Source organism: Nicotiana sylvestris, chromosome 2 (assembly GCF_000393655.2).
Source record: "Nicotiana sylvestris chromosome 2, ASM39365v2, whole genome shotgun sequence".
In the NCBI taxonomy this organism is placed as follows: Eukaryota; Viridiplantae; Streptophyta; class Magnoliopsida; order Solanales; family Solanaceae; genus Nicotiana; species Nicotiana sylvestris.
In genome coordinates, this window is record NC_091058.1 from 76,715,995 (window position 1) to 76,860,173 (window position 144,179).

Here is a 144,179-nt window from a genome sequence, read left to right on the forward strand (position 1 = left end):
TAAACACATAAGAGTTTGAAAACAATTATTAAAAGGCGAATTTTGAAAAGGACTTATAGTTTACACATACTTGAGAATGTAAAAGGGGGGAGGGGGGTCCTAGGCTTGGTTATAATATGGATCACATCGATGAAATACCCGGTATGACACTCCTCAAAAGAGGGGCTACACGTGGTATTAGCGCACGGGTCATCATATCCATATCTACCCTTCCCACCACGTTAAGATATTAAAGCGCGGATTGGTCTCGACCTCTATTGCATGCAATTACCCGTCCCATTTCTATCAGTCCCTGAGGGATTTAAGACTACTACTATAAGAGGGAAGATTTTAGGCTGACTCTTAGGTTTAAAGGTAAAAGGCTAGAGCGACATACAAAACATGTTGGACTGCATTTCAAGGGGAAACACATAAACAATTAAGAGGCCCATGTACACCTATACAAATAGAGCATATAAATAGCATGGCTTACACACAATTAGGGTTAGAATTTAAAGTACTAAAGTAGGGTGTTTAAAATGTTGAAGCAGAACCAAATTTATTGCATAACTCATATAAGAAGTCCGAGTCAGGCCTACCTGCTAGTTGTAGCAGTTGATAATTAACAAAGGCAAATTCAGTTTTATTTAACTAATTACCTAAGGCTTGCCTAAGCGTAACGGTGATGTCCTATGAGCATGATATCTATATTGATTAAGAATGCAACAGAGCAGTGGTTAGTTTTAAACAGGTGATTTGGATCCTATAGGCATGCTTTCTAATGATATTGATTAACATGAAAAGAGTAAGTTATTCAATCTGATTCAGAACAGATAAGTACGAATCAAACTGATTTTTAAACTAAACTGGTTTTAGATCCTATAGGCATGATCATTATTATAGCTGATTTTAATTCCTACAGATATGGTATCTGAGTATTAAAGGTTGATTTTGGTCCTATAGGCATGGTATCTAATTTAACATGCAGTTAAGCAGACAGGATTTATTTAATCAAAGCGAAATTCCTATAGGCATGATTTCTATTAAAATTGATTTTAATCTTATAGGCATGATATCTATCATTAAAGCTATTTAGATCCTATAGACATGGTTTCTATTTGTGTGAAAGTGAAGTATGCAGAATTCATTAAACTAAAGCAGATCCTATAGGCATGTTTTCTAGCAGATTATATCGAAATACACCCTATAGACATGTTATCTACCTTTCTAATAGCTAAAACATGTATAATCACTCCATCCCTTTTTACTAGCCAACCCCAATATTTGTTACAAATTATTACAGACCCAATGATTGAATTATATCATAAAAAAGTGCAAAATAAGAAGTTACAACCATAGGAAGCCTGATTCTGACTTCCTCTCTGAGTTATGGAATAAACCACCTCAAATGTCAATGTTGTTTCAAAGCCTTTCTCATATCTGGGTGTGTCAGAGTTCCCTAAGGACCTCATGGGATCTCGGGCAGTGCTCACATCCATATTTGCATAACTAGACAGAGTAAGTGTAGTGTGGAAGGTCCAGCCTGTATATGTCCAAGTTCAGAGGGAGCTCAGGGGTCCCAAGGCAAGGCTCACACAAGAGGGGCAGAACCTAGATTCTAGGAGTATAGTGAAAGTGCAGAACACACAATTTAAAAAAGAGTTTGTTTAAAACTGGACTGGTAAGTCCATTTTGAAAGTAATCAGTAACAGAAGTGCTTGAAATCAGTTGTAGTAGTGAGATCAAAACTACACAGAATCAGTAGTCATACAAAGGGGTCAAGGGGTTTTAATGATACACTTGTATGTAAGCACATGACCCCAGCAGGGGTTTGGTTTGGTCATGCACACCAATAGATGATGCTGGCATGGCCACAAACTAGTCAAAAGAACACAAACACATAGAAAGGATGTGGCGGTTTGGGATTCATAAGACAGCAAGTACACAACAAGTGTCTGGTAGAGTATACTTCAAAACACACATAGGGGAAGCATTAATCTAAGGGGGAATGGAACAGATTACAGCATGCTGGTAAAGTAACATGACTGCAGAACTACATGCAGAAGTAGACAAGAGTGAAAGAAACTGAAGAAACTAAAGAAACATATTGTTGTTGAGGCTTAAAAATTAACTAGGGCATACCAGTAGAAATACAAGGTGTAGAAAGGTAAAGCATGCAAGATTCCACAGTCTAGCCTTGGCTTTCAGTCGGCTAGACAAAGCAATAGCACAAGTAGTAGTAAAGAAAGAGAGAGTTTTTAAGTGTAAGCGTGTTTTGAACTCAAATTATTCTGTTTTCTGAAAGAAGAGATGGTGGGTATTTATAGTTTTGAAAACGAGTGAAGAATAAGGTAATAAGTAAAGTCTTAACACAAACATGAAAATAATCACAATCATAATCAATTAACACAAGTGATTCCCTTTAATTAAGGAATCACTGCTTAACGGATACTAACAAGTTTAATTAAGGAACGAAATCAGTTTGGGATAGATTGATCATTGCCATATAAGGGGGCAGTAAAAGTTTGAAGCAAATAATTGAGACTAAGTTAAAAATATGCTTAGTTTTGGGAAGGGATTCAGCAAAGTAAAACATCACAGTAATTAAAGGAGGGGAATCAATTAATTCAAACACACGAGTAAAATTAAGGTTCATAAGAAAACTTTTGCAATCAGTCGCAATATTGAGGGAATCATGATCAATCAAGAAAGAAACATAATTCTACACTTCAACAGATAAATAGAATGATCAGAAGTATCAGACATGCAAGGCCAAACACATTTGCAAAAGAAACAACATAAACATAGAATAGTAGCATAAATAAGCTAGGATTCAGTAATGAATAAGGTCAAATAGTCAGGGCTCACACGTAGAGCCAAAGTGAAGAAGAAAGTCAAAAACAAGTAAAGGTCTCACAGTAACAAATGAGGAAACCTTTTGAGAAATTAGGGTTTCAACAATAGTCGAGTATAAGAGATGATAAGAACTCAGAATCAGATAATTCACACAAAGAAAAGAGATTCAGAAACAAAAAAACTTTAATCGAACAAGTATACATTCAAAGAAACAGTTTTAGAAATCGGACAAGACCAAAAAAGACCTAGGATTTCCAACATGCTGAATCAAGTAGAGGGAAAGCATAAACAAGTTGTTTGAACATAGTAAAATCATAAAACAACACCGAAAATCAGAGAAGAGCTCTTTAAAAAGAAGTTAAGAGAAACCCTAATCGTCAAAAAAATAAAGAGTCACTTTGAAAGAAAATCGGAGAACCTTTGAGAAAAACACTTAAGAAGTTCATAATATGCATAGATCTAAGATAGATCTGAAGAAAATTGAAAGATCCTAAAGGTTAAGGTTTCAGAGAACCCAAAAAAAGTGAGAAAGACTTTGAAAGTTACCGATCTAGCCTGAAAAGTTAAGGATCAGACTTGAACGGCCATGGATGGCCGGAGAAAGACTAGAAATAGAGGTTGAGCAAGGACTAGACCAGATCTGGCCATGAAATCACATAAACGGGCCACCGGAAAATGTAGGAGGCCGGTATACATCTCAAATGGGCATAGGAGACCATAGATTAGGTGGGGATTGAGGTGGATTAGGGTGGAATTAGGTGGCGGCGGCTAGTGTTCATATGAGGCTGTAGAGAGAATTGAGAGAAGAGGGATTCAAGGGCGGTGTTTGGTGAAAATGAATTAGGGTAAGGGGTCGTTTAGGTTTATTTTAGGAAGGGTGCATGGTGGCCGTTAATCTGAATAATCAGTGCCCTAGATTAAAAGGGTAGGTGGGGAATCCTAGTTGGGTTGGTTTAATTGGGTTAAGGGTCGGGTTTAAATTGAAATTCGTTCGGGGAAAAAGCCAGAAGCCAGGGTAAATGACATCTTCGCCGTTAGGCAAACGACAGGCGAAGGACTTCGGGTTTTCCTAGCCCTATTCAATAGGGTAAGAATGAGCCTCTCGAATGTATCAGAGGAGATGGTGGTAACAACCTTCCAAAATGGGTTAAATAGAAACATGTTGAAAACAACCAAAAAACTGCTAAGTAGACTTGTGCGTTTCTCCTTCAGAAATAGTGTATGCACTAGAAAAGCTCGGCACAAAGGTGCAGTGGCCACAAAAGATGAAGTCAGATTCGAGCACTTGGAGATCGAATGTTCTGTGTGAATTCCACCAGAAAGAGGACATAAGACTGAAGACTGTATAGGTCTGCGATAGGAAGTGGTAAGAATGCTAAACCAGGGACACCTGAAAGAACTGCTGAGCGATCGAGGACGGGTTAACTTCGCTCGTGGACGCGATCAACCTTAAGGACCCCCAAAACCGCCTTCACTAGCTCGTATTATACAAATTATCATTGGCGACAACGATGATACGGTAATCAACCATGTGAAATTCACCACCACGCACAAACTCAAGCGGACAGTCCCTCACGAACGGTACGATGACCTCGAAGATAGTATCATCTTCGATGAGCCATATACAAAACGGTTTGTCTTTCCCTCACTATGATGCTTTGATTATAACTTTACATATCGCGGATACTGATGTAAAAAGAATAATGGTGGATGACAGAAGCGACACGTGTATTATTCACCCACGAGTCCCATACAGATGAGACTCGAGGATAAGATAGTACCGCATTGCATAACACTAACAAGTTTTAATAATGCAGTGGAACGAACCTCTGGAGAGATAGTGCTGCTCGTTCTGGTAGGAGGAGTCACTCTGGAAACGACGTCTCACGTCATGAACTAAGAAACAACCTACAACGCTATTATAGGGCGTCCATGGATACACGCTATGCGAGCCGTCCCGTCAAGTTTCTATCAAGTGATCAAATTTCCTACCCCATGGGGAATATTCAGCATCCGGGGCGAGCAACGCACCACCCAAGAATGCAACAGAATCTCCCAAGATTGCACACACACCTAACAGGTAAAGGGGGCAAGTGCGGAAGCATAGCAATCAGCCATATCGGTAACCAAACCCGACACACAGATAGAGGCCATCAAAGACCTAGATGTCGTAAAAGCCTGCAAGGCAACCATAGAAGACCTCGACCCCGTTCAATTTGACAACACCGATAACACAGAAAAAGCTTATATCGGGCACAACCTCTCAGAACCAGGTAAGTTCCATGAGTTCTTCACTAACAATGCCGATTTGTTTGCCTTTTCCCATTCAAATATGCCGAGAATCCCAAGCTGAATGTCGACCTCTTTACCTCCCTGTGCGGCAAATGAAGAGAATGTTCAACACCACAATCAACAACGCAGTCAGCGAAGAAGTCGATAAGTTGCTCGCTAATGGTTCCATCCGGGAATCAAAGTATCCTAGTGGGTCGCCAATGTGGTCATGGTAAAAATTGTGACGCCCCAACCTTGGGAGGTGTGGCAGGCACCCATTCATTCCTTTTGTAACTATCATGGGCCAACATGGCCACAACTCGTAATGTATAACTATATGTGGGCAACACTGTATTACTGAACTATTTTTCTTAAATCATGAATACATATAGGCCGTCAAGGCCTCTGACATACTATAAAAAATGAACCTCTGTCTACAAAGCCTCTAAGATAGCTTGACATCTAATGGGACAGAGTACCGGCCTACCCATAAGTCTGTAGCAAAACTCTAACATGATGACTCATAGACTCGGCTGCACTCCGAATGATATGGAGTCTTACCGATCCTTCACTGAATGCCAATCTCATCTACGATAAGGACTCGTCAAACTGATTATCTATACCTTCAGGCATGAATGCAATGTCCCCAACAAAAAGACGTTAGTACGAATAATGTACTGAGTATGTAAGGCAGAACTGAAACATAACAATAAGTCAACATTAATAAAGACATATAAAAATCAACTTGAATCTCTTAATTGTCATCGTATATGCATACTTATTATACTTACATATATAATGCTTATCTTTGAGACTATTTCTATTATCCATATCGTATAATGCATGACTGCCCAACTGATCATTGGAACTGCCCCACCGGCTATAGCACGGTGGTAAATGCATGACTGCCCGACCGGCCTTAGCTCGGTGGTAAACGTATAACTGCCCAACCGGCCGTAGCTCGGTGGTAAATAAATATGCATGACTGCCCAACCGGTGGTAAGTAATGATACATAACTGGCCAACCGGTGGTAACTGCCCGACCTGCCGTAGCCGGTGGTAAATGCATGTCTGCCCAACCGGCCGTAGCACGGTGGTAAATATATAACTGCCCAACCAGCCGTAGCTTGGTGGTAAATTCATATGCATGAAGATGCATGTATTACTATATTATAAACATTAACATCTTTATCAAATACCTCAACAACAAATATGCTGTCAATGTCCACCACCCACTAGAATCACAATCAAACACTAAGTTCAAAAGGTAAGTTCTCCTATTCCATAATATTTCAATTTATACTTTTTGGCTAATTGTCGGAGCTTAAGTTAAAAATAGTTTTTTTTTGTTTATATTAGAAAATTCAAGATCATCTTCATACATTGTAAGCTTCACCCTTTTTCTTTTTATAGATAATTAGCTCGGGAGATATATCTTCTTTCCTTGAGTCAATTTCTTATGAAAGTCACTGAAAGGCAAAATAGTCTTGCAAGAACATATTACTAGCTGAAACTATCTTTGGAGACCAACAGATAAATAACAATAGTTGAAGACTATTCTTCTTGCGGACATAGTATAGCAGTTGACAAACACTTTCTTGTATTTTAACATCTTCTGTTAGAACAAATTAGTTGTGATTGTAGGTGCATATGTCACTTATATTATGAACATTAATATCTTTATCATATACCTCTATAGAGAACTAGATACGTACTTAGACATGCTTGAATATTACTTTACGGGAATAAGTAACATGGACATCCGTAACTGCTAAGAGTAGAACCATTTATGGAATTCATTACGTTTACGTATCGTCACTTGGATCATGCCAAAAAAAAAAGGATTAGCCTTAACATACCTGTGCCGATTCTCTTGACAATCCCTCCTAAACAACGCTCATCCGGAATATCTTTCTCCAATATTACCCCGGTCTTTGATACTCCTACCACATTCTCGTGATTATGGTAGCTAAATTCACTTCCTATGCTTTCTCCTAGAGATACTCTTGCTCAAGAAAAGAAACAACATCCATAACCATTTAGGTTGAAATCAAAGACACCGAGCACTATAACCAAAATAATAATTCTTGCAAGTTATATTGTTTCAAGAAGATACTGCAAAAACGGGAAAAATGACTAACAAGGTCACAAGCAGATGACTAAAATATGTCCTTTTACACATGCTTATCGTGTTCTATGCCTGAAAAGAAAAGAAAATAGCATTTACCAACACTAGAACAAAATGCACATAAGTGGGACTCTTACATGTCATTAGCTACACAATTGTCATTCACCTAAGTGCTTTTAGCCTTCATTGTTTCCACCTTGCAAAAATGACTTAAGAGTCACTTAATAACTCTTATATGGTTGCCATGTTGGGGGATATTTTCCCTTCAATAATTATCCACTTAATTAATTTGTTAATCTCCTTTTAATAAATAATTACCCGATTATCCATATCATTAAAAATTATCTCAACTTACTTAAAATACTACTCATTTTTAACACACCTTATATAATTTACTATCATGGTCATGTGGTACCATATAAAATAAATACATACACTATTATTTCATTAAAACATCCATGTAAAAATACATATATTTTCTTAACTTATAATTTTCCTAATCTTATATAAATAGTACAAATTTCGTACACTTAATTCTTAAAATGGTACAAAGATAATCTTTTTTTGATGTGAAAAAAAATAATTCATAGCTTTACAATAAAGAAAATCTCATAATTTTTTTCATATTATGTGTATAATTTAAAACATATTCGAAAGTAGTAATATTAATAACTATATGAAATTATATTTTTCAAACTTATTTTTTTTACAAAAGCGTTCCACTCAAAATACCATATCAAATATATATATATATATATATATATATATATATATATCAAGGTTGTTAAACTTACGGGGTGTAACATCCTTCCCCCCTTTAGAACATTCGTCCTCGAATGTTAACTCTTTGAGATTTGAAAAATTTTCACTAGGGTCTCCTCTGTAAATTAAACTTAAAATCCAAACTATTTCTGAAGGCTCGACTATTCACAACATTTTGTACTTGAGTATCTCATATTTTCTTCACCTTACGTACCTTTCTTACCTTTCAATATTGCATCTTATAGTCTATCGCTTTCATAAACTTCCTTCCATATAGGTATAAATTACATCTACACCTTAAAGATCTATTGTGATAGCACCTCAGGTGCATACAAAATTCGGCGGAAGTTTTATACTGACTTCTTACGTCTTAGCTCTATGGCACGATCTGGAAACAAAAGAAGGGTAACATTTCATAAATACCCTATAGCCTCTTAATTATAAATATGGCATGCAACACACCCATAAGTGAGACTCTACTAGGCATGGCTTTATAGACTTCCTAGGACACGATCCGCTTTGATACCACTTTGTCACGCCCCAACCTTGGGAGGCGTGGCTGGCACCCGGTGCCACACTGGCCCGAGTGAACCACACTATAACTCATTCATTCCTTTTAAAACTATCATGGGCCAACATGGCCACAACTCGTAATGTATAACTATATGTGGGCAACACTATATTACTGAACTATTTTTCTTAAATCATAAATACATATGGTCCGTCAAGGCCTCTGATATACTGTAAAAAATGAACCTCTGTCTACAAAACCTCTAAGATAGCTTGAAATCAAATGGGACAGAGTACCGGCCTACCCATAAGTCTATAGCACAACTCTGACATGATGACTCATAGTATCAACTGCACTCCGAACAAGATGGAGTTGTACCGATCATTCACTGGATACCAATCTCGTCTACGATAAGGACTCGTCAAACTGATTTTATGTACATAGAGGCATGAATGCAGCGTCCCCAACAAAAGGATGTCAGTACGAATAATGTACTTAGTATGTGAGGTAGAACTAAAACTCAACAATACGTCAACATTAATTAAAGATATATAAGAATCAACTAGAATCTCTGAAGTGCCACCGTATATGCATACTTATCATACTTACATATATAATGCTTCTCTTTGAGACTATTTCTATTATCCATATCGTATAATGCATGACTGCCCAACTGATCATTGGAACTGCCCCACCGGCCATAGCACGGTGGTAAATACATGACTGCCCGACCGGCCTTAGCTCTGTGGCAAACGTATAACTGCCCAACCGGCTGTAGCTTGGTGGTAAATGAATATGCATGACTGCCCAACCGGTGGTAAGTAATGATACATAATTGGCCAATCGGTGGTAACTGCCCGACCTGCCGTAGCCGGTGGTAAATGCATGTCTGCCCAACCGGCCGTAGCACGGTGGTAAATATATAACTGCCCAACCAGCCGTAGCTTGGTGGTAAATTCATATGCATGAAGATGCATGTATTACTATATTATAAACATTAACATCTTTATCAAATACCTCAACATTGTATATGCTGTCAATGTCCACCACCCATTAGAATCACAATCAAACACGAAGTTCAAAAGGTAAGTTCTCTTTTTCCATAATATTTCAATTTATACTTTTTGGCTAATTATCGGAACTTAAGTTAAAAATAGTGTTTTTTTTTGTTTATATTAGAAAATTCAAGATCATCTTCATACATTGTAAGCTTCACCCTTTTTCTTTTTATAGATAATTAGCTCGGGAGATATATCTTCTTTCCTTAAGTCAATTTCTTATGAAAGTCATTGAAAGGTAAAATAGTCTTGCAAGAACATATTACTAGCTGAAACTATCTTTGGAGACCAACAAATAAACAATAATAGCTGATGAATATTCTTCTTGCGGACATAGTATAGTAGTTGACAAACACTTTCTTGTATTTTAACATCTTCTGTTAGAACAAATTAGTTGTGATTGTAGGTGCATATGTCACTTATATTATGAACATTAATATCTTTATCATATACCTCAATAGGGAACTAGATACGTACTTAGACATGCTTGAATATTACTTTACGGGAATAAGTAACATGGACATCCGTAACTGCTAAAAGTAGAACCATTTATGAAATTTATTACGTTTATGTATCGTCACTTGGATCATGCCAAAAAAAAAAGAAGAATTAGCCTTAACATACATGTGTTGATTCTCTTGACAATCCCTCCTAAACAACGCTCATCTGGAATATCTTTCTCCAATATTACCCCGGTCTTTGATACTCCTACCACATTCTCGTGATTATGGTAGCTAAATTCACTCCCTATGCTTTCTCCTACAGATACTCTTGCTCAAGAAAAGAAACAACATCCATAAACATTTAGGTTGAAATCAAAGACACCGAGCACTATAACCAAAATAATAATTCTTGCAAGTAATATTGTTTCATGAAGATACTGCAAAAACGGGAAAAATGACTAACAAGGTCACAAGCAGATGACTAAAATATGTCCTTTTACACATGCTTATCGTGTTCTATGCCTGAAAAGAAAAGAAAATAGCATTTAACAACACTAGAACAAAATGCACATAAGTGGGACTCTTACATGTCATTAGCTACACAATTGTCATTCACTTAAGTGCTTTTAGCCTTCATTGTTGCCACCTTGCAAAAATGGCTTAAGAGTCACTTAATAACTCTTATATGGCTGCCATGTTGGGGGATATTTTCCCTTCAACAATTATCCACTTAATTAATTTATTAATCTCCCATTAACCAATAATTACCCGATTATCCATATAATTAAGAATTATCTCAATTTACTTAAAATACTATTTATTTTAATACACTTTATATAATTTACTCTCATGGTTATGTGGTACCCTATAAAATAAATACATACATTATTATTTCATTAAAACATCCATGTAAAATTACATATATTTTCTCAACTTATAATTTTCCTAATCTTATATAAAGAGTAAAAATTTCGTACACTTAATTCTTAAAATGGTAAAAAGATAATCTTTTTTTCTTGTGAAAAAAATAATTCATAGTTTTACAATAAATAAAATCTCATAAATATTTCTCATATTATGTGTATAATTGAAAACATATTCGAAAGTAGTAATATTAATAACTATATGAAATTATATTTTTCAAGCTTTTTTTTTTACAGAAGCGTTCCACTCAAAATACCATATCAAATATATATATATATATATATATATATATATATATATAATGGTATCAAGGTTGTTAAACTTACGGGGTGTAACAAAAAAGAAGAACGGTAAGTGGCGGATGTGTGTCGACTTCCCCGACCACAAAGCATGCCCAAAAGATTCCTTCCCATTACCACATATCGACCAGCTCATCGATGCAATGACGGGGCACGAACTATTAAGCTTTTTAGACGCATATTCTGGTTATAACCAAATTCTAATGGCAGAAGAACACCAAGAAAAGACCACTTTTATCATTCACCAAGGAACTTACTGCTATAGAGTCATGCCGTTCGGACTCAAGAACGCAGGGGCGACGTACCAAAGGTTAGTCACCAAAATGTTTAAAGAGCAAATCGGAAAGACTATAGAGGTCTACATCGACGACCTGCTAGTGAAGTCGAAAATAAAGGAGGATCACATTGATCATCTGAAGGAAGCCTTCGAAATATTGAGGCGATACGGAATGAAACTGAATCCCGATAAATGCGCCTTTGGCGTAACCTCAGGTAAGTTCCTCAGTTTGTTTTTGTGTCGCAAAGGGGTATCGAGGTCAACCCAGATCAGATCAAGGCCATTGAAGGAATACCGGAAACAATAACCAGCAAAAAGGAGGTGCAAAATTGATAGGACAAATAGCCGCCCTGTCGAGGTTCATCTCGCAATCATCAGACAGGTGCCATAAATTTTTCAATGTACTAAGGAAGGATCACGGACTACAGTGGAATTTAGAATGCGTTGACGCCTTAAGCAAACTGAAAGCGTACCTATCCTCGTTGCCACTACTCGTCATGAAAGACCCGGGCGAATGCCTCCAGGTGTACCTAGCAGTATCCGAAGTTGCGGTAAGTGCAGTTTTGGTCCGCAAAAACAAAGGTACGCAATCTCTAATTTATTATATTAGAAAAGTATTAATTGATGCCGAAACGAGGTACCCCCACCTTGAGAAATTAGCTTTGGCATTAGTTGTAGCTTCACGAAAGCTTAGACCATATTTTCAATGACACCCCATAAAGGTGGTGACAACCTTCCTCCTCAGGGGCATCCTGCACAACCCCGAGCTATCAGGTAGGTTGGCCAAATGGGCCATAGCGTTAAGCAAGCACGATATAGCATATCAACCGCGAACTGCTATTAAGTCGCAAGTGCTCGCCGATTTCAGCACAGAGCTATTGCTTGAAGTAGAGCAGGAGGTGCTTCGCGCCTCCGCACATTCCGACCTCTAGGTCCTCTACACCGACGGCACATCAAATGTATCGGGATCAGGTCTAGGACTCGTCCTCAAAGTCTCTATGGGCGAAGTGATTCGCCAATCTATATGAGTCCTCAAGATGACTAACAACGAGGCCGAGTATGAAGTTGTGATTGCAGGATTAAAATTAGCCCTCAAATATGGCGCTCGGTGACTCGTCCTCCATTGCAACTCTCAACTCGTGGTGAATCAAGTAATTAGGACTTTCCAAATCAAAGAATAGAAACTACAAAAGTACTAGTCAGAAATTCACAAACTACTACCAGAATTCGACAAATGCCACCTCGACCAGATACCAGGGCGCAGAATATTGAAGCGGATGGTCTCACCAAGCTAGCGGCAGCCACCAAAAATATCAACAAGGAAAACATGGTCACCCTTCTCCATTCCTCGATAGAACAGGCCGAGGTACATTCTATAAACCTAACTTGGGACTGGCGCAACCGTATTGTAACATATTTGCAGGAAGGAACGCTCCCACAAGATAAGAAAGAAGCCAAAAAGCTCCAAATACAGGCGGCCAAATACAACTTCATAAACTATGATCTTTACAAAAGGACGTTCGGCGGCCTCTTGGCCAAATGCCTCAGGCCAAATCAAACAAGGCGGGTACTAGAAGAAGTATATAAGGGGCACTGCGATGCCCATATAGGAAACTGTGCCCTCGCCAAATGCCTCATCCGCGCAGGATACTACTGGCCTACCATAAAAAATGAAGCCACATATTACGTCAGGAAATGTGAAAAGTGCCAAAAATACGCCCTTATGATACATCAAGCAGGAGAACTCTCGCATTCCGTCACTTCGTCATGGCCATTCATAAAGTGGGGAATGGATATTGCCGGACCCCTCCCAGTAGGGCAAGGTAAGGTACGTATCCTTTTAGTTTTAACTGATTATTTTTCTAAATGGGTGGAAGCAGGTGAATACACTCAAATACCTGAGCAAGAAGTTATCGCGTTCATATGGAAAAATATAATATGCCGCTTCGGCATCCCCAAAGAAATCAGCTGTGACAACGGACCTAAGTTCGTCGGAAAGAAAACAACCGAGTTTTTTGAAAAATGGCACATCAAGCGAATACTCTCCACACCATAGCATCCCCCCGGCAACGGCTAAGTCGAATCCTCCAATAAAATAATATTGAACATATTGAAAAAGAAGCTCGAGGACGCCAAGGGGCTATGGCCTGAAATGCTGTCAGAAGTATTATGGGCATACCGCACCACGCCAAAAACTAGCACAGGCTAGATGCCATATTCATTAGTCTACGGGACAGACATGGTTATACCCGTCGAAGTCGGAGAACCTAGCCTGAGATACTCCAATGAGAGCTGACCAAGTAACGATGAAAGTAGGATACAAGACCTGGACGAAGTTGAAGAACGAAGAGATATGTCTCACATAAGAATGGTAGCCCAAAAGCAACAAGCATAAAGGTGCTATAACAAGAAAGCCAAAGTACGACCACTCAAGGTCGGAGACTACATTCTCAAAGCTAAAACACAAGCAGCGAAAGACTCTAATGAGGGAAAACTGGGAACAAACTGGGACGGGCCATACAAAATCATGGGGTCATCAAACAAAGGAGCATTCCAGTTAGAGACAATGGAAGGAAAGCTACTCCAAAACATTTGGAATGCCGCCCATCTCAAATACTTCCACTTCTCAAAAGAGGCGCCTACTAAGTTGTACTCTTTTTCCCTCATCCGGGTTTTGTCCCAATCGAGTTTTCTCGGTGAGGTTTTTAATGAGGCGACAAGGGAGACATCTCAAGGTCCGAAGTGTTGTTCATTACCCCGCCCGTCAAAGTGATTTCCAGGTCGAGTAATGAAGGGGCTGGATATAGATAGCCAAATCTCCATTATATGTAAAAGTCAACATGTATTTTCTGTAGGAATGTAATCGAATCTCCAATGTATGAATGAAACTAGCATCCACGATACTCCAACAAATGAAATAAAGTGCCATGCTCATGACGGGATACTACTTCGACGAAAGCTCGAAAGTAACATCCCAACGGCCAAGGCCATCGACAGAAATATGAGTTCGACTTCACTCGAACTACGATGGGATACTACTTCGACGCCATCTCTAAAGTAACATCCCAATGGACAAGTACATCGACAAAAATATGAGTTTGACTTCACTCGAACCACGGCGGGATACTACTTCGACGCCAGCTCGAAAGTAACATCATAATGGACAAGGCCATCAATAGAAATATGAATTCAACTTCACTCGAACTACGACGGGATACTACCTCAATGCTAGCTCAAAAGTAACATCCAAATGGCTAAAGCCATCGATGAAAATACGAGTTCGACTTCACTCGAACTACGATGGGATACTACTTCGACGCTAGCTGGAAAGTAACATCCCAATATCCAAGGCCATCGACAAAAATACAAATTCGACTTTACTCAAACCACGACGGCATACTACTGCGATGCCAGCTCGAAAGTAACATCCCAACGGCCAAGGTCATCGATAGAAATACGAGTTCGACTTCACTAAAACTATGACGGGATACTACTTCGATGCCAGCTCAAAAGTAACATCCCAATGGCCAAGGCCATTGACAAAAATATGAGTTCAACTTCACTCGAACTACGACGGGGTACTACTTTGATGCCAGCTCGAAAGTAACATCCCAATGGCCAAGGCCATCAACAAAAATATGAGTTCGACTTCAGTCGAACTACGACGGGATACTACTTCGATGCCAGCTCAAAAGTAACATCCTAATGGCCAAGGCCATCGACAAAAATACAAGTTCGACTTCACTCGAACCACGACGAGATACTACATCAACGCCAGCTTGAAAGTAACATCCCAATGACCAAGGCCATCGACAGAAATACGAGTTCGACTTCACTCATACTAGGATACTACTTCGACACCAGCTCGAAAGTAACATCCCAATTGCCAAGGACATCGATAGAGATATGAGTTCTATTTCACTCGAACCACAACGGAATACTATCTCAACACTAGCTCGAAAATAAACATCCCAAAGGCTAAGGCCATCATCAAAAATAAAGGGGGGGTCCGACCTCACCCGAAGAAAAATTGACTTAATAGTTCGACAAATACCCGGGATATCACAAATATTACAAAGATTACCACCGAATCGACAAGACAATTTCTTCATTACAACAAAATATTACTAGCACCTATATTTACAATGGGCTCAAACACGCCCTTACAAATATCTTGAAGCAAAAGTAAGTGCAAACCAAAATATTACACATCATCCCCGGTAGCATACATATCTTCATACCAAGATTCAGAGGCAAGACGGTTCGCATCATCAGAGTTGATATCATCCCCGTCAGGCGTAAGAGGGTCGTATCTGCATGCCTTACGAGCTACATGAGCTTCAGCAGTCACACCCTGAAGTTCTAGTTCAGATGCCCTCCCGCCAGTATGAAGAGCCTTGTACACATCAAAGTAGGCCTCAACATGAACCCACAACTCGTATAAACAATGAGGCACGATAGGATCAGCCGAAGCATGAGACGTAGAAGGTTGCGAGCGTCGACTCACGTTCTCCGTTCTCAGTGATACCACTAGTCCGATCAGCACAGATAGCTCTACCTCCAACTCCTTAATATGCCCCTCAAGCCCCACTACCTTAAGAGCGGATGCCTCCTCCTCCTCCTTGGTCCGCTCCGACCTACAGACACCGAGGGCATTTTCCAAAATTGCCGCTTCAGAAATAACAGTCACCAGTCTATCGTCACTCACACTCAACTCACCTTTGAGCTCATTAATCTCCGCCGTCCTCACACCTAGGTCGGCAGTCGAACTGGCTATCTTTTCTTGAAGGTTGGCATTCTCCGCCATCACCCCTCTGCTTAATTCGATCTCATCTTACTTCACCTTAAGGGACGCCTCGAGTTCACTGTTACCGGCAACAGCCTTAATAAGGTCCTCATCTCGCTCCCTCAACTCCTCTACCTTGCACGCCAACTAATCCTCCCTATTTTTAAGCCCCTCACAAAACAGTTGGAAGTCGGGGTCCTGGGTGTAGATATCGGCCATCGCATGATGCTTGGTGCGATATTCTTGATATTTAGAAGATATCTTCCCGTAGTTTGCCGTTCTCTTTATTTCTCGGCACTCGTGTTCGATCTCCATGATAAGGGTGTGGTACAACAAGAAAATGTTAAAACAAAAGACAGGCCGAAAATAACAACGCAAACCCAATGACGAAAAGGAAGAGAAGGGTATATAACCGCAAGGCCATGCCGGTGACGTTCCGAGACAAATCCATGTCGCTCATTGCTCCAAGAGCCTCGCTCTCGGGGAAAGCACACAAAGGGGCTAAAGCATATGCCACCTGATCACAGTTCGACAACAAGTTGTAGTCCCTAGGGACAACTATGTGCCGATTAGAACCCTCAAATCTGACCTCCACATAAGTATGGCATTCCAAAAGTCACGAGCAACCCCGGGGTCGACATCCGAACCCGAGTCTTCTCCCCAAACACGTAGGCCCCATCCGACGTTATATGATGCACCACCCTCAGCGGAGTGCACGGAACCACCTCCTGGGTAAACCCCTTCCATTTGGGGAGACCTCCTTGCCAAAATAGCATCGGCCATAAATGTGGGCACAGGCGCCGTCTGCGACGCACCCGTCCTTCTTTTATCAGTATCCATGGCCACATCCTTCCTAAGTTCCACTCTCCTCCTTTTCCTCAGTAACGACTCATCCCCATTAGAGTATTCATCCACAAGGTGATGGGTCAGTACAGAAGATACGTCTTCCCTCATGACCATATCGCGAGAAGAATCTCCCATTCATATCAGTTGAGCATGACCCTCTCGAATGGACTCACTCAAAGTAAACTACATTCCTGCAGCAGCGACAGCCTGTCGAAATGCAGGGACTGGAGCCCTCCACCTAGAAGCTCCTCGACCTGTCATCGTAAAAAGTCATATCAATGGGCAACAATATACAACCAAGGAGTGGTGCAAGGGAAAACACTTACCAGATGAAACTCTCGGCCCAAAGCGCTTCATGAAAGCGGGCCAGTCTCGAGTCTTCTATGCATGGGGTAGCAGACAGGCTAACTAGTACCTTATACCTGCAATAGGGTAAGGTGGACACCCCATAGCTGTGAACGAGAAGCAAACAAACACTAAGGTGAATAAAGAAGAAAAGAAAGAGTAAAACAAGTGGCGGTACTTACGATTCTCGTTCCATCGCTCCGGGAACCTAGCAGGGTCAGACACGATGTGTGCGGTTCTGACGAAGAAGTACTTGTGCCAAAATTTATGACTCGCTCGGTCGTTGGTCCCAACCACCAGACCTTTTGTCTCATGGTGCCTCAAATGCACCATAGTACCCCTATGAAAGCTAGGTGAAAACAAGTGCAGAAGATGGTGAATGGTAACCTTGCACCCCGCCAAATCCATGTATTTTGTCAACAGAAGGAGTATTTTAAGCGTGTACAGGGAAAGTTGTGCCGGGCAAACCTGATAGAATCGATAGAATTCTTCTGCTAACGAAAGAAGGGGGAAGGAATGACCAATCACGAAGGGGTACTCATAAAAACCACAGTACCCAGGTCTATGAACTTTCACGAAGTCTCTTCCCACTGGAACCATATCGACATGAGCGGGAATGTTATATTTTGCACGGAGAGCATCAATATGAACTTGCTCAGTTTCAGAGAAAACAAGGATGGGGGTGGGAGGAGGATCCTTAAGAAAGTTGCTTCGAGACATAAGGTGTCTCGGCAGCAACTCCTCCACGGTGGGAAAGTTGTCCCCCTCCTCCACCATCATGCCCTCATCGCCAGAGGGAAGTGCCACGGATAACGGAGTGGCGTCAGAAACTCCCTTACAAGATCGATGTATTCTAGGCATCTCTTCGACGAAAAATGTGTTAAAACAACCGATAAAGCTAAGAACGAAGAAGTGGCAGTACTTACAGTTCTCGTTCCATCGCTCCGGGAACCTAGCGGGGTCAGACACGATTTGTGCGGTTCTGACAAAGAAGTACTTGTGCCAAAATTTACGACTCGCTCGGTAGTTGGTCCCAACCACCAGAACTTTTGTCTCATGGTGCCTCAAATGCACCATAGTACCCCTATAAAAGTTGGGTGAAAACAAGTGCAGAAGATGGTGAACGGTAACCTCGCACCCCGCCAAATCCACGTATTTTGTCAACATCAGGAGTATTTTAAGCGTGTACGGGGAAAGTTGTGCTGGGCAAACCTGATAGAATCGATAGAATTCTTCCGCTGACGGAAAAAGGGGGAAGGAATGACCAATCACGAAGGGGTACTCATAAAAACCACAGTACCCAGGTCTATAAACTTTCACGAAGTCCCTTCCCACTGGAACCATATCGATATGAGCGGGAATGTTATATTTTGCATGGAGGGCATCAATATGAACTTGCTCAGTTTCAGAGAAAACAGGGATGGGGGTGAGAGGAGGATCCTTAAGAAATTCGCATCGAGACATAGGGTGTATCGGCAGCAACTCCTCCACGGTGGGAAAGTTGTCCCCCTCCCCAACCGTCATGCCCTCATTGCTAGAGGGAAGTTCCACGGACAATGGAGTGGCGTCAGAAACCCCCTCACAAGATCAATGTGTTCTAGGCATCTCTTCGGCGAATAATGTGTTAAAACAACCGATAAAGCTAAGAACGAAGAATGGGAGAAGATGAAGCAGAGAAATTGTTGGAGCAAACACGGGGGAGATGAGAAAGAATAACCAGAGACGAAATGGCCAAAAGTTTTTGAAAAAATAAACTCTCCACCAATTTATAGGATTGGGTGGCGCTAGAATCGAAGTGGAAGGCTGCAGGATGGCACCAAAATCGAAGCGACAAGCCATTAGCCCCTGTCTCGAAAACACGCATAATAGTGATGCATGTGGAAATGACGACCCAGGGTCTTGTTGAGCATGCTAGCCTCTCATTGCTGGCCAAGCCATAATGCTTCGTGAAACAAAATTTCTCCACAGGAGTGGGTGGTATCCGCTTATCAAGGACGCACTGAGTTTCAACCCCGATAAGCAGAGGGACTAACTATATGGGTCCAAATTTGGACGAACATGGCTATTGGCCAACACGACAAAAGACGAGATCTTCATAGCTCAACATCCTGTGGAGGACGACAGATAGCAAATAGAGGATGCGCATAAGTATGGCATTCCAAAAGTCACGAGCATCCCCGGGGTCGCCATCCGAACCCGAGTCTTTGCCCCTGACACGTAGGCCCCATCCGATGTTAGACGATGCGCCACCCTCAGCGGAGCGTACGGAACCACCTCCTGGTTAAACTCCTTCCATTTGGGGAGACCTCCTTGCCAAGATAGCATCGGCTATAAATGTGGGCACAGGCGCCGTCTGCGACGCACCCGTCCCTCTTTTATCAGTGTCCACGACCACATCCTTCCCAAGCTCCACTCTCCTCCTTTTCCTCAGTAACGACTCGTCCCCATTAGAGTATTCATCCACAAGGTGATGGGTCGGTACGGAAGAGGCGTCTTCCCTCATGACCATATCGCGAGAAGAATCTCCCATCTATATCAGTTGAGTACGACCCTCTCGAACGGACTCACTCAAAGTAAACTGCATTCCTGCAGCAGCGACAACCTATCGAAATGTAGGGACTGGAGCCCTCTGCCTAGAAACTCCTCGACCTGTCATCGTAAAAAGTCGTATCAATGCGCAACGATATACAACCAAGGAGTGGTGCAAGGGAAGACACTTACCAGATGAAACTGTCGGCCCAAAGTGCTTTATGAAAGCGGGCCAGTCTCGAGTCTTCTATCCATGGGACAGCAGACAGGCTACCCCATCCCTTATACCTGCAATAGGGCGAGGTGGACACCCCATAGCTATGAACGAAAAGCAAACAAACACTAAGGTGAATGAAAAAGAAAAGAAGAGTAAAAGAAGTGGCAGTACTTACGGTTCTCGTTCCATCGCTCCGGGAACCTAGCGGGGTAAGACACGATGTGTGCAGTTCTGACAAAGAAGTACTTGTGCCAAAATTTACGACTCGCTCGGTCGTTAGTCCTAACCACTAGAACTTTTGTCTCATGGTGCCTCAAATGCACCATAGTACCCCTATAAAAGCTGGGTGAAAACAAGTGCAGAAGATGGTGAACGGTAACCTCGCACCCCGCCAAATCCACGTATTTTGTCAACATCAGGAGTATTTTAAGCGTGTACGGGGAAAGTTGTGCCGGGAAAACCTGATAGAATCGATAGAATTCTTCCGCTAACGGAAAAAGGGGGAAGGAATGACCAATCACGAAGGGGTACTCATAAAAACCACAGTACCCAGGTCTATAAACTTTCACGAAGTCCCTTCCCACTGGAACCATATCGATATGAGCGGGAATGTTATATTTTGCATAGAGGGCATCAATATGAACTTGCTCAGTTTCAGAGAAAACAGGGATGGGGGTGGGAGGAGGATCCTTAAGAAATTCGCATCGAGACATAGGGTGTATCGGCAGCAACTCCTCCACGGTGGGAAAGTTGTCCCCCTCCTCAACCGTCATGCCCTCATCGCCAGAGGGAAGTGCCACGGACAATGAAGTGGCGTCAGAAACCCCCTCACAAGATCAATGTGTTCTAGGCATCTCTTCATCGAATAATGTGTTAAAACAACCGATAAAGCTAAGAACGAATAATGGGAGAAGATGAAGCAGAGAAATTGTTGGAGCAAACACGGAGGAGATGAGAAAGAATAACCAGAGACGAAATGGCCAAAAGTTTTTGAAAAAACAAACCCTCCACCTATTTATAGGATTGGGTGGCGCCAGAATTGAAGTGGAAGGCTGCAGGATGGCACCAAAATCAAAGCGACAAGCCGTTAGCCCCTGTCTCGAAAACACGCATAATGGTGACGCATGTGGAAATGATGTCATTTCCCCATAAGATACACTACCCAAGGTCTTGTTGAGCATGCTAACCTCTCATTGCTGGCCAAGCCATAACGCTTCGTGAAACAAAATTTCTCCACAGGAGTGGGTGGTATCCGCTTATCAAGGACGCACCAAGTTTCAACCCCGATAAGCGGAGGGACTAACTGTATGGGTCCAAATTTGGACGACCACGGCTATTGGCCAACACGACATAAGACGAGATCTTCATAGCTCGACGTCCTGTGGAGGACGATATATAGCAAACAGAGGACGTATGATTTTTATAGTAGTGTATGCCCAACATGGGGCACTAGGAATATTCCCTATGATATGTCGTTTAGGGTTGAGAAGGAGGTTGTTCCTTCTATATAGTGAGATATAAACCTTGTAAAGGTTGAGAACACTGATTGTAGTACTTTTACATATTGAAGATTAGCATTTTCAACGCTCGATCACTGACTTTCTTAAGATCAAGAATTACTACCCATTGTGTTCATATTTTACACCTTTTGTTCTAGAGTTTCTATGCTTAGCTAAGATTTACCCCTTTGTTTTCTTTGATTGATTTATTCAAAAAGGTTCAATATCTTTTGAGTCAAACACTACTCAAGATTTTAAGAGGATAGGGGCACCACTAAGTGCCAATACTAGCTGCAAAGTTGTTAGCACTAAACTTATTGTGTTTTTAAGATTATGGGTTCAAATTTAATATTTATTAAAATTTTAGTGAGTCTTAAATGGAGTTATTCTATGTTCTCCATTAAAAATAATGGATTTAGATGAACCCATTGACGAAGGGCTAGATCCGCTCATGTTCGTGTCAATCATTTGTAATGAAAAATTAAAGGAGTGAGATTGAAATAAAAGGAACCAACTCTAAATTAAATGTTTTGGCGATGAGCTTCAAAGAGAACCAACAATGACTATATGAAAGTATCATTTTTCGTTTGTTTTACTTTTAGCAAGACCAAAAAATTTCCCATATTAATTCTTGAGAGTTTAGAAGCCAGTGAATTAGGGACTAGGGCAACTGGGCAATAGTTTCTGTTTTTAATTGTGGAAAAAAAACTGGGCTCGGAGATTTTGAGGGGTAGGACATTTTTAAAAGAAAAATGAAAAATGGATGTAAAATGTAAAAAATTAAATTAGTCGTTGCAGTAGAGATCCCAACTTAGTTCCACAGCAAAATGCATTTTTAAACAGATCACTCAACTAGTGTCCAGCAAACATCTACTTATAAGGGTGCCAAGTAAATTATAATTGTTTTAAAGATATATTTATATCTATATTATATTAAAATGGGAAGCCCACAACTAAAAAGTTAAATTACCAAATTATCCCTCTTATTAATCTAAATTCTTTACTTATTTAAATAAATAATTAAAAATAACAAATTTATTTGAGGTATTACCCTTCAGATTGTATATTGCTAATGTGACTAACCGTTCCTATTTTCTATAGTTTTCAACCGTTGCTACGGTTGGCTTAGGTATGCATGTCATATAGCACAAGACTCGGCCTTTTCCTACCCACATCCCTCGACTCTGATTCTCTTTCCATGTGACACCCCTCAAGTCCTGGACCTTATTTGATATTGGGTCTTCGTCAATTGTCATCAAACTCGGTAATTACATTAATTGATGAAATTTTGGTTCATTTTTCTTTTCAAAAATTTTAATGAGAAAACTTATATTTGGAATCTTATCTTTCCTTCCGATCCAATTTTAACTAAGATTTTTGTACTATTTATTGACAACGTACATAAAAAAATAATATACTTTTTAATTATAACTTATCACTGTTACACTTTATGTACATGATTATCTTTAGATACCTTTTAATGCAGTCCATTTTATACTTTTTTTCCTCCTTTAACCTTACTTTTCTCCAATATTCTTCCTTTTCGTCTTGAGAGCTAAACAGGTATGTTTTTTGCCATAAATACCCTACTTATAAAAATCCTTAAATATAAATATATTTAATTATATGTTTGTTAACAATAGTATTTGTTAACAAGAAGAAAACTAATTTGATTTGAAGTATCATTTTTAAGATGTCAGGAGTAAGTCTTTTTAATAAGCAACTAATTTTTTTTTTAAGTTTATTCAACCGTTGGCTTTAGTAACTAAAAATCATATATGCATTATTATATTAGATATTATTAAAAATGAGAACCCCAGAACCAAAAATTTAAATTATCAAAATATCTTTTTAAATAACTTAAATACCCTACTTTTAATTTTATAAATATTATCTAGTAATTATTATTTATTAAATAGGTTGGAAGAGAAGAAAACTATGTGATGTGCCTTTTCGGAAAAGTTGTGTTCATTCAAAATCGTAACTAACTTCTTCTTCTAACACAAATGCCACAAGTATAAGTGCATAAAAGTATATATAATCTTTGATGTACAAAATTGGCCCTGCAATCCGTTCGTATATCCAGGGGTGTACATGGACCGGGTTGGTTCGGTTTTTATCAAAACCAAACCAAACCAACTATATCGGTTTGAATTAGTTCGGTTTTGTCGAATTTTTCGGGTTTTTCGGGCTTTTTGTTACTTAAATATTATTTCAATCTTACTTTGTTAAATTTTTGATAAGTAAATATATGTTTAATAAAAATATAAAAAATTGACAAAAACTATCGATTAAAATATTTTATGAGAGAATTTTCTTAGTAACATATATTAGTTATTTTTTTAGTCGCCTGATAATAATGTTTCGTTGATATACACTTTCAAGGTTAATCGAATTTAGTAATTAAACATAAAAATCAATATGATACCTAAATAATAATAATAATAATAATAATCAATTTACATTCGAAAAAGATATAACAATTTAGTAGATCTTTAACATATGATACGAATATGAAAGAACAAAGAGATTGACGCATTTCAGTAACACTTGATGAGAAAGTGATCACACAATCTATTATTTAAGGTTAATAAATATGGAGCACTTCATATACTATTAAATATTATATCCCGCAAGATAATCCCAAATATTTCTAGATATTTTTTAAAGAAAACTCTATATAAAATCTTAAAAGTATATATAAAAATTATATATTTATATGTCGGTTTGATTCAGATTTTTTTACTCAATACCAAATCAAATCAAACCAAACCTAATCGGGGTTTTTAGTCGGTTTGGTTTGACTTTTCGGTTAGGTGCAGTTTTCCGGTTCGGTTTGTACACCCCTATTTATATCTCCCAAGTTAAACATGCATATTAACTCTATGTTAACGGTGGTGATCACTTTCTCAACCTTTTTATCTTTAAAGTTCATGAATAAAAACTAAGATAAAATATTATTGCCATTAGCATTTATACAATTATTGTTAATTTTCTAAGATTTATATTAGCTTTGTTAATTTTTTAAATAATTATACTACTTACATTAAAAATACAAACTATGGAGTACCATTGTTATATTATGGTAACTGCTAATATATCTTGGTTCGATACTTTTTATTTTTTACTTTTTTAGGATGCTAAGTCAAAGGAGTAATAACTATTGTATAAGGAAAGTTTCCAATCAGAAGATATTTTCTCTTTTTATGTATCAATTTTTTTATTTTGCTCTCTTTTAGGTGGGAGATTGAGGAGATTTTTGTTGCACTATTGAGTCAAGTTTCTATTGCAGAAGGTGGCAAACAAGGACCAATTTTCTTAGTTGTGCTTTAAATAATTTTAAATTCTCGAAGTGTGTGGAACATGATTTCTAATTCGAGAATTCCATGTTTGCACAAAAAGCAAAAGTAATTTATCCTATATAAGATATTTGGTCTTCAAACATGAATGGTGATGATGAACTTATGTTGGAGAAGCCACAAAGTTAGTTTTAACATCTTATCAGTGTTTTGGTATTATATAAAGTGATTTTACACTTGTTTGTTTATTAAATGTGGAACACTTTATATATGACCGATATTGAATAAATTCCACATAAAAGCTTGACACAAATCCTAAAAGGAAAGTCAAAGAAGGGTGAAGAAAATGCTAAATTGTGTTTTGGTTCCATTACTTTATAATGTAGAATGTTCTTAGACTGATATGGTAACTATATTATATATCTTAAATCGATTAAGATCTTTATATTCTATTTGTATGCAATAAGTTTGTCAAAAGAAAAAAGGAAGGGTTGTAAATCATGGAATCCTTAGATTGATTTTTTAAAAAGTATATGAGCAATCAACAACGGCAACAGTAAAAAAAGTTGATGGGATTGTTAGATCAAGGTTGTGCTTTCAAATTTTGAACATATACTCAATAACAAAAAAAACAACACCCAAATAAAGATAGAATAAAAAGATTGGGTGACGTAAGAAAGAAATTGATAACACAAATAGGAGGTTTAAAAGAACTAATGAAACACGTGAATGCACTAATTTTATCCATAAAGATAATTAACTTTCTGATAATTAAACTAATGGTGACTCTGATAATGTGAATGAAACTGACTTTGACCAGGTTTAAGAGAGTTGATTATATTAATTGGGATTCGCATTTGAGATTTTTAATTTTTTCATGTACAAACTATACATTATTATATACTGATGTAATAAATTTTATTGTTTTCCTCTGTTATAATTCTTATTTTATATTTATATGGAATGGTATCTAGAAAAAATATAGCATGAACACTTTAGGACACTGAAGTTGTGTGGAATAAAATTTATGATTAAATAAAATAAATTAGCATATAAAAATGTACAAATTACATGCGAGTTTTCATGAAAAATGTCTTGAGTGTCATCAATTTTTATATGGGAATTTACCTACAAAAACAAACTAGACATTATTATTTTTGCTTCCGGAAAATTTACTTAATTTTTTGGGGAGTTAGAATAAAATTCCAGGTTCGTCGAGAAATTTATTTGGAACTTACCTAAAAACTTCTGCCAAAGGATTTTACGAGAATTTTTCAATGAAGCTTTCATGGGATTTCCTCCATAAAAGTATTCTTGTGGATATACTTGTGGATTAGTATCGACATATTCTTGTGGAATTAACATAGGAAATCACATTACCATAACTTTTGGCTTATTGTTTCCTAAGGATTTACATGAAGTTTTGAAAAGTACTTGTAGACTTTTTCCCATAAAAAATTTCAGGTAAATTTGTTTTGTTGATACTACTTAATTAAAAAAAAATTGTGAAAGAATTCGCAAGTAATTTACAAATAAATTTGTAATTTCTAGGTAACTTATCTAAGAGTTTAAAATCTCTAAATGACTTACTTGGGGATTTACATATTTCTTTACATGCCCAACTTTACGTTGCACTTTCAAAAGAGATATTAATATCGACCAACAAGAATTTTAAACATGAAAAATATTACATCAGGAATATCATCTATAAGGAAATATCAGTTGAGAAACGCTTCATTATATGTATGTACCTTATAAAATCAAAATAAGTAAGAAAAATACATGTACTTAATTAAAATTTAATTTTTCTTCTTCATAGATTTATGTGATACCCAATCATCTTGATTACAACAAACAAGTCATCATACAACGATCAACATTAATCGTTTACAGAAACTTGCGTTTTATTTGTCCATGTATATAATTATGTACTGAAATCTTTATTTTGATAATATTGATATTATTTTATAAAATCGTATACAATATGACTCAGTATACACGTGCAATGCACGTGCCGAGAAACTAGTATACTTAAATACATAGAATATTTTTCAAAGTTAACGGCGCCTAGTGACCCACCTATGCATTACGTAATTCCGCATTTGTATATTATGTCTTTAGTTTAAGCGGTTGGATAAGTGGCTATATAGGTTAATTCTTCATTTTTTTTTACTATAAGATAAGCCACATTTGGTTTCTTGTATCTCATGTTAGTACACATCGATTGATTTTGTACATCAACCTTCTATCAACTAAATTTAGCATTTTTTATATCATTTTTTTTCAAGAAAAATCTTCTGTAAACAGCAAATAGAAGAAATCAAAACGTGTGAAAATACAAAAAGAAGGTCACACACTTCTCCACTATATAAGATACTAGTATCTGAGCACACGCATTGCGCGTGTATTCTATATTAATGAACATAATTTTTTTTAAAATTAAATAATTATTGTTAAAAAATATTTTTGTGTTATAAATTAAAAGTTAAAGTAAAAAATTCAAATTCCTGAAAATGGTAAATTTTAATCTTATTTAGCTAACAAAGAAACCATACCTAATCGAAATTCTCGAAAACAGATATAGAGAAATTAATCCATCGTGTGTTATATGGTTAGTACATAGATCATCTTATGTACAAATTTCTTTCATTCTATATTCTATGTGTATGTTGGCTCGAAAGTCGACAACATTTCTATACATGTTCGATAACACAAAAAAGATAAAAAAAGAAAATACCTACACAAAAAAATACAATCTTGATGTATAAATTTCTACAAATACAAAGCAAAAAAGTATAAGTTGTGCAATGATGAAAATAATGAGTTAAAAAAGAAAATATAGAGAGAAACATTGTTGTGACCAATAGAGGTGACATGGAGGACACCTCACATGCCACCATGGATACGCTGACTCAACCAGGGAGTGCTGCTGTGAAACGTAGCTGGCGCGTGAAGATTCCATCCAAAAGATTAACAGATTTTGTTGTGAAGGTTAACGGCTGAAATACGTGAAGGCAGAGCAGGCGGTGTAGACATATGATTTTTGACCCTCCCCAAGATTTTCCATATCTTAGTACGTAAATATTTAGTTTAGGCCCAATATAGCTATTTCAACTAATTTTTACTTTTTTTTTACTTTATTTTATTACAAGAAAATAAAAATTACAAAAAAATAGTTTCATTAATGTGTTGTAGTCATTATACAAAAAAAAAAGTTTTGTTTTAACGGTCAGTCTTATTTTAATAGTTTATTGTATTTAAGTAGGACTAATTAATAAATATGGTCGTATTGAGGAGAAGGAATAAAACTTGGGTTCGAACAATCCATTTTAGGCTTAATTTTGAACCTAACTCATAATTCTCAGACCCATACCCCTAACCTAATCTCTACCTCTATATAATAATACCTAACACCCTAGACCTAGGGACCTAGAAGCGAGAAAAAACAAAAAACGACAGCACCATTTTAAAAGGTGAAGAACGGCCATTTTCGAAAGAAAGGAGATCGAAGACAATCTTTGATCCAATTCCTAATTTCTAAGTGAAAACGGAAATAAGGAGATTGAATAGAGATGAATGAGTAAAAAAATAAACAGAGAAAGAGACGAAAATACAAAAATGGCTGCCACTTGAAATCTAACGAAAAGCTTCAGCACTTTTCTCGATTTCTCATTCTCTTAACCCTCGAATTCACACTCATATTCTCTCACAGTTCCAGCGCATTCCCAGTTACAACTGCAGCGTTCCAATCCACAAATTTGCGTCCAGAATTGAAAACAATGTGAAATTGGGTCGGGTCCAGATTCGACCGAGGGCTGGGTTCTTCGAGGTCTCCTTTGAATCTTGTTTGTTTTGAGATTTTCCTGCTGTAAAACTCAAAAATTCAGATTTGATACAAAGGTTCGTTCCTTTTATTTTTGAGTTTCAGTAATGCTTATTGCCATGATTCAATCGTATTTCTTTAAATCGTATATTTCCTCCTTATCTGTCATATTTGTACTTAGGCCCTCAATATACTGGTTAATTGACGCTGATATCCCTTGCTTTCCAATTGTTGTTATTACTCACGTGCTTCCATTTAGTCCTTTACTGCGGCCCACATGTATATCATTGTCCATTGTTACTAGCGTATTTCCTATTTCGTAATTCCTTTCATTGTGTTTCTGTGGGTGTTAATGTGCCATGTGATTTGATATTTTAGACATACTTCTCATACTAGGGAAGATCATAAATCTTCTATTGTGGTTCTTTTAGTAATTGTTGACTGTCTCACCGAGTTGTATATGATACTTTTATCTGTTATGTTTTGAACTACTTTACAGCTAATCTAATGTGCAGGTTATAACAATAAACATGTTTTAACTAAAAGCCTTGTCACCACTTCGACGAGGTTAGACAAAATACTTACCAGTACATGGGTTCGTTTGTACTGATACTGCACTTCTGTACATTGCGTGCAGATTTTGGAGCGGAGCTGTTGGTGACGTCAGGTGCTGATTCAGAAGATGTTCGTGTGTTTGGATATAACTGCCACTTGTCCTTGATAGCTTTAGATTATTGCTAATCTGTTTATGTAACCTTCAAACAGAACGTGTATTTATTTTTATTTATCAGTTTTGAAATTTCAAATCTTAGAAGGTCGTGATTCATATTATCAGGTCTTGGGTAAACTTATAAATATTTAGTTATCTATTCTCTTTTCTCTTATAATCTCAATTGAGTTGTATTTTTCTGTTAGTTGGCTTACCTAGCGGGTTGAGCTAAGTGTCATCACGATTTGTGATTTTTTTGATCGTGCCAGGAAGATTATTAAAAGTGGACGCATGCACATCATTTTTCTTACGAGGAAGATACGCCATATTATGCTTAGAATTACCAATGGAGGAACCAATACTGAAATTCATTTACATTCGCCCTCACAAACAACACATTCAAAATGAAGCAAACCATTTCTTTTGCAAACAGTGTGGTAGATTGGGTCACTCAACAAATAATTATTCCTACAGATATGATACTAACAAGGATTCAACTTTGACAAACTAAAGTTTCCAAGGATGATAAACCTCCAACAACTCAAACGGATGGCTGGCATACAGTGCCATTTACAAGAAACAAAAAAATCAATGCATCAAAAGGACGTGAAGAATTTCGCAAGAACCAAGATTTAGGTATTGATGTGAAATTGTTTAATGCTGTCACAGGTAAGTACATTATTACCAAAAAAATTAAAATACATTCCTAAAGACTCTCTTACTGGGCAAACAAACTCTTTTCCAGTTAACTGAGATCATAACATTTTTGCAAAACATAAAGATTAAAACCACTTTGAAATAAAAAGCCGCTTCTCTAATATTCACTTAGATAACCAGCAAATGGTATTTGAGTAAATTACTAGTAATAATAGCAATAATACCCCTAATCTTCCATGCATAAACCGGTCACAAAAGACAAATATAGTTCATGAACCTATAAATTCACAGAAGACAAAATTCCAACTCCTAATACTAAAAACCTTATTAAACTCTAAATAACTTAAATACCTATTCTAACTATCCCAATAACCCCAATAATGATCCTAATACACCAATTAGCTTTAAAATCTACCAAACTACCTAATCCAATATGTATGCATTGGCACAACCGGCCAAAGAAAATCAAAACATCACACAATTGTCATCTGCCTTGGGACACGTGCCAAAACAATCCCATGCAAAATCTTCTATTAAGCCAAACACGCTAATCCTTCCAGATAGCATGCAAATAGGAGCAATCGTTTCTACTCCTCAAACCTCTAACGCTATAAACCACCACCCTCATTCCCACCATAATGCCAAGAATGCCTCTCAATCCCCGGAGAAGGTTCAGATTGATCCAAATACTAAGAACCCATATCTCCTAAACTATGAACAACCTCCCTCCCTTTCCTCCCCAAATGTAAAACCTCCTAATGTTCTATGCTCAACCACTATTACCCCAGGATCACCATCCAATTTCTTGGATAGAATTGGGATTAATGGGGAGAGCTGTCTCACTCCAACTCAATATCAACGGCCAAGAGAGCATAATTCTAATCCAAAACCCTTAATTTCTTGCACAACTAGTATCCGAGGGGCTTCATCTAGCTATGAAAACTACATGAACCACATTTGGGTAAACAATATAATGCAACCACTAGCTCCAGGAATGAACAACAATCTAATCCAAACAATGCATGCCCAGTGGAACCTACCAACCCACTTCAACTAAAATTCCTACTTAGCAAAAAATATGGGGTTGCAACTTCCCTTCTTCCCTCCACAGGAATTGACTCTACTCAACCCAGTGTTGATGTCATGGTATCCGACCCCAAACAACATGTAAGCCCAAATGCAAGTGAACCTGGGGAAGCCATTGGGTTGGGTCAGCTAAGAGGGTCGAAATAATATCCATTTTTGTTCGAGTCAGAGATTGCCATGTGGCCCAGTAGAAAAATAACACGTCATTAAATGTAGGTCCACCAGTTGTGCCATTAGTCACAGAGGTAATTTTGTTAATAGAATTAACGTCGTGTATTTTTTTGGACGGATAGATGGACGAAGGGTATTTATAAACCATTTAGCAAACGATAAGGGTAGTTTTGGCCCTTTTCCGTTATTTTTAAAACTTCTATATCTGAATTATTATAGTATACCAATTTATACATCCATTACTTTAAGTTTTAGTAGTCGTGATTGAGATTTGATGGTAAGGAGATGATTCCACCATATAAGTATACTTGAGTGTTCGAAAAACTATAGCCATTAGTGCAGCCTGAAATTGAAGCTTGAATTCGGTAAATTTCTGCTAAAGAAACAAGTGTAGGAATGTTTTTGTTCTGTTTTGTTCTAACTGAGGAGTTGTTCTAATAATTGAATAAATAAGTTCGTTATAAATATATAATAGTTCGTTTACTCCTTTTTTCTAGCTTAATTGATCATAGTAGCAAAATTGCACATGAGAGTGGTCTCTTTTCGCTAACCATTTTTTTTGCAGATTTCTTTGTTGTTATTTCGCTAACAAAATTGTACTGATCATAGTAGCTTAATGTGACTTTTCAATAATAAAGAAAAGACTTGACTAATGGAGTTTGAATAAGCAAATTTCTTTGAGGTTATTTCAAAGTTGCTGATAATGAATACAAGTGGACACATGTTATTTGTCGATCCAATATACTGTGTGTGCCAAAACTTTCTCACAAGAGCTACATAGTGCAAAGAGGAAATATCTAAACATTAGATTGAATATTACAACACTTGGTGTGTTTGGTATGAAGGAAAATGTTTTCCTAAAAAATATTTTCATGGAAAATGAGTGGTTTATTACTTATTTTCCCTTGTTTGGTTGTTGAATAGAAAACTTTTTCCATAAAATATTTTTTAGTATTTGGGTAGAGAGTAGAAAAATATTTTTTAGGAAAATATTTTTTATGGTATTCTCCTAACCCCCTTCCCCTACGTCCACATGTTTCCTTGCTCCTCCCTACCCCCCTTCCCCCCCCCCAAATACCCAACGTTTTCAGGACTCTATTTTCTTCAAGAATTTAATTATTCTTCCAAAAAATTACACAAACCCAAAGGAACTAATGTAATGCTTTACTTTTTTACGCAAAAATAACGTTGAAATTTGTGCTACATAGCTAAAAAGAAAATACTTTTTTTTAGTTGAAAAAAAAGTACTCTTTGTACAATATGAAAATAAATTACTCATATAATTGAAATAAAAGAAAATGCTTTTTCTACATCATGAAAAAAAAACTCATTTTGTTGAAATAAAAAAATACTTTGTTGAAATGAAAGAAAATACTTTTTCTATATCATGAAAAGTAAATACTTATTTTGTTGAAATGAAAGAAAATATTTTTTCTACATCATGAAAAGAAAATACTCTTTTTGTTGAAATTAAAGAAAATACTTTTTCTACAACATAAAAAGAGAGTAATTTTTTTTGTTAAAATAAAAAAATATACTTTTTTATATCATTAAAAGAAAATACTCATTTGTTGAAATGAAAAAAAAAATATATCTATAACATAAAAAAGAAAGTATTGTTAATAATATTTTTATATTTAGGGTGGGGGTGGTGATGGGTGGGGCGGGGTGTCACAACCCCAAGGGGGTGGGTTGGTGGGGATTGGTAGGGATGGGGAATAGGGGTGAGGAAGATTGAAAAAGAGTTTTGGAAAATATTTTCCTCCAATTGGAGGAAAATGAGTTCATGAGAAAAATATTTTTCAAAACATTTAAAGCACCAAACATAGAAAAATTGGAAAACATTTTTTGTTTTCCTTCATACCAAATACACCCTTTATGTTGCAGTTATGTTAGCTAATATTCCATCCTTGCATTCACTATTGGTTCTTCTAACTTCGTTTGGGGCTAAAAGAGGATGATTGTATCTGAAAGATAAACGATTTATAGGATGTGGAACTTTATTACTCTGAAGAAAAAAAAGGTTGATTAGTTGAGAAATGTTTATTTGTGTATGAGTTCTATCAAGATAAATAATACGACCCGACCAGTCGTCTCATGAGTTACCGCTCCGTTTTCCCCATTTCTGCTTCTTTATGCTTCGTTATCCGTGTTTTACGTTATCGGGTTGGTCGGATCGAGTCCGGACTGATATTGGTAAAGTTTGAGACACTTAGTCTCTTTTAAGGAAGTTTAAGTTGGAAAAGCCAATCAGATGTTGATTTATATGTTAGAGGACTCAGATGTGATTTTTGATGGTTCGGTTAGCTAGGGAGGTAATTTATGAGTTAGGAGTGTGATCGAAATGGGATTTTGCAGGTTCGGAGTATATTTAGGCTTGAATTGGCGAAATTGATATTTTGGCGATTTCCGGTTGATAGACGAGATTTTGATATAAGGGTAAGAATGGAATTCCGAGAGTTGCAGTAGCTTCGTTGTATCATTTGGGATGGGTGTGCAAAATTTCATGTCATTGGGACGTGGTTTGGTTGGTTTTTTTTTATCAAAAACATATTTCGGAAGAATTTAGAAACTTAGGCTTGAATCCGTTGTGTTTTGTGTGATTTGACGTTGTTTGAGGTGTTTTGAAGATTGATACAAGTTTGAATAAGATTTTAAGATATATTGGTACCTTTGGTCAAGGTCCCGGGGGCTTCGGGTGAGTTTCAGGTGGTCATTCGGATCATTTTGAAGTTGATAAGATTGCAAAAATTGCAGGTTCAGATGTTGCAGAAATTTGCCCTTCGCGATCGCGAGGGGAGTCCTGCGATAGCGTATGAGGTTTTGAGGAAGCCGTCCAGTTGGTCTTCGCGTTCGCGATGAGAGGCTCGCAATCGCATAGTATAGGTAGTGGTTCATCGCGAACGCGGGAAGGTAGTCGTGTTCGCATAGAGTTAACTGGACCTAAGTCTTGGATGGATCTTTGTGCACCGCGAACGCGGACGTGTGTCCGTGATCGTATAATGTAAAGTTGCCTGGGCATCGCGTTCGCGTAGGCTGTATCGCGTTCGCGTAGAGAAAAATTGAGGAAGCTGAGTTTTGTGCTTCGCGATCGCAAAGGTTCTCCCGCGATCGCGATGAAGAAAATATGTCTGGGCAGAAATGTTTTTAAACTCGACTTGTCCGCGAGGATTGGGTTTATTTCCTCCATAATTGGCCATTTTCGGAGATTTCTGAAGGAAATTGAAGAGGGATTCAAGGGGAATTGTTGGGAGGTAAGATTCTTGGAATAAAAACTCAATTATTATGTGAATTCCACCTAGAAAATCATGAAAACTAAGCCTAAAATTGAAGAACTAGGGCTTGAGAAATTGGACTTTTGATTTGGGATTTGAAGGACCATTTGGGTTCGGATTTTAGAACTTTTGATATGTATGAACTCTTGGGGAGATAAGGGATCTATTGATGTGAAGATTTTTAAATTTCAAGACGTTGGCCCGGGGGTCGGGTTTTGGTAATTTCGGGATTTGTGCCATTTATTGATTGTTTTCGCTTGGGCTTCGTTCCCTTAGCATATCTTGATGTCTTCATTTTGATTTTGGATAGATTGGACGTGAGTTGAGGCCGATTTAAGGGGAAAAGGCGTCGCGGAGTAGTATTTTCATCGGTTTGAGGTACATAACCATTGTAAATTTGGAACTGATGGTACAAAACCCCGGTATTTGACTTGTTTTGATAAAAGCGGTGGCGCACATGCTAGGTGACGAGCCTGTGGGAGCGCACCGATAGGGATTGTGACTTGGTCCATCCCGTAGCGACTATTAAGCTGCGTATTTGATTTGGAAATATTATGTTATCCCGTATTTTGGATATTTATATTGTATTATGGGTTGTATGCCATGTTTGGGGCCTTGTGCCGACCTATAGCAACCCTTAGGGGCATTTTGACTATTTTCCTCAGTTTACTTGCTAAAAGCAAACCCTCAGTCATGTTTTTACCTCCTTAAATGTTTAAAACTGGTTTTATTACTCTACTCCTAATTGTGAGGACTGTTTGGGCTGAGTTCCCTAATTTTCATTATTGTGCCCGACAGGCTGTAAAGTTAAAGAGTAAGAGAGATTGAGAACCCAAATTGTAAGGATATATATATATATATATATATATCCACCCCTAATTATGAGGACTGTTTGGGCTGAGTTCCCTAATTTCCATTGTTGTGCCCGAGAGGCTGTAAGGTTAAAGACTGAGAGAGGTTGAGAACCAATTGTGAGGATATTTATATACATACATAAGGATATATATATATATATATGGATCGGGCTGCACACCGCAACGATATGACGCTTGGGCTGTAGGAGCCCCTCTGAAGTCTACACACCTCCAGTGAGCGTAGTCGACTAAAAATATATGAATTGGGTTGCACGTCGCAGTGGTTACTATGATTTCTAATATTATGAGATATAAATGCGTCGAGTTTTGAGAGTGAGTACTAAGTGACGAGAGTTGAGTCACGAGTGACTGAGAGGTTGCCCGAGGGACCATATTCTGAGTGATTCCTTGCCCGAGGGGCCCTGTTATGATGTTTCCATTGTTTTCACTATTCTTTTAAATAAGACTCTATTGGATATATTGCTAAGTGACTGATTTCAATGTTTTAAACTGGAAATGATGACTTTATTGACAAAACTGATTTTAAAGTTATATGTTTTTGAACTGCTCGTCACTGCTTTCAGTCCATTATTACTTTAGTTACTTACTGAGTTGGTGTACTCACGTTACTCCCTGCACCTTGTGTGTAGATCCAGGTGCCCGAGCGACCGAGTGAACATCTTCAGCTGATTCATTTTCTGTTGGGGATTTCGAGGTAGTTGCATGGCGTTTGCAACCCTATTTTCTCCCTTCAATCATATGATTTTCCGCATTTTCTAGACTATTGATGTAGTAGGTATTCAGAATTGTACTAGAGGTTATAGACTCGCGACGCCAGATCAGTTTGGGCTGTGTAGTTTTCTGTTATTTTGACTTCTGCATATTTTCTGTTGCTCTAAACGGTTATTATGAATTTGGTATCTAAAACTTGTGTTGAAAAATGGTTTCTTACTAACGAAAAATGGGTTGTGGTCAGTTGACTAGTTGGCTTGCCTAGTAATATGATAGGCACCATCACGACCGGTATTTGGGGTCGTGACAAGTTGGTATCAGAGCCTAGGTTACATAAGTCTCGTGAGTCATGAGCCGGTTTAGTAGAGTCTCACGGATCGGTACGGAGACGTTTGTATTTATCCTCGAGAGGCTGCAAAACCTTTAGGAAAAACTTCATATTCTTGAAATTCTTGTCATACAGATCTGTTTGTCCGAGTACTAAACTTCTGTTATTCCATTCTTTCATAGATGGTGAGGACATGTGCGACTGGGCAGGGCGGACAACCGCCAATACCACCAACTAGGGCTACCAGGGGCCTAGGTCGCGGTCGAGGTTGTGGCAAGGGCAGAGCAGCTAGAGTGGCACCGGCAGATCCACCAGCTGCACCAATTCCGGATCATGTCCCAGTTGTGGATGCTACAACAACACTAGTTCAGGCACCAACTATGCCTATTGTGATCTCAGGTCTCCAGGAGACTTTAGCTCAGATCTTATCAGTGTGTACCAGTTTGGCTCAGGCGGTCTCAGCTACTATGGCCGCAGCTACTTCCCAGGCTGGGGGAGCACCCAGACTCCCGTTGCTCGCACACCTGAGCAGGTTGTGCAGGGACCCCAAACACTGGGGGCACCTCCAGCCCAGCCGGTTGCACCAGCTCAGGAGTTTGTGGTACCAGTTATGCCGGATGATGAGCACCGTCGACTTGAGAGGTTTGGTAGACTCCAGCCTCTGACATTCAGCGGTGCAGAGGGAGAGGATGCCCAGGGTTTCTTGGATAAGTGCCAGCGGATGCTTCGTACAACAGGGATTCTTAAGACTAGTGGTGTGGCATTTACTACCTTTCAGTTTTCTGGGGATGCCTTCATTTGGTGGGAGGCATATGAGAGGCGTAGGCCTGTTGGTGCATCGCCCCTTACTTGGTAGAAATTCTCTGTTCTCTTCCAGGAGAAGTATATACCACAGTCGCGTCGAGAGGAGCTGTGCAGGCAGTTTGAGCAAAGGCGTCAGGGGGAGATGACGGTGATGCAGTATGAGATGCGGTTCTCTGAGTTAGCCCATCATGCAGTTTGGTTGGTTCCCACAAATCGAGAGAGGATTAGGAGGTTTGTTGATGGCCTCACGTACCAGCTTCGGATTCTCATGACTAGGGAGAGGGTGACAGGTGCTACCTTCGAGGAGGTTATTGATATCGCCCGTGAGATTAAGTCGGTTCACCGACAGGAGCAAGAGGAGAGGGAGCCCAAGAGGGCTCGAGGATCTGGTAGCTTTAGCAATGCTCATTCGAGGGGTTAGTTTTAGCAGGGCAGAGGCTGTTCTTTCAGGCAGACTCATTCAGCTCGCCCAGGCTACCATGGAGCATCATCAGGTCATGACTTTCACAGTTCTCATCAGGGCCACTCATCACTTAACGCCCTTCCAGCTCATAGCTCGTCTCGTGCTCCATCAGTCCAGGGTTCTTCCATGCCAGGTCCTTCTACTGGTCATTCCAGTACCAGGGGTTCCGTTCAATCCCCATCTCCAACACTAGGGAGTTGTTATAAGTGTGGAGAGTTTGGACATATGAGGAGGCAGTGCCCTCGTCTTCATGATTGTCAGTCTCAACAAAGGGGTTAGCCCTAGATTTCTGCTCCAGTTACTTCACCACCCGCCCATCCAACTAGGGTGGATGTCAGGCAGCCAGGGGTCGCCCTAGAGGGGGAGGTCGATCAGGTGGTGGTCAAGCTCATTTCTATTCCCTCCCAAGTAAACCAGATGCTGCTGCTGTAGATGCCGTGATTTCAGGTATTGTTTTAGTCTGCCACTGAGATGCATTTATATTATTTGATCCCGGTTCCACTTTTCCTATGTGTCATCATACTTTTTCTGTTATTTGGATATGCCCCGTAAGTCTCTTATTTCACCTGTTTATGTATCTACTCCGGTAGACGATACTATTGTAGTAGACCATGTGTATCAGTCGTGTGTGGTGACTATTGGGGGTCTGGAGACCTGAGTGGATCTTTTACTATTATGTATGGTAGATTTCGATATCATTCTAGGCATGGATTGGCTATCTCCGTATCGTGCTATTCTAGACTGTCATGCTAAGACAGTCACATTGGCTATTCCGGGTGTGCCACAGATTGAGTGGCAAGGCTTGACTGATTATGTTCCCAGCAGAGTGATCTCAATCTTGAAGGCCCACCATATGGTTGGGAAAGGTTGTCTTTCTTATCTAGCGTTTGTGAGGGATGTCAGAGCCGAGACTCCCAGTATTGATTAAATCCCAGTTGTGAGGGATTTTCCATATGTGTTTCCTGCAGACCTGCCAGGCATGCCATCAGACAGGGATATTGATTTTGGTGTTGATCTGGTGCCGGGCACTCAGTCCATTTCCATTCCACCGTATCGTATGGCACCAGCGGAGTTGAAAGAGTTAAAGGAGTATCTTCAGGAACTCCTTGACAAGGGGTTCATTCGGCCTAGTGTGTGTGCCGGTCCTATTTGTGAAAAAAAAGGATGGCACAATGTGAATGTGCATTGATTATAGGCAATTGAACAAGGTAACAATTAAGAACAAGTATTCTTTTTCTCGCATTGATGATTTATTCGACCAGCTTCATGGTGTGAGAGTGTTTTCCAAGACTGATCTCCGTTCGGGTTATTACCAGTTGAAGATCAGGGATTCATATATACTTAAGACGGATTTGAGGACCTGATATGGTCATTATGAGTTCTTGGTGATGTCTTTTGGGCTGACCAATTCCCCAACAGCGTTCATGCATTTGATAAACAACGTGTTCCGGCCTTATCTCGATTCATTTGACACAGTCTTCATTGATGATATTCTGGTGTATTCACGTAGTTAGGAGGAGCACGCGGAGCAGTTGAGGGTTGTATTGTAGAGATTGAGAGATAAGAAGCCTTATGCAAAATTCTCCAAGTGTGAGTTTTGTCTCAGTTCAGTGGCTTTCTTGGGGCATGTGGTGTCTAGCAAGAGTATTTAGTTGATCCGAAGAAGATAGAGGCAGTTCAAAGTTGACCCAGACCGTCCTCAGCCACATAGATTTGCAGCTTTCTTGGCTTGGTAGGCTATTATCGCTGGTTTGTTCATGGCTTCTCATCTATCACATTGCCCTTGACTAAGTTGACTTAGAAGGGTGCTTCATTTGTATGGTCGGACGAGTGTGAGGAGAGCTTTCAGAAGCTCAAGATAGCTTTGACCACAGTTCGAGTGTTGGTTTTGCCATCAGCTTCAGGTTCATATACCGTGTATTGTGATGCTTCGAGAGTTGGTATTAGTTGTGTGTTGATGCAGGAGGGTAGAGTTATTGCTTATGCTTCTTGTCAATTGAAGCCCCATAAGAAGAACTACCCCGTTCATGATTTGGAGTTGGCTGCCATAGTTCACGCATTGAAGATTTGGAGGCATTACTTGTATGGCATATCTTGTAAGGTGTTCACTGATCATCGCAATCTTCAGCATTTGTTCAAGCAAAAGGATCTTAATTTGAGGCAGCAAAGATGGTTAGAGTTGCTTAAGGATTATGATATCACTATATTGTATCATCCGGGGAAGTCCAATGTGGTGGCCGATGCTTTGAGCCGAAAGGCGGTGAGTATGGGGAGTTTGGCATATATTCCAGTTAGGGAGAGACATCTTGTAGTTGATGTTCAGGCCTTGGTCAATCGGTTTGTGAGGCTAGATATTTCTGAGCCCAGACAGGTTTTGGCTTGTGTGGTTTCTCGATCTTCCTTATATGATCACATCAGAGAGTGCCAGTATGATGATCCGAATTTGCTTGTCCTTAAGGATAGAGTTCAGCATGATGATGCTAAGGATGTGACCATTGGTGTTGATGGGGTGTTGAGGATACAGGGCCGGATTTGTGTGCCCAATTTGGATGGGCTTTGGGAGTTGATTTTGGAGGAGGCCCATAGCTCGCGGTATTTTATTCATCTGGGTGCCGCGAAGATGCATCAGGATTTGAGACAGCACTATTGGTGGCAGAGAGTGAAGAAAGACATTGTAGGATTTATTGCTCGGTGTCTCAATTGTCAGCAGGTGAAATATGAGCATTAGAGACTGGGTGGCTTGCTTCAGCAGATGGATATTTCTGAGTGGAAGTGGGAGAGGATCACTATGGACTTTGTTGTTGGACTTCCACGGACTTTGAAGACGTTTGATGCTATTTGGGTGATTGTGGATCGGCTGACTAAGTCCGCACACTTCATTCCTATGTGTACTACCTATTCATCAGAGCGGTTGGCAGGGATTTATATCTGAGAGCTTGTTCGTTTGCATGGTGTTCCGGTTTTCATCATTTCGGATAGAGGTACTCAGTTTACTTTGCAGTTTTGGAGGGCCGTGCAGAGAGAGTTGGGTACACAGGTTTAGTTGAGCATAACTTTTCATCCTCAAACGGACGGGCAGTCCGAGCGTACTATTCAGATATTGGAGGACATGTTGCGTGCTTATGTCATGGATTTTGGAGGATCATGGGATGAGTTTCTACTGCTTGCAGAGTTTGCTTATAACAACAGCTACCAGTCGAGTATTCAGATGGCTCTATATGAGGCTTTGTATGGGAGGCAGTGTAGATCTACAGTTCGTTGGTTTGAGCCGAGCGAGGCTAGACTAATGGGGACAGACTTGGTGCAGGATGCTTTAGAAAAGGTGAAGGTTATTCAGGAGAGGCTTCATACAGTGCAGTCGAGACAGAAGAATTATGCTGACAGGAAGGTTCGAGACATGTCCTACATGGTTGGCGAGAAGGTTCTGTAGAAGGTTTCACCCATGAAGGGTGTTATGAGATTTGGGAAGAAAGGGAAATTGAGTCCTCGGTTCATTGGGACTTTTGAAGTGCTTCGGAGGATTGGGGAGGTAACTTATGAGCTTGCTTTTTCACCCAACTTGTCGAGTGTGCATCCAGTATTTCATGTTTCTATACTCCGGAAGTATATTGGGGATCCGTCTCATGTTTTGGATTTCAGCACGGTTCAGTTAGATGATGATCTGACTTATGATGTGGCGCCAATAGCTATTTTGGGTCATCAGGTTCGGAAGTTGAGGTCAGAGGATATAGCTTCACTGAAAGTGAAATGGAGAGGTCGGCCAGTGGAGGAGGCTACCTGGGAAACTGAGCGGGAGATGCGGAGCAGATATTCTCACCTATTTGAGGCTTCAGGTATGTTTCTCGACTCGTTCGAGGAAGAACGTTTGTTTAAATTGGGGAGGATGTGACGACCCGGCCAGTCATCTCATGAGTTACCGCTCAGTTTCCCCCATTTCTGCTTTTTTATGCTTCGTTATCCATATTTTGTAGTATCGGGTTGGTCGGATTGAGTCCGTAATGATTTTGGTAAGGTTTGAGACACTTAGTCTCTTTTAAGGAAGTTTAAGTTGGAAAAGTCAACCGGATGTTGACTTATGTGTTAGAGGGCTCGGATGTGAGTTCCTATGGTTCTGTTAGCTTCGGGAGGTGATTTATGACTTAGGAGTGTGATCGAAATGGGTTTTGGAGGTTCGGAGTATATTTAGGCTTGAATTGGCGAAGTTGATATTTTGGCGATTTCCGGTTGATAGGCGAGATTTTGATATAAGGGTCGAAATGGAATTCCGAGAGTTGCAGTAGCTTCATTGTGTCATTTGGGATGTGTGCAAAATTTCAGGTCATTCAGACGTGGTTGTAGACATGTAATTTTTGACCCACGCATTAGAATCACCTCTAATAGTCCTAGTATTTTTTTAAACAATCCACTAGGCATAGCCTAGGGTTGGTTTTTATTAATATATTAAAGGAAAAACAAAGTGTCATGAAAAATTAAAAGGTGCACGAAATAAATTTGGTAAACTACATAATACCTATTATCAAAGTTGAGTACAGTACTCAAAGTTGATATCACACTTTGTATAACTAAAAGCCATGCATTAGTATACGCCTTTCTCCTTCGCATTTGCTTCAATCTAGTTGCAATCACTCGACCTAGTGGTGTCTCCTAGGAAACTGGACGCGTGCGTTTACTCTTCTGTTCCCACTCGTATACTTGCTGTTGTTGTGCCGAAGACACTGGTCCTTGTTTAATGGCTGGCCATTATTTAATTACTGGCTTTGTCGAATACATAGCTGGGCACGCTCTACCATTTCTCGTTTAGAGCCTTTTTAGTGCATGCTCAAGTATCAATTTGAGCCAGCATGCATTGAGAGCATGCGTGCCTCCCTTTTTGTATTTTAATCCCAACAAATCACGTCCCAACTGCTTTTGGTTGTGGCAGCTGCCACCCTCCATTCTTGTATCAAGCTTTTACATGCTTTACCATATCTCATTTTGCGCCAATGTAGTTCATGTCCAGCATGCATTAGCTTCCAGCACGCATTTCCAAGTGAAGGCATGCGTCCCTCCCTGTTGTTATTTACTCCCAAAAAAACACGTCCCAGATGCTTTGGTTGTGGCAGCTGCCACCCTCCATGCGTGTATCAAGGTTTTCTGAGACAGCCAAACGCATGCGTGTGCTTTGTTGTTCCATTCCTGCATTCTTTTTGACTCGATTGCGCTGCCCAGACCAGGAGACAAGCTTCACGCTTTCCATATTAAGCCATGTGCGCACATGATAGGGATTCTAGAAATCACTATTGCCCTTAATGCTTAGTTTAAAACAATTAAAGACCTGCATTTCGTGCACAATCCCTAGCCTGTTTGTGGACACTCCCAATAGTTTGTTATTAGTTACTGTGCAAACCTTCACGTTCCCATCTTGTTCACTGAAATGATTTTGTTCTTTAGCATCGGTTATTTCGTAAAGTTGCAGCGTTGAGTGCCATAAGCATTGAATGGCACCTGCGCGAGATAAATATCCTCCTCCCTTAGGGTTTGAAAATATTGGTCGATTAATTTGACATGCCTCCTGCTCTTCCTTTTCTCTTTGCTTCTTATCTCCTGTCCACCTTCACCCTTAGCGTTGGACATTGAATCTTATCTTCATTAACTAACCTCCTTCCCTGTACATCCAGATGCCAAAAAACGTTGCCATTCTATTTCTCTATGATCTAAAGCATAATTAGCCAAATGATCTGCCAGCTTGTTGCCCTCCCTATGAATATGAGTAACTGTGAAATTGCCCCCATTCATTAGTTGCATCATTTCCTCTACCTGCTCATATATGATCCATAGTGGTTTCCAGATCCCATCCATTATCTTTTTTAATAACGTTGAGTCAGTTTGTAGCCATACATGAGAGTATTGTTGAAATCTGCAGAACCTTAGTGCTTCTACCATGGCCTTCACTTCAGCTACTGTGTTTGTTGTCTCCTCAATCTCCCTCACTACTGACTTGACTATGTCACCATTTTCATTTCTTATACAAAATCCTATTGAGATCCTGCCTGGATTTCCCCTCGATGCACCATCCGTATTAACTTTTAGCCATCTTGCACTTGGAAATTCCCACATGACTTTGGTAACCTTAAGTTTGGGAGTGAAATTTTCCATCATAGCTAAAAGATCTTGCCATTTGTGAGGTACCATGTCCATCCCAGGCTTTCTCACTTTCACCAATGCCTGGAGATTTGATGAAACTTGATAAATCACCCTGCTAGTTGTCACAGCATCACCATACTTCATACTATTTCTTCTTTTCCAGAGTTCCCATACTACACATGATGGGAGTGCTTGCATTACTGGTTTGAGCCTTAAGCACACATTTGCAGTCCAACATTTTGTGATTGCTTGGTGCAATGTAAGTCCCTCCACAACTATTTCTGCCATCGATAAAAAATATTTCCAAGTTGTCTTTGCAGTTTCTGATCTAAAAAATAAGTGCTGAAGAGATTCCTCGTCAGGCTGTACACAACACCAACATTTTGATGGCATGCAGTAGCCTACCCTTTTCAAGAAATCATCTAAAGGTAACTTTGCTTTCCACACTTTCCACATGAAAAATGCTATTTTAAAAGGAAGTCCCTTTACCCAAATCATCCTATAAGCTGTTCTTGGTTCGTCTCTTCTTCTCCTATAATCCCATGCTGACTTAACGCTGAAATATCCTCTTGTTTCCAGCATCCAACAAGGCATGTCAAGAACCTGCTGAGGTGAAGGTGGTTTGATTTTCTCCAGAATGTGTACTGCTAAGTCTTCAGGAAGCATTTCAAATAGCCTGTCCATATCCCACTCACCATCTAAGGTAACATCATGTACATTTTGTACTGTTTCATCAATGCCAAAGTCCTGAGGAACCAAAAAATATAGTGCCCCAAGACCTATCCAGTTTTCAAACCAAAAAAGTGAGGATCCCCTTTTTGTTTGCCAAAAGATTTGATGTTCAATCAGATCTCTGCATTCCAACATTTTTCTCCAAATGTGAGATCCCCTTTTCCATGGAACAACTACTGAATTCATTTTCTTACAGTATTTATGACATACGAAAGAGCTCTATATGCTTGGTTTTGTTCTGAAATTCCACCACAACTTGCTGAATAATGCCTTTGCTACATCGTGCAGTGACCTGAAACCAATTCCTCCTTCTTCAACTGGTATGCATAAGGTATTCCATGAAGCCCAATGCCTACTAGTTCCTCCTACAGAGCTACTCCAGAAAAACTGAGCAAATAATTTGTGCAACCTATTTATCACATAATTTGGAAGGTTTACAGCTGATAATATATGCATAGGCATGCTTGGCAGTACATGGGATATGAGAACTACCCTGCCCCCTACTGATAATAACTTGCCCTTGCCATGATTGCAATTTGTCAATTACTTTAGTAATTAGGGGCTGATAGTATTCCAACTTTCTTCTTGCATAAAATATAGGGCAACCTAGATATATGATAGGAAAATCATTCCTATGAATGCCTGTGATCCTTTCCATCTTGCTGACCACTTCCATGTCTATTAAATGATGCAGGTACACAACTGATTTGGTCTTGTTAATAAGCTGCCCAGATGCATCTTCATAGCATTCAGCACTTGCATAATCAGCATCAGGGATGTTTCATCTGAGTATGAGAAAATAATCATGTCATCTGCATACGCCAAATAATTTATCTTTGGACTCCACTTTGGCATCCCAAATCCACAAAAATACAGGTTAGTATGTAGTGCATTGAGACCCCTAGATAATGCTTCTGCTACCAAGATAAAAAGAGTTGGGGATACATGATCACCTTGTTTTACTCCCCTTGAGGACTTAAAGAACCCATGAGCTTGACCATTGATTAGAATAGAATACCAATTGTTTGAAACTAATCCAAAGACAATCCCTATTAACCTTTCTGTGAATCCCATCTTTCTCAGTACCTTTGTTAGGAATAGCCAAGATAATCTATCATAAGCTTTGGTCATATCTAGCTTCAGGATGACATTAGGTCCAGCTTTAGTTCTAAGCCTAATGTCAGTCACTATTTCCTGAGTTAGAAGGATGTTTTCTACTATATTCCTGCCCTTAACAAAACCTGACTGTTCCTCCGATATCAGACTTGGGAGATATTTCACTAGCCTTTCATGTACGACCCTTGATATAACCTTATTTGAAAAATTACTGAGGCTTATTGGTCTTAGATTAGAAAAAGTGGTAACTTTTTTTTCTTTGGTAGCAGAACTAGGTTGGTGTGTGTCACACACTTGGGTAGCTCATGACCATTGAAAAAAGCCCTCACCATGTCGTACAGGTCATCCCCTATTATATCCCAACAAAAATGATAGAATTTGCCTGTCATACCATCTGGCCCCCCAACACTATCACAATTTAGTCCGAGTACTGCCACTTTAACCTCCTCTTTTGTTGGCTGCTTAATCAATTCTGCATTCTGCTCAATGTTAATCAGATTAGGAACATGCTCTAGGATATCAAATGATGAAGGAGTAGCTTCTTCTGTGAACTGTTCCTCATAGAATTTGATAGCCTCTTCTGCAATTTCTTGTTCTTCTTCAATCCATGTTCCTCCACTATTTTGAATTTTGTTAAGCTGAAGTCTCTTCCTCCTACCTCTCACTTGTGCGTGGAAGAACTTAGTGTTCCTATCCCCTTCCTTGAACCAAGTCATGTCTGCCTTTTGTTGCCAATATTTCTCCTCTAGTGCAAGACATTTGATCAATTCTGCCTAAACCTTTTGTAGCCTTTCCCTGTTCATCCCCGTAGGATTTGCTTCAAATTCTGCTTCATGAACCATCACTACCTCCTCCATGCTTGCTATCTTTTGGAAAATATCTCCAAATGTAGCCTTACTCCACAGTGAAAGGGCCTTCTTTAATTTTTTTAACGTGTGATTAAAAAGAATATAAGGATTTGCACTAAAATCAGCTGTCTAATTCTCTTTCACCACATCTTTAAAAGTTGCATGTTCCACCCAGAAATTCAAGAACTTAAAAGGCTTTTTAATTGGTGGAGTCTCAATATCACACTTCAGATACATTGGACTATGATCGGAACCAGTCTTTGACAAATGTTGCACCTCTATTCCTGGAAATGTTTGTTGGAACTGAAGATTGGCCAAACATCTGTCTAGCCTTTTGAATATACAGTCTTCCTCTGCTCTCCCATTCCACCATGTAAATATGCTACCTTTAAATCCAAGGTAGAAGAGATTTCAAGTGTTGACACAGTATCAAAAATCATCAATTTCATTCAATGACACAGGTAACCCACCAAATTTCTCTTCTTCGTCCCATATTACATTGAAATCTCCTCCTACAAGCCATGATGCATCCATATCCCTTGCCATTGCATATAATGAATCCCATAGTTCTATCCTCTCAGTTGCATCACACTTAGCATATATCAATGTTAGGACAAACTCCACATGTGATTTAGTATGAAGCAATCGTGGTGTTAATTGTTGCACCATATTGTACATAACAGTTACCTCAAATACCTCATCTATGAAAGCCCAGATCTTGTTTGAAATATTTGCAATTGCTTGTGCAAGTCCTATCTTGTTTCTGTACCTTTCCAGTTTTTTTGCTTGTTGCTTTGGCTCTATTAATCCAACAAATTCATAGTGATTTTTCATGTGCATTTTTGTCACCCTTTCAAAGGCCTGCTGTGTGTTGACTGACCTTATATTCCAAATGAGAGCATTCATCACTAATTGTTTGATTTAGTTAGCATTCTCCTTGTGTGCACCCCAGGTTTTGGGACTGCAAAATTATCTTTTTGTTGCTTTTTCTTACCTTTTGCTGCTAATTTTGCCTTTTCCACTTGCGTAGGTGATAAGTCACCTTGCCTTTGCAGCATTCATAAAGTGTTGGGTAGTTGATTCTTGATCCATGTCGTATCCTGATCTACCAGGTTCTTCTCTTTCTTCATTGTCTTCCTTCCCTCCTGATGTAACTCCAAATGCATTCGTTTTTGGGACCAAGGCCTTCTCTTCTCCTCGTTTTAACAGCTGCAACTGGTTTTCTCCAATGTAACAGTAACATTTACTATTTTTGTTTTTTGTTTTGGCTGTTTCTCCTTCTCTGTTGTGTTGTGTCCTTGTGGGTCTTCTTGTGATTTCTGATGTTTATCTTCTTCTGTTCCTCCAGGATCATTTACCTCTGGGCCTCTTCCTTCATAGTTTCTAATTTTTGTGACTTCTGCTATCTGATAATTATTTTTGTGCTCAACAATTTCTGATCCTCCCATTAATAAAGAATTACCAGTTGTATTGTTGTCATTGGCATGAGGCTCTCCATTTACACTTTGCTCATTTACACTTTGCTCATCTTCTTCTTTGTCCTTTTCATTTGGTTCCTCATCAGCTTGTGCTCCTAGTGGTACTTCATTCTCCTCTGAATCGTATTCCCTTTGTGCATCCCATAGTCTGCCTCCACAGCCTTGCACTATTTTTTTAATTGTAGACGATTTTGACCCTTCTGCTTGAGAATTTGTAGTTTTATTAAGTTCCTTGTTCACTAATGTATCTTGTGGTGGGATTTGCTGGCATGATGTATTGATCTTCACTATTTCATCTCATTTTTTATCCTTGAAACTTCTTTCTACCCATTGTGTAGTATCGTTTTTTGCTTTTGATGCCTCCTTTCCATTGACTAGACCATTAGTCGAACCAATCCCCAATGAGTTAAGATGAAACGCTTGTGCTGCTGGATTTAGGGTTCCCTCATTATTGACCATATGTTTTGGTTTTTGCTTTGTAGATGCTTGGTTACGAACTGCTGGACTGTTTGTTATTGCATTAGCTGCCACCATTGCCAATTGACTAACGGGTTCTTCCTCTTCATCCATCCCTTGTAATATTGCAAACTTGTTAGCTACTTGAACATGATCATTATCTTCATTGTCTACTGCCACCAATTCCTTACCACTGTTGATTTGTGCTTCTGCTTGTCTATCTACAGTGCTTGTGCCCACCTTGTTCTTATTGTTTTCAAACTGCTTAGTTGGTGCCATCTCCATTCCATTATTATTGAGACTAGTATTTTGATTTACTACATTTCTAACTCTGTTGTCCTTCACTTCCTTCCATTGCTCTTTTGCTGTAACATTCACATTACCCATTACCTTTCCACTAGATGGAATCATTATAGGCTGTGAGTTCCCTCTGTCCTGCTTCTTAGTTGTATATGCTTGGTTAGCATTCTCCTTCTCCACATATAGTTCAGGGTGTATCCTCCAACATTCAAATTGATCATGCCCTTGAAGTTTACAATGTCTGCAATATTTAGGTAGTATGTCATATTGAATTCTCACCCATTCAGTTCTTGTTGTTCCTTTAGCTTCATTGAAAATGTCCATCCTCACCTTTTTAGGCAAATCTGCAAGTAGATCAACTAGTACCTTCACCCTAGCACAACTAGGTCTAGTTTTATTAATTGTTGCCATGTCTAGATGCATGGGTTTACCTACTGCTGTAGCTAGAGAAAATAGACGTTCCTTCACAAAAAAAGTTGGCAATAAACCTAGGAATGAAATCCAAGCCATTGCCTTGGGTGTTTCTTCATCTGCTTTAAACTTTGAGTCGTAAATCAAAGGCCTAAGCTGATATTGATAGCCATCCCTGTCCTTTATGTAATGAGTTTTTGAGGAGAAATGAAGATAATCCTGCCTTAACGTCATTCTAATCAAAATGTGCCTATCCCTTAGAAATCTAATGTTAGACTCACCTTTAATACCGCATTGAATTGGTATTAACTTACGCAGTTGTTGAATTTCTGGGCTGCCATAAGAATATTTACCAACTATTGCATATTGTAATCCTTCGATGATATCCATCCTTTCTACTTCTGCTTCTATGAACTTAATAACATGCTCTCCATTCAATATTATAGGTGGACGAATGAGAATTGGCTCAACTTCCTGTTGCTCAATCATTGCAGCATTTAAAGTGCAAGGTCTCAGAATTTTGGAGTAATTCATCGGCTGTTTGTTGTTATTTGTGCTCCCTGATGTTTGTGCAATGTTTGGAGGAGGTTGGGTAGGCAGCACAACCACAAAAGGTGGTTGGCCACCTACCTGTGTGTCCATTACAGTTGTAAATCTTTAGCAGTTTAATTACATGAAAAGGTGCAGCAGCTTTGCACGAAAATGATGCTACTGTAATTTGAATTAGCTTCACGTTACTTTCTGCTTATGGCTGTGAATCCAATTTCACAGTTCAAATTGTTAAAAATAGTAAATTCGATTTAAATTGAAGCTTAGAATTCAAACCAATCTTAGAAGAGAAGATAATACCTTCACGTTATCAAAAACAAAGCTGTTGTGTTGAAAAGTAGCGCTGGAAATAGCTGAATAGCTGAAATTGAATGAGGAACATTGTCTGCTATAGTAACTCGTAAAAATGAAATTAAGATCTCCAAAATTTTACTATAGATCTAAAGTTGAAACATATTGGGAATTATTCGTAAGGAAATTATGTATCTTTTGACACCAAGTATGTTTAGATCCACCACCGGATACCGGAGTTATGACCGGAAAAATCCTAGTATTTTTAGGATATTTATTTGAACTTATTTCTATAGGATTTTACTTTATTATTAAATTTAATTCTATTTTTAAAGCACAAGAAAATTGAAAAATACAAAAAATAGTTTCATGTTTTATTTTATTCTATTTAGTTTAGGTTATTAATATTTTTATGGCAATATATTTTGTTTTTACCGTGATTTTTACTTTTAGTTTGAGTATAAGAATTTATATAAAATATATAGTTTCATATAGTTTACTTTAATGAATTAGAATTAATATTTAAAAGTATATTTTAATTTATTTGTTTAAAAAAAGTTGGAAAGGTTTATGTTTTCTTATTGGATTTAAAGAGTCAAAATCCCAAAGAGATGGCCCAATTCGGATTTTTTCCAGCCCAAATGCCAAATAACCCTCCAACCCATAACCCATTAGCTTTTTAAAATTAAATCGCAGTCGTCCCTCCCTTCTAATCTAACGGACCACTTTGTTTCCACAACCCCAAATATAAACCCAATATTTCCCTAATGAACCAAATCCTAAACCTATCTAACAAATAGTCGCACCCAGCCCCATCTCCGCTTCTGCCCGCGCATCAACTAGCCAAACTTGCCAGAAAACTCAAAAAAAACCCAGTGAGTTCACTCAGCCGAGTGCCATGGTCCCCCCTCTCATCTTCGTCTCTCTCCACGTCATCAACACCATAACGACTTCTGACACACAATATTCTCATTTTTATCCTCCTCACGTTCTTTTGATTTCTTGAACGGATCTCAGATAAATGGGAGAGGTTGGATGTGAGTGAAATCACATCCACGCCTTCCATTTTTCTGATTTTGTCTGATGGAAAATTTAGGAGGATTTTCGGATTTTTGGGAACATTTTCGGATTTTCTTGGAGAAGAAGAATAAAAGTTTCTAGGGTGCCTATAAATAGGGGGAAAATTTGGAGGAAGGGGGGGGGGAAGAAATTAGGGTTCTAATAGGAAGTTTCTGCTTCTCTTCTCATTTTGGGTCCATTTTCGGTTGAGTTCAAATTCCAGAAAAAAAATACAAAAAAAAATAGTCTGAGTTTGATTTTTATTCAAGTATTGTTCCATTTTCGAAAAATCAGAAAACTAACACATATATATACATCTCTTTAGTGCTTTTCTATCTCGGAATTTCAATTTCGAGTTTTGGTCTGCAAACATGGAGATTGCTTGAGGTGCTCGAGTTCGAGTTTCAAATTGTTGTTCGTTCGTGAATTCTAGAGGCGGTTCCTTGTTCGAAGTCAGCCCTGTTTTCTCACTCAGATTCCACACTCGAAGTTTGTAGCTGAGTTTCGTGCTTTCTGTTATTAAGAAGAGTTTTTCAATTTCAGGTTCATCTCTTTCCTTCTTATTCTTGTTAATGGTGATTGAAATATGATATGAGCCGTAGGAAATTCGCTCTGTAGTGATAGATATTAGATCATGTTTTAGTAGAGGTTGTGTTTGGAGTTAGTTTCTAGTTGCGATTTATGCTCAAGAATGCTATTCGTCAATCTGTTCTTGTCATTCGACATGCTGCACTTGATTTGGTTTCACTGTTTTGAGGAGCTCTCTGAATCTTCATGCTTAGTCTTATATGTGTGATTTGAGTTAGCTAATCCTATTGTAACTAAATGAATCATGAATCAGTGATGCATTTCATTTGCGGTTTGAATTGGTGCTTTTTGTGTGTGTTTTGAAAACAAATGCAATCAAGTCCATTTTGCCGAAATCTATTTATTATTCATTAACTTTCCCAACTCGTGTTCTTGAAACCTATTGAGAGTCAATGTTCGAAGTCACTGAATGTGAAAATGTTTTGTTGTGCTTGGTTGGATCACCATATGAATTTTTCATATCCATGGCTAGGACTTCATTAACTGCTACCTCAAATTCTGCTGAATATTCTGTTTTGCGACGTTTGCATACTACGAGTTCCTCATGATCTAATAAAAGCTGTAAACGTGAATCAAGTTTTTCGTGAAATGAGTCATTTCGCCCGAACCCAGATCGTGAGATCGATACCGTGAGTTTTGACTGAGTAAAAGCAGTCCTCTGTTTAGTTCTAGTTTTTTTGGAATTCTCTGTGTTACTGGAAGTTTTCTATCCATTAGTTAGTAAGTCATTTCTTGTTGTGAACCTGCATGATCATACACGCAAAAGGAGCAAACATTATGGTGTCTCGTTCGACCTTAATTCTGTTGGTTGTTTGTTTCTCCCAAATTTCCATGTCTGAAGATTGGTAGTAAGTTAGATTGTTCCCTGATAAGAATGGTCTCTTCCTGCCATGCTTGAAGTAAGAACAGATTGATTGAAATTGTGTATATGTTGGCTCATTATTGTCGGTACAATAAATCAGTCGCTCTCCTTGAATTGTCGTCATCGTCCAAGAATCATGAGGGTCTTAGACCAATTTTCGCGTGAGCTTCAGTTCGCAGAAGGTTTGCTTGTCACTTAGTCCTCATGATTTCCATGTTTGAGTTAACTGTAAACATCCTTAGTCGTTATGTGATTACATAGTTCCAAGCACTCGAACCGTTCATGTGTTTGTTCACCAATTTTCGCTCGGAGTTCATGTTATCTTTCGTTAATATGCTAAAATCTACCTTCATATTATCATGTTCGCTGTCATTGCTTTGAGTTAGCTCGAATAGATTTAACTAGAGATTCCTTGCATTGTTTTGCTTTATCATGTCTTTGTTTATTAGTTGGTTTGGTTGGCTTCACGAGTTATCAGATGTTGGTTTATTTGGATTATCCACTCTGCTTTGCTTGGCCTAACTTATTTTGAATGACTGTGTGGTTGTGGGGATAGGGAAAAGACTAGCCCATTAGTGTATAAACTTATTTGCATGCTAGGATTGGGCTTGGTCTAGCAAATGAAACTAATTGTAAAAATATGAGCATGATTTTGAATTTTCTTTTCTTCTATTTGCTTATTTTGTTACATTGTTCATTAGGAGCATGTTTAGGGCGACCACACATGGATAGGCATTCTTTAGGATTTGTTCGTTCGGGGAAAGAGGTCGTTCTCTTAGTTAAATTTATCCGGGTAATGACCCGAAGGATTTGTATATATTTTTATCCGAGGAATGCCCCGAAGTATTCTGTAAATGGAGGCCAAAAGTAGAAACTTGTAGTATTTTCAATTTATTTTCATTTTTCTTTTTTTCTTTTATTTAGGTGGGGACGACCTCGAACCTCTTCTGTGTTTATTTTCCCTTTCTGTGCCTTCTACCTCAATTTGAATGTTTTTAAAGCCAACTAGATCGAGTACGCAACTATACTAGTCACGGGACTTGAGGAGTGCCTAATACCTTCTCCCCGAGTCAAATGAACTCCCTTACCCGAATCTCTGGTGCGGATTTGGTTTTAGAGCCTGAAATGTTTTAAAAGAAAAAAATTATTTAAAAAAAACGGTAACCTGACACGCCGAAATCAAAGTCAGGTGGCGACTCTGAGTTATTTCCTTTTGAACAATCTTTTGTCACTTTCAAAATTGAAAACTCTTTCGAGCTTTGCGAAATCCTTTTATTATTTTTAAGAGGGTTAGTGAGGTTGTAAAAAAAGGGTGTGACATCTCTGGCGACTCTGCTGGGTACTTGCAGGTTCGAGCTAGTACTTGATCTTGTTGGCTTTTTAGGATGTTCGGGTGAGGTTTTCATGTGTTTTGTTTGCTTTACTTGAATTTTATTTTATGTTGTTTTATTATTTGCTAGTTGCTTATTTGTTTATAGTTTTTCCTTTATGTGTTACTGCTTTATAAATCGTCATCATTTGCATAACTCCGGGTCTTCTTTCTGCAACAAGTCTTCCGGAGTACGTTTGAGCGTACACGGCCTTTTTGTGAGTCACCCGAGTCTTTATGGGGGGTGGCGTGGGAGCGTGGAGTGGGCAGACAGCTAGAGCAGCCGCCATCGACCACGTGCTACCCCGAATTGCCTTGTCTATTGAACCCCAACCATAGGTCAGCCTTTAGGTCATGCTTATGTGCATCATATCATTTAAACCTAGCAGGGCTCGGTCCCAGGCACTTTGTCCCTTTGTAGGAGGCCTATCCAAATTTTGTTAAAAATGGGCCCGTGGCCCAAAAAAATATTCAATCATCCATATGTGATACATGTTGCATCTTTGAGGGTAAAAGGGTCATTTGACGGACCAAGAATATTTGAGGGTGACATATAAAATGAAGTAGGTGATTTTACACTTTCCCATTATTTTCCAAAAAATTGAAAATAGAAAATCCAAAAGGATTTACACTTTTTCATTATTTTCCAAAAAAAAATTCAAAAAAAGGGAGAAAAAGAAAATCCCAAATAGATTTTACATCTTTTATCATTTCCCAGAAAAAAATTTAAAAAAAAAACCAAAAATATTTTACATTTTCCATCATTTCTCAAAAGACAAAAAAATGGTTTTCCAAATTAGTTGCATTTTTTTGAAGGCTTTATCCCATGTCCAATCTTCCCGAACTACGCGAACCTGATTCTCGTCTTTCGAGACGTGATATGTAGACAACCCACATAGGGTCCGGTCTTCCTAGTGTCTTAGGTTCTTGGCTTTGTGTGGTCTTAGCTATATCTTGCATTTCTAACCACTTTCGGCCACATCGGCCATTCTTGCAAATTGGGGTCATTTTCGCAAAGGTGGTTCAATAAACCATGTCTTAGGATCTTGAGTCCACAACTAGGTGTCATATTATTTTAAGGTCCGTCCTTTTCAAGTTTGCATCTTTAGCCACTTCTGGCCATATCGGCCGCTTTTGCAAAACATGTCATTTCTGCAAATTAATTTTGGGCCATGATTATTAAGAGTTAGAATTCATAAGCTTTACTGAGGTATTCCCATGTCTTTGAGGTCACCTTTCTTGAGTTTGCAGTTTTAGCCACTTTTGGCCCCTCATGCCATTTTGCAGAAATAGCCCAACCGTCCCCTAGGAAATGTTGTGGTGTCACATAATGTCTCGAGTCATTAACCATGCTTTTTCCATTAAGGTATGGATCCACTCACCAATGCTAGAGTATCAATGGTGGTCAAAGTCCCTAGAAGGCTAGTAAAATGGTGGAACATGTTCACATTACTTGAGCAACATGATTTGATGGGTAAATTAGGGACTCTTATTTCTCTGATGGACATCACTCCCCGTCTCGACCTTGTAGAAGCAATGTTGATATTTTGGGACCCACAGGGAATGGTATTAAAGTTTGGAGATCTTGAGATGACACCCACCTTAGCTGAGATAGTCGGGTTAACCCGCCTCCCATACCTAGACAAGGATTTAATTTACACAAGGGCTCATTCAAGCACCAAGTTCCTTAAGATCATAGGGATGGATTTGGAAACTCACATGGGATGTCTAGATCAATCTTGGGTACCTTTGGACTTTTTATTCGAGAAGTTTGATCGTCCTACGGGGTATGAGACCTTCGTAGATGAATTTTCCATATCATATGATTCTTGGAAGAAGAGGCATCCTATGGTCTTCGCTATTGCATTATTGGGTCTCCTAGTATTTCCTTTGGAGGGTAGACATATTAGCACACATCTGGGGTCAATAGCCTTTGCACTCTTCCATGATAAACACAATAGTAAGGTCACCGTGGTTCCGACAATTTTGGCAGAGATCTATCGTGCTTTGACCAGGATTCGAGAAGGTGGGAGGTTCTTTGAGGGAAGCAACTTGCTGCTACAACTGTGGATGATGGAACACTTACATCCCGACACCATGTTTGAGAAAGATGTGATTGACTGTTGTCTGAGAGATCGAGTGAAGTGCATCGAGCATAGGATGACGTTCGATAAGTTTGCCTTACCACTCGGAGTTCAGGATTGGGTTGATTATTTAGGATCCTTAACTGAAGAGAAGATGTTGTGGTCATACTTATGGATTGATTTGGACGTGATCTTAGCAGGGTCTTGCGTGCAAGACTTCTTGGTACTGATCGGACTTTGGTGTACTAAACCATATACCCCTGCTAGAGTGATGCGTCAGTTAGGGAGGCAGCAAGAAGTCCCCTACATTCCTGATTCTCGTGACGTCATTAGGGAATTTGAAACTATGCCGCATAGGGAGGTCGACATCCAGACCTATTGGCGTTATGCGATGAAGATGGGTAGGGATACTTTAGCTGCTGACCCACATTCACCTGGGTATACCCATGAGTACTTCATATGGATATAGTCTACTCAGCGGGGGGGGGGGGGGGTAGCAGGCCATTATCCCAACGTGTTAGAGAAGTATTTGACGAGGAGGTCACCTCACAGATATTGTTTAGACAATTGATGGATCGATTTACCCAGGCAGAGGAGGCCCATGCAGCAGAAAGGGTTGGGGTTTGAGCTACACTTCAGTCACTGAGATCATAGTTGGCAGTGTTGGTAGAGAACATGGGACAACACCGTAAGTACCGTACTAGAGTCAGTCTTCCAGATGCAGGCGCGCATTCTAGGATTCTCATTCCCAGCTTCGAGGTGTCCTTGCAGGGTATATAATACAGAGCTTAGATTCGACAGGATTAACAGGGCCATCCGAATCTTCATCGGACCCGTCCCAGCCAGGACCGTCGCATTCATGAGCAGCTTGAGGAGTCATTCTATTTAGATGTTTTGAGATTTTCTTATGTTGTCTTTTACTTTTGCGTCTTGTCTAGGAGTAACTAAGTCCTTTAGGTAGTGTCAGAGTCTGTCATAGTATAGTCGAGTCTTTCATGTCTTTCATTATCGTACTTCTCTTTGTATTTTAATATCGAAAAGTTTTAAATGAAAAATCCCAAAAAAATTTTGTTTTTAGTTTATTTTTCATCACTCTTCCAGAACTACACTTAGTCTGATTCGTGAGGGACATGATACGTAGACAACCTACATCGGGTTCGATCAAATCATTTTTGGTTCAAATAAAAGAGAAAGAAAAAGAAAACAGTGATAAGAGGTGTTGGAAAAGAAAAAGAAGGAAGGATCGAAATGAGCAAATCGGGATGATGCCCTATGACCCTGAGACCCTCAAAGCCATTTTAGAACCGTTAATTGTTGCTAGGTGCATTACACGTAATGTGATATTAATATTTGATAAATGACCAAATGCTAACATGGTGGTTTTGTGTTGTTGTCCTCCGTTATCTTCAATTAATAATAGGGAGGTGGTTAGTTTGTTGGCATCTTGGCAAGTCATCCATGCAACACCCGATCAAAGCGTCAAACAGTCATGGCTAGCAAGGAAACAGAAACTAGAGTTTTAGACCCACCAAGGGAGATTGTTGAGTCTGAATCAGAATTGCAAGAGGAGGTCCGGAGGTTGAAGCACCAGATGGCGGAAATGTATCAGGCCTGGATCAAGGGACACCCTCCACCCTCGTTCCCTACCAGCTACACAGAAAACCCTGCTTCCATTCCACCACTCTCTCAATCCCAGATGCCCACTACCATTGATCTTTCCCCACAACATGCACCTGGTTTTACCCCTTACCACAGCTACCCCGACACTTCAGCCCAAACTGTTCATGCTCCGCCAACCAAAACAACCTCGTACCCTGCTCTGACATCTGCTCCTATTTTTGTACCCCCTCCACAAGATACCCTCCACTGATCCTCTAGTGAGCCCGTATTCCCCGCTAAAGATGCCCACTACTATGCACCGGAGCCCACCTTCAAAGTCCCAAATCCTTACTCTTACGCTCCCCAATTTGAGCCTCATGTTGAAACTGACAAACCACCCAAGAACGCAGATCAAGAAGAGATGTTTAGGAAGGTACAGAGTTTGGAGAAATCATTGAGAAATATGCAAGGGTTGGGGAACCAAGTGAGTGTGGCCTATAAGGATTTATGTTTATTCCCCGATGTCCAACTGCCTGCCGGGTTCAAGATGCCCAAGTTTGGCTTGTATGACAGACATGGGGATCCTGTAGCTCATCTGAGGGGTTATTGTAGTAAAATGAGAGGCGCCGGGGGAAACGATGAATTACTAATGGCATACTTCAGCCAAAGTCTGAGTGGGGCAGCATTAGAATGGAACACCCGCCAGGATGCCAGCAGGTGGTACACCTGGGACGATATGGCTCAGGTCTTTGCCCGACACTTTCAATACAATATAGACATTGTTCCAGACCGCCTATATCTGACCAAGGTGGAAAAGAAACCTAGTGAAAGCTTTATAGAATATGGGTTCCGATGGAGAGAGCAAGATGCACGAGTCAATCCCCCCATGGAAGAGGACGAAATTGTTAAATACTTTTTTCAAGCCTTGGAGCCCACTTACTATGGCCACTTGATCTCAGCCATTGGTAAGTCTTTCAATGATGTGGTGATGATGGGAGAAATGGTGGAAAAGGGGATCAAGTAGAGTAAGATCATGAGCTATTCTGCTATAAAAGCAACCATCCAGGCCATCCAGAGTGGTATCGGAAGTTTGCTAGGCAAGAAGAAGAAGGAAGATGTCGCTATGGTTGTCTCCAGATCATGGCATGGCTAGAGGGGTTCACCTCATCAATACACCCATTCTTGACCCCGACCTCAAACCTACGCCCAAGCTCCATATAATCCACCTCAACATTACTTTTCCCCGATAAACCCCCAATACTCAGCCAGGCCATCCCAATACCTTGTTCACCATGCACAATCATATGCTCAACCCCCTACTTACCCCAATGGCATGCTCCAGCTCCGCAGAATATCTACCCAGCTCCACAAAATACTTATCCACCCCTACAACCCTATCAAAACCCCACTGGTGCAAATTTTTGATCAAGGCCAGAGTATAGGAGAGAGAGGCAGCAGCGGAAACAAACTTTTACCCCGCTTGGAGAATCCTATGCTAGTCTGTTTCAAAGGTTAAAGCAATTGGACGTCTTGAGGCCGATTGAGTCAAAGATACCAAATCCCCCTCCAAAAAACCTCGATTATTCCCTAAGAAGCGCCTATTGTTCTGATGCTTCAGGGCATGACATAGAGAAGTGTTGGCATTTGAAACGGGCAATTTAGGAGCTCATTGATACAAACCAAATTGTAGTCCAAAGCCCAGACGTGCCAAAAATCAACCAAAACCCTTTGCCAGCCCATGTAGAGACGCACATGATTGAAATAGTTCACAAGGATGGGGAGCCCAAGAAGTATTCTACGTCCGTCATGATGATTCGGGCCAGTGAAAGCAATTTGGTTAAAACTCCAGACTCTACCAAAGCAACGCCCTTGACAGTTGAAGGAGTGATAGAAAAGCCGAGCTCACTCAATTCGAAACCACAGGTGTTGGTCGTGAAAGGGCTGTCAAATGATATCGGGGCAAGTCTGGAAAGTTGAAAAGTTGTAGTATCAGGGATTCCAAGTAAGCCTGTCATAGTTGTGAAGGGAGCTCCTATTACCTCTATCATCATTAAACCAGTAACCCAGCTGCCAGTGGTAGATGCCAAGGCTGTTCCGTGGAATTATAAACAAGTGATAGTGACATACAAAAGAAAAGAAATAGAGGAAGAAGTTAATGAAACTGGAGGATTAACTCGTTCTGCGAGATGTTTCACCCCAGAAGAATTAAGGAAAGCCAAGCCATTCAAGGATAGCCAAATGCCAGTAAAGAAATTGGTGACCGAGGAAGAGGCTGAGGAGTTCCTGAAAAAGATGAAAGTGCAGGATTATTCCATTGTGGAGCAGTTAAGGAAAACACCAGCTCAGATTTCTCTTTTGTCTTTGTTGATACATTCAGATGAACATCGCAGGGTCTTGATGAAGATTTTGAATGAGGCATATGTTTCTGATAAGATCATAGTGAACCACTTGGAAAAGATAGCTGGCAAGATCTTCGAAGAAAATAGGATCACTTTCTCGGATGATGAACTTCCTATGGAGGGTACAGAACACAACCGAGCTCTTTATCTCATGGTGAAGTGTGCAGATTCTATTGTCTCAAGGGTTTTGGTTGATAATAGCTCTAGTGCGAATATTTGTCCCCTGTCTACTATAAAAAAACTGAAGATCGGCACCGAAAGAATCCACTTGAACAGTGTGTGTGTTCGAGGCTTTGATGGGGGAGGTAAAGATTCTGTTGGAGATATAATGCTCGAATTGTCAATAGGGCCTGTTGAGTTTACCATGGAATTCCAAGTGTTAGATGTGGCTGTCTCTTACAATCTGTTGTTGGGCAGGCCCTGGATACATACTACTAAGGCAGCCCCGTCTTCTCTGCACCAAATGGTGAAGTTTGAATGGGACAAGCAGGAAATAGTTGTGCACGGTGATGAGGACTTGTCATCTTGTAATGATACAATTATTCCGTTCATCAAAGCTGAAGATGATAAGGGACCTTGGGTCTATTAGACTTTCGAAACAGTGTCTGTTGAGAAAATTCCTAAAGGAAAATGCATTCCGGGTCCTAAGCTATCCTCTGCGTCCGTCATGGTTGCGAATGAAATGTTAAAGAATGGTTTTGTGCCGGGCAAAGGTTTGGGCTCATCTCTGTAGGGTATTGTGCATCCAGTGCGTCCCAGTGGGAATCCTGGTACATTTGTTTTGGGATTCATGCACACAGAGAAGGATGTGAAAAGGGTTAAAAATCTGAAACAGAAGGTATGGTCGCTCCCCAAGTCCGTCCCACACATCTCTATGTCTTTTGTCAAGTCAGGGGCCGAAAAACCTCCAACCTCCTCCATCCCAAAACCTGTGGTCGATGTTGATGAAGAGCTAATCAAGAGGTTCCAAAGTCTGTTCGAAGAGGTCAATATGGTAGAAGTTGGTAAAGGCTCTAGTAAAGCAGATGTGCAGCTCGTTGGCCCAAACATGAAGCTTAGAAATTGGGAAGATACTCCTCTCCCCACCTGGAAGGAGTTTTGGTAGTTTGCTTTGTTTTCCTTTCTGTTATCTAGGTTATTCCAGGGTTGTAATCTAGATTTTTAGTTTTGCTTGTTTTGATTTTCAAACCCTTCTATCCTTTTATTTTTCAATGAAATGCAATTCCCCATTTTCCGTTATTCTTAATAGTGTTTTATTTTGTTCTTTTTTCTTTTGTACAGTTCCTTTTATGCTGGTTGCAGTGACATGACATGCATGAAGAATTTTCAGCCGAATCTTAAAAGCCAATCTAATCCTGAAATAACAATCCAAGAAGTAGAATCTGATGATGAAATAGATTATGACGAAGAAGCAACATTTGAGGAAATCAGTAAAGAGCTAAAACAATTTGAAGAAAAACCAAAGCCTAATTTGAGTTAAACTGAAGCAATCAATTTAGGGGACAAAGATGATGTTAGGGAAAACCAAGATAAGTGTGCATTTAGAACTGCAAGTTAAGGATGAAATTATCAAAACATTGTTTGAGTACAAAGATGTCTTTGCATGGTCATATGACGATATGCTAGGCCTGAGCACTGATCTGGTAGTTCATAAATTGCCAACTGATCCAACATTCCCTCCTGTTAAGCAAAAGTTGCGAAAGTTCAAGACTCATATGAGTGTGAAGATCAAATAAGAAATCACAAAGCAGCTTACTGCAAAGGTCATTCGGGTCACTCGATATCCCACTTGGTTAGCCAATATTGTTCCAGTACCAAAGAAAGATGGTAAGACCAGGGTATGTGTTGATTACCATGATCTTAACAAAGCAAGCCCAAAGGATGATTTTCCATTGCCAAACATTCACATTCTGATCAATAATTGTGCCAAATATGAGATTAGGTCTTTTGTAGATTGTTACACGGGATATCACCAGATCTTGATGGATGAGGAAGATGCAAAAAAGATGGCGTTCATCACGCCATGGGGACATATTGCTACCGGGTAATGTCATTCGGTCTGAAGAATGCTGGGGCAACATATATGAGGGCGATGACCACCATATTTCACGACATGATACACAAGGAGATTGAGGTTTATGTAGATGATGTGATCATAAAGTCAAAGAAGCAGTCTGACCATGTCAGGGACTTGAGGAAGTTTTTCCAAAGGCTCCGCAGGTACAACCTCAAGCTCAATCCAGCAAAATGTGCATTCGGTGTCCCCTCTAGGAAATTGCTGGGATTCCTGGTTAGTAGATGCGGTATTGAGTTGGATCCGTCGAAGATCAAAGCCATTCAAGAGTTACCACCGCCAAAGAACGAAACAGAGGTGATGAGCCTACTTGGAAGGTTAAATTACATCAGCAGGGTTATTGCTCAACTCAAGAAAACATGTGAGCCCATCTTTAAGCTGCTGAAGAAGAATGTTGTAGTTAAGTGGATTGACGAGTGTCAAGAAGCATTTGATAAGATCAAGAGGTACCTGTCGAATCCACCTATGCTGGTCCCACCAGAGCCTGGAAGACTTTTAATTCTCTATTTGACAGTCTTGGATAATTCTTTTGGCTGTGTATTGGGTCAATATGATGTCACGGGAAAGAAGGAGCAAGCAATCTATTATCTCAGTAAGAAGTTCACTCCCTATGAGGTTAAGTACACTCTGTTTGAGAGGACATGTTACGCCCTGACTTGGGTGGTACAAAAGTTGAAGCATTATCTATCGTCATACACTACTTACCTTATTTCTCGCATGGATCCTCTAAAGTATATCTTTCAGAAGCCTATGCCCATGGGAAGACTTGCAAAGGGGCAGATTTAACTTACAGAGTTTGACATCATCTATGTGACTCGGACAGCGATGAAAGCCCAAGCCTTGGCCGACCACTTGGCCGAGAATCCGGTGGATGATGAATATGAGCCGCTGAAGACTTATTTTCCTGATAAAGAGGTCATGTGTGTTGACAAGGTTGACCATGATGAAAAGACAGGTTGGAAACTCTTCTTTGATGGAGCTGCTAACATGAAAGGGGTCAGAATATGGGTTGTACTTATCTCTGAAATAGGGAAACACTACCCTGTAATAGCCCAACTTCGATTTTATTGCACCAACAACATGTCTGAGTACGAAGCATGCATTCTGGGTTTGAGGTTAGCTATATACATAGGAATCCAGGAAATACTTGTTCTGGGAGATTTAGATTTGTTGGTTCACCAGATTCAAGGAGAATGTGAAACTCGATATTTAAAGCTCATACCGTACCGACAATGCATGCATGATCTTTGTCAACGATTAAGGTCGGTTGAATTAAGACATATTCCCAGGATTCATAATGAGATTGTTGATGCCTTGGCTACTCTGGCGTCAATGTTACATCATCCGGAAAAGGCTTATGTCGACCCCGTGCATATCCAAGTTCATGATCAACATGTTTATTGTAATGTGGTGGAAGAGGAAATCGATGGCAAACCTTGGTTCAACGATATCAAGGAATACATCAGGTCGGGGGTATATCTAGTACATGCTACAGGTGACCAAAAGAGAACCATTCGACATCTGGCTAGTGGATTTTTCTTGAGTGGAGGAATCTTGTACAAGAGGACTCCGGATTTAGGATTGCTGAGGTACATAGATGCTAAAGAAGCTTCAACTATCATGACCGAAGTGCATTCTGGAGTTTACGGGTCGCATATGAGCGAGTATGTCCTGGCAAAGAAGATACTTCGAGCAGGGTTATTATTGGCTCACCATGGAACTGAATTGTATCAGTTTTGTTCCCAAGTGTCATCAATGCTAGGTACACAATGATTTGATTCATTCTCCCCCATCTGAGTTACACACAATGTCTGCACCTTAGCCCTTTGTTGCTTGGGGCATGGATGTTATTGGACCAATTAAGCCAGCAGCATCAAACGAGCATAGGTTTATTCTGGCAGCCATTGATTACTTTACCAAGTGGGTCGAAGCTGTAACTTTCAAGTCCGTGACCAAGAAGGTAGTAGTGGATTTTGTTCATTCAAATATCATTTGTTGGTTCGGAATTCCCAAGGTGATCATCACAGACAATGCTGCTAATCTCAACAGTCATTTGATGAAAGAGGTATGCCAACAGTTCAAGATCATGCATCGGAACTCCACTCCATATCGCCCCAAGGAAATGGAGCTGTTGAGGCTGCCAACAAGAACATAAAGAAGAAACTTCGTAAGATGGTTCAAGGTTCTAGGCAGTGGCATGAAAAGTTGCCTTTTGCATTACTGGGTTATCGCACTACTGTTCGCACTTCAATAGGTGCAACTCCTTATCTGCTGGTATATGGAACTGAGACAGTTATACCTGTGGAAGTTGAGATTCCATCCCTTCGGATCATTGTAGAAGCTGAAATTGATGATAATGAGAGGGTCAAAACCCGGCTCGAGCAGCTGAGTTTGATTGATGAGAAAAAATTGGTTGCAGTATGTCATGGTCAATTGTATTGGAAGAGAATTGCAAGAGCATACAATAAAAAGGTGTGTCCCCAGAAATTCTAAGTGGGCCAGATGGTATTGAAGCGCATCCTTCCTCATCAAGCGGAAGCTAAAGGCAAGTTCGCCCCAAACTAGCAGGGGCCATTCGTTGTGACAAAAGTGTTGTCCAATGGTGCTTTGCATTTAACAGACATAGAAGGCAAATGTGTAGATATGACTATCAATTCTAATGCAGTTAAGAGGTACTATGTATGATTTCTTTGCTTACCTTCAGTTGTATTTTGTACTTGTCATGTTCAAAGTTAAAATGACGAAGGCATTTTATTCCGCTACCCAAACACTTTCATCCTTTGTTACTCCTTTTGAGCTTTATTTATTTTCTTTGATATCTTTCTTTTGGAATTAGTAGTAGAAGTAGAGAATAAAAAAATGATGATGAATGAGTGAAAATAAGAAAAATGAAAAAGAAGGAAAAAGAAAAGAAAAAAAGAGGAAGAAAATAAGGAAAGGAGGAAGAAAAAAAAAGAAAGAAGAAAAAAAAGAGAAAAGAAAAAGGGAAACAAAAACAAACAGTTTTCTTTTGAACTACGTTCGACCTGATTCCTTTTAAGGATATGTAGGCAGCCTTACAGTTCGGTCCCATCAAAATAAAAATCAAAAATTCCCTAGACCTAAAGAAACTGGAGCAGAAGTTTTGGTTTTGAAAAGATCTGATTCCAAAAGTTGTAATTTTGACCCTTTTCATCTTAAATTATTTTGAGCCTTCATGCCACCCTTTCTTTCTAACCCTGTCCAAAAGCCTACATTACGGTACAAAAAAAAGACCTTCCGATCAATCTTTGAAGAAGCCAAGTCAAGTGAGATAGAAGTATGATTTACATCATGGGTAACACTTTGTTCATGGGCACAAGAGAGAAAATTTAAAATGAGAGAGTCTTATTGTGAAAACCCTCACTGGCACCTTAAGGCGATGGTGAGCTGAGAGAAAAATTTGAAATGAGAGAGTCTTATTGGTGAAAACCCTCACGGGCACCGTAAGGCGACGGTGAGTTGAGAGATGAACAAATGAGAGAGGCTTGTAGGTGAAAACCCTTCGGGGCACTACAAGTCGAATGAGGTTCGTGGATTTACAGAGCAATTGGATCAGTGAAAGCCCAATTTTTAAAGTATGAAGATATGACATGAATTGAAAATATGATTGGCTGGACGGATTAGGCTGATCAATCCAAAATGCATGCAAGATCTTTGTCAACGATTAAGGTCGGTTGAATTAAGACATATTCCCAGGATTCATAATGAGATTGTTGATGCCTTGGCTACTCTGGCGTCAATGTTACATCATCCGAAAAAGGCTTATGTCGACCCCGTGCATATCCAAGTTCATGATCAACATGTTTATTGTAATGTGGTGGAAGAGGAAATCGATGGCAAACCTTGGTTCCACGATATCAAGGAATACATCAGGTCGGGGGTATATCTAGTACATGCTACAAGTGACCAAAAGAGAACCATTCGACGTCTGGCTAGTGGATTTTTCTTGAGTGGAGGAATCTTGTACAAGAGGACTCCAGATTTAGGATTGCTGAGGTACATAGATGCTAAAGAAGCTTCAACTATCATGACCGAAGTGCATTCTAGAGTTTACGGGTCGCATATGAGCGGGTATGTCTTGGCAAAGAAGATACTTCGAGCAGGGTTATTATTGGCTCACCATGGAACTGGATTGTATCAGTTTTGTTCGCAAGTGTCATCAATGCTAGGTACACAATGATTTGATTCATTCTCCCCCATCTGAGTTACACACAATGTCTGCACCTTAGCCCTTTGTTGCTTGGGGCATGGATGTTATTGGACCAATTAAGCCGGCAGCATCAAACGGGCATAGGTTTATTCTGGCAGCCATTGATTACTTTACCAAGTGGGTCGAAGCTGTAACTTTCAAGTCCGTGACCAAGAAGGTAGTAATGGATTTTGTTCATTCAAATATCATTTGTTGGTTCGGAATTCCCAAGGTGATCATCACAGACAATGCTGCTAATCTCAACAGTCATTTGATGAAAGAGGTATGCCAACAGTTCAAGATCATGCATCGGAACTCCACTCCATATCGCCCCAAGGAAAATGGAGCTGTTGAGGCTGCCAACAAGAACATAAAGAAGAAACTTCGTAAGATGGTTCAAGGTTCTAGGCAGTGGCATGAAAAGTTGCCTTTTGCATTACTGGGTTATCGCACTACTGTTCGCACTTCAATAGGTGCAACTCCTTATCTGCTGGTATATGGAACTGAGACAGTTATACCTGTGGAAGTTGAGATTCCATCCCTTCGGATCATTGTAGAAGCTGAAATTGATGATAATGAGAGGGTCAAAACCCGGCTCGAGCAGCTGAGTTTGATTGATGAGAAAAAATTGGTTGCAGTATGTCATGGTCAATTGTATCGGAAGAGAATGGCAAGAGCATACAACAAAAAGGTGTGTCCCCGGAAATTCTAAGTGGGCCAGATGGTATTGAAGCGCATCCTTCCTCATCAGGCGGAAGCTAAAGGCAAGTTCGCCCCAAACTAGCAGGGGCCATTCGTTGTGACAAAAGTGTTGTCCAATGGTGCTTTGCATTTAACAGACATAGAAGGCAAATGTGTAGATGTGACTATCAATTCTAATGCAGTTAAGAGGTACTATGTATGATTTCTTTGCTTACCTTCAGTTGTATTTTGTACTTGTCATGTTCAAAGTTAAAATGACGAAGGCATTTTATTCCGCTACCCAAACACTTTCATCCTTTGTTACTCCTTTTGAGCTTTATTTATTTTCTTTGATATCTTTCTTTTGGAATTAGTAGTAGAAGTAGAGAATAAAAAAATGATGATGAATGAGTGAAAATAAGAAAAATGAAAAAGAAGGAAAAAGAAAAGAAAAAAAAGGAAGAAAATAAGGAAAGGAGGAAGAAAAAAAAGAAAGAAGAAAAAAAAGAGAAAAGAAAAAGGGAAACAAAAACAAACAGTTTTCTTTTGAACTACGTCCGACCTGATTCCTTTTAAGGATATGTAGGCAGCCTTACAGTTCGGTCCCATCAAAATAAAAATCAAAAATTCCCTAGACCTAAAGAAACTGGAGCAGATGTTTTGGTTTTGAAAAGATCTGATTCCAAAAGTTGTAATTTTGACCCTTTTCATCTTAAATTATTTTGAGCCTTCATGCCGCCCTTTCTTTCTAACCCTGTCCAAAAGCCTATATTACGGTACAAAAAAAAGACCTTCCGATCAATCTTTGAAGAAGCCAAGTCAAGTGAGATAGAAGTATGATTTACATCATGGGTAACACTTTGTTCATGGGCACAAGAGAGAAAATTTAAAATGAGAGAGTCTTATTGTGAAAAACCTCACGGGCACCTTAAGGCGATGGTGAGCTGAGAGAAAAATTTGAAATGAGAGAGTCTTATTGGTGAAAACCCTCAGGGGCACCGTAAGGCGACGGTGAGTTGAGAGATGAACAAATAAGAGAGGCTTGTAGGTGAAAACCCTTCGGGGCACTACAAGTCGAATGAGGTTCGTGGATTTACAGAGCAATTGGATCAGTGAAAGCCCAATTTTTAAAGTATGAAGATATGACATGAATTGAAAATATGATTGGCTGGACGGATTAGGCTGATCAATCCAAAATGCATGCATGATCTTTGTCAACGATTAAGGTCGGTTGAATTAAGACATATTCCCAGGATTCATAATGAGATTGTTGATGCCTTGGCTACTCTGGCGTCAATGTTACATCATCCGGAAAAGGCTTATGTCGACCCCGTGCATATCCAAGTTCATGATCAACATGTTTATTGTAATGTGGTGGAAGAGGAAATCGATGGCAAACCTTGGTTCCACGATATCAAGGAATACATCAGGTCGGGGGTATATCTAGTACATGCTACAGGTGACCAAAAGAGAACCATTCGACGTCTGGCTAGTGGATTTTTCTTGAGTGGAGGAATCTTGTACAAGAGGACTCCAGATTTAGGATTGTTGAGGTACATAGATGCTAAAGAAGCTTCAACTATCATGACCGAAGTGCATTCTGGAGTTTACGGGTCGCATATGAGCGGGTATGTCTTGGCAAAGAAGATACTTCGAGCAGGGTTATTATTGGCTCACCATGGAACTGGATTGTATCAGTTTTGTTCGCAAGTGTCATCAATGCTAGGTACACAATGATTTGATTCATTCTCCCCAATCTGAGTTACACACAATGTATGCACCTTAGCCCTTTGTTGCTTGGGGCATGGATGTTATTGGACCAATTAAGCCGGCAGCATCAAACGGGCATAGGTTTATTCTGGCAGCCATTGATTACTTTACCAAGTGGGTCGAAGCTGTAACTTTCAAGTCCGTGACCAAGAAGGTAGTAGTGGATTTTGTTCATTCAAATATCATTTGTTGGTTCGGAATTCCCAAGGTGATCATCACAGACAATGCTGCTAATCTCAACAGTCATTTGATGAAAGAGGTATGCCAACAGTTCAAGATCATGCATCGGAACTCCACTCCATATCGCCCCAAGGAAAATGGAGCTGTTGAGGCTGCCAACAAGAACATAAAGAAGAAACTTCGTAAGATGGTTCAAGGTTCTAGGCAGTGGCATGAAAAGTTGCCTTTTGCATTACTGGGTTAGCGCACTACTGTTCGCACTTCAATAGGTGCAACTCCTTATCTGCTGGTATATGGAACTGAGACAGTTATACCTGTGGAAGTTGAGATTCCATCCCTTCGGATCATTGTAGAAGCTGAAATTGATGATAATGAGAGGGTCAAAACCCGGCTCGAGCAGCTGAGTTTGATTGATGAGAAAAAATTGGTTGCAGTATGTCATGGTCAATTGTATCGGAAGAGAATGGCAAGAGCATACAACAAAAAGGTGTGTCCCCGGAAATTCTAAGTGGGCCAGATGGTATTGAAGCGCATCCTTCCTCATTAGGCGGAAGCTAAAGGCAAGTTCGCCCCAAACTAGCAGGGGCCATTCGTTGTGACAAAAGTGTTGTCCAATGGTGCTTTGCATTTAACAGACATAGAAGGCAAATGTGTAGATATGACTATCAATTCTAATGCAGTTAAGAGGTACTATGTATGATTTCTTTGCTTACCTTCAGTTGTATTTTGTACTTGTCATGTTCAAAGTTAAAATGACGAAGGCATTTTATTCCGCTACCCAAACACTTTCATCCTTTGTTACTCCTTTTGAGCTTTATTTATTTTCTTTGATATCTTTCTTTTGGAATTAGTAGTAGAAGTAGAGAATAAAAAAATGATGATGAATGAGTGAAAATAAGAAAAATGAAAAAGAAGGAAAAAGAAAAGAAAAAAAGGAAGAAAATAAGGAAAAGAGGAAGAAAAAAAAGAAAGAAGAAAAAAAAGAGAAAAGAAAAAGGGAAACAAAAACAAACAGTTTTCTTTTGAACTACGTTCGACTTGATTCCTTTTAAGGATATGTAGGCAGCCTTACAGTTCGGTCCCATCAAAATAAAAATCAAAAATTCCCTAGACCTAAAGAAACTGGAGCAGAAGTTTTGGTTTTGAAAAGATCTGATTCCAAAAGTTGTAATTTTGACCCTTTTCATCTTAAATTATTTTGAGCCTTCATGCCGCCCTTTCTTTCTAACCCTGTCCAAAAGCCTATATTACGGTACAAAAAAAAGACCTTCCGATCAATCTTTGAAGAAGCCAAGTCAAGTGAGATAGAAGTATGATTTACATCATGGGTAACACTTTGTTCATGGGCACAAGAGAGAAAATTTAAAATGAGAGAGTCTTATTGTGAAAAACCTCACGGGCACCTTAAGGCGATGGTGAGCTGAGAGAAAAATTTGAAATGAGAGAGTCTTATTGGTGAAAACCCTCACGGGCACCGTAAGGCGACGGTGAGTTGAGAGATGAACAAATGAGAGAGGCTTGTAGGTGAAAACCTTTCGGGGCACTACAAGTCGAATGAGGTTCGTGGCTTTACAGAGCAATTGGATCAGTGAAAGCCCAATTTTTGAAGTATGAAGATATGACATGAATTGAAAATATGATTGGCTGGACGGATTAGGCTGATCAATCCAAAATGCATGTCATGATCATTAGAGTTGACTGCTTCCCTCAGATAAGTTTTCTTTTTCTCATTCTTCTTTATGTAGTCATCTGTGTTAAAAATTTTCCTTTGTTCCTTTGTCAAAAATTAGTTCACTTTGCTCCTTGAGTCTCTCTTTATGAGTCCCTTTCGAATTAGCCCTTGTTGAACAAGCAGGAAAGAATTTCAAAGCCTACTACTAACTTCTAAATTGCACAAAGCGGAGTTCGGCCAGGCACATCACAATTTACATGATTTAGAATAAGAAGTATGGTGATAATTGAGATTCAGTCAATCAAGTGAATCTTGAATTGTGAGAAAATACAAGGACTCAACAACTTTCAGAATGAAAATTTAATGCAACAAGTGAGTGTAAGAGATTCAGGTCATTCGGAGGTTTTGTGGTCCAGTTTCAATCAAAAGGTCAAACAACTCCTTGCTAGCTCGAAGCAGTTGATCAGAATAAAGCATGGCAGTGGCAGAAGTAGACGTTTAGAAATGATGCCACAAATTAACCACCACGTTTTTAAACTAACAAGATTTTATTTGTCTGAAACAGGGGCAAGAATTTTTTTTTTAATCCACAGGGATCTCCCATGGAAAAGCATGGTTTAGGGAGCAAGAAATTCTGTTCAGAATCCTCCAAGATGAGAGCATGACTCAGGCGCCCACCTGGATAATGAGGGAATACATTTCATGTTTTGGTAATCAGGCGCCCACCCGGATAACGAGGGAATACAGTTTCAAGTTTTAGCAATCAGGCACCCACCTGGATAACGAGGGAATACAGTTTCAAGTTTTAGCAATCAGGCGCCCACCTGGATAACGAGGGAATACAGTTTCAAGTTTTAGCAATCGGGCGCCCACCTGGATAACGAGAGAATACAGTTTCAAGTTTTAGCAATCAGGCGCCCACCTAGATAACGAGGGAATACAATTTCAAGTTTTAGCAATCAGGCGCCCACCTGGATAACGAGGGAATACAGTTTCAAGTTTTGGTAATCAGGCGCCCACCTAGATAACGAGAGAATACAGTTTCAAGTTTTAGTAATCAGGCGCCCACTTGGATAACGAGGGAATACAGTTCAAGTTTTGGTAATCAGGCACCCACCTAGATAACGAGGGAATACAATTCAAATTGTTGGTAATCAGGCGCCCACCTGGATAATGAGGGAATACAATTCATGTTTTGGAAATCAGGCACCCACCTGGAGAACGAGCGAACTCATTTTATACCAAAGTCAAGCTATGAGAGGCGCCCACCTGGAGAATAAGGGAATTCATTTCAGAGTTACTTCAATTCGCAAATTCAAGAAGCATCAAGAGCCCGCCTGAAGAAAAGGGTCCATTTTTCAGTTGCATATTGAAGATCAAGTAGAGATTCACGGAAGATTCAAGACAAGAAGTAGATAGGATCTTGTATTTTCCTTTTACTTTTGCTATAATTTTTTCTTTTATTTTTGATGTAATGGCAGGAACCGCGGACCGAAACCTCGACGGCACTTCACTCGACTCTCCACCTCGGTACTCCATCGCTCTTCTCACTCCGAACTACACGTGGCATGATTCCTTTATAGCCAAGGATATGTAGGCAGCTCAAATACTAGGGCTTGGTCACATTCTCTTTTCTCTAGTTTTTGTCTCTCTAAATAAGGGTCAGGTCAAAAAACATCTTGTTGTTCTTTTTCTGAAAACACTTTGTGTTTCCCGTCAAATAGGGGCAGCTGTAGACATGTAATTTTTGGCCCACGCATTAGAATCACCTCTAATAGTTCTAGTATTTTTAGGATATATATTTGAACTTATTTCTATAGAATTTTACTTTATTATTAAATTAATTCTATTTTTAAAGCACAAGAAAATTGAAAAATACAAAAAATAGTTTCATGTTTTATTTTATTCTATTTAGTTTAGGTTATTAATATTTTTATGGCAATATATTTTGTTTTTACCATGATTTTTACTTTTAGTTTGAGTATAAGAATTTATATAAAATATATAGTTTCATATAGTTTATTTTAATGAATTAGAATTAATATTTAAAAGTATATTTCAATTTATTTGTTTAAAAAAAGTTGGAAAGATTTAAGTTTTCTTACTGGATTTAAAGGGTCAAAATCCCAAAGAGATGACCCAATTCGGATTTTTACCAGCCCAAATGCCAAATAACCCTCCAACCTATAACCCATCAGCTTTTTAAAATTAAATCGCAGTCGTCCCTCCCTTCTAATCTAAAGGACCACTTTGTTTCCACACCCCCCAAATATAAACCCAATATTTCCCTAATGAACCAAATCGTAAACCTATCTAACAAACAGCCACACCCAGCCCCATCTCCGCTTCTGCCCGCACATCAACTCACCAAACTCGCCGAAATACTCAAAAAAAAAACCAGCGAGTTCACTCAGCCGAGTGCCATGGTTCCCCCCTCTCATCTTCGTCTCTCTCCACGTCATTAACACCATAACGACTTCTGACACACAATATTCTCATCTTCAGCCTTCTCACGCGCTTTTGATTTCTTGAACGGATCTTGGATAAATGAGATCAGTTGGATGTGAGTGAAATCACATCCACGCCTTCCATTTTTCCGATTTTTGTCTTATGGAAATTTTAGGATGATTTTTGGATTTTTAGGAACATTTTCGAATTTTTCTTGGAGAAGAAGAATAGAAGTTTCTAGGGTTCCTAAAAATAGGGGAGAAAATTTGGAGGAAAGGAGGGAGGAAAGAAATGAGGGTTCTAATAGGAAGTTTCTGCTTCTCTTCTCATTTTGGGTCTATTTTCGGTTGAGTTCAAATTCCAAAATAGTCTGAGTTTGATTTTTGTTCAAGTATTGTTCCATTTTCGAAAATTCAGAAAACTAACAAAGTCATCCCTATTTTGGTCTGCAAACATGGAGATTGCTTGAGGTGCTCGAGTTCGAGTTTCAAATTGCTGTCCGTTCGTGAATTTTGGATGAGGTTCCTTGTTCGAAGTCAGCCCTATTTTCTCACTCGAATTCCAGACTCGAAGTTTGTACCTGAGTTTCGTGCTTTCTGTTATTAAGAAGAGTTTTGCAATTTTAGGTTCATCTTTTTCCTTCTTATTCTTGTTAATTGTGATTGAAATATGATAAGAGCCGTAGGAAATTCGCTTTGTAGTGATAGATATTGGATCATGTTTTAGTAGAGTTTATGTTTGGAGTTAGTTTCTAGTTGCGATTTGTGCTCAAGAATGCTATTCGTCAATCTGTTCTTGTCATTCGACGTGCTGCACTTGATTTGGTTTCACTGTTTTGAGGAGCTCTCTGAATCTTCATGCTTAGTCTTATATGTGTGATTTGAGTTAGCAATCCTATTGTAACTAAATGAATCATGAATCAGTGATGCATTTCATTTGCGGTTTGAATTGGTACTTTTTGTGTGTGTTTTGAAAACAAATGCAATCAAGTCCATTTTGCCGAAATCTATTTATTAATCATTAACCTTCCCAACTCGTGTTCTTGAAACCTATTGAGAGTCATTGTTCGAAGTCACTGAATGTGAAAGTGTTTTTTTGTGCTTGGTTGGATCACCATATGAAATTTTCATATTCATGGATAGGACTTCATTAACTACTACCTCAATTTCTGCTGAATATTCTGTTTTGCGACGTTTGCATACTACGAGTTCCTCATGATCTAATAAAAGCTGTAAAGGTGAATCAAGTTTTTTCGTGAAATGAGTCGTTTCGCCCGAACCCAGATCGTTAGATCGATCCCGTGAGTTTTGACTGAGTAAAAGCAGTCTTCTGTTTAGTTCTAGTTTTTCTGGAATTCTCTGTGTGACTGGAAGTTGTCTATCTATTAGTTAGTTCGTCATTTCTTGTTGTGAACCTGCATGATCATACACGCAAAAGGAGCAAACATTATGGTGCCTCGTTCGACCTTAATTCTGTTGGTTGTTTGTTTCTCCCAAATTGCCATGTCTGAAGATTGGGAGTAAGTTAGATTGTTCCCTGATAAGAATGGTCTCTTCCTGCCATGCTTGAAGTAAGAATAGATTGATTGAAATTGTGTATATGTTGGCTCATTATCGTCGGGTATAATTAAATCAGTCGCTCTCCTTAAATTGTCATCATCGTCCTAGAATCATGGGGGTCTTAGACCAATTTTCGCGTGAGCTTCAGTTCGCAGAAGGTTTGCTGGTCACTTAGTCCTCATGATTTCCATGTTTGAGTTAACTGTAAACATCCTTAGTCGTTATGTGATTACACAGTTCCAAGCACTCGAACTGTTCATGTGTTTGTTCACCTATTTTCGCTCGGAGTTCATGTTATCTTTCGTTAATATGCTAAAATCTACCTTCATATTATCATGTTCGCTGTCATTGCTTTGAGTTAGCTCGAATAGATTTAACTAGGGATTCCTTGCATTGTCTTACTTTATCATGTCTTTGTTTATTAGTTGGTTTGGTTGGCTTCACGAGTTATCAGATGTTGGTTTATTTGGATTATCCACTCTGCTTTACTTGGCCTAAATTATTTTGAATGACTGTGTGGTCATGGGGATAGGGAAAAGACTAGCCCATTAGTGTTTAAACTTATTTGCATGCTAGGATTGGGCTTGGTCTAGAAAATAAAATTAATTGTAAAAATATGAGCATGATTTAGAATTTTCTTTTCTTCTATTTGCTTAATTTGTTACATTGTTCGTTAGGAGCATGTTTAGGCCGACCACACCTGGGTAATCATTCTTTAGGATTTGTTCGTTCAAGGCAAGAGGTTGTTCCCTTAGTTAAATTTATCCGGGTAATGCCTCGAAGGATTTGTATATATTTTTATCCGGGGAATGCCTCGAAGTATTCTATAAATGGAGGCCAAAAGTAGAAACTTGTAGTATTTTCACTTTATTTTCATTTTTCTTTTTTTCTTTTATTTAGGTGGGGACAACTTCGAACCTCTTCAGTGTTTATTTTCCCTTTATGTGCTTTCTACCTCAATTTGAATGTTTTTAAAGCCAACTAGATCGAGTACGCAATTGTACTAGTTACGGGACTTGGGGAGTGCCTAATACCTTCTCCCCGAGTTAAATGAACCCCCTTACCCGAATCTCTGGTGCGGATTTGGTTTTAGAGTCTGAAATATTTTAAAAAAAAATGGTGACCTGGCACACCAAAATCAAAGTCAGGTGGTGACTCTGAGTTATTTCCTTTTGAACAATCTTTTATCACTTTCAAAATTGAAAACCCTTTCGAGCTTTACGAAATCCTTTATTATTTTTAAGAGGGTAAGTGAGGTTGTAAAAAAAGGGGTGTGACAGTGGTTTGGTTGGTTTTTTTATCAAAAGCGTATTTTAGAAGATTTTAGAAACTTAGGCTTGAATCCAATGTATTTTGGGCGATTTGATGTTGTTTGAGATGTTTTGAAGATTGGTACAAGTTTGAATAAGGTTTTAAGATATGTTGGTGCCTTTGGTCGAGGTCCCGGGGGCCTCGGGTGAGTTTCGAGTGGTCATTCGGATCATTTTGAAGTTGAGAGAATTGCAGAAATTGCAGGTTTAGATGTTGCAGAAATTTGCCTTTCGTGATCGCGAGGGGAGTCCTGCGATCGCGTAGGAGGTTTTGAGGAAGCCGTCCAGTTATTCTTCGCATTCGCGATGAGAGGCTCGCGATCGCATAGTATGGGAAGTGGTTCATCTTTGTGCATCGCGAACGCAGAGGTGTGTCCGCGATCGCGTAGTGTAAAGTTGCCTGGGCATCGCGTTAAAGAACTAGGGCTTGAAAAATTGAACTTTTGATTTGGGATTTGAAGGACCATTTGGGGTAGGATTTGAGAACTTTTGATATGTACGAACTCGTGGGGAGATAACGGATCTATTGATATGAAAATTTCTGAATTTCGGGACGTGGGCCCGGGTGTCATGTTTTGGTAATTTCGAGATTTGTGCCATTTATTGATTGTTTTCGTTTGGGCTTCGTTCCCTTAGCATATTTTGATGTCCTCATTTTGATTTTGGAGAGATTCGACGCGAGTAGAGTCCGATTCGAGGGGCGAAGGCGTCGCTGAGTAGTATTTTCATCGGTTTGAGGTAAGTAACCATTGTAAATCTGGAACTGAGGGTACAAAACCCCGGTATTTGACTTGTTTTGATAAAATCGGTGGCGCACATGCTAGGTAACGAGCGTGTTGGAGCGCACCGGTAGGTATTGTCACTTGGTACGTCCTGTAGCGACTATTAAGCAGCATATTTGATTTGAAAATATTATGTTATCCCGTATTTCAGATATTTATATTGTATTATGGGTTGTATGCCATGTTTGGGGGCTTGTGCCAACCTGTAGCAATCCTTAGGGGCATTTTGAATGTTTTCCTCACTTTACTTGCTAGAAGCAAACCCTCAGTCATGTTTTTACCTGTTTAAATGTTTAAAACTAGTTTTATTACTCTACTCCTAATTGTGAGGATTGTTTGGGGTGAGGTCCCTAATTTCCATTGTTGTGCCCGAGAAGCTGTGAGGTTAAACACTGAGAGAGGTTGAAAACCCAAATTGTGAGGATATATATATATATAGATGGATCGGGCTGCACACTGCAACGATACTTATATGGATCGGGCTGCTCGCCGCAACGATGTATATATTGGATCGGGCTGTACTACACAGCGATATGGCGCTTGGGCTGTAGGAGTCCCTCCGGAGTCTGCACACCCCTAGTGAGCGTAGTCGACTAAAAATATATGGATCGGGCTGCACGTCGCAGCGATTACTATGATTTCTATTATTATAAGATATAAATAAGTCGAGTGCTGAGAGTGAGTACTGAGTGACGAGAGTTGAGTCACGAGTGAGTGAGAGGCTGCCCGAGGGGCCATATTCTGAGTAATTCCTTGCCCGAGGGGCCCTGTTATGATGTTTCCACTGTTTTCACTGTTCTTTTAAATAAGCCTCTGTTGGATATATTGCTAAGTAACTGATTTCAATGTTTTAAACTAGAAATGATGACTTTTATGACAGAACTGATTTTAAAGTTATATGTTTTTGAACTGCTCATCACTGCTTTCAGTCCATTATTTACTTTAGTTACTTACTGAGTTGGCATACTCACGTTACTCCCTGCACCTTGTGTGCAGATCCAGGTGCCCGAGCGGCCGAGTGAGCATATTCAGCTGATTCAGTTTCTGTCGGGGATTTCGAGGCAGTTGCATGGCGTTCGTAGCCATGTTTTCTCCCTTCTATCATGTTATATTCCGCATTTTCTAGACTATTGATGTAGTAGGTATTCAGACTTGTACTAGAGGTTCTAGACTTGCGACACCAGATCAGTTTGGGCTGTGTAGTTTTCTATTATTTTGACTTCCGCTTCTGTTGCTCTAAACGGTTATTATGAAATTAGTATTTAAAACTTGTGTTGAAAAATGGTTTCTTACTAACGGAAAATGGGTTGTGGTCAGTTGACTGGTTGGCTTGCCTAATAATGTGAAAAGCGCCATCACGACCGGTATTTGGGGTCGTGACAATAAATCTATAAAAAAACACGTGATACATTTTAATTAATCTGATTTATGTTTTATCTTGATATGTACCTTCTATCTTATATATTTGACTTTTTTATTTTGTTTGCTTCTATATTAAATTTAGCAAAAAATTATATTGAACTGCGTGAAGCGCGGGTAAATTAAATGGTGTTCTATTCATTATTTTTTAATTTTTATTGCTTCTATATTAAATTTAGCAAAAAATTATATTGAACTGCGTGAAGCGCGGGTAAATTAAATGGTGTTCTATATTTTTAAGCCACCATTTAGACGACGTTGTCCCTATTTTTTAAAGTTGTCCAAATATAGCTCTTGAAAGATTATCCTTCGGATACTATTAGCCTTGGATCTAATATTTGTTTATATATTGTTCAACTTAACAGACAACACATTAGGTTGTCGTCGTCTAATGTTTCTTATCAAAATTTCAATTTGCTCGAAAGTAATCTTTAGACCGTGGTCTAAAATATCCATAAGCTGCAAGGAAAAAAAAAAGCCATTTAGTTTACTAAACAAAAAAAAGGACAGCCGGGTGCACTAAGCTCGCGTTATGCGCGGGGTCCGGGAAAGGGCCGGATCACAAGGTTCTATTGTACACAGTCTTACCTTGCATTTTTGCAGGAGACTGTTTCCACGGCTTGAGCCCCTGACCTTCTGGTCACATGATATCAACTTTACCAGTTACACCATTTAATTTACTAAACAGTTAATCCCCAAAAAGGATAACTAACAAAAATTTCTGTACTCTCGATCCACATACAATTTATTCATTCAAATAAAACATTTGCAATCAAAATAATACGATGGAGTACAAATTAAATCACTTATTAGTGGAGTTTTAAATAAAATAGTACTGTAATGGTTCACATTAACTTCTTTAATATTTGACCATCTTCCTTTGAGTCCTCTACATGTTGATGGGATTGACGAGTAAGGCTTCAATTACAGACTTCACATTATTCTTTGGATTACTATATCCATCTTCATTATTCTTGTAAACCACATCAATTAGGCGTGTTAGATTTACGATTGGCTTCAAGATTTCAGCTGGCATTGAAGAATTAGTAGGCTTAATAATGCACTCTTTGTTCAAATCCTTCCATGCATTTTCAGCCATTTCAGAAAGTTGTGCACTTGCTTCTTCCACTGTTAAATTGTGCTCTTTCATATAGCATTCTATTCCTGTCACAAGTTGTCCTTTTTCTTTCTCAATCTATATATACGAAAGAAAAAAAAAAGCAGATCATGGATCAGGAAAACATTAACTAATTCACATCTTATTTGAGATTGAGACGTAGTTTATATATCAGTATATACCTCGTAAGTTGCAACGTCATTAATGACTCGACCAATTAATGCTGAAGCCACAAGAATCTTAGGTTTATTCATCATCCAATCAAATGCTGCCTTTGAAGCTGGTTTCATGCCGAATAATTATATATCAGTATATACCTCGTAAGTTGCCACGTCATTAATGACTCGACCAATTAATGCTGAAGCCACAAAAATCTTAGGTTTATTCATCATCCAATCGAATGCTGCCTTTGAAGCTGGTTTCATGCTCAATAATTAAACTCCTCACGATTTCTTTCATCTTTATATTTGAGAAATATAATAATATTAATTAAACTCATAAAATGAAAGGAAAATTATATATATTAGAGTTTTAAGTGATCATACCGCCTCTTTGACGTAATATATTCCATTGAAACTCATATCTTGTTTTTCTACTTCGATGTCATATTCTTTGAAGAGATCGAGAAGAGTTGAATACATTGTTTTCATATAGGTAGGGAGTCGATCAATTTCACTTACATTCCAGCTGCAATGATCGGCAATGTTTTAATGTGAGTACCTTATTCCAACAATCATTATAGAGTAGATGTTTAATCAAATGTTTTCATGAGTCTTTATATGTACATTAGAAATTAAAAATGGAATATTGCATACCGGTCCACAGTTTCTGTGAAAACTTCTAGTTCATCAAGAGTATCATAGGAATCATATGTGTCATCAATTACTGAAATCACTATATGAAAATTATAGTGATATTGAGGTTCTAGTTCATCAAGAGTAGCATTCTGCAAGCATAATTCGAGCACGAGAATATTGAGGTTCAAAATATACCCCTACGGTCCAAAAAAGCACTCCACCATTCTATCTCGAACATACGAAAGCTTAGACGCGAGATCCAAATCATTTCACCACCTTCAAAACAAATTAATGAGAGTCATATTTAGTTAATTAGCTCAAGTAATAAAATATATATGGTACTCAAATTAAATTAAAGCAACTTACTGTGTGAGTTCACTAAGCTCTTCCTTGTGTGGCACTTGCAACAAATTATAATCTAGTTTGGCAAGCCTTAGTAACTTGTCATTTCTTGATTCAGATTCTCCATATATTGAAATGTTAAAATGGGCTTCAGCTCTTGGAATCCCTCTATGTAGAGATTGCATGAGTGCATGTGTTACTTGTTTAATTTCTCAATAATAGAAGAGCTTAATTTGGGTGCTATTTTCTCCAAATGTTCTTTTGTGAAGCTAAGAGCCTCTTCTAAAATTTCATCTTCATGTTCCCTTATTAGTGCTGCTTCATACAGATAGAGCATACCCTTTACATCTTTAAGTAAAATTTCCTTGAATTTTCTATTGTTGTCCTTGAATTGATTGAAATGATCTAAATTCACAAAATATCTTGTTATAACAAATTAACTTAAAACATTCATTTAAATTAAACAAAATTGTAATTATATATGTACACATAAAAATATATACCACAAGAGATTGGATAGCTGTGTTGACTAAACAATCGAAAATATAGAGCAACATTGTATAGATCTTCTTCTTCTTGGATGACATTTAGATTAAACAACTTGCTTATTTAATTTTCAATCTCCTCTTCAAAGTGATATGAAATACCAAGGCGTTCAAGAGTATCAATCAAATATTTTTCTGTCGTGTCATTGCCAGTAGTACTCATTATATGTGCTTGACTTCCTCTTTCAAAGTTCCAATCTCCTTTATATTTTTCTCGGAGACCTGTAATAATGCGCTCTCTCTCTTAGTATCAAAATAAATAATGAAAAAGGGTGAACGAGAAATAAAGAAGCATAGATATATATAACTGATTATTCAACGCAGAACAACTAAATATATTTCCCCAAAGGCAAGGTGAAAATTTTGTTGTTGGGCGAAAACCCCCATCTTGGTGATTTCCATTCAATGATGCAATTGTTGCCATTGCAAGAGAACTTACAAGATCTGAAAATTTGAATGTGAAATTTTCAGTGTTAGTCTCTGAGTTTGTGTTACCTTTTGGTACTAGTACACCACTATTTGTATAGGGAATTAACTAGCTACAATCTAAAATGGGAGAAAGGCTTGCCTTTTTGGAATTATATGTCACCTTTGTACTTAAAATTAATGAGTCCTGTTACTCCCAAACGCACACGCAAGTATACGTGGTCGACAAGTAATATAATGATAAGTTGAGTGTCGAACCCACAGAAACTTGTGTAAACTACTCACTAAATCACTAAAATTGTTATTCAATCCAGCTAAAAACCAAAGTCCAATAATATGGTTATATTATACTACAATTCTAAATAATAACTAAGTTATCAAGTAACGAGTTGATTGTTGTGTATTCAGTAGAGACAAATATTCCAGAGTTGTGATCGATTCACCAATCGTATTGTGTTCTAATTAACTCTCCCTTTCATATAATTCACTCATGGTTGCTAATTAATCGATAAATGCTCTCGTAGCCTTCTCCCGAAGTACTACTCACCTATTCTCAATAGATTAACGCCTATATTCCTATAAAATCAATCTATTAAGAACGCATTAAGATCACGATATTTAATTAAGCACGGTGACTAGGTATATTCCTATCCTAACCATAAATCTGCTCCCCCTAAGGGTTAAGATCATGCTCTCTTCAATTCTTCTCTAATCTAAACACGGCTTTCCCAAGCATAGCATAGATAGTAAATAGAACCTAACTGTTGGCCAGACAATTAAGCAATTAAACGCAGAATTGAAGAAACAACCATATATTGGTGAATTTTAATCAAGGTCAAGCTAATATAAAACAACAATATTCATGGCTAAATCACAACCCCTGAACAATAGGTGTTTAGCCACTCATGATGTAATCAAATAATTGCATAAGTGTTGAATCAATTGGAAATACTAGAAAAAGATGAAGAAAACTGAGAATTCTTCGCTTCCTCACGATCCCGTGTGTATCTCTACTCTAAAGTGGCGTCTCTCCCCTCAAAAATAGGTTGAGTCTTGCTTTTATATCAGTTGGGTAGGTCTAGGGCCGAAATAAACTTGTCCCGGGCAAAATAGGACACATTTCACGTCACCAGCACCCAGCCCGGCGCCAGGCGCCCTCCATAGCGCCCCAATTTTTGAGCCTACTATTTTCAGCGCCACAGGTGGCGCCAGGCGCTGCCTGTGGCGCCCAACTGCTTCATTTCCCGATTTTGTTTGTTTTAGCTTCAAATCTTTCAGGTTTTGACCCAAATTGCTCCCGAATCATTCCTACAAGTAAAAACACTTCAAATCAAAATAATTCATAGCATTTAATATCCCAAATTCATGAAACAAGAGTAAGATGTGAGACGATATACATAAAAATATATATACTTTAAGCTAAATATCAACACCCCACAGTTGGGCTCTTGCTCGTCCTCGAGCAATAGGACTATCTAATAAACCCCCAACTACTTACAAGTATCAATTATAGAGGAGCACTTTAACCTTTAACTACACATTATACCCTTGACTATGATCAATACCAGCACACAAGCATGACCACACAAAATTTCACATTCTTCCCGTTTAAGCATGCCCAAGTATAATATTTCAATTCAATCAATTCCAACAACCTATTTGTCACCACCCAACCTCAAAAGCCGACTTGCAACCACTAAGCACCCTCAACTCATGCACTTACCCAACAAGAAAGTTTACAACATTACCAATCATTCATGAAATCATGTGCCCTCACCAACAAACCGAAAGTGAATATAAATTGGTCCACACATTCAAATATGCTTTTGAACATAATTTAAGGACATCACACAATTGAACAAAATTCGCTCACTCTCACAAAGAATTCATATGCATCCCGTGGTCGTTCCATAAGCTTGCCCGTAGTGTATATTTCCACTAATTTAAGCTAGCCAAATCTAGGATCAATTAGGACTTTTAGGTTGTAATGTAGGCTAGGGGACGGGTAGGATATATTTAGAAATAGTAATTCACCCTCCTAAGCACTTTAATACACTACATTTACACTTCAAGCACATATTCTTCTCAACCAAATCACTTGCCATATACAACATAGCCATCTTTTCACTTAAGCACTTCTCTATTTTGTCACTAGCACAAATCAATAAGAATTGGAGGTGTTTTATTTTCTACATACATTCACACCATCATTTTTCTTCTCTTTTCTCTCTTTTTTTTCCACACACTCCATACATTACAGTTCATCGGCTAGTGACTTTTGATTTCAACTTTAGTGCACCAACGGTCCCTTCCATGGTTCCACTTAAAAGCTACTTCCCAATCTCTAACCTTACTTCTTTTAGCGACTAAGTGCCTTAGGAGGTAAAGGTTCAATCAATATCAAATTAAGAACAAAATAAGGGATGACTTGTAATGTGGGTGCCAAAAGAAAGGTCTATAGGCTCAAAGAGGCTAGCAACGGAAAATTCTATTATTATGTGACAAGCACATCCATGATCAAGCAAGAAAATGCCTACGTCATTTCCTAGATTAGAACAACTTACCATTTCGCTTCAATTAACACACGGGGCAAGTTCTAGACTACACAGGATAGCACAGAAAATCACAAATCCTCACACACACGTTGCACATGACTCAATCAGGACGGTTCTGTTCAACTCTCAAGTCAAGCGAGCACAAACAAATGAGAAATTTAAGCAACATTGCACTATGCGGCATACAAGTCAGACAACTGAGAAAAGGCGTCACAAAATAGGCTATTTACTTTACTTAGGCTTTACAATTCAAACCAAATACACGGGAAAACAGAATGTATGTCATAGCCTAATGTGCCAACATCAACCATGCCAGTGAGTATCTCAGAACGACTCAGTTCCTTCCTAAACTACTCCTAAAAAGAAATTAAAAGTGCCCGGTTCGAGCTACATCCTTGGAAAAGAACCGGTGCCCAAAGAAAAATCAAGGAATACTACCTAGATATTCTAAGAAAATAAAATGACACATAAAATAAATCTTTTTGGTGTTTTTAAATCGGACTTTAATCCCTCAAGAAAATTGTCCAAAAGATCCATCGTCAGGAACAATCCGAGCTTTTTCAACTTTTTTTTTTGAACCTAGACTATGTCTACTACGAGTTATAAAAGAAAGACAATTATACTCCAGAAAGTAGTTTCCCTACCCCACACTTATATTATGCATAGTCCTCGATGCATGAGATAGAAATATTAAAACAAGGGTGAGAAATACTCCCTGAGACCATCTCAGACCTAGCTCGGACATGATCCTCAATATTAAGGGCTGGGACGACCCCACACTTAAGATCAAACATGCTCCTCAACTTCAACTTTGGGTACTCAGACTTCCCCTACTCTGCAAAAAAAAAAAACACAGTAAAAAGAAATAATCAATAGATAAAAGATACACAGGTTGGGTTGCCTCCCAACAAGCGCCATATTTATAGTCGTGGCATGACTATGCTACTCTGCTCAGGTTGGGCACTTTCTCTTCTTCTTTCTCCCATGAATTCTAGCCTTTTTGCGCGCTCTCAGAAGGTCTCCTCTTTCATCTCTGGCTCTTTTCTCAATCATCTTTACACGCTCAGCTGGAAACACGACCTCCTTTAACTCATTTGTCCCATCTGGATCACTATAATTCACATAAGGACTCTGCTTTATCCTCTTCGATTCTACCACATTAATCATGCACAAGTCCTCATAATGCTTAGGAAGCTTAAGTGCCTTGTACACATTAAAAGTGACCTCCTCATCGTCAACTCTCATTTTTAACTTCCCTGCTCTCACAACAATAATTGCTCCACCAGTAGCTAAGAATGGTTGCCCCAAAATAATGGTCACTTCCTCATCTGCCTCGTAATCAAGAACAATAAAATCAGCAGGAAGAATAAAATTTCCCACTCGAACTAACACATCCTCAATAATTCCTTCGGGCATGACTAGTGACCTATCTGCTAGCTGTAAAGTGATTGTAGTAGGTCTAAGCGTTCCCAATTCGAGTTGCTTGAACAAAGAGGATGGCATCAAATTTATACTGGCCCCTAAATCACACAAGGCTCTACCAACTTCTTGTTTTCCAAGAGACAAAGGAATTGTGAAACTCCCTGGATCCTTCAACTTAGGAGGAAGTTTACTCTGAACTCTGGCACTACACTCTTCAGTAAGTGCAACTGTTTCAAACTCTGCATGTCTTCGTTTGTTTGCCATAATATCTCTGAGATACCTTTCATACTTAGGCACTTCCTACAAAATTTCCACCAAAGGCAGATTCACGCTCACTTGGCTCAAAATATCTAGGAATTTCTTGTACTTGGCATCATCTTTTTGCTTCTGCAGTCTTTGTGGAAACGGAGGTGGTGGCGTAGTCTCAATTACTGGCTTGGGTCCTTTATCATCTTTCTCATTCCCCTCAACTGGCTTGGGAGATAATTCTCCTTCAGGATGATCTGTATTCTTCTTTTTCTTTGGAACTTCTTCTAGTGCTCTTCCATTTCTCAAGGTAACCGCATTGACTTGAGCTTTAAGATTGGGCCCAGTATCACTTGGAAGAGCTCCAACTGGTCTAGTGTTTTGAGCACTAGCAAGTTGTCCCATTTGACGCTCCAAATTTCTCACTATTGTGGTGAGGTCTTACTGTTCAGCCATCACTTTTTTCAACATATCTTCAAGGTGACTTGTAGGACTCGCTTGTTGTTCAACCTTAGGTGGTCTATATTGTTGTTGAGGTGCTTAAGGCCTGTATTTATTCTGAGTGCCCTGGTTTCCACCCTAAGAGAAGTTTGGGTGGTTCCTCCAGTTGGGATTGTAAGTGTCCCCATACTGATTTGTTTGGCCTCGATTTGCATTACCTATAAAATATACAGACTCTGGATTTGCTGGGCATAGATTGCTCATGTGACCCTCTCCACATACATCACAAAATATTTGAACTTGTTGCACTGGTTGGGCTTGTTGCTTGTTAATACTCAATTTCATCTGGTTGACGTGATTGGTCAGTGTAGAAATCTGCGCTGATAATGCTGAGATGACATCTAACTCAAGAACCCCTGCAGACTTTTGCACTGTGTGTCTGCCCATCTCTCCTTGCCAATCTGGATTGCTCTTGGAGAATTTGTTCAATATGCATATATCTCGTCAAAGCTTTTCTCCAACACATGACCCCCAGCTGCAACATCTACCACGATCTTTGTTTCAGCATGTAGCCCTTCTATGAAAGTGTGAGCTAACACTTCATTCGTCTAATTGTGATGAGGACAGTCTCTGAGTAGCCCCTTGAACCTTTCCCAAGCTGAGTATAAAGATTCTCCCTCTTTCTGTTTGAAGGCCACTATCTCACTTCTGATCTTTGCAGTTTTACCTGAAGGAAAGAACCTTGCCAGAAATTTCTTGCCAAATCATTCCATGATGTGATGGAGTTAGCTGGTTCTGCCTTTAGCCATCGCTTAGCCTCGCCCATTAGAGAGAATGGAAAAAGTGTGAGCCTCACGTAATCTGGAGTGACCCCGTTAATGATATAAGTATCACTAATCTCCAAGAAGTTCAGAATATGCTGCTGTGGATCCTCGTGTGGAAGACCCATAAATTGCCCGTTTGGATAAAGTAACTGGATCATGCTCTGTTTCAGCTCAAAGTGCCCAGGGATCCTAGGCTTCACTATACTGGAGGTGACATTAGCAATGCTGGGCATTGCCACCTCTTGAACATCCATAGGTTGCTCCTCTGCCATGTCCACAGGAAATTGAACAAGTGCCTGAATATTATTCGTATCCCTTGCTTCCCTCAACCTTCTGTGAAATGTTCTCTCAGGTTCAGGATCAAAGCCTTAAAGTCGGTCCTGGCTTCTGACCCTACGCATTCAATCAAAGTTCCTAAGATCTGAGCAACGATCAAGTAACGTTAGACTAGACTAAATAAACAATTAAAGCAAAAACTAGCAAGTACTTAATATTCAAGTCCCCGACAACGGTGCCAAAAACTTGTTACTCCCAAACGCACACGCAAGTATATGTGGTCGACAAGTAATATAATGATAAGTTGAGTGTCGAACCCACAGAGACTTGTGTAAACTACTCACTAAATCACTAAAATTGTTATTCAATCCAGCTAAAATCAAAGTCCAATAATATGATTATATTATACTACAATTCTAAATAATAACTAAGTTATCAAGTAACGAGTTGATTGTTGTGTATTCAGTAGAGACAAATATTCCAGAGTTGTGATCGATTCACCAATCGTATTGTGTTCTAATTAACTCTCCCTTTCATATAATTCACTCATGGTTGCTAATTAATCGATAAATGCTCTCATAGCCTTCTCCAGAAGTACTACTAACCTATTCTCAATAGATTAACACCTATATTCCTATGAAATCAATCTATTAAGAACGCATTAAGATCACGATATTTAATTAAGCACGGTGACTAGGTATATTCCTATCCTAACCACAAATCTGCTCCCCCTAGGTTAAGATCATGCTCTCTTCAATTCTTCTCTAATCTAAACACGGCTTTCCCAAGCATAACATAGATAGTAAATAGAACGTAACTGCTGGCCAGACAATTAAGCAATTAAACGGAGAGTTGAAGAAACAACCATATATTGGTGAATTATAATCAAGGTCAAGCTAATATAAAACAACAATATTCATGGCTAAATCACAACCCCTGAACAATGGGTGTTTAGCCACTCATGATGTAATCAAACAATTGCATAATTGTTGAATCAATTGGAAATACTAGAAAAAGATGAAGAAAACTGAGAATTCTTCGCTTCCTCACGATCCCGTGTGTATCTCTACTCCAAAGTGGCGTCTCTCCCCTCAAAAATAGGTTTAGTCTTGCCGTTATATCAGTTGGGTAGGTCTAGGGCCGAAATAAACTTGTCCCGGGCAAAATAGGACACATTTCACGTCACCAGCACCCAGCCCGGCGCCAGGCGCCATCCATAGCGCCCCAATTTTTGAGCCTACTGTTTTCAGGCGCCATCCATAGCGCCCCAATTTTTGAGCCTACTGTTTTCAGCGCCACAGGTGGCGCTAGGCGCTGCCTGTGGCGCCCAACTGCTTCCTTTCCCGATTTTGTTCGTTTTAGCTTCAAATCTTTCACGTTTTGCCCCAAATTGCTCCCGAATCACTCCTACAAGTAAAAACACTTCAAATCAATATAATTCATAGCATTTAACATCCCAAATTCACGAAACAAGAGTAAGATATGAGGCGATATACATAAAAATATATATACTTTAAGCTAAACATCATGTCCCATGAATGAAACCTTAATTTGCTTTTTTCTCAAACGAGTACAATTTAGCCGTGACGGGCCGCCTGCCATGCATGTAAAAAGGTTCCAATAAATGAGTTCTAACGAGAAGATAAATTTGTATTTTTCTTAAAAATAGATACGTTTAATTTGAAGTGTCAAAAGTCATGAAAAATAAATGATACTTGCTCTATCTTATTTTTTTCTATTATATTCTTTTCAAAATTTAGGATATATTCCATCTATCTATAATACAATGATCAGAAAAAAGTAGAAAAAGAAAGCGACTGCTTGTTTCGTATTAGTCTAAAGTTAAGAGATTAATATCAAAATACAAATATTCTGAATAATTTAATAGCTTTTACAAGTCAAGAGCCTCAAAAATTTATTTTCCATAATGAAGCTATTACTAGAGTTACAGCAGTTTTATAATCTAATGATTGTAATACGGGTTCCTCTTTTTCTTGCTCTAATTAAAATTTTCGTAATTTCTAATTTTTCGTGCAAAGTTTAGGTTGATCCTACCAATTTAGAGACGAGTTTGGAATTTTAACTCAATAAATGCGAAAATCACTAACATGGGCGGATTTAGGGGCGGAAGGGTGTTCATCCGAACCCCCTTTGTCCAAAAATTATACTATTTATATAAGGCAAAATTTATTTTTTACCTTTATATATTTTGTTTTGAATCTCCTTGACACAAATCAAAAGCATAGTTGTGGTGGTCAAGGGGGTTCAAAATCTTTATGAGGTCACTGATTCAAGTCTCATTGGTTATGTGACGACCCGACCAATCGTCTCATGAGTTACCGCTCCGTTTTCCCCATTTCTGCTTCTTATTGCTTTGTCTATCGGTTCTATGTGTGATCGGGTTGGTTGGCTCGAGTTTGGAAAGGATTTGGTAAGGTTTGAGACACTTAGTCTCTTTTGAGGAAGCTTAAGTTTGAAAAGTCAACCGGATATTGACTTATGTGTTAGAAGGATCGAATGTGAGTTTTGATGGTTCGGATAGCTTCGCGAGGTGATTTGAGACTTAGGAGCGTGATCGGAATTAGTTTTGGAGGTTCAGACTAGATTTAGGGTTGAATTGGTGAAGTTGATATTTTGGCAATTTCTGGTTGGTAGGCGAGATTTTGATATAGAGGTCGGAAAGGAATTCCGAGAGTTGCAGTAGTTTTGTTGTGTCATTTTGGATGTGTGTGCAAAATTTCAAGTCATTCGGACGTGGTTGGGTTGTGTTTTTGATCAAAAGCGAAATTCGGAAGATTTTGGAAAGTTAGGCTTGAATCCGATTTGTTTTGGTTGATTCGCTGTTGTTTGAGATGTTTTGAAGATTGGTATAACTTTTAATAAGGTTATGGGTTATGTTTGTGCTTTTGGTTGAAGTCCCGGGGACCTCGGGGTGATTTCAGATGGTTAACGGAGAGTTGGAGTTTTTGGTGAGCGGCAGTTCTTTTGGTGAGCTGCAGATCTTTTGCTGCTTCTGGTAGTGGTCGCAGAAGCGAAAGCTGGTGAAGTTGGAAGGAACCGCAGAAGAAGTTGTGGGATCCGTATCTACGAAGGAGCAGGTGCGGTATATTGCATCGCAGATGCGGAAATATGGGGACTTAAGTGAGGACCGCAGATGTTGTGGTCTTGACCGCAGAAGCGGGAATTTGGCCGCAGATGCAAAAATGCCTAGGCCAGAAGGTATAAATTGTTTCCTTCACGATTTTTGAGTTATTTCACCATTTCTAAGTCGGCTTTGGAGCTTTTTGGATGATTTTGAAGAGGGATTTCAAGGGAACTTCATTGAGGTAAGGATTTTGTACCTAAAACTCGTTCCTATGGTATTATTTCACGGAATAGAGCTATAATTAATGGAATTTAAGCATTAAAAATTGGGGAAACTAGGGCTTGGTATTGAATACCTAGACTTGAGGATTTGAGGGACCTATTATGGTCGGATTTTGGTACTTTTGATATGTATGAACTCGTGGGGGGGATAAGGAATCCACTGATGTGAATTTTATCGAATTTTGAGACGTGGTCCCAGGGGTTGGGTTTTTGTAATTTCGGGATTTGTGTCATATATTGATAATTTTTGCTTGGGCTTCTTTCCCTTAGCATATTTTGACGCTGTGATTCTGATTTTGGATAGATTCGACGCGAGTGGAGGGCGATTTGAGGGGAAAAGGCAGCGCGGGCTAGAGATTTGACCGGATTGAGGTGTGTAATGATTATAAATGATTTTCTGAGGATATGAAACCCCGAATTACACATCGTTGTGCAATATTGAGGTGACTCACACGCTTGATGACGAGCGTGGGGTCGTGCACTATTGCGGATTGTGACTTCGTCCGTCCCGAATGACTATTTTGCCGCGTATTTGACTGAAATCTATTTGCTATCATCATTATTTGGGTGGAATACCATATTTGGGCCTCGTGCCAACTATTTGAACCCTTCGGGGATTTTTATTAATAGTTCCTCACTGTTTTGACTTTATACTTGAACTCAGTCATGTTATATTTCATTATTTTCATACTCAGCCATGTTTACTATGTTTTAACACTTAAATGATGATTGGGCTGAGAATCATGTTTTACTACTGCAGAGTGGCTTGTGAGGATTTTTGATTGAGTAAGGCTGAGGGCCTATGTTGTGAGGAAACACTGATCATGATTTGAGGTCAACGGCCTGAGATATGTACGCCACGAGGTGGCTTGTTGATATGAGGCCGAGAGCCTAGTGATGATGCCACGAGATGGCTTGATATTTCTCTTGGGCCGTAAGGGGCCTCTGCAGGAGTCTGCACACCCCCAGTGAGCGCGGGTACCCACTGTAATGTGAGATTGAGCCCGAGGGGGTGGTATTGTTTTGCGATATTGCCCGAGGGGCGGATTTGGTGACATTGTGCCGAGGGGTGAACCTTTACGTGTTTATCTTTCTTAATTGTCATTTACCTGCATAATTGTTTAAAAGGCTTTCGTGAAGTTTAAGTGGAATTTAAATGTCTTTCACCTATCTGTATTGATTTACTGTTTTCACTGGTTTTACTGCTTCATCATAGCCTGTAATGTGCCTTACGTGATCTCATGCTTTTAGTCTTTATTTATGATTATTACTCATTGAGTTGGAGTACTCACTTTACTCCCTGCACCCCGTGTGCAGATTCATGCGTTGCTGATCCTGCCAGTGCGAGTTGAGAGCTCCCGGAAGACTTCGGAGTCCACGAGGTAGTTGATTGGCGTCCGCAGTCCCGTGTTTCTACCCTTTTATCGTTTCTATCTCTTTATCAGACATTTTGTAATAGCTTATAGATTTTTCGGACTTGTAATAGGATTGATAGATGCTCATGACTAGTGACACCCTGATATCGGGCTGTGTTGGGTTACATTTTGCATATTGTTCAGTATGGTCACTGTTCACCTTTGGATTATTTATAATGTTTTAGACTTGAATCTTATTGTTGAACTTCTTTAAAATTGATATGGAAAGTGTCGGCTGGCCTTGTCTTCACGAGAGGTGCCATCACGACCGGGTTCAGATTTAGGGTCGTGACAAGTTGGTATCAGAACCTAGGTTACATATGTCTCACGAGTCATGAGCAGGTTTAGTAGAGTCTCGCGGATCGGTACAGAGACGTCTGTATTTATTCTCGAGAGGCTGCAGAACCTTTAAGAAAACTTCATATTCTTGAAACTCTTGTCTTGCGAATTTGTTGATCCGAGTACTAAACTTTTGTTATTCTATTCTCTCACAGATGGTGAGGACATGCATTACCGATCACGAAGGACGACCACCAGTACCACCAGCTGTGGCCACTAGAGGCCGAGGACGTGGTTGTGGTCGCGATAAGGTTAAAGGTGTGGCCCTCACAATAGCTAGGGCAGCACCTGTAGATCCACCAGTCGCCTAGTTCAGGATCAGGTCCCAGTTGTGGACGCTCCAGCAGCACCAACTATACTCATTGTGATTCCGGGTCTTCAGGAGGCCTTGGCTCAGATTATATCGGTTTGCACTGGCCTAGCTCAAGCGGTCTCAGCTACTATAGCCGCATCTACCTCTCATGTCGGGGGAGGCAATCAGAATCCCTCCGCTCACACACCTAAGCAGGTCGTGCAGGGACTTCAAACGTCGGGGCCACATCCAGCCCAGTCGGTTGCAGTTGCTCAGGACTATGTAGTTCCTGCCATGCCAGAGAACGAGCAGTGTAGGTTGGAGAGGTTTGGTAGACTTCAGCCTCCGACCTTCAGTGGTGTAGAGAGCGAGGATACCCAGGGTTTCTTGGATATGTGTCAGAGGATGCTTCGTACATCGGGTATTCTGGAGACCAGCGGAGTCGCTTTCACGACTTATCAGTTTTTTGGAGCTGCCTTCACTTGGTGGGAGGATTTTGAGAGGCGTAGGCCAGTTGGTGCATCACCCCTTACCTGACAGCAGTTCTTCGTTCTCTTTTTGGAGAAGTATGTGCCGCAATCTCATAGAGAGGAGTTGCACAGGAAGTTCGAGTGGTTGCGTCAGGGAGAGATGACCTAGTCGTTGTATCAGTTGAGGTTCTCAAAGTTAGCTCGTCATGCTATTTGGTTGGTTCCGACAGATAGTGAGAGGATTAGGAGGTTTGTTGATGGCCTCACTTATCAGCTTCGTATTCTCATGACCAGGGAGAGGGTGACTGGTGTGACTTTTGAGGAGGTGGTAGACATTGCTCGTGAGATTGAGTTAGTTCGTCACCAGGAGCGAGAGGAGAGGGAGGCCAAGAAGCCTCGAAGATCTGGTAGCTATAGTGGTGCTCTTTCGAGAGATTAGTTCCAGCATGGCAGAGGTCGTCCATTCAGGCCTACTCAGCCAGCTCGCCTAGGTTATCGTGGGGCGCCATCGGTTCATCGTTCTTACAGTTCTCATAAGGGCCAGTCATCATATAGTACCCTTCTAGCTCAGAGCTCATCTCGTGCTCCATCAGTTCAGGGCTCTTCTATTCCAGGTGTATCTGCTATTCACTCCGGTGCGAGGGGTTCCCTTCAGTCCACTTCTCAAGCACCTGAGAGTTGTTATGAGTGTAGAGAGATGGGTCGTATATGGAGGCAGTGCCATCGTCGTCTTGCGAGTTCATATCAGAAGAGGGGTCAGTCATCGGCTTCAGTGCCAGTTACTTCATCACCACCCGCCCAGCCCGCTAGGGGTGGAGGTCAGTCAGCTAGGGGTCGCCCCAGAGGGGGAGGTCGATCAGGTGGCGGCCAGGCCTGTTTCTATGCACTTCCAGCTATACCCAATGATATTGCTTCAGATGATGTTATTACAGGTATTGTTTCAGTCTACCACAGAGATGCCTCTATATTTTTTGATAATGGTTCCACCTTTTCTTTTGTGTCATCATACTTTACTCGTTATTTGGGTATGCCCCATGAATCTCTTACTTCACTTGTTCACGTATCTACCCCAGTAGGCGATACTGTTGTTGTAGACCGTGTGTACCAGTTATTTGTGGTGACTATTGGGGGTCTGGAGACCCGAGTGGATCTTTTATTATTGTGTATGGTGGATTTCGATGTCCTTTTAAGCATGGATTGGTTATCTCCGTGTCGTGGTATTCTAGATTGTCATGCTAAGATAGTCACATTGGTTATACCAGATGTGCCACGGATCGAGTGGCGAGGTGTGACGAATTATGTTCCTAGTAGAGTGATCTCGTTCTTGAAGGCCCAGCGTATGGTTGGGAAGGGTTGTCTTTTGTATCTAGCCTTTGTGAGGGATGTCAGTGCTGAGACTCCCAATATTGATTCTATTCCAGTTGTGAGGGATTTTCCCAATGTGTTTCCTGCTGACATGTTGGGCATGCCACCAGACAGGGATATTGATTTTGGCATTGATCTGGTGCCGGGCACTCAGCCCATTTCTATTCTGCTGTATCGTATGGCACCAACAAAGTTGAAGAAGTTAAAGGAGCAATTTCAGGAACTCCTTGATAAGGGATTCATTCGTCCTAGTGTGTCACCTTGGGGTGTGTCGGTCCTATTTGTGAAGAAGAAGGATGGCACTCTGAGGATGTGTATTGATTATAGGCAATTGAACAAGGTAACAGTTAAGAACAAGTATCCTTTGCCTCGCATTGATGATTTATCCAACCAGCTTCAGGGAGCGAGAGTGTTCTCCAAGATTGATCTCTGTTCAGGTTATCACCAGTTGAAGATCAGGGACTCGAATATTCTTAAGACGGCTTTCAGGACGCGATATGGTCATTATGAGTTCTTGGTGATGTCTTTTGGGCTGACCAATGTCCCAGCAATATTCATGCATTTGATGAACAACATGTTTCGGGCTTATCTCGACTTCTTTTTCACAGTCTTCATTGATGATATTCTGGTGTATTCGCGTAGTTAGGAAGAGCACGCAGAACATTTGAGAGTGGTATTGCAGATGTTGAGGGAGGAGAAGTTTTATGCAAAATTCTCCAAGTGTGAGTTTTGGCTCGGTTCAGTGGCTTTCTTGAGACATGTGGTGTCTAGTGAGGGTATTCAGGTTGATCCGAAGAAGATAAAGGCAGTTTAGAGTTGGCCTAGACCATCCTCAACCACATAGATTCACAACTTTCTTGGTTTGGCAGGCTATTGTCGCTGGTTTGTTTAGGGATTCTCATCTCTCGTATCTCCCTTAAACAAGTTGACTCAGAAGGGTGCTCCATTTGTGTGGTCGGATGAGTGTGAAAAGAGCTTTCAGAAGCTCAAAACAGCTTTGACCACAACTCTAGTGTTAGTTTTGTCATCAGCTTCAAGTTCATATATCGTGTATTGTGATGCTTCGAGAGTTGGTATTGGTTGTGTATTGATGCAGAAGGGTAGAGTTATTGCTTATGCTTCTCGTCAGTTGAATCCCCATGAGAAGAACTACCCCGTTCATGATTTGGAGTTGGCTGCCATAGTTCACGCGTTGAAGATTTGGAGGCATTACTTGTATGGCATGTCATGTGAGGTGTTTACTAATCATCGTAGTCTTCAGTACTTGTTCAAGTAAAAGGATCTTAATTTGAGGCAGTGAAGATTGTTGGAGTTGCTAAAGGATTATGATATCACTATATTGTACCATCCGGGAAAGGCCAATGTGGTGGCCGATGCTTTGAGCCGAAAGGCAGTGAGTATGGGGAGTTTGGCATATATTCTAGTTGGGGAGAGATCTCTTGCAGTTGATGTTCAAGCCTTGGCCAATCGGTTCATGAGGTTAGATATTTCGGAGCTCAGTCGGGTATTGGCTTGTGTGGTTTCTCGGTCTTCCTTATATGATCGTATCAGAGAGTGCCGGTATGATGATCCGCATTTGCTTGTCCTTAATGATAGAGTTCATCATGATGATGCCAGAGATGTGACCATTGATGATGATGGGGTATTGAGGATGTAGGGATGGATTTGTGTGCTCAAAGTGGATGGGTTTCGGGAGTTGATTCTGGAGGAGGCCCATAGCTCTCGGTATTCCATTCATCTTGGTGTCGCAAATATGTATTAGGATTTCAGGCAACATTATTGGTGGAGGAGAATGAAGAAAGACATCGTGGGATTTGTAGCTCGGTGTCTCAATTGTCAGCAGTTGAAATATGAGCATTAGAGACTGGGTGGCTTACATCAGCGAATGGATATTCCAGAGTGGAAGTGGGAGAGGATCACTATGGACTTTGTAGTTGAACTTGCACAGACTTTGAAGAAGTTTGATGCTATTTGGGTGATTGTGGATCGACTGACCAAGTCCGTGCACTTCATTCCTGTGTGTACTACCTATTCTTCAGAGTAGTTAGCATAGATCTATATCTGGGAGATTGTTTGTTTGTATGGTGTCCCAGTTTCCATCATTTAAGATAGGGGCACTCAGTTTAATTCACAGTTTTGGAGGTCTGTGCAGCTAGAGTTAGGTACTCAGGTTGAGTTGAGCACAACCTTTCACCCTCAGATGATAGGCAGTATGAGCGCACTATTCATATATTGGAGGACATGTTGCGTGCTTGTTTCATTGATTTCGGAGGTCATGGGATCAGTTTCTACCGCTTGCAGAGATTGCTTATAACAACAGCTACCAGTCGAGTATTCAGATGGCTCTATATGAGGCTTTATATGAGAGGTGGTGTAAATCTCCAATTGGTTGGTTTGAGCCGGGTGAGGCTAGGCTATTGGGGGCAGACTTGGTGCAGGATGCTTTAGAAAAGGTGAAGGTGATTCAGGAGAGGCTTTGTACAGCGCAATCTAGGCAAAAGAGTTATGCTGACAAGAAGGTTCGAGATGCGTCCTACATGGTTGGTGAGAAGGTTCTGTTGAACGTTTCGCCTATGAAGGGTGTCATGAGATTTGGAAAGAAAGGTAAATTGAGTCCTCGGTTCATTGGGCCTTTTGAGGTGCTTCAGAGGATTGGGGAGGTGGCTTATGAGCTTGCTTTTCCACCCAGCTTGTCGAGTGTGCATCCGGTATTTCATGTTTCTATGCTCCGGAAGTATATTAGGGATCCGTCTCATGTTCTGTATTTTAGCACGATTCAGTTGGATGGTGAATTGACTTATAATGTGGAGCCAGTAGCTATTTTGGAGCTTCAGGTTTGGAAGTTGAGGTCAAAAAATATAGCTTCGGTGAAAGTGTAGTGGAGAGATCGGATCATGGAGGAGGCTACCTGGGAGACCGAGCGGGAGATGCGGAACAGATATCCTCACCTGTTTGAGGCTTCAGGTATGTTTCTTAACTCGTCCGAGGACAAACGTTTGTTTAAGTTGGGGAGGATGTGACGACCCGGCCAGTCGTCTCATGAGTTATCGCTCCTTTTCCCCCATTTCTGCTTCGTATTGCTTTGTCTATCGGTTTTATGTGTGATCGGGTCGGTTGGCTCGTGTTCGGAAAGGATTTGGTAAGGTTTGAGACACTTAGTCTCTTTTGAGGAAGCTTAAGTTGGAAAAGTTAACCAGATATTGAATTATATATTAGCGGGCTCGGATTTAAGTTCCGATGGTTCGGATAGCTTCGGGAGGTGAGTTAAGACTTAAGAGCGTGATCGGAATGAGTTTTAAAGGTTCGGACTAGATTTAGTCTTGAATTGGCGAAGTTGATATTTTTGGCGATTTCCGGTTGGTAGGCGAGATTTTGATATAGGGGTCGGAATAGAATTCTGAGAGTTGCAATAGTTTCATTGTGTCATTTGGGATGTATGTGCAAAATTTCAGGTCATTCGGACGTTGTTTGGTCAGGTTTTTGATCAAAAGCGGAATTCGGAAGATTTTGGAAAGTTAGGCTTGAATCCGATGTGTTTTGGTTGATTCAGTGTTGTTTGAGGTGTTTTGAAGATTGATATAAGTTTGAATAAGGTTATGGGTTATATTTGTGCTTTTGGTTGAGGTCCCGGGGGCCTCAGAGTGATTTCGGATGGTTGACGGAGAGTTGGAGTTTTTGGTGAACTGCAGATCTTTTGCTGCTTCTAGTATTTCTGCACATGCGGATTGGGGACTGCAGGTGCGACGCCACATATGCGGAAGAGTGGTCGCAGAAGCGGAAGCTGGTGAAGTTGGCAGGAACCGCAAAAGCGGTTGTGGGATCCGCATCTGCGAAGGCGCAGGTGCGGTATATTGCATCGCAGATGCAGAAATATGGGGACTTAAGTGAGGACCGTAGATACGGTGGTCTTGACCGCAGAAGAGGTACCGAAGAAGAGGGAATTTGGCCGCAGATGCGAAAATGCCTGGGCCAGAAGAAATAAATTGTTTCCTTCGCGATTTTTGAGCTATTTCACAATTTCTAAGTCGGCTTTGGAGCTTTTTGGACGATTTTGAAGAGGGATTTCAAGGGAACTTCATTTAGGTAAGGATTTTGGACCTAAAACTCGTTCCTATGGTATTATTTCACGGATTAGAGCTATAATTAGTGGAATTTAAGGTTTAAAAATTGGGAAAACTAGGGCTTGGTATTGGAGACCTAGACTTGAGGATTTGAAGAACCAATTATGGTCGGATTTTGGTACTCTTGATATGTATGAACTCGCGGGGAGATAAGGAATCCATTGGTGTGAATTTTATCGAATTCCAAGATGTGGGCCTGGGGGTCGGGTTTTGGTAATTTCGGGATTTGTGTCGTATATTGATTATTTTTGCTTGGGCTTCGTTTCCTTAGCATATTTTGACGTCGTGATTATGATTTTGGATAGATTCGATGCGAGTGAACGCCAATTCGAGGGGCAAAGGCGTCGCAAGCTAGAGATTTGACCGGATTGAGGTGAGTAATGATTGTAAATGATGTCCTGAGGGTATGAAACCCCGGATTGCACATCGTTGTGCTATATTAGGGTGACACACACGCTTGATGACGAGCGTGGGGTCGTGTACTGTTGGGGATTGTGACTTAGTCTATCCCGAATGACTATTTTACCGAGTATTTGACTGAAATCTATTTGCTATCATCATTATTTGGGTGGAATGTCATATTTGAGCCTCGTGCCAACTATTTGGACCCTTCCGGGATTTTTATTTATATTCCTCACTGTTTTGAATTTATACTTGAACTCAATCATTTTATATTACATTGTTTTCATACTCAGCCATGTTTACTATGTTTTAACACTTAAATGTTAATTGGGCTGAGAATCATATTTTACTACTACCGAGTGGCTTGTGAGGATTTTTGACTGAGTAATGCCGAGGGCCTATGTTATGAGGAAACACTGATATGTACGCCACGAGGTGGCTTGTTGATATGAGGCCGAGAGCCTAGTGATGACGCCACGAGATGGATTGATATTGAGCTTGGGCCGTAAGGTGCCCCTCCATGAATCTGCACTCCCTCAGTGAGTGCGGGTACCCATTGTGATGTGAGATTGAGACTGAGGGGCTGATATTGTTCTGAGATATTGCCCGAGGGGCAGATTTTGTAACATTATGCCGAGGGGCGAACGTTTATGTGTTTATCTTTCTTAATTGCCTGTCATTTACTTGCTTAATTGTTGAAAAGGCTTTCGTAAAGTTTAAGTCGAATTTAAATGACATTCACCTATCTGTACTGATTTACTATTTTCACTGGTTTTATTGCTTCATTATAGCCTGTAATGTGCCTTACGTGATTTCTGGCTTTCAGTCTTTATTTATGATTATTACTCACTGAGTTGGAGTACTCACTTTACTTCCAGCACCCCATGTACAGATTCAGACGTTGCTAATTCTGCCAGTGCGAGTTGAGAGCTTCCGGCAGACTTCAGAGTCCATGAGGTAGCTGCTTGGCGTCCGCAGTCCAGTGTTTCTCGTCCTTTATGGTTTCTATCTCTTTATCAGACATTTTGTAATAGCTTATAGACATTTCGGACTTGTAATAGGATTGATAGATGCTCATGACTATTGACACCCCGGTATCGGGATGTGTTGGGTTGTATTCCGCATATTGTTCTGTATGGTCACTATTCACCTTTGGATTATTTATAATGTTTTAGACTTGAATCTTATTGGGTAACTACTTAAAAATTAAAATGAGAAGTGTCGGCTGACCCTGTTTTCACGAAAAGCACCATCACGACCAGGTCCGGGCTTAGAGTCGTGACATGCTACTTTATCTTTCAATTTATTAACTTTTTTCTTGTTTGAACCCCTTAACGGAAATTCTGCGTCCCCACTGATCACAAATACATTTTCCAAAATTACTATGAATATGCTATCGATTCGAGATTAATGTATAACTAATATAGGTATGGCATGTGGACAAAACAAATCCACCTATGTCAAGCACGAAGACTTAGTTGAATAAAAATCAGCATAACATATATAGAGTCAACATGACTTAAAGAACCTCTAACGTCGGGCTGCCCGCCACCGTTCAATGAAAGAGTGCTAATTAGTAGGTAGAAACATATTAAGTAAAAACCAATTTTATCTTCTCTGCACAAAGCACGTACGTCTGCAGCGAGATACAAGAAATATAATTTCTCTATATCTATTCTCAATACAATTCGTGGCCTAAAGCTAAATTTTAATAAGGACGATAATTATTTTTTGGTCTATAATATAGTTATCTTTTAAATTATAGTGTTAATATTATATTGGTTTCTTTTTTTTCTTTCTATCTTTTTTTGTTTATAATGTAGTTATCTTATAAAATATAATATTAATATTCACATTGGTAAGAAAATTCAAGTTAATAAGATGTTAGCCATTTATTTATAATTCATTGCTTTGAATTTTAATGTAAAAAACATTATTTATCAATATGAAGATTTGAGTATCTTAATTCAAAGTTCTAAAATATTTCTATTGTTAAAAAATAGATAGTCTCTCTTTCCATTTTTATAAGAAATTTGTATTTTCTTTTTCGTTTTTCTATAAACTTCAATATTGTTTAAGTGAAAATAAGATAGTAAATCCACAATTAAATATATTTTTGGGGCCACAAAATTTAGGGGGCCTAAAGCAACTGCTTTACTAGCCTCCCCCTTGAGCCACCCCTGTAGAAGAAAACAAAACGTATGAAAATACAGAAAGAAGGTCACACACTTCTCCACCATATTAGATACTAGTATCTGAGCATGCGCATTGCGCGTATATTCTATATTAATGAACATAATTTTTTGTAAAATTAAATAAATATTGTTAAAAAATATTTTTGTGTAATAAATTAAAAGAAAAAGAAAAAAAATTCAAGTTCCTGAAAATGGTAAATTTTGATCTTATTTAGCTAACAAAGAAACCATACCTAACAGAAATTCTAGAAAACAGATATAGAGAAATTAATCTATCATATGTTATATGGTTAGAACGTAGATCATCTTATGTACAAATTTCTTTCATTCTATACTCTATGTGTATGTTGGCTCGAAAGTCGACAAAATTTCTATACATGTTCGATAACACAAAAAGATAAAAAAAGAAAATACCTACACACAAAAATACAATCTTGACGTATAAATTTCTACAAATACGAAGCAAAAAGTATGAGTTGTGCAATGATGAAAATAATAAGTTAAAAAAGAAAATATAGAGAGAAACATTGTTGTGACCAATAGAGCTGACGTGGGGGACACCTCACATGCCACTATGGATAAGCTGAATCAGCTAGGGAGTGCAGCTGTAAAACGTAGCCGGCGCGTGAAGATTACATCCAAAAGATTAATAGATTTTGTTGTGAAGGTTAAGGGCTGAAATATGTGAAGGCAGAGCAGGCGGTTATATCATGAGTAGAGCACAAGATAGTATAAATAAGTTGTTAAGAAATTGTAGTTGTAGGCTATTATGTTGCAGTATGTTCTGATTCTCATCTTTCAATTTGGTAATTCTCTCCTCTGTATCTTCAATAGTCTTTGTATTGTTCTGTTGCTTGTAACTCCATTTGGTTGAGTTAATATAATCAGTACTTGGAATATTTTTTGATTGCTTCATTGATGCTTTCATCCAGAGGTATATCATTGAAGAAAAAAAAGTACTCAAGGCCTTTATCGATGATTCACAATGGATTTCAATTCAAAATGTGAAGGATTCATTTTCTAAGGAAATGGCAGATATGCATGAGATGCTAATGGAGGTTGTGGCGCCCAAAGCTCCAGCGGAAATTAACCGACGTGATCCAGCTATGACGATCATTCGATAATATCAGGGACTAGCAAACACCACACTATGACACATACCAGAATTTGGTTAGTTATATGGTGCCAATCCAGAAGCATGGATATTCCAGGCAGAGTGTTATTTTAATTTCTATCGGGTTGCTCCCGACGAGCTGTTAATTGTGGCATCGTTATATCTTGACGGGGAACCACTGGAATGGTACCGTTGGTTGTAAGAAAAAACAGTTAGTCGATTGACCGCACTTCCTAGAAAAGGTAAAAATTTGCTTTAAGTAGGAGGGTCTCGAGTTGGCGGAGGGAAGGTGAGTGAAACTCCGGCAGATCACCACCGTGTCGGAATTACAGAGCATGTTCGAAGTCATCGCTAATGAAATTGATGACTTATCTGAAAGGTTGATGTTGAAATTCTTTACCTCTGCTTGAGGGAGGATATAAAAAATTTAGTATTGAGTCACGAGCACAAAACTTTTAAAGAGGCCCTAACCCAGGCCCACAAATATGAACAACGGATCCAGTCATAGAAAGGTCCAACCTGACCCGTGTTTGCTAACTAAGGTACTCCTCTGTTACATAACCCTAATCCTTCTTTCTCTTATACCAATTCCGCCTCCTCAGTCACACCAGTAGCTCTCAATGCAAATCGAACACCGATAAAATGGCTCACCCATGCTGAAATTCAAAGTCGCCGTGAGCGGAGGCTTTGCTATTACTACAAAGAAAAGTACACTGTCGGACACAAGTGTAAGTCTCCTCCGCACTTATTACTCCTCACTGATGGTTTAGAGATAGAAACAATGCTACCAGAACCATTTGTTCCTAATGACATTTTAGCTGAAGAATTGCAGTGCGTAAAAGTGCAAGAACATTCAGCTATCTCTTATCATGCCTTAGCTGGGGATAATTCCTCCTCGATTCTTCGGTTTTTAGGGCACGTAAATAGTTCTCCAGTCCAAGTCTTAGTGGACGGTGGTAGTTATCATAACTTCATTCAATCCACGGTGGCGATCTTTCTACAGTTGGCGGTGGAAACCGTTCATAATTTTGCAGTAGTGGTGCGTAGTGGCCAATGCTTTAGATGTGAAGGGGTTATTCAGAAAGTTTCCCTGACTGTCCAGGGTTGTTTCCCTCCCCTCGACTTATATGTGCTTCCATTACACGGGGCTGATGTGGTTCTAGGTGTAACCTGGCTTTCTACCATGTGTTCAATTTGCTTATGCTTCAGAGTTGGCTATGATATTTTTGTAGTGTTGCGGGTAGCATGTTAGAGGCGATGCACCATGTGGGGTTGAAATTTGCAGGTATAAGGTTGTAGATAGTTTCGGAGGGAAGGATATGAGTTATTTATGGCACAGACAGTTTCGAGTGTTTAATACTTTGCCGGCATTATGTGTTCCTATCAGAGTAGAGTTCGCCTATTGGCAGGTACCATGTGTTTTGACTTATGGGTGTTTTTACGTGAGATGACAAAGTATGAGTTACTATTAGCCATTGAGTAGTGTGTTGAGATTGGGTATGAAAATTCTAGTAGTCATGAGGCTCAGAGACTGAATGTTCTTGTTGACAGATTATTCCTGGATTGCGAGTTAAGAAGAAATGTAGAGGATTGAATAATTGATGGTAGGTGTTATGGAAGGGGTTCTATAGACTTTTGGAAGGTTTATTCCATGTTTGAGGAAGATCGGAATTTGGTTTGGGGATTATTTTGATCCTAATGAGAATGTGTATTCTGTATCGGAGCGTACCTATTTATTTTGCGCAGTTGTTTCCATATGTATATCATCAGGTGGAATGGATGGCATTCACGCCTTGGTTTATGTTATATGTTTCTCTCTTATACTATGGCGGGTTGTGAGGGTTACATGATATTTTGTACGCATATTGTGATTCAGTTTAGACTTCATGGCACTATGGGCGAGGTGGACTTTGTGATGTTGATTTGCTTATTGCACCATAGTTGTGCTTGTCCTTCTCAGTATTGTTTGTTCCTAATGATTTTCCCCATAGCTATATTTTTTTGCACTCTATTGTGCTTGATGTTGATGCACATGTGATCAGTGAGCTCGAGTATTATGGCTCGAAGGGTACCATATATGGATTGATATGATGGGATCGGGTTGCACGCCGCAACAGTACAGTGATGAAATGTGACTCCTTATTTTTATTTCGTGCATTTTGCTTCCACTTTGTCTAGAATAGTTCATAGTCAAATGCTAAAGTTTCCCTGCCTTCTTAACTTGATAGTAGTTTTCTCATTTATTTTTCTTACTGTTATCTGTCATGTCTGAAATTATTACTGGTTAGTGTACGGAACCGGGTTGTATGTGGCTCCATATGATTATTGTTGATGCTTGTCGTTGTGGCTACTCATCTTGGCTGAGATGAGGTTTCTAGACCTGAGATTTATGCTATTGTATTGGGATGAGGAAGGTTTGGAAGAATAATACTATATTTTGTTGAGGAAGTGGACAATGGCCCTGGTCGGGCGAAAGAGTTTCTTAGCTTATTGATCAGTGGTTAAGAGGTTATGCATGTTTCTTTCATCATCGTTAGGATATGAAGGTTTTAAACGAGGTTCTAATCGATATGAGGTTTGCTACCGGCACCAAATTTGTTTTGGATAGTAATCATAGTCAGCAGTTCCTACTCTGAGCGTCAAAGTGATGGGTTATATCATGTAATTAAATCTTGGGTTATGGTTGTGACTTGATACAACTTGTTCAGACTTATACAGTGTGTAGATGTGGGATTCGGGTCTTGCAATGAATTCTGGATGATAGAGATTGAGTTTTAAGGCTTCAGGACCAAGGTTGAAATAAGGATCTCTAATTGTGTCGTGTTGGTGGGCTTATATGGAATAGGGTGACGTGGGATCACCCCCGGGTTATGTATAGTAAGGTTACACCATGATTTGATAGCTTTGGAACGACTTCTGGCACGTTCGAGGACGAACATGTATTTAAGAGGGGGAGGATGTAACGACCCAACTGGTCGTTTTGAGTATTTGCACTTCGCTCGGTCATTTAGAACTAAACTCTGTATTTCGAAGCCTTTAGAGTCTCATTCTAACCTTTCTTGATTTGTGTGCGCAGTCTGGGTATTGACTGGGGAGGCTTATATGCTAAAAAACTGATAAAAACAAGAACGTTTGCCTAAAAAGTTAATTTTAGTTGACTTTGGTCAATGTTTTGAGTAAATGGACCCGGACCCGTATTTTCACGGTCCCCGTGGGTCTACATTGAAATATGGGATCTGGGCATATGCCCGAAATCAAATTCCAAGGTCCCTAGCTTGAGTTATAATTTTTATTGAAAATTAAAAGTCTGAAATCTAATATTTTTAAAAATTGATTAAATATTTGGCATTGTTGATATATGGTCTGTATTTTAGTTCCAGAGCCCGATACAACTCTAATATAATATTTTTGACTTATCTATGAAATTTTGTGGGAAACAGAGTCAGTTTGACGTGATTCTGACGTCCGGTGGTAAAAATAGAGATTTCAAAACTTTCTTGAAAAGTTCATTTGATTTGGTGTCCAATTCATAGTTCTAGGTGTTATTTTGGCGATTTGATCACGCGAGCTACTTTGTATGGTATTTTTAGACTGGTGTGCACTTTTGATTTTGGAGTCCCGAGGGACTTGGGTGTACTTTTTGGATCATTGGTTGGGAGACTAGTAAAGTTAAGAAATTTGGGAGTTTGACCATGGTTAATATCGGATTAAGACGGCCTCTTTTTAGTGTTTTAAGTGAGCGAGCAGGCCCGTAGCATATTTTATGATCTAATTTCATATATAGTTTGTGTCCGGGAGGTTCCGGATGAGTTTCGGGGTGGTTTCAGATCATTTCGGAGAAGTTTAGGTTTTGCTGGTTTCTGGTGCGACACTGTTCATTCGCAATTGTGAACCTTTTATGGAAATTGCAAAAACACTTCATTCGCAATTGTGAACCTTTTATGGCAATTGCAAAAATACTGTTCATCCTCAATTGCCAACCATTTATGGAAATTGCGAAAATACTGTTTATTCGCAAATGCGACATCTGTAGCATGTTAAGTGCTGAGAATTCTGAGTTTTTGCTTCATTTTCATTGAACCCTAGCTTCGAGGTGAGGCAATTTTGAGAGGGGATTTTCATACCAAAATATTGGGTAAGTATCTTTAATCAATTTCCAACTATATTTCATGATTTTATACAAGATTTAACATCAAATTCATGAGAATCTATGGAAAAATTTAGGGGTTTTTTCAAAGTTTTGAAAAATAAAAATTTAGGATTTGAGAGTCGAATAGGACTCGGATTTGAAAGCAAAATACGTATTTGATCTCGTGAGGCTATGTGTAGTCAAGACCTACCCTTGGACCCGGGTTTTGATCGGTCAGGCCCAGGATTTGACTTTTAATGACTTTTTAGAAATTGAATAAAAAAATATAGCTTTATTCATTAAAGTTGTTTTCTCTTGCATTGTGTGATGTATTCAAATTGTCGTTGACTAGATTGAGTCGAGCGGAGGCAAATTTGTAGAGAAAAAAGCTAAGTTGAGTGTTGAGTTAGCCGAATCGAGGTAAGTGTTTTGCCTAACTTTATTGAGAGAATTTTCCTCCTATTTGTCATTGCTTGCTACATGTGGGGATGATACATATATGAGGTGACATGCGTATGGGATTAATCATGCTCGGGGGCAGATTGTGCTATAATTGTGTCTTATAGAATTACGTAACTTCCCTGCTTCATGCTTCACTTGATTTACTGATATTAAGAACGTAGTATAAAATGTTAGTAATCAAGACTTAGCCTAATATAAATTGATCGAATTTGATAGAATTCTGAGAATACATTGATGTGTCTAGTTTGGTCATCTCTATGTGTAATTACTACTACATTGCTACGGTCGATATTTTGAGATGCTGGATTCTATACTTGTGTTGCTGATAAATTGTGATATTTGTGGAAGTACTTGAGTTATACGGCTCTTGAGGGCTTATTGAATCATTGTTGGCTTAGAAATTTCGTGATTTAGAATTTGTTGGAATATTCGTTTGAACACTCTCCTCGATGTTACTTATACTTCATAACTTATCATTTTATTGATATCATATGCATGGTAAGGAAGAGTGTAAAGCACGAAGGGTGATGTCATGTCATTTCATATATATTATTATGTGAGGAAGAGTGTAAAGCACGATGGGTGATGTCTTGCCATTTCATATACGTTATCATGTGAGAAAGAGTGTAAAGCGGGAAGGATGATGTTGTGCCATTTTATTTACATTGTTATGTTTTTAATATTGTGAGGTCATGGCACGAAGGGTATTTTCGTAAGGGTGACGATGAGGGATGTGCATTATGATATAATATCTGTTTTTTCGTGTTTACATTTCCGCCCTTACCTGAGCTGTTGTTGTCGCAATTATACATTCTGAGTGATATATTGTTATTGTCCCGTACTTGACCTCTATCTCATTGTTGTTGTGTTGTCCATGTCTTTTACTTGCATGTTTTTCATATGCCATGCCTACTTTTTGCTTTTGAAATTATACTCATGTCATAACTATTCTGTCGCACTCTAGTTTAAGCATTCCATCATGTTAGTCATTCATGTCCGTACTTGCTAACTTGTAAATATCATGTGTTTCCTCCTTATCTGTGATATTTGTACTTAGGCCCCCAATATACTGGTTAATTGATGATGATATCCCTTGCTTTCCAATTGTTGTTATTACTCACGTGCTTCTATTTAGTCCTTTACTGCGGCCCACATGCATATCCTTGTCTATTGTTACTTGCGTATTTCCTACTTCGTAATTCCTTTCATTGTGTTTCTGTCATATGGTTGGTTCTGTTATACGTTTATTTGGAAGGATGAGTTGAATGCACGAAGGGTATTGCCATGCTAATTGAATTGTTACATAAATTTATTTATACATGGTAAGGATGAGATAAAAGCACGAAGGGTATTATCGTGCCATGTGATTTGATATTTTGGACATACTTCTCATACTAAGGAAGATCATAAATCTTCTACTGTGGTTCCTTTTAGTATTTGTTGACCGTGTCGCCGAGTTGTATATGATACTTTTATTTGTTATGTTTTGAACTACTTTACTGCTAATCTAATGTGCATGTTATAACAATAAGCATGATTTAACTAAAAGCCTCATTACTTCTTTGACGAGGTTAGACAAAATACTTACCAGTACATGATGTCGGTTGTACTGATACTGCACTTCTTTACATTGCGTGTAGATTTTGGAGCGGAGCTGTTGGTGATTTCAGGTGCTTATTCGGAAGATGTTCGTGCGTTTGGATATAGCTTCCACTTGTCCTTGGTAGCTTAGATTCTTGATAATCTGTTTGTGTAACCGTCAAACAGAACGTGTATTTATTTTTATCAGTTTTAAAATTTCAAATCTTAAAAGGTAGTGATTCATACTATCAGGTCTTCGGTAAACTTGTAAATGTTTAGTTATCAATTCTCTTTTATCTTATTATCTCAATTGAGTTGTGTTTTTCTGTTAGTTGGCTTACCTAGCGGGTTGAGGTAAGTGCCATCACGACTTATGATTTTTGGGTCGTGACTGGAAGATTATTAAAAGTGGACGCACGCACATCATTTTTCTTACGAGGAAGATACGCCATATTATGTGTAGAATTACCAATGGAGGAACCAGTAGTGAAATTTATTTACATTGGCACTCACAAACAACACATTCAATATGAAGCAGATCATTTCTTTTGCAAACAGTGTGGTAGATTGGGTCACTTAGCAAATAATTGTTCCTACAGATATGATACTGACAAGGATTCAACTTTAATTCAAACGGAAGTTTCTAAGGATGATAAAACCCCAACAACTCATACGGATGGTTGGCATACAGTGCCATTTACAAGAAACAAAAAAAACCAATGCATCAAAAGGACGTGAAGAAATTGACAAGAACCAAGATTTAGGTATTGATGTCAAATTATTTAATGTTGTCACAGGTAAGTACATTATCACCAAAAACTTAAAATACATTCCTAAAGACTCTTTTACTGGGCAAACAAACTCTTTTCCAGTTAATTGTGATCATAACATTTCTGCAAAACATAAAGATTAAAACCACTTTGAAATCAAAAATCGCTTCTCTAATATTCATATAGATAACCAGCAAATGGTATTTGAGTAAACTATAAGTAATAATAGCAATAATACCCCTAATATTTCATGCATGAACCGATCACAAAAGACAAATATAGTTCATGAACCTATAAACTCATAGAAGACAAAATTCCAATTCCTAATATTAAAACCTTATTAAACCCCTAAAAACCTTAAATACCTATGCCAACTATCCCAATAACCCCAATAATGATCCTAATAGACCAATTAGCTTTAACAGCCACAAAATTACCCAATCCAATATATATGCATTGGCACAACCGACCAAAGAAAATCAAAACATCATATAATTGTCATCTTCCTTGGGACACGTGCCAAAACAATCCCATGCAAAATCTTCTATAAAGCCAAACACGCTAATCCTTTTAGATAGCATGCAAAGAGGAGCAATCGTTCCTACTCCTCAAACCTCTGACGTTATAAACCACCACCCTCATTCACACCATAATGCCAAGAATGCCTCTCAATCCCAATGAGTAGGTTCAGATTGATCCAAATACTAAGAAACCATCTCTCCCAAACTATGAACAACCTCCCTCTCATTCCTCCCCAAATGCCAAATCTCCCAATGTTCTATGCTCAACCACTATTACCCCAGGATTACCATCCAACTTCTTGGATAGAATTGGGATTAATGGGGAGAGCTGCCTCACTCCGACTCAATATCAACGACCAAGAGAGCATAATTCTAGACCAAAACCCTCAATTTCTTGCACAACTAGTATCCGAGGGGCTTCATCTAGCTATGAAAACTACATGAACCACATTTTGGTAAACAATATAATGCAACCACTAGTTCTGGGAATGAACAACAATCTAATCCAAACAATGCATGGCCAATGGAATCTACCATCCCACTTCAACTAACATCCTTTCTTAGCACAAAATAAGGGGTTGGAACTTCCCTTCTTCCCTCCACAGGAATTGACTTTACTCAACCTAGTGTTGATGTCATGGGATCCGACCCCAAACAACATGCAAGCCCAAATGCAAGTGAACCTGGGGAAGCCATTGGGTCGGGGCTAAGTGAGTCGAAATAATATCCATTTTTATTCTAGTCAGAGATTGCCATGTGGCCCAGTAGAAAAATGACATGTCATTAAATGTAGTTGTGCCGTTAGTCGCGGAGGTAATTCTGTTAATTGAATTAATGTCGTGTGTTTTTTTGGACGGATAGATAGACATAGGGTATTTATAAACTATTTAGCAAACGATAGGGGTAGTTTTGGCCCTTTTTCGTTATTTTTAAAACTTCTATATCTGAATCATTATAGTATATCAATTTATACATCCACTACTTTAAGTTTTAATAGTCCTGATTGAGATTTGGTGGTAAGGAGATGATGCCACCATAAAAGTATACTGAAGTGTTCGAAAACCTATAGCCATTAGTGCAGCCTGAAATAGAAGCTTGAATTCGGTAAATTTCCGCTAAAAATATAAGTGTTGGAATATTTTTGTTCTGTTTTATTCTAACTGAGGAGTTGTGCAAATAATTGAATAAATAAGTTCGTTATAAATATATAATAGTTCGTTTACTCTTTTTTCTAGATTAACTGATCATAGTAGCAAAAATTGTACACGAGAGTGGTCTCTTTTCGCTAACCATGTTTTTGCAGCTTTGTGTAAAAAAAGACAACAGATGGGGATCGTGTCGTAGCCCTCGGTCAATGTAACTTTTCAATAATAAAGAAAAGACTTGACTAATGGAGTTTGAATAAGCAGATTTCTTTGAGGTTATTTCAAATTTGCTGATAATTAATGCAAGTGGACACATGTTATTTGTCGATCCAACATATTGTGTGTGCCAAAACTTTCTCACAAGAGCTACATAGTACAAAGAGGAAATATCAAAACATTAGATTGAATATTACAACACTTTGGGTGTGTTTGGTACGAAGGAAATGCTTTCCTAAAAAATATTTTTCATGAAAAATATTTTCCAAAAAAATATTTTCATGGAAAATGAGTGATTTTATCAATTATTTTCCTTTGTTTGGTTGTTAAATGGAAAAATTTTTCCGGAAAATATTTTTTTGTGTTTGGTTAGAGAATAGAAAATATTTTTTTATGGCTTTGCGGCCGCACTCGATTTTGTGCAGTTCGCAGTAAGGAAGGTTTCACTGGTCTGACTTCGTAAGCTCATATCTTTTGATCTACAAGGAATTGTGGGATGATTCAAAATGAAAGTTGTAGATCTTTGAATCTAGTTTTTAGAAACATATTATAATAGACATTTGGATATCTGTAGTAAAAGTTATGACCAAAATACCAAAGCATATCACTGCAGTCAAATCCACCGCGGACATCACTAGTTTTTGTGCGGTCAGCGGTGCTCTAGTGCGGACTGCACTCGATTTTGTGCGGTCAACAGTGGTAGAATCCGGGAGGTGAACTATCAATACGAGGTTTAGGGTTTTATTTTATATTTTGACCTAGAGAGCTCAAATTTTGGCGATTTTTCAATGGGTTTTCAAGAAATTCATCGGGGTAATTGGTTATAACTCGGATTTGGCTAGAGTACATGAATCTATCGTTGAATTCATCATTTGATTCATGATTTGGGAAGAAAATTTGTGAAATCTTTCAAAAATGTAAACTAATGATTTGAAGGACTATATGGTATAGGAATTGGATAATTTTGATATGGTTAGACTTGTGAGAGTATAAGGATTCTAGATTTGTGAATTTTGTCGAATTACGAGACGTGGGCCCGGGGGTCGGGTTTGACCAATTTGGGGAATTGAGTTGTAATTTGATTATTTTCGAGTGGGCTTTGTTCCCTTAGCACATTTTGATGGTTTGGTACTGATTTTAGCTAGATTTGGAGCATCCGGAGGCCGATTCGAGAGGCAAAGGCATCACGGGCTAGAGTTCCGACCGGATAGAGGTGAGTAATGATTGTAAATCTTGTCCCGAGGGTATGAAACCCCAGATTTCACTTCATGGTGCTACTCTGAGGTGACGCACACGCTAGGTGACGAGCGTGGGGTCATGCATTGTTGGGGATTGTAATTTGGTCCGTCCCGTGCGACTTTTAAGTCGCGTATTTTGATTGAAAACTGTTTGATGTCATTGTATTTTGGAAAATATTACTATGTTTTGGGATGAATGCCATATTTGGACCTTGTGCCAACTGTTTGGACCCTTATGGAGTTTTTAGTACTATTTCCTTACTGTTTGATTTAATATCTATACTCAGTCATGCTACGTTTTACTGATTTCATAACTCAGTTCTATTACTTTGTTTTTATGCATAAAATGATTTTTGGGCTGAGCACCCTGTTTTACTGATAGCCCGAGTAGCTTGTGAGGCATATATATATATATATATATATATATATATATATGGATCGGGCTGCACGCCGCAGCGATATATTGGATCGGGCTCCACGCCACAACGATATAGCGCTTGGGCTGTAGGAGCCCCTCTGGAGTCTGCATACCCCCAGTTGTCACGACCCGGATTTCCCACCATCGGGTGTCGTGATGGCGCCTACTATCGGAGCTAGGCAAGCCAAATGTTTAAAACACCTTTCCTGCTTTCTTTCAACAATATAATAAGCGAGACAAAATCTAAGCGGAAGACTTTAAATTTAAAATAACTGAAAACCAAAAGTGCAGAAATTTGAACCAAAATGCTACCCAGAGTTTGGTGTCACTAGTTCACGGACTACTACCGAATGCTACAAACAATGTCTGAAAGGAAAATACATCATGTTTGTCTGATACAAGATAAAAAAACGAAAAAACATGGAAAGAGACTTCGGCATGCGAACGCCAGCTAGGCTACCTTGAGAGTCCCTGGGCTGAAGATAGCTCCTAAAAGTCCTACTGTTGCGGTCTGAAGGCTGCTCCCTGATCTGTGCACAAAAATGCACAGAGTGCAGCATCAGCACAACCGACCCCATGTGCTGGTAAGTGTCTGGCCTAACCCCGGCAAAGTAGTGACGAGGCTAGACAGGACCTACCACAATTAACCTATACAGATATATATATATATATATATAACAAGTGCAAGAAAACAATAACAAGATAATACAAAGTAAAGCTGGGAGGGGACATGATATAGGGGAGTAACAGATAAAAATGAAATATCGGAAATAAATAGAAGAAACTCCGGTTTCCATAATATAGTATATATTTATATATATAGTGGACGGCGTGCCACACGATCCCATAATATCATATATAAGTGGACGGCGTGCCACACGATCCCATAATATCATATATAAGTGGACGGCGTGCCACACGATCCCATAATATCATGTATAAGTGGACGGCGTGCCACACGATCCCAATTCATCTTTATCACAGTGCACAATATGTCATCGGCAATGGAGGCCAATAACCAAGTGGACGGCGTGCCACACGATCCCTTTTGACAATATATAGGTGGACGGCGTGCCACACGATCCCAATTCATCTTTATCACAGTGCACAATATGTCACCGGCAACGAAGGCCAATAACCAAGTGGACGGCGTGCCACACGATCCCTTTTAACAATATATAGGTGGACGACGTGCCACACGATCCCATATTATCATATATAAGTGGACGGCGTGTCACACGATCCCATAATATAGTATGTAATATCCGACTTCATATAGTAGACCCCCTTCAGGGGAGAATAACATCTCAATACCTTTAACCCGGCAAGGGTATAGCTAACAGCCCAAAATATCCCGACAAGGGAGAATATATATCAGTCTACACATCCCAGCAAGGGAGTACTCACAACACATTCTCTTTTTAAATCACTTCATCCTCAACTAACACATTCATGTTCGAGCTAACACTCCAAAAGTACACCAATCACAATTTCTACCTCAATCGTTCACGTTATATGAAACTCATCAACCAAACAAGGAGATTGTGTCACATTACTCGAATTAAAAACAATTAAGATTCACGGTCATGCTAGACTCCGGTGCATAGATAACCGTCACCATGCCTATACACCATACTCCACATTAGCAAGTAGCAAATAACATCCTAATCATATTCCCTCAAACCAAAGTTAGAACAAACACTTACCTCGATGCCTTGAACACCACTCAAGTCTCAATTATAGCTTTACCTCTTGATTCCACCACCAATCCGCTCGAATCTAGTCATAAGTTACTTAATCCCATTAATAATTACTAAATGAATCACTCCCAATGCATGAAAATAATTTTTACAAGGTTTTTCCCAAAAAGGTCAAAAACACCCCCGGACCCACGTGGTCGAAACTCGAGGTTCGGACCAAAACCCGGTTAACCATTCTCCCACGAATCCAAATATATGCTTTGTTTTGAAATCGGACCCCAAATTGAGGTCCAACTCCTCAATTTGTAGAAAACGTAGGTTCTACCCAAAACACCCAATTTTTCCCATGAAAATCTTTGTTTTGATATTGAAATCATGTTAAAAGATGTTAAGAAGTGAAGAAAATGAGTTAGAAATCACTTACCAATCGTTTTGAAGAAGAAAAGTTGTTTCGAAAATCGCCTCTTAGGTTTTGGGTTTTTGAAAAGTGGAAAAATGACTGAAAATCCCGAATTTATACATTTTGCTGGGGGCTGGCGCGGACCGCACAGAAATGCACCGCGGCCGCGCCGAGGGAGGGAAGAAGTGGGCTTCCTCTGAACCCACCCAGCGCGGACCGCACTGATTTGGTGCGCGGCCGCGCTGGTCGACCTGGCTACCCCCTCTCAACCCCACCACGCGGACCGCATAGAAAAGTGCCGCGGTCGCGTGGCTGCCAGAGCGGACCGCGCGGAAATGGCCGCAGCCGCGCCGGACCTGCAACACCTGAACCTACATTTTTTTAAGTTTAAGACCTCCCGGGCCACACTCGAAACTCACCCGAGCCCTCGGGGCTCCAAACCAAACATGCACACAACCTTAAACATCTTACGGACTTACTCGTGCGATCAAATCGCCAAAATAACATCATATACATAGAATCAAGCCTCAAAACACATGATTTTCTCTCAACTTTCATAAAACTCAAATTCCCCATTTTAAGTCCGAAACACGTCATATGACGTCCGTTGTTAGCCAAAATTTACAGATAGTACTTAAAAACATATTTAAGACTCGTACCGGGCGTCAGAACCAAAATACGAGCCCGATACCACAGTTTTCCGATCAATTTTTTTCTTCATTTTCCTTAATTAATTTCAGAAAACAATTTCAGACAAAAATTCATTTCTCGGGCTTGGGACCTCAGAATTTAATACTGGGTACATGCCCAAGTCTCATATTTTTCTACGGACCCTCCGGGACCGTCGAATCACAGGTCCGGGTCCGTTTACCCAAAATGTTGACTGAAGTCAATATTATGCATATTAATATCAACATCCATCAAATTTTTCACATAACTCACATATTCTAACATAAAAACTTTCACACTACGCGCCCAAACTGCGCACGCAAAACGAGGCAACTAAAAGCGAGGTTTTCAAGGCCTCGGAAGCGCGGAACAAGAAAGAACTACGGTGATGACCCTTTGGGTCGTCTTCTCCACCTCTAAAACAACCGTTCGTCCTCGAACGGACAAAAGAAAGAAGTACCTGAGTCGGGAAATAAATGAGGATAACGGCTCCGCATATCGGACTCGGACTCCCAGGTTGATGCCTCAGGAGGCTGACCTCTCCACTGAACATGCACCGAAGGAAAACTCTTCGACCTCAACTGTCGAACCTGCCGGTCTAGAATAGCAACCGGCTCCTCCTCATATGACAAACCCTTGTCCAATTGGACAGGGCTAAAATCAAACACGTGGGATGGGTCGCCGTGATACCTCCGGAGCATGGATACATGAAAAACTGGATGCACGGCTGACAACCTAGGCGGCAAAGCAAGTCTATAGGCCTCCTCTCCCACACACTCAAGAATCTCAAATGGGCCAATGAACCTAGGGCTAAGCTTGCCCTTCAACCCAAATCTCATCACGCCCTTCATAGACGACACACGGAGCAACACCCGCTCACCGATCATGAAAGCAACATCTTTGACCTTGCGGTCTGCATAACTCTTCTGCCTGGACTGAGCTGTACGAAGTCTATCCTGAATAATCTGGACCTTATCCAAGGCCTCTCGAACCAAATCTGTACCCAATAACCGAGCCTCTTCCGGCTCAAACCATCCGACTGGAGACCGACATCGCCTACAATACAACGCCTCATACGGAGCCATCGGAATGCTGGACTGGTAGCTGTTGTTGTAGGCGAACTCTGCTAAAGGCAAAAACTGGTCCCACGAGCCTCCAAAATCAATAACACAAGCTCGGAGCATGTCCTCAAGAATCTGAATAGTCCTCTCGGACTGACCGTCCGTCTGAGGATGAAATGTTGTACTCAACTCAACCTGGGTGCCCAACTCTCGCTGAACCGCTCTCCAGAAATGTGAGGTAAACTGCATACCCTAATCCGAAATGATAGACAGCGGCACCCCGTGAAGGCGAACAACCTCCCTGATATAAATATCGGCTAACCTTTCAGACGAATAGGTGGATGCAACAGGAACAAAATGTGCTGACTTGGTCAGCCTATCAACAATAACCCAAACCGCATCAAACTTCTTCCGAGTCATCGGAAGTCCAGTAACAAAATTCATAGTAATGCTCTCCCACTTCCACTCGGGAAGCTCAATCCTATGAAATAAACTACCGGGCCTCTGATGCTCGTACTTAACCTACTGACAGTTCAAACAACGAGCCACATATGCAACAATGTCTTTCTTCATTCTACGCCACCAATAGTGCTGCCTCAAATCATGATACATCTTCGTGGCGCTCGGGTGAATAGAATACCGAGAACTGTGGGCCTCCGCTAAGATCAACTCTCGAATCCCGTCAATATTGGACACACAAACACGCCCCTGCAATCTCAATACACCATTATCATCTAAGGTCACTTTCTTGGAACCTCCACGCTGCACCGTGTCCCTCAAGACACACAAATGGGGATCATCAAACTGTCGATCACGGGTACGCTCCAATAACGAAGAACGTGCGACCGTGCAAGCTAATACTCGACTAGGCTCAGAAATGTCCAACCTCACAAACTTATTGGCCAAAGCCTAAACGTCCAAAGCAAGCAGTCTCTCACCGACCGAAATATAAGCAAGACTGCCCATACTGGTTGACTTCCTACTCAAGGCATCGACCACCACATTGGCCTTTCCCGGGTGATATAAGATAGTGATGTCATAATCTTTCAACAACTCCAACCACCTCCTCTGCCTCAAATTCAACTCCTTTTGCTTGAACAAATACTGAAGACTCTTATGATCCGTGAACACCTCACACGCCACACCATACAGATAGTGCCTCCAAATCTTCAATGCGTGAACGATGGCTGCCAACTCCAAATCATGCACTGGATAGTTCTTCTTATGAACCTTCAACTGCCTCGAAGCATAGGCAATGACCTTGCCATCCTGCATCTACACTGCACCAAGTCCAATACGAGATGCATCACAATATTCTGTATAGGGCCCTGAACCTATGGGCAAAACCAACACCAGTGTCGTGGTCAAAGCTGCCTTGAGCCTCTGAAAGCTCGCCTCACACTCATCTGACCATCTGAACTAGGCACCTTTCTGGGTCAGTCTGGTCATAGGGGCAGCAATGGATGAAAACCCTTTCACAATCCGACGGTAGTAACCTGCTAACCCCAGGAAACTCAAAATCTCCGTAGCTGAAGCTGGTCGAGGCCAGTTGTTGACTGCCTCTATCTTCTTCAGGTCTACCTGAATACCTACTGCTGATACGACATGACCCAGGAATGCGACCGAACTCAACCAAAACTCACACTTCGAGAACTTAGCATACAACTGACTATCCTTCAGGGTGTAAAGAACTGCTCTGAGGTGCTGCTCATGCTCCTCCTGACTGCGGGAGTATATAAGAATATCGTCAATGAAGACTATCACGAACAAGTCCAAATAAAGTCTGAACACTCGGTTCATCAACTCCATGAACGCTGCTGGGGAATTAGTCAATCCGAATGACATGACCAAAAACTCATAGTGCCCATACCGAGTACGAAATGTTGTCTTAGGGACATCAGACGCCCTAATCCTCAGCTGGTGGTAGCCAGATCTCAAATCTATCTTTGAAAACACCCTCGCACCCTGAAGCTGGTCGAATAAGTCGTCAATCCTCGGCAGTGGGTACTTGTTCTTAATCGTCACCTTGTTCAATTGCCGGTAATCAATGCACATCCTCATCAAACCATCCTTTTTCTTCACAAATAGCACTGGTGCGCCCAAGGCGAAACACTGGGTCTAATGAAACCGTTCTCAAGTAAATCCTGAAGCTGATCCTTTAACTCTTTCAATTCTAGCGGCACCATACGATACGGCGAAATGGAAATGGGCTGAGTGCCCGGAGCCAAATCAATACAAAAATCAATATCCCTGTCAGGTGGCATGCCCGGCAGGTCCGAAGGGAAGACCTCGGGAAACTCCTGAACAATAGGAACAGAATCAATAGACGGGACCTCAGCGCTGGAGTCGCGAATATAGGCCAGATAAGCTAGGCACCCCTTCTCGACCATGCGTCGAGCCTTCATATAAGAAATAACGCTGCGAGTAGAATGACCAGGAGTCCCTCTCCACTCTAGTCGGGGCAAATCTGGCAACACCAAGGTCACGGTCTTGGCATGGCAATCCAAGATCGCATGATACAGGGACAACCAATCCATCCCTAATATGACGTCTAAATCCACCATATCCAAGAGCAACAAGTCAACACGGGTCTCAAGACCCCTGAATACCACAACACAGGAACGATGAACCCGGTCCACCACTATAGAATTCCCCACTGGCGTAGACACATATACATGAATACTCAAGGCCTCACTAGGCATAACCAAATAGGGTGCAAAATAGGACGACACATATGAATACGTAGATCCGGGATCAAATAGCACAGAAGCATCCCTATCACAGACCAGAATAGTACTTGTAATCATAACATCTGATGACTCAGCCTCTGGCCTAGCTGGCAAGGCATAACAACGGGGTTGGGCCCTACCTCCCTGAATCATATCCCTGAGACGATCTGCTACTGACTGACCCCTACCTCTAGCGGTCTGAGTTCCACCTCTAAGGCCTCTACCTCCACCTCTATGTCCTCTACCCCCGCCTCTACCTGGCTGGGCAGGATGTGGGGCAACTGGTGCCTGAATTATCGGGCGAGGAACTAGCTGCTACGAGCTGCTGGAAGCTCAAGGGCAATATCTGGCAATGTGACTCACATCGCTGCAAATATAACAAGCCCTCATCTGCTGAGAATAACGAAGTGGTGGTGCACTGATAGGTGCTGATAGTGAACTAAAGAGCTGCTGGTCAGAATACTGTGGCTGAGAACCACGACCACCTGATGTACAATGAGAAGCCTGGAGAGCCGATTGAAAGGGCCTCGAAGGATGACCTCTACCATAAGAATCCCTACCTCCAAACGAGGTACCACTGAATCTACCGGAATAACGGGGCCTCTTATCAGACCCATGACCACCTCCCTAAGCAAGTGCCATCTCTATCTGGCGGGCAACATCTGCCGCCTCCTGAAATTAAATCTCACTACCGGCACTCATGACCATCTGAACACGGATCGACTGAACTACTGGAACCTGAGCCTGGGGAGCTACCAGCTCTAGAGTACGAGTATCGGGAGTCTGAACTCCTCCCCCAGCCTGAGATGTAGCTGGAGCTACGGGAAGCAAACACGCTCTAGAAATGCCCTCCATAAAGCCTACCAGTCGGACCAAAGCGTCCAGAAGCACTGGAGTAGCTATGAAACCCTTTGTGACCTGAGCTGGGCCCACCGGAGTTGCTGGAGCTGGAACCCCTTCGTCGTAGTCAACATGAGGCTCCACCTCTAGGACTGCCGCTTGGGGCTGAGCTCTGCCCCGGCCTCAGCCTCGCCCTCTACCCCTAATAAGAGCTGCTGCTGGCGGCTCAGGCTGCTGTGTTATAGAAGAGGAAGCACGTGTTCTTGCCATCTGCAAAAGAACAGAGTGGAAAGACAATCAGTACTTAAGAAACAGAAATCGCACGACAAGAATGAACAAGGTGAAGTTTTCCTAACTCAGTAGCCTCTGCGGGATAAATACAGACGTCTCCGCACCGATCCCTCAAACTCTACTGAGCTTGTCCGTGAGTTGTGAGACCTAAGTAACCTAGTGCTCTGATACCAACTTGTCACGACCCGGATTTCCCACCATCGGGTGTCGTGATGGCGCCTACTATCGGAGGTAGGCAAGCCAAATGTTTAAAACACCTTTCCTGCTTTCTTTCAACAATATAATAAGTGAGACAAAATCTAAGCGGATGACTTTAAATTTAAAACAACTGAAAACCAAAAGTGGGGAAGTTTGAACCAAAATGCTACCCAGAGATTGGTGTTACTAGCTCACGGACTACTACAGAATGCTACAAACAATGTCTGAAAGGAAAATACATCATGTTTGTCTGATACAAGATAAACAAATGAAAAAACATAGAAAGGGACTTCGGCCTGCGAACGCCAATTAGGCTACCTCGAGAGACCCTGGGCTGAAGATAGCTCCCAAAAGTCCTACTGCTGCGGTCCGAAGGCTGCTCCCTGATCTGTGCACAAAAATGCACAGAGTGCAGCATCAGCAAAACCGACCCCATGTGCTAGTAAGTGTCTGGCCTAACCCCGGTGAAGTAGTGACGAGGCTAGACAGGACCTACCACAATTAACTTGTATAGATATATATAACAAGTGCAAGAAAACAATAACAAGATAATACAAAGTAAAGCTGGGAGGGGACATGCTATCGGGAAGTAACAGATAAAAATGAAATATCGGAAATAAACAGAAGAAACTCCGGTTTCCATAATATATGTATATATTTATATATATAGTGGACGGCGTGCCACACGATCCCATAATATCATATATAAGTGGACGGCGTGCCACACGATCCCATAATATCATATATAAGTGGACGGCGTGCCACACGATCCCATAATATCATGTATAAGTGGACGGCATGCCACACGATCCCAATTCATCTTTATCACAGTGCACAAAATGTCATCGGCAACGGAGGCCAATAACCAAGTGGACGGCGTGCCACACGATCCCTTTTTACAATATATAGGTGGACGGCGTGCCACACGATCCCAATTTATATTTATCACAGTGCACAATATGTCACCGGCAACGGAGGCCAATAACCAAGTGGACGGCGTGCCACACGATCCCATATTATCATATATAAGTGGACGGCGTGCCACACGATCCCATAATATAGTATGTAATATCTGACTTCATATAGTAGACCCCCTTCAGGGGAGAATAACATCTCAATACCTTTAACCCGGCAAGGGTACAGCTAACAACCCAAAATATCCCAACAAGGGAGAATATATATCAGTCTACACATCCCGGAAAGGGAGTACTCACAACACATTCTCTTTTTAAATCACTTCTTCCTCAACTAACACATTCATGTTCGAGCTAACGCTCCAAAAGTACACCAATCACAATTTCTACCTCAATCGTTCACGTTATATGAAACTCATCAAGCAAACAAGGAGATTGTGTCACATTACTCGAATTAAAAGCAATTAAGTCTCACGGTCATGCTAGACTCCGGTGCATAGATAATCGTCACCATGCCTATACACTGTACTCCATATTAGCAAGTAGCAAATAACATCCTAATCATATTCCCTCAAGACAAAGTTAGAACAAACACTTACCTCGATGCCTTGAACACCACTCAAGTCTCAATTATAGCTTTACCTCTTGATTCCACCACCAATCCGCTCGAATCTAGTCATAAGTTACTTAATCCCATTAATAATTACTAAATGAATCACTCCCAATGCATGAAAATAATTTTTACAAGGGTTTTCCCAAAAAGGTCAAAAACACCCCCGGACCCATGTGGTCGAAACTCGAGGTTCGGACCAAAACCCGGTTATCCATTCTGCCACGAATCCAAATATATGTTTTGTTTTGAAATCGGACCCCAAATTGAGGTCCAACTCCTCAATTTGTAGAAAACCTAGGTTCTACCCAAAACACCCAATTTCCCCCATGAAAATCTTTGTTTTGAAGTTGAAATCATGTTAAAAGATGTTAAGAAGTGAAGAAAATGAGTTAGAAATCACTTACCAATCGTTTTGAAGAAGAAAAGTTGTTTGGAAAATCGCCTCTTAGGTTTTGGGTTTTCGAAAAGTGGAAAAAAGACTGAAAATCCCGAATTTATACATTTTGCCGGGGACTGGCGCGGACCGCACAGAAATGCACCGCGGCCGCGCCGAAGGAGGGAAGAAATGGGCTTCCTCTGAACCCACCCAGCGCGGACCGCACTGATTTGGTGCGCGGCCGCGCTGGTCGACCTGGCTACCCCCCTCTGAACCCCACCACGCGGACTGCACAAAAAAGTGCCGCGGCCACGTGGCTGCCAGCGCGGACCGTGCGGAAATGGCCGCGGCCGCGCCGGACCTGCAACACCTGAACCTGCATTTTTTTAAGTTTAAGACCTCCCGGGCCCACTCGAAACTCACCTGAGCCCTCGGGGCTCCAAACCAAACATGCACACAACCTTTAAATATCTTACAGACTTACTCGTGTGATCAAATCGCCAAGATAACATCATATACATAGAATCAAGCCTCAAAACACATGATTTTCTCTCAACTTTCATAAAACTCAAATTCCCCATTTTAAGTCCGAAACACGTCATATGACGTCCGTTGTTACCCAAACTTTACAGATAGTGCTTAAAACATATTTAAGACTCGTACCGGGCGTCGGAACCAAAATACGAGCCCGATACCACAGTTTTTCGATCAATATTCTTCTTCATTTTCCTTAATTAATTTCAGAAAACAATTTCACACAAAAATTCATTTCTCGGGCTTGGGACCTCGGAATTTAATTCTAGGTACACGCCCAAGTCCCATATTTTTCTACGGACCCTTCGGGACCGTTGAATCACAGGTCCGGGTCCGTTTACCCAAAATGTTGACCGAAGTCAATATTATTCATATTAATATCAAAATCCATCAAATTTTTCACATAACTCACATATTCTAACATAAAAACTTTCCGGCTATGTGCTCGAACTGTGCACGCAAAATGAGGCAACTAAAAAAGAGGTTTTTAAGGCCTCGGAAGCGTGGAACAAGGAAAAATTACGGTGATGACCCTTTGGGTCGTCACACCAGTGAGCACAGTCGACTATATATATGGATCGGGCTGCACGCCACAGTGATATATAGATCGGGATGCATGCCGCAGCAGTTATTATAAGGTACCTATTGAGCAGGAATGCTGAGTGTGAGCGCTGATTGATGAGAGTTGAGTCTCGAGTGACGGAGTGGCTTGCCCGAAGGGCTATATATATTCATACGAATGATGCTTTACCCGATGGGCTTGTTTTTATGAAATTACTGTTTTCACTCCTCTTTGTACTAGGCCTCTGTTAAAAATGTTGAACAAATTCTTTTTAATAACTTTCATTGAAACTCGATTTGTTTTAGAGATGTTCGGAAATTTAATCGCTGAGCTGGTTTGGTAACTTCCACTGAGATTTTCTGTTATGAGATGTTTATGATTTATGTTTTCCCGAGGGTCTGTATACGAATTATGTTTTGCCCGAGGGGCCGATTACGATTTTCATCACTTTCACTATAAACTACATTGAACCTCTATTGAAACTGTTAGAAAGATATTTTTTTCATAGGATATTTTACTAAAATTGGGGTTTAACGAGATGATTTGATTTGTATCCTGCTTCGGAAATGTGTTGTACCCACTATGGTGCTATGCCGTGGATTACGTGATTTCTTACTGCTCAGTCTTTATTTACTTTTATTACTCATTGAGTCGGAGTACTCACATTACTTCCTACACCTTGTGTGCTGATTCAGGTATTTCTAAACCCGGTAGTGGGCATTGGTTGCTCAGAGGCAGAGTCATTGGAGTTAGCAAGGTAGCTGCATGACTTTCGCAGCACTGCTTTTCTATCTCTTGATTTCATTAGACTGTATTTCGTACATTTTCAGGTTTTCAGTTGTATTTAGAACTTAGTAGATATTCTTGACTTGTGACACCCCGATGTCGGGCTATGTCAATTCTACAAATTGTCTTATTCACCTTCATTTTGTGATTTATCTCTTATAAATGACTTAAACGGACTTATTAAAGTTGTTAAAAAAATGAATTTGGGAATTGTTTCGGTTGTCCTTGTCTTCACGAGAGGCGCCATCACGACCGGGTCCTGTTTGGGGTTGTGACACCAAACTTCACAGATTCGACTAAATTATTATTTTAAATCTGTACCGGACTCCGAAACCAAAATACAGGCCCAATACCATCAAGAAAATGCATTATTTCACTTCTAAAGGCTTTTATATTTTCCAGCAAATAATTTTCTTTAAAAATCCTTTTCTCGGGCTTGGGACCTCGGAATTCGATTCCGGGCATACGCCTAAGTACCATGTTTTACAACGGACCCTATGGGACCGTCGGATCACGGGTCCGGGTCCGTTTACCAAGAATGTTGACCAAAGTCAATTTTAATCAATTTTAAAGGCCAATTTCATTATTTTTCTTAAATTTCACATAAAAGCTTTCCGGAAATGCGTCTGGATTGCACATGCAAATCGAGGTGAGTCAGAAAGAGATTTTTAAGACCTCGGGATACGGATTTGACTTCTAAAATAATAAATAACCTTTAGGGTCATCACAACCAAGATTCAGGTATTGATGTCAAATTATTTAATGCTGTCACAAGTAAGTACATTATTACCAAAAAATTGAAATACATTCCTAAAGACTTTATTACTGGGCAAACAAACTCTTTTCCAGTTAATTGCGATCATAACATTTATGCAAAATATAAAGATGAAAACCACTTTGAGATCAAAAACCGCTTCTCTAATATTCACATAGATAACCAGCAAATGGTATTTGAGAAAACAACTAGTAATAATATCAATAATACCCCTAATCTTTCATACATGAACCGGTCACAAAAGACAAATATAGTTCATGAACTTATAAACTCACTAGAAGACAAAATTCCAACTCCTAACACTAAAAACCTTATTAAACCTCTAAATAACATAAATACATATGCCAACGATCCCAATATCCCTAATAATGACCCTAATACACCAATTAGCTTTAACAGTCACCAAATTACCCAATCTAATATGCATGCATTGGCACAATCGGCCAAAGAAAATCAAAACATCATACAAATGTCATCTACCTTGGGACACATGCCAAAACAATCCCATGCAAAATCTCTAATTAAGCCAAATACGCTAATCCTTTCAGATAGCATGCAAATAGGAGCAATCATTCCTACTCCTCAAACCTCTAACGCCATAAACCACCACCCCGTTCCCACCATAATGCCAAGAATCTCTCTCAATCCACGGAGAAGGTTCAGATTGATCCAAATACTTAGAAACCATCGCTCCCAAACTACGAACAACCTCCCTCCCTTTCCTCCCCAAATGCAAAACCTCCCACTGTTCTATGCTCAACCACCATTACCATAGGATCACCATCCAACTTCTTGGATAGAACTAGGATTAATAGGGAGAGTTGTCTCACTCCAACTCAATATCAATGGCCAAGAGAGCATAATTCTAATCCAAAACCCTCAGTTTCTTGCACAACTAGTATCCGAGGGGCTTCATCTAGATATGAACAACTACATGAACCACATTTGGGTAACAATATAATGCAACTACTAGCTCGAGGAATGAACAAAAATCTAATCCAAACAATGCATGTCCAGTAGAACCTACCACCCCACTTCAACCAAAATCCCTACTTACCCTAAAATATGGGGTTGGACCTTCCCTTCTTCGATCCATAGGAATTGACTGCACTCAACCAAGTGTTGATGCCATGGGATCCGACCCCAAACAACATGCAAGCCCAAATGCTAGTGAACCTGGGGAAGCCATTGGGTCGGATCAGCTAAGTGGGTCGAAATAATATCCATTTTTGTTCAAGTCAGAGATGGCCACGTGGCCTAGTAGAAAAATGGGGAGGGGCTTAAATGTAGGCCCACCAGTTCTTCCTTTAGTCGAACAGAATTATTGTCGTGTATTTTTTTGGACGAATAGATGGACGAAGGGTATTTATAAACCATTTGGCAAATGACAGGGGTAGTTTTGCCCTTTTCCATTATTTTTAAAACTTCTATATTCGAATCATTATAGTATATCAATTTATACATCCACTACTTTAAGTTTTAATAGTCCTGATTGAGATTTGGTGGTAAGGAGATGATGACACCATAGAAGTATACTGGAGTGTTCGAAAAACTATAGTCATTAGTGCAGCCTGAAATAGAAGCTTGAATTCGATAAATTTCCGCTGAAAAAACAAGTGTAGGAATGTTTTTGTTTTGTTTTGTTCTAACTGAGGTGTTGTGCAAATAATTGAATAAATAAGTTCGTTATAAATATATAATAGTTCGTTTACTCTTTTTTTTTTCTGGCTTAACTGATCATAGTAGCAAAATTGTACATGAGAGTTATCTCTTTTCGCTAACCATATTTTTGCAGCTTTGTATAAAAAGAAAAGACAATAGATGGGATCATGTTGTAGCCCTCGGACAATGTGACTTTTCAATAATAATAAAAAGACTTGACTAATAGAGTTTGAATAAGCAGATCTCTTTGAGGTTATTTCAAATTTGCTAATAGCGAATGCAAGTGGACACATGTTGTTGGTCGATCCAACATACTGTGTGTGCCAAAACTTTCTCACAAGAGCTACATAGTGCAAAGAGGAAATATCTAAACATTAGATTGAATATTACAATACTTTGGGTGTGTTTGGTACAAAAGAAAATATTTTTCTAACAAAATATTTTAATGAAAAATGAGTGATTTTATCACTTATTTTCCCTTGTTTGGTTGTTGAATGGAAAACTTTTCCGGAAAATATTTTTGTATGGTATTCTCCTCACCCCCTTCCCCTAAGTCCACATGTTTCCTTGCTCCTCCCTCCTCCCTCCACCCCCCCCCCAAATAACCAACGTTTTCAGAACTCTATTTTCTTCAAGAATTTAATTATTCTTCTAAAAATTCACACAAACCAAAGGAACTAATGCAATGCTTTACTTTTTTATGCAAAAATAACGTTGAAATTTGTGATACATAGCTAAAAAGAAAAAGCTTTTTTTTGGTTGAAAAAAGTACTCTTTTTACAATATGAAAATAAAGTACTCATTGTCACACTTCCTTTTCTACCCCTCAAAATAATAATAATAATATGTGTATTGTCCAAAGAGTTTTTCCAATTAAAGTGACAAAATTTGAATAGGGATTATTTTATTGTTCAGAGTCGCCACTTAGAATTGATTTTTTTGGTGTTCCAAGTCACCATTTATTTGGATCTCTAGTAAAAGGAAGGTTTGACTCTATTTTAATCAGTCCGCGAAAACAAAGTTCGGGTAAGGAATTCTGTTGACCGGGGAGAAGGTATAAGGCATTCCCCGAGTCCCGTGGTTCTAGCACGGTCGCTTTATTGACTTAAACTTGGCTTGAATTAATTTTGGACAAACTGTGATTTATATTATTTTCATGTTTTACCTATCCTCTTTTATCTCTTGATTATTAGAAAAATTTAAAGAATATTTTTGAATAATAAGATGTCATAACCACACTACGCAAGCGATTGCGTGATCAACGAAATTTATTATTTAGTCATAACGGCGCCACGCAAGCGAATCCGCAGTTATGACAGACGATTGTTAGCACGTTATTTACTTTTGAAACAATTGCTGCAATTGTGTTGGAGGAAACATTAACCCTCTTTTTTTCAGAAAATTTATTAAATGTCACTACCACGCTACGTAAGCGAATCCGTGATTATGACAGAAGATTTATAAATTAATTAAAACTATTGAATATGACATGAAATTGATGAATTAATTTATTAAAAGTTAAGCGTCACGCTACACAAGTGTGTCCGTGAAGTTAAAGCGCATCTAATATTCGCCTAACGTTTAAATTAATTAAAGAAAAACTAGTTAATTAAAATAGTAGAAAAATCTGATATTATTATTATTTTTTTGAGCTTTATAGTTGGGAAAAATTATGCAAATAAATGTTGGATCAACTTTATCTATTTTAACAGAAATGAGCCAACTTCTTGTTAAAAAAAAATGGGCCAACTTGTATGGAGCTTTTGGGCTGCTGGAATTTATTATTAAAATGGGCCAAGAAATGAATTTCAATTGGCCCAATGCTATATAGAAGAAAAGGGGTAATTTTATTGTTTAAAGGTAAATGAGTCAACTTTTATCTTTGATTCAATAAGGTCCAAAGTTGATAAAATCTTAGCTCTTTACTTAGTTTGAGTTCATGACCATTAACTACATAGTCACAATTGTATGAACGTCCACTTTACAAAAATAGTCATTTTTGCAAATCCGGCAAAATGGCCAGATTCACAAAGATATTATCACAGCATTCCTAGAAGCATATGTTGGCAGTGAAATTTCAGCAACTAAAACGAACTCATGTTATGTGTTATACACCTAAAGTCATTCATAACATACTTAGCATTGTTACTCGGATATAATAGCTTGAAAACATGCTTAAAAAAATCCATAAACGACTTACATATCACATTCAAAAACTTACAACTCAATATTCAAGTATTATGGAGGACTATATTCACATTATCACATGCTTGATACATAACAATAACATACAAGCTCTTTTGTTGTCAAACTATTCATTACATCAAACACATTTAAATGGTGCAACATGTTCAAGTTGTTCCCATTGCTGAAAATACGTACATTACGAGTCTTAAAGGATTACCTGGTAGCAAAAGAATAAACAGTAGTTCAGCAACTAAAGCAGCAGCAAAACTAGCAGCAAATCCGTGTTAAAACAACCCGAAAACTTAGAGAGGAAACTCTAAAGAGGACTTATATTTTTTTAAAAGTTTGCACTCTAAGATTTACTCCCACAGCTCACCATTTCAGCTTACTTTTCATGTGTTCAGCTGCTAATTTTTGTTTTTGTTTTTGTGACAAAGCAATTATAAAAAATGCCCCGCCCCCTGGAAGTGTGATGGAGTCCCATCTATATATCAAAATAACCAGCTATTTCAAAAAAATTAAAAAATCAATCTTTTTGACAGATTTTTCTACAAAATCTGCTCTTAAATTCAAAAAGCAAGACTTTCTAGTTCAAATCTTGTCAAGTATTTCAAACAAAATTTGCTCTCCACTATTCAAAGATAGATTTTATTCAAGTAATGTCCAAAGGTCTACATTTTCTTACCAAACAATTTGACTTTTGAGTGTTGTACTCAAAGAGTCTTGAAGCAGTAAACAAACAACCAAACAAATACCATATACTCTTAAGTATTTTTCATTGCCTCACTTTTATCAATACAAAACTATTTTACTACTTCAACAAGTGCAAAAACAGAAAATTTAACATTTCAAACTTCAAAAACTAATGATAAAATAATTAATAATAGACAAAAATAAAATCTAAAAATTAAAAAAAAAATAAAAAAAATCAGCCATGAAAAAGAATAGTATTTTACCATTTTACACATCAAAAGGCCGAAAAAATAGTGGTATGCCAAAGAGGGTATTCCGGGAGGTCGCCGGAATTAGGCCGGATTTTGGTCGCCGGATTTTTGGGGTAGAATTGACATCAATAGCTAGGTCTTGAGGAGCTCTATCCATTGATGTAGGTATTTTGGGGTGGTAGTGGTTGGAGCTTCAAGAATTTGGGCAAAAAAGTGACGGAAAAGTTTCCTAGATCTAAGATTCAAGGAGTTTGATGGATTTTTTTTAGGATTTGGTTTGGAGATATGGAAAGAGGAATTTGTGGAGATTACGTAGTGTGAATTTGGAGGTGGTCCGCCGGCGGCGGCGATTTCCGGCAGGCGGCGGTGGGCGGAGCTGGGGCGGCGTAGAGAGAGTGAAGAGAGAGAGAAGAGAGAAGAAGGAGAGGGAAAGAAGAGAGAGGAAATAAGGGGGGAAATTGGGAATATTTTTGGGGATTTTAAGCTTTAAATACCTAGGATGAAGATCAAACTAGGACCGTTGGATTAAATCAAGATGGGTGGATGAGATTGAATCTTGTCACTTAACCAAAACGACGTAGTTTCAAGACAAAACTACGTCGTTTTAAGCTCTTCTTGGCAGCCCCCTTTTGGACCGGGTTTGGGCTCTTTGGGCTCAAATTTTGGGCCAATTTTGGCACAATTTTAATTAAATTACAATAGCCCAAACCCCACCCTATTTATCAAACCATTACTCAACTCTTAAAACCTATACATACACAAATAATAACAAACATACACACACACATACATATTATATATATATATATATATATATATATATATATATATATATATATATATATATATATATATATATATATATATATGCGTATAAATTAGGCATTTACACTCATATAATTGAAATAAAAGAAATACTTTTTCTACATCATGAAAAAATAACTTATTTTGTTGAAATAAAAAAAAACTTTGTTGAAATGAAAGAAAATACTTTTTCTATATCATGAAAAGAAGATACTTATTTTGTTGAAATGAAAGAAAATATTTTTTCTATATCATGAAAAGAATTTTTGTTGAAATGAAAGAAAATACATTTTCTACATCGTCAAACAAGAGTAATTTTTTTGTTAAAATAAAAAATACTTTTTTATATCATTAAAAGAAAATACTCATTTGTTGAAATGAAAAAAAAATCTATCTGTAACATAAAAAAGAAAGTATTGTTAATAATATTTTTATATTTAGGGTGGGGGTGGTGATGGGTGGGGCGGGGTGTCACAACCCCAAATACCCGGTCGTGATGGTGGGTTGGTGGGGGTTGGTAAGGATGGGGAATAAGGGTGGGGAAGGTTGAAAAAGAGTTTTGGAAAATATTTTTCCTTCTCTTTATAGGGAAAATATTTTCCTCCAATTGAAGGAAAATGAGTTCATGAGAAAAATATTTTTCAAAACATTTAAACCAACCAAACATGGAAAAATTGAAAAACATTTTTTGTTTTCCTTTATACCAAACACACCCTTTATGTGGCTGTTATGTTAGCCAATATTCCATCCCTGCATTCACTATTGGTTCTTCTAACTTCGTTTGGGTCTAAAAGAGAATAATTGTATCTGAAAGATAAACGATTTATAGGATGTGGAACTTTATTACTCTGAAGGAAAAAAAAAGGTTGATTAGTTGAGACATGTTTATTTGTGCATGAGCTCTATCAAGATAAATATATAAAAATAAATACACGTGATACTTTTTAATTGATCTAATTTATGTTTTATCTTGTTATGTACCTTCTATCTTATATATTTGACTTTTTAATTTTTCGTATTTATGTCTTTCATTATTTTTTATTTTTTATTGCTTATATATTAAATTTAGCAAAAAATTATATTGAACTGCGTTAAGTACAGGTAAATTAACTAGTGTTCCATATTTTTAAGCCACCATTTAGACGATGTTGTCCCTATTTTTTAAAGTTGTCCAAATATAGCTCTTGAAAAATTATCCTTCCGGATACTATTAGCCTTGGATCTAATATTTGTTTATATATTGTTCAACTTTACAGGCAAAACATTAGGCTGTCGTCGTCTCACTTTTGCAATAACTTGCAAAATATTAGAAGGCAGTCTAATGTTTCTTATCAAAATTTCAATTTGCTCGAAAGTAATCTTTAGACCGTGGTCTAAAATATCCATAAGCTGCAGGAAAAATAAAAAGAAAGCAATTTAATTTACTAAATAAAAAAAAGGACAACCCGATGCACTAAGCTCCCGCTATGTGCGGGGTCCAGGAAAGAGTCGGATCACAAGGTTCTATTGTACGCAGTCTTACCCTACATTTCTGCAAGAGGCTGTTTTCATGGCTTGAACCCCTGACCTCCTGGTCACACGACAACAACTTTACCAGTTATGCATTTAATTTACTAAACAGTTAGTCCCCAAAAAGGATAACTGACGAAAATTTCTGTACTCTCGAGACACATACAATTTATTCATTCAAATAAAACATTTGCAATCAAAATAATACGATGGAGAAAAATTAAATCACTTATTAATGGAGTTTTAAATAAAATAGTACTCTAATGGTTCACATTAACTTATTTAATATTTGACCATCTTCCTTTGAGTCCTCTACGTGTTGATGGGATTGACGAGTAAGGCTTCAATTACAGACTTCACATTATTCTTTGGATTACTATATCCATCTTCATTATTCTTGTAAACCACATCAATTAGACGTGTCAGATTTACGATTGGCTTCAAGATTTCAGCTGGCATTGAAGAATTAGTAGGCTTAATAATGCACTCTTTGTTCAAATCCTTCCATGCATTTTCAGCCATTTCAGAAAGTTGTGCACTTGCTTCTTCCACTGTTAAATTGTGCTCTTTCATATAGCATTCTATTCCCGTCACAAGTTGTCCTTTTTCTTTCTCAATCTATATATACGAAAGAAAAAAAAGCAGATCATGGATCATGCAAACATTAACGAATTCACATCTCATTTGAGATTGAGAAGTAGTTTATATATCAATAAATACCTTGTAAGTTGCAACGTCATCAATAACTCGACCAATTAATGCTGAAGCCACAAGAATCTTAGGTTTATTCATCATCCAATCGAATGCTGCCTTTGAAGCTGATTTCATGCCCAATAATGAAGCAGGCGCAAGTAGGTAATAAGTTCCAGTTATGAGTGCATTGCTTAGGTATTCTTCAAATGGTGGACTTTTCCCTTTGATGAACCATTGTGCTTCACTGTAGTAACTCCTCACGATTTCTTTCATCTTTATGTTTGAGAAATATAATAATATTAATTAAACTTATAAAATAAAAGGAAAATTATATATCTTAGAGTTTTAAGTGATTATACCGCCTCTTTGACGTAATATACTCCATTGAAACTCATATCTTGTTTCTCTACTTCGATGTCATATTCTTTGAAGAGATCGAGAAGAGTTGAATACACCGTTTTCATATATGTAGGGAGTCGATCAATTTCACTTGTATCCCACCTGCAATGATCGACAATGTTTTAATGTGAGTACCTTATTCCAACAATCATTATAGAGTAGATGTTTAATCAAATATTTTCATGAGCCTTTAGATGTACATTAGAAATTAGAAATGGAATATTGCATACCGGTCCACGGCTTCTGTGAATACTTCTAGTTCATCAAGAGTACCATATGAATCATATGTGTCGTCAATTACTGAAATCATAGCTACGCATTTTGCAAGCATAATTCGAGCATGAGAATATTGAGGTTCAAAATACACCCCTACGGCCCAAAAAAAGCACTCCACCATTCTATCTCGAACATACGAAAGCTTAGACGCGAGATCCAAATCTTTCCACCACCTTCAAAATAAATTAATGAGAGTCATATTTAGTTAATTAGCTCAAGTAATAAAATATATATGGTACTCAAATTAAATAAAAGCATCTTACTGTGTGAGTTCACTAAGCTCTTCCTTGTGTAGCACTTGCAACAAATTATAATCTAGTTTGGCAAGCCTTAGTAACTTGTCATTTCTTGATTCAGATTCTCCATATATTGAAATGTTAAAATGGGCTTCAGCTCTTGGAATGCCTCTATGTAGAGATTGCATGAGTGCATGTGTTACTTGTTTCTCAATAATAGAAGAGCTTAATTTGGGTGCTATTTTCTCCAAATGTTCTTTTGTGAAGATAAGAGCCTCTTCTAATATTTCATCTTCATGTTCCCTTACTTGTGCTGCTTCATATAGATTGAGCATACCCTTAACATCTTTAAGTAAAGTTTCCATGAATTTTCCATTGTTGTCCTTGAATTGGTTGAAATGATCTAAATTCACAAAATATCTTGTTATAACAAATTAACTTAAAACATTCATTTAAATTAAACAAAATTGTAATATATGTACACATAAAACTATATACCACAAGAGATTGGATAGCCGTGTTGCCTAAACAATCGAAAATATAGGGAAACACTGTATAGATCATCTTCTTCTTGGATGACATTTAGATTAAACAACTTGCTTATTTGATCTTCAATCTCCTCTTCAAAGTGATATGAAATACCAAGGCGTTCAAGAGTATCAATCAAACATATTTTTTCTGTGGTGTCATTGTCAGTAGTACTGATTATCATGTGCTTGACTTCCTCCTTCAAAGTTTCAATCTCCTTTATATTTTTTTCGGAAACCTGTAATAATGCGCTCCCTCTCTTAGTATCAAAATATATAATGAAAAAAGGTGAACGAGAAATAAAGAAGCATAGATATATATACCTGATTATTCAACGCAGAACAACTAAATATATTTCCCCAGAGGCTAGGTGAAAATTTTGTTGTTGGGCGAAAAACCCCATCTTGGTGATTTCCATTCAATGATGCAATTGTTGCCATTGCAAGAGAACTTACAAGATCTGAAAATTTGAATGTGAAATTTTCAGTATTAGTTTCTGAGTTTGTATTGCCTTTTGGTACTAGTACACCACTATTTATATAGGGAATTAACTAGCTACTGGCTTGCCTTTTTGGAATTATATGTCACCATTTTACATGAAATTAACGTTTCCCATGAATGAAACCTTAATTTGCTTTTTTCTCAAACGAGTACAATAAAGCCGTGACGGGCCGCCTGCCATGTAAAATTTTCGTCATTTCTAATTTTTCGTGCAATGTTTAGGTTGATCCTATCATCCTACCAATTTAGAGACGAGTTTGGAATTTTAACTCAATAAATGTGAAAATCACTAACATGGGTGATTTAGGGGCGGAAGGGCATTCATCCGAACTCCATTCGTCCAAAAATTATACTGTTTATATAAAGCAAATTTTGAGAATCTCCTTGACACAATTCAAAAGCTAGTTGTGCCCAAGGGAATTCAAAATCTTTGTGAGTTTACTGATTCAAGTCCTATTGGACACTTTCTCTTTCAATTTATTAACTTTTTCCTTGTTTGAACCCCATAGCAGAAATCATGCCTCCCCAGTGATCACTAATACTTTTTTCCAAAATTACTATGAATATGCTATCGATTCGAGATGAATGTATAACTAATATAGGTATGACACGTGGACAAAATAAATCCTCCTATGTCAAGCACGAAGACGTAGTTGAATAAAAATCAGCATAACATATATAGAGTCAACATGACTTCAAGAACCTTTAACGTCGGGCCGCTAGCCACCGTTCAATCAAAGAGTGCTAATTAGTAGCTAGAAATATATTAAGTAAAAGCCAATTTTATCTTCTTCTCTGCACAAAGCACGTAGGTCTGCAGCACTGTCAAATGATAAAATTTTATTCGTACAGAGTGTTTTACACCAAATTATACTAAATGTGACAATGTATTGTACACCTAATTAAGTGATGGACACGTGTCATGTATCAATTAAGCTAGTATAGATACATAATGAAAGTAAGTCTTTGTTGTTATTGAATTGTATGGATAGCTCATCTATTTTTAGAAAAAATTCTTTAATACTATTTTTGAGTTGCTTTTAAATATTTCAGCCTTAAAAAGCCATGAAATATACTTTTTAACTTTTATAAACAAAATAAGAATGATCCAGCTTTTCAGTCTACTTTTCTTAGTTAGACCGTTGAAAGTCACAGGTATTCCATAACAATAAAGAATCCCAACTCTGGAATACTAAAATAACACAGAGCAAGTATGTACAAATTTCTTTCATTCTATACTCTATATGTGTATGTTGGATCGAACATCGACAAAATTTCTATACATGTTCGATGACACAAAAAGATAAAAAAAGAAAATACCTACACACAAAAATACAATCTTGACGTATAAATTTCTACAAATACGAAGCAAAAAAGTATGAGTTGTGCAATGATGAAAATAATGAGTTAAAAAAGAAAATATAGAGAGAAACATTGTTGTGACAAATAGCGCTAACATGGAGGACACCTTACATGCCACTATGGATACGCTGACTCAGCCAGGGAGTGCAGCTGTGAAACGTAGCTGGCGCGTGAAGATTCCTATCCAAAAGATTAACAGATTTTGTTGTGAAGGTTAAGGGCTGAAATACGTGAAGGCATAGCAGATGGTTATATCATGAATAGAGCACAAGATAGTATAAATAAGTTGTTAAGCAATTGTAGTTGCAGGCTATTATGTTGCAGTAAGTTCTGGTTCTCATCTTTCAATTTTGTAATTCTCTCCTCTGTATCTTCAGTAGTCTTTGTATTGTTCTGTTGCTTGTAACTCCATTTGGTTGAGTTAATATAATCAGTACTTGGAATATTTGTCGATTGCTTCATTGATGCTTTCTGTCACATCCCTTTTTTTCCCCTCCAAAAGATATGGATGTAAAATGTTACGGATTGTGGGTTAAAGAGTTTTTCCATTTAAAGTGACATTTTTGAAGTAGGGATTATTTTTTGTTTAGAGTCGCCACTTGGAATTGATTTTTGGGTGTTCCAAGTCACCTTTTATTTGAATCCCTATACAAAAGAAGATTTGACTCTTTTATTATTGGTCTGCGAAAATAAAATCCAGGTAAGAAATTATATTGACCGGGGAGAAGGTGTAAGGCATTCCTCGAGTCCCTTGGTTCTAGCACAGTCACTTTATTGACAATAGCTTGGCTTGAATTAATTTTGGATAAACTATGATTTATTTGGTTTTCATGTTTTATCTATCCACTTTTTATTATTAAAAAAATGGGATTATCTTTGAAACGAATCACGTGCGTGAATCCGTTTTGTTTATTGTATCAAAATTATGTCACACATACGTGTACACAATTAATAACATTTTTATTATTTATTAGGATTGTGTGGCCAAAGTTGCGTGAATGCGTACCTTGATTTATTAGTGGGATCATAACTATGTCACGCAAACGGATACATAATTACTATAATTTATTTATTAATACGCGCCTAAATCATTCTAACGCATTTATAAATTATTTCCTAACTACATTTGAGATGTATTGTGAAGCGCGGAGTTATGGAATAATCGAGGAGAATGGGTTAGTTTTGTTCTTATTAAATTGGGCCTAACAGAAATTATTGCAGTCCAAAGCCTAGCTTGTCTAATGTAGCTACTCAATAAATTGTTTGAAAACTCCGGCTATTAAAATACTACCCCACATTGTCTAGTTAACATGCAATTTTTATGTTTTAACTACAAGTAAAGAACTAACCATGATAGGATATTTAAGAACTACACCAATAAAACAACTAATAAGATAATCAAGTAACAAAAATCTAAATCACATTGAATAATTTTAACAAATTTCATGCTTCAAAAGATATATTCACATGTGTAGAAATAAAAAATTTAAACGAAAGTTGAAGGGTTTACCTCAATGGAGAAATTTTCTTTCATGTTAATAGTGAATCTTCAACGTCGTATTACAATAAAAATGCCTACAAGCTTGGAAGCGGGCAGGACGTTGACTGGAGCTCTATCACACGACCTTGCTAATTCAACCATGAAATTACACTGCGACTTCGACGGAACTCAAACTTGAAAAATGTTGATGCGTTATGTGAAAAAGTGGACTATTTTAAGGTGCTTTCAATGGAGTTTTTGGCTGGTTTTTAGACTGATTTTTCAGAAGATTCGCAACTAATTTTTGCCGCTCTCTTGGGCTGTATTTTGCAGTTGTTTTGAGGTTGTTATGGGACTGTTTTTGGACAGAGAAGAGGGCTGATTTTGGGGTAGATTTTCAGTTCTTTTTGGTTCAAAATAGAGCTGAAGTTGTAACTCCTTTAATGATGTTAAAAACTGATTTTTATGACCTCTTTTCTGCCCTATGGTGATGGATTTGAGGGGATTTTTATGGTTATTTTTGGATGGCCAAAAATGAAGTTCATGGCTGTCACTTTTCTTGCTTTTTCATCCTTTTTTTTATATGTTGTTCATGTGTGTTTGTGGGGCGTGAGTTGTTTTCTCATATAGTGGAGGGGATCATGGGAGTTAAAGTGTAAGGGTGGAATATGAGTTGGAAAGTGTAAAGGTGGAATGTGAGTTGTGAGGGAATAATTGTGTTGGTGGTAAAGTATGTGCTAAATGACGTGAGAAAATTGAGAAAAATTCAAGTACGGTAAAAATTTAGGTGCTCACAGCATGCCCCTCTTTGATTGGAAACATGAAGAGTTTTCAAACAAAGAGAATGTGAGCCATGTAACTAATTTTTGAACATGTCTTTATTCAAAATGGAAGAAATAAGGATAAGAGAAAGGGTGCAACCGAGTCCTGATTTCGGACAACCTACATATCCTGGGTTGTAAGGGAATCTGGTCGCATTTAGTTCAAGGAAAATTATGGAATGATGAGTTGAGAAGTTGAGTGAGGTTCCGTCGAGGCTCCGGTTCGTAAGTCTGTTATTACATCAAAAATCAAAAACAAACTAAACAAGCCTATCAGCTATGAGTTACAAGATTCTTATCTATGAGTCATCTGAAACTTGTACTTGAGTCTTGGATGGTTCTTCCTGCAGACTGTGATCTGAATCTTGATGCCCGTTAGCTGCAACCGCTGGTTCATTCTTCTTCAGCTTTTCGGATCATGACAGGACATGCAGAGCTTGTGACTTCAACTATGTCTTGAGCAATTCACATCTTTTCTCCGCTTCTGCACTTTGGATTCACTTCTTTTCCTTAGTTTTCTTTTCTTTTATTTGAATCGAGACTTCTTCTTTTGGTCGCCTCATAACTGGTTCCTCAAGATAAAAACCTGTTCAGGCACCAAAGCAAACAAACGAACGAAATTTTCTGCCCCAGTTTTTACTAGGAAAATTTCGTGAGTTATTCGTAACAAAAATCTAAACTATTTCTTTATTAAAAGCACTATAGTATCAGAATTGGTGTACCCTAGAAAAATATGATTCTTTGGGAATGGTGTACCCTGATTGTCTAAATGGTGTCTAAACTAAGGATTGATGTAACTTATGTTGGAAAACAAAGCTAGGGATTGACGTACCGTATACTGGTAAGGAAATGTAACCAGGGTTGGTGCCATGTATTACTGAAAAAGGAAATGTAACAAGGGGTTGACACCCTGTATTACTGACAAAAATGTTGAATCCCCCTGGGTGATAAAGTTCTACTTGGGTTAAACTACAAAAGGCAAGTCTGCGTGAAGATTACTTCTACACGGAATTATGAGCTGGATCCCCCTAGGTGAAAAGGTTCTATCTGGGTTAAGCTATGAAAAATAACAAGAGCGAAGAGTACTTCGACACAAAACTATGAGCCGGATCCCCTTAGGCGAAAAGGTTCTACCTGGGTTGAGCTACGTAAAACAAGCCTCGGCGAAGAGTACTTCTACCCGGAAATAGGAGCTGGATCCCCCTAGGTGAAAAGGTTCTACCTGGTTTAAACTAACAAAAATCAAGCCTGATCGAAGAGTAATTCTACCCGAAACTTTGAGCTAGATCCCCCTAGGTGAAACGGTTCCACCTGAGTTAAGCTGCGTAAAAATAACCTGAGAGAAGAGTACTTCTATCCGTAAATATGAGCTGGATCCCCCTAGGCAAAAAGGTTCTACCTGGGTTAAGCTATCTAAAACAACTTGAGCGAAGAGTAATTCTACCCAAAATTATGAGCTGGATCCCCCTACGCTACAAGGTTCTACCCGGGTTAAGCTATGAAAACTAAGCCTGCGCAAAGAGTTCTTCTACCGAAAATTATGAGCTAGATCCTTCTACGCGAAAACGTTCTACATGGGTTAAGAAATAAAAACTAAGCATGGGCGAAGAAGACTTCTACCCGGAAATATGATCTGGATCCCCCTTAGGCGAAAATGTTGTATTTGGGTTAAGCTATGAATACTAAGCCCAGGCGAAGAATACTTTCACACGGAAATAGGAGCTGGATCCTCCTAGGCGAAAAGGTTCTACCTGGGTTAAGCTACAAAAACTAAGTCTGGGCGAAGAGTAATTCTACTCGGAACTATGAGCTGGACCCCCTTAGGCGAAATGGTTCCACCTAAGTTAAGCTGTGTAAAAACAACCTGAGTGAAGACGACTTCTAACCGAAAATATGAGCTAGATCCCCCTAGGCAAAAAGGTTTTATCTGGGTTAAGCTGTCAAAACTAAGCATGAGCGAAAAGTACTTCTACCCAGAAATAAGAGATGGATCCCCCTAGGCGAAAATGTCCTAACTGGGTTAAGCTATGAAAACTAAGACTGGGCGAAGAGTACTGCTACCCGAAAATAGGAGCTGGATCCCCCTAAGCGAAAAAGTTCTACCTGGGTTAAGCTATGAAAACTAAGCCTGGGCAAATAGTACTTTTACCCTAAGTAAAAAGTTTCTACCTGGGTTATGCTACGAAAAGCAAGCCTGAGCGAAGAGTACTTCTACTTGGAACTATGAGCTGGATACCCTTAGGCGAAAAGGTTCTACCTAGGTTAAACTATGAAAACTAAGCCTGGGCGAATAGTACTTCTACTCGGAAATAAGAGCTGGATCCCCCTAGGTAAAAAGGTTCTACCTGGGTTAAGCAATAAAAACTAAGCCTGGGTGAAGAGTACTTCTACCCGGAAGTAGGATATGGATCTCCCTAGGCCAAAAGGTTCTACCTGGGTTAAGTGGCGTAAAACAAAGCCAGGGCAAAAATTATTTCTACCCGAAAATATGAGCTAGATCCCCCAGGCGAAAAGGTTCTACCTGGGTTAATATGCGTAAAAACAACCTGAGCGAAGAGTACTTCTACCCGAAAATATGAGTTGGATCCCCCTAGGCGAAAATGTTTTATCAGGTTAAGCTGTGAAAACTAAGCATGGGTGAAAAGTACTTCCACCCAGAAATAGGAGCTAGATCCCCCTATGCGAAAATGTTCTACCAGGGTCAAGCTAGGAAAACAAAGCCAGGGCGGAGAGTACTTCTACCCGGAAATAGGAGTTGGATCCCCCTAGGCGAAAAGGTTCTACCTGGGTTAAGCTATGAAAACTAAGCCTGGGCGAAGATTACTTCTACCCGGAAATATGAGCTGGATCCCCCTAGGCGAAAAGGTTCTACCGGGGTTAAGCTATCTAAAACAACCTGAGCGAAGAGTACTTCTACCCGAAACTATGAGCTAAATCCCCCTAGGCTACAAGGTTCTACGCGGGTTAAGCTACGAAAACTAAGCCCGCGCAAAGAGTTCTTCTACCGAAAATTATGAGCTAGACCCTTCTACGCGAAAATGTTCTACATGGGTTAAGAAATAAAAACTAAGCATGGGCGAAGAAGACTTCTACCCGGAAATATGATCTGGATCCCCCTTAGGCGAAAATATTGTATTTGGGTTAAGCTATGTATACTAAGCCCTGGCGAAGAATACTTCACACGGAAATAGGAGCTAGATCCTCTTAGTTAAGCTATAAAAACTAAGTTTGGGCGAAGAGTAATTCTACCCGGAACTATGAGCTGGACCCCCTAGGCGCAACGGTTCCACCTGAGTTAAGCTGCATAAAAACAACCTGAGGGAAGAGTACTTCTACCCGAAAATAGGAGCTAGATCCCCCTAGGCAAAAAGTTTCTACCTGGGTTAGGCTACGAAAAGCAAGCCTGAGCGAAGAGTACTTCTACTCGGAACTATGAGATGGATACCCCTAGGCGAAAAGGTTCTACATGGGTTAAGCTATGAAAACTAAGCCTGGGTGAAGAGTACTTCTACTCAGATATAAGAGCGGATCCCCCTAGGTGAAAAGACTCTACTTGGGTTAAGCAATGAAAACTAAGCCTGGGCGAAGAGTACTTCTACCCGGAAATATGAGTTGGATCCCCCTAAGCGAAAAGGTTCTACCGGGGTTAAGCTATCTAAAACAACCTGAGCGAAGAGTACTTCTACCCGAAACTTTGAGCTGAATCCCCCTAGGCTACAAGGTTTTACGCGGGTTAAGCTACGAAAACTAAGCCTGCGCAAAGATTTCTTCTACCGAAAATTATGAGCTAGACCCTTCTACGCGAAAACGTTCTACATGGGTTAAGAAATAAAAACTAAGCATGGGCGAAGAAGACTTCTACCCGGAAATATGATCTGGATCCCCCTTAGGCGAAAATGTTGTATTTGGGTTAAGCTATGAATACTAAGCCCAGGCGAAGAATACTTTCACACGGAAATAGGAGCTGGATCCTCCTAGGCGAAAAGGTTCTACCTGGGTTAAGCTACAAAAACTAAGTATGGGCGAAGAGTAATTCTACTCGGAACTATAAGCTGGACCCCCCTAGGTGAAAAGGTTTCACCTGAGTTAAGCTGCGTAAAACCAACCTGAGCGAAGAGTACTTCTCCCCGGAAATATGAGCTGGATCCCCATAGGTGAAAAGGTTCTATCTGGGTTATGCTGTGAAAATTAAGCATAAGTGAAAATTACTTCTACCCAGAAATAGGAGCTGGATCCCCCTAGGCGAAAATGTTCTACCTAAGTTAAGCTATGAAAACTAAGCTAGGGCGAAGAGTACTTCTACCTGGAAATAGGAGCTGGATCCCCCTAGGCAAAAAGGTTCTACCTGGGTTAAGCTATAAAAACTAAGCTAGGGCGAATAGTACTTATACCCGAAAATAGGAGCTGGATCCCCCTAGGCAAAAAGTTTCTACCTACGTTAAGCTACGAAAAGCAAGCCTGAGGGAAGAGTACTTCTACTCGGAACTATGAGCTGGATACCCTTAGGCGAAAAGGTTCTACATGGGTTAAGCTATGAAAACTAAGCCTGGGCGAAGAGTACTTCTACTCAGATATAAGAGCTGGATCCCCCTAGGTGAAAAGACTCTACTTGGGTTAAGCAATAAAAACTAAGCCTGGGTGATGAGTACTTCTACACGGAAGTAGGAGATGGATCCCCCTAGGTTAAAAGGTTCTACCTGGGTTAAGTTGCGTAAAAACAAAGCCAGGGCGAAAAGTATTTCTACCCGAAAATATGAAATAGATCCCCCTAGGGGAAAAGGTTCTACCTAGTTTATGCTGCGGAAAAACAACCTGTGAGAAGAGTATTTCTACCCAGAAATATGAGCTGGATCCCCCTAGGCGAAAAGGTTCTATCCGGGTTAAGCTGTGAAAACTAAGCATGGGCGAAAAATACATCTAACCAGAAATAGGAGTTGCATTCCCCTAGGCGAAAATGTTCTACCTGGGTTAATCTATGAAAACTAAGCCAGGGCGAACAGTACTTCTACCCGAAAATAGGAGCTGGATCCCCCTAGGCGAAAAGGTTCAACCTGGGTTAAGCTATGAAAACTAAGCCTAGGCAAATAGTACTTATACTCGAAAATATGAGCTGGATCCCCTAGGCAAAAAGGTTCTACCTGGGTTAAGATATCTAAAACAACCTGAGTGAAGAGTACTTCTACCCGAAACTATGAGCTGGATTCCCCTAGGCTACAAGGTTCTACCCGTGTTAAGCTACGAAAACTAAGCCTGGGCGAAGAGTTCTTCTACCAAAATTATGAGCTGGATCCCCCTAGGCGAAAATGTTCTACCTGGGTTAAGCAATAAAAACTAAGCCTGGGCGATAAAGACTTCTACCCGGAAATATGATCTGGATCCCCCTTAGACGAAAAGATTGTACTTGGGTTAAGCTATGAATACTAAGTCTGGGCGAAGAATACTTCCACACGGAAATAGGTGTTGGATCCTCTTAGGTGAA

General features: G+C 39.4%; 4 protein-coding genes, 2 long non-coding RNA genes, 1 other non-coding gene and 1 pseudogene across 8 annotated transcripts; 4 read left to right on the forward strand and 4 right to left on the reverse strand.

The window, feature by feature from the left end:
- Positions 1-28,454: 28,454 nt before the first annotated feature.
- On the forward strand, positions 28,455-29,734 carry LOC104215172 (uncharacterized). The gene is made up of 2 exons (XR_708113.2): positions 28,455-28,929; positions 29,490-29,734. It is a non-coding gene; the product is annotated as an uncharacterized lncRNA (long non-coding RNA).
- A 28,483-nt stretch (positions 29,735-58,217) lies between these two features.
- Positions 58,218-58,820, forward strand: LOC138885100 (uncharacterized). Its single transcript, XM_070165999.1, has one exon. It carries the CDS (start codon positions 58,218-58,220, stop codon positions 58,818-58,820), a length of 603 nt encoding a protein of 200 aa, XP_070022100.1.
- Positions 58,821-61,703: 2,883 nt separating this feature from the next.
- Positions 61,704-71,447, forward strand: LOC138885101 (uncharacterized). Its single transcript, XM_070166000.1, has 8 exons — positions 61,704-61,897; positions 62,383-62,861; positions 63,093-64,031; positions 64,524-64,741; positions 66,117-66,459; positions 66,953-67,170; positions 69,355-69,597; positions 71,376-71,447. The coding sequence occupies exons 1-8, from the start codon at positions 61,704-61,706 to the stop codon at positions 71,445-71,447; spliced, it is 2,706 nt and encodes a 901-aa protein (XP_070022101.1).
- Positions 71,448-79,135: 7,688 nt separating this feature from the next.
- LOC104210107 (vetispiradiene synthase 1-like) lies at positions 79,136-81,525 on the reverse strand (annotated as a pseudogene).
- Positions 81,526-85,033: 3,508 nt separating this feature from the next.
- LOC138885102 (uncharacterized) lies at positions 85,034-85,768 on the reverse strand. Its single transcript, XM_070166001.1, has one exon. The coding sequence runs from the start codon at positions 85,766-85,768 to the stop codon at positions 85,034-85,036; it is 735 nt and encodes a 244-aa protein (XP_070022102.1).
- Positions 85,769-86,801: 1,033 nt separating this feature from the next.
- On the forward strand, positions 86,802-86,906 carry LOC138886573 (small nucleolar RNA R71). The gene has a single exon (XR_011405623.1). It is a non-coding gene; the product is annotated as a small nucleolar RNA R71 (small nucleolar RNA).
- A 42,213-nt stretch (positions 86,907-129,119) lies between these two features.
- LOC138886341 (uncharacterized) lies at positions 129,120-130,550 on the reverse strand. The gene is made up of 2 exons (XR_011405023.1): positions 130,104-130,550; positions 129,120-129,364 (listed from the first exon to the last, which is right to left on the reverse strand). It is a non-coding gene; the product is annotated as an uncharacterized lncRNA (long non-coding RNA).
- A 2,015-nt stretch (positions 130,551-132,565) lies between these two features.
- On the reverse strand, positions 132,566-138,358 carry LOC104228270 (viridiflorene synthase-like). Of its 2 annotated transcripts, XM_070167430.1 has the most exons (8): positions 137,910-138,358; positions 134,860-134,996; positions 134,507-134,774; positions 134,036-134,411; positions 133,727-133,945; positions 133,457-133,598; positions 133,125-133,370; positions 132,566-133,022 (listed from the first exon to the last, which is right to left on the reverse strand). In XM_070167430.1, exons 2-8 carry the CDS (start codon positions 134,974-134,976, stop codon positions 132,717-132,719), a joined length of 1,674 nt encoding a protein of 557 aa, XP_070023531.1. In that variant the 5' UTR covers positions 134,977-134,996; positions 137,910-138,358; the 3' UTR covers positions 132,566-132,716. The 2 variants fall into 2 exon arrangements, with proteins under 2 accessions (XP_070023531.1, XP_070023530.1); XM_070167429.1 differs by lacking the exon at positions 137,910-138,358 and having other exon boundaries at positions 134,860-135,023.
- Between the last annotated feature and the right edge of the window lie 5,821 nt (positions 138,359-144,179).

Bases quoted from the DNA above. Each gene is read 5' to 3' on its own strand.
- LOC138885100 (XM_070165999.1), top strand. From the start codon at position 58,218: ATGTTTAGGAAGGTACAGAGTTTGGAGAAATCATTGAGAAATATGCAA.
- LOC138885101 (XM_070166000.1), top strand. From the start codon at position 61,704: ATGATGTTAGGGAAAACCAAGATAAGTGTGCATTTAGAACTGCAAGTT. The intron at 62,862-63,092 runs GTAAGAAGTTCA...TGACTCGGACAG, and splicing joins GCAAGCAATCTATTATCTCA to CGATGAAAGCCCAAGCCTTG. The intron at 64,032-64,523 runs GTACACAATGAT...GCACTTCAATAG, and splicing joins CCAAGTGTCATCAATGCTAG to GTGCAACTCCTTATCTGCTG.
- LOC138885102 (XM_070166001.1), bottom strand. From the start codon at position 85,768: ATGGCAAACAAACGAAGACATGCAGAGTTTGAAACAGTTGCACTTACT.
- LOC104228270 (XM_070167430.1), bottom strand. From the start codon at position 134,976: ATGGCAACAATTGCATCATTGAATGGAAATCACCAAGATGGGGTTTTT. The intron at 134,412-134,506 runs GTATATAGTTTT...TTGTGAATTTAG, and splicing joins CGGCTATCCAATCTCTTGTG to ATCATTTCAACCAATTCAAG. The intron at 133,946-134,035 runs GTAAGATGCTTT...TTTATTTTGAAG, and splicing joins GAGCTTAGTGAACTCACACA to GTGGTGGAAAGATTTGGATC.